General features: G+C 32.7%; 10 protein-coding genes, 1 long non-coding RNA gene and 1 other non-coding gene across 16 annotated transcripts; 8 read left to right on the forward strand and 4 right to left on the reverse strand.

The window, feature by feature from the left end:
• The first annotated feature begins 6,085 nt into the window (after window positions 1-6,085).
• Window positions 6,086-6,192, forward strand: LOC126666469 (small nucleolar RNA R71). Its single transcript, XR_007637966.1, has one exon. It is a non-coding gene; the product is annotated as a small nucleolar RNA R71 (small nucleolar RNA).
• Window positions 6,193-20,784: 14,592 nt separating this feature from the next.
• Window positions 20,785-25,235, forward strand: LOC126665439 (laccase-17). Its single transcript, XM_050358261.2, has 6 exons — window positions 20,785-21,015; window positions 21,127-21,278; window positions 22,222-22,466; window positions 22,598-22,726; window positions 23,143-24,099; window positions 24,808-25,235. Exons 1-6 carry the CDS (start codon window positions 20,896-20,898, stop codon window positions 24,936-24,938), a joined length of 1,734 nt encoding a protein of 577 aa, XP_050214218.1. The 5' UTR covers window positions 20,785-20,895; the 3' UTR covers window positions 24,939-25,235.
• A 1,022-nt stretch (window positions 25,236-26,257) lies between these two features.
• On the forward strand, window positions 26,258-27,465 carry LOC126681028 (chitinase 2-like). The gene has a single exon (XM_050376397.2). The coding sequence runs from the start codon at window positions 26,327-26,329 to the stop codon at window positions 27,221-27,223; it is 897 nt and encodes a 298-aa protein (XP_050232354.1). The 5' UTR covers window positions 26,258-26,326; the 3' UTR covers window positions 27,224-27,465.
• Window positions 27,466-27,563: 98 nt separating this feature from the next.
• LOC126681019 (pre-rRNA-processing protein ESF2) lies at window positions 27,564-32,130 on the reverse strand. Of its 2 annotated transcripts, none has more exons than XM_056103675.1 (8): window positions 31,999-32,130; window positions 30,776-31,322; window positions 30,625-30,697; window positions 30,337-30,404; window positions 29,821-29,910; window positions 29,608-29,738; window positions 28,060-28,206; window positions 27,564-27,984 (listed from the first exon to the last, which is right to left on the reverse strand). In XM_056103675.1, the coding sequence occupies exons 2-8, from the start codon at window positions 31,296-31,298 to the stop codon at window positions 27,967-27,969; spliced, it is 1,050 nt and encodes a 349-aa protein (XP_055959650.1). In that variant the 5' UTR covers window positions 31,299-31,322; window positions 31,999-32,130; the 3' UTR covers window positions 27,564-27,966. The 2 variants fall into 2 exon arrangements, with proteins under 2 accessions (XP_055959650.1, XP_050232341.1); XM_050376384.2 differs by having other exon boundaries at window positions 30,625-30,694; window positions 30,776-31,299; window positions 31,999-32,123.
• A 65-nt stretch (window positions 32,131-32,195) lies between these two features.
• On the forward strand, window positions 32,196-49,573 carry LOC126681003 (DNA-directed RNA polymerase III subunit 1). Of its 3 annotated transcripts, none has more exons than XM_050376364.2 (28): window positions 32,196-32,474; window positions 32,588-32,717; window positions 32,795-32,947; window positions 33,156-33,330; window positions 34,434-34,618; window positions 34,706-34,815; window positions 34,916-35,018; window positions 35,535-35,747; window positions 35,836-35,984; window positions 36,058-36,199; window positions 36,278-36,418; window positions 37,859-38,047; window positions 38,914-39,130; window positions 40,045-40,138; window positions 40,603-40,837; window positions 41,197-41,388; window positions 41,756-41,854; window positions 42,164-42,367; window positions 42,448-42,711; window positions 43,873-44,020; window positions 44,129-44,280; window positions 44,713-44,868; window positions 44,946-45,059; window positions 45,167-45,264; window positions 47,785-47,989; window positions 48,081-48,283; window positions 48,968-49,121; window positions 49,226-49,573. In XM_050376364.2, exons 1-27 carry the CDS (start codon window positions 32,404-32,406, stop codon window positions 49,017-49,019), a joined length of 4,194 nt encoding a protein of 1,397 aa, XP_050232321.1. In that variant the 5' UTR covers window positions 32,196-32,403; the 3' UTR covers window positions 49,020-49,121; window positions 49,226-49,573. The 3 variants fall into 3 exon arrangements, with proteins under 3 accessions (XP_050232321.1, XP_050232329.1, XP_050232312.1); XM_050376372.2 differs by having other exon boundaries at window positions 49,233-49,573; XM_050376355.2 differs by having other exon boundaries at window positions 49,276-49,573.
• Window positions 49,574-50,790: 1,217 nt separating this feature from the next.
• On the reverse strand, window positions 50,791-53,569 carry LOC126665275 (BTB/POZ domain-containing protein At5g60050). Its single transcript, XM_050358021.1, has 2 exons — window positions 52,628-53,569; window positions 50,791-51,979 (listed from the first exon to the last, which is right to left on the reverse strand). Exons 1-2 carry the CDS (start codon window positions 53,240-53,242, stop codon window positions 51,026-51,028), a joined length of 1,569 nt encoding a protein of 522 aa, XP_050213978.1. The 5' UTR covers window positions 53,243-53,569; the 3' UTR covers window positions 50,791-51,025.
• Window positions 53,570-56,888: 3,319 nt separating this feature from the next.
• Window positions 56,889-66,723, reverse strand: LOC126683592 (phototropin-1). 2 transcript variants are annotated; one of them, XM_050379423.2, is made up of 23 exons: window positions 66,243-66,723; window positions 64,058-64,796; window positions 63,685-63,867; window positions 62,703-62,794; window positions 61,856-62,132; window positions 61,279-61,522; window positions 61,115-61,185; window positions 60,632-60,738; window positions 60,494-60,543; window positions 60,246-60,350; window positions 60,098-60,157; window positions 59,903-59,992; window positions 59,728-59,804; window positions 59,342-59,426; window positions 59,072-59,256; window positions 58,874-58,923; window positions 58,683-58,789; window positions 58,458-58,583; window positions 58,133-58,184; window positions 57,926-58,038; window positions 57,574-57,717; window positions 57,234-57,333; window positions 56,889-57,152 (listed from the first exon to the last, which is right to left on the reverse strand). In XM_050379423.2, exons 2-22 carry the CDS (start codon window positions 64,780-64,782, stop codon window positions 57,241-57,243), a joined length of 3,036 nt encoding a protein of 1,011 aa, XP_050235380.1. In that variant the 5' UTR covers window positions 64,783-64,796; window positions 66,243-66,723; the 3' UTR covers window positions 56,889-57,152; window positions 57,234-57,240. The 2 variants fall into 2 exon arrangements, with proteins under 2 accessions (XP_050235380.1, XP_050235381.1); XM_050379424.2 differs by lacking the exon at window positions 66,243-66,723 and adding an exon at window positions 64,956-65,104.
• A 19,024-nt stretch (window positions 66,724-85,747) lies between these two features.
• Window positions 85,748-88,049, forward strand: LOC126680134 (uncharacterized). Its single transcript, XM_050375192.2, has 3 exons — window positions 85,748-86,738; window positions 87,100-87,642; window positions 87,722-88,049. Exons 1-3 carry the CDS (start codon window positions 85,884-85,886, stop codon window positions 87,821-87,823), a joined length of 1,500 nt encoding a protein of 499 aa, XP_050231149.1. The 5' UTR covers window positions 85,748-85,883; the 3' UTR covers window positions 87,824-88,049.
• On the reverse strand, window positions 87,959-89,550 carry LOC126680141 (uncharacterized). Its single transcript, XM_050375202.2, has 2 exons — window positions 89,108-89,550; window positions 87,959-88,361 (listed from the first exon to the last, which is right to left on the reverse strand). The coding sequence occupies exons 1-2, from the start codon at window positions 89,355-89,357 to the stop codon at window positions 88,171-88,173; spliced, it is 441 nt and encodes a 146-aa protein (XP_050231159.1). The 5' UTR covers window positions 89,358-89,550; the 3' UTR covers window positions 87,959-88,170.
• A 1,578-nt stretch (window positions 89,551-91,128) lies between these two features.
• On the forward strand, window positions 91,129-92,434 carry LOC126666199 (uncharacterized). Its single transcript, XM_050359200.2, has 3 exons — window positions 91,129-91,259; window positions 91,510-91,592; window positions 92,246-92,434. The coding sequence occupies exons 1-3, from the start codon at window positions 91,181-91,183 to the stop codon at window positions 92,273-92,275; spliced, it is 192 nt and encodes a 63-aa protein (XP_050215157.1). The 5' UTR covers window positions 91,129-91,180; the 3' UTR covers window positions 92,276-92,434.
• A 13,109-nt stretch (window positions 92,435-105,543) lies between these two features.
• On the forward strand, window positions 105,544-109,031 carry LOC126665851 (uncharacterized). The gene is made up of 3 exons (XR_007637710.2): window positions 105,544-105,802; window positions 107,580-107,679; window positions 108,814-109,031. It is a non-coding gene; the product is annotated as an uncharacterized LOC126665851 (long non-coding RNA).
• Window positions 109,032-112,182: 3,151 nt separating this feature from the next.
• Window positions 112,183-114,359, forward strand: LOC130014786 (uncharacterized). Its single transcript, XM_056103678.1, has 2 exons — window positions 112,183-112,472; window positions 114,251-114,359. The coding sequence occupies exons 1-2, from the start codon at window positions 112,198-112,200 to the stop codon at window positions 114,327-114,329; spliced, it is 354 nt and encodes a 117-aa protein (XP_055959653.1). The 5' UTR covers window positions 112,183-112,197; the 3' UTR covers window positions 114,330-114,359.
• Window positions 114,360-118,572: the final 4,213 nt, after the last annotated feature.

Below are 118,572 nucleotides of genomic sequence, written 5' to 3' on the forward strand. Positions count from 1 at the left end.
ATACTAAATGCTCATCCAATTCGTCATCCGGCAACTCTCGCACTCCTAGATCCCTCAATTGCAAGTCTTCAATCAAATTCGTCACCGAGTACTCCCGCTCTTTGCCATCCAACCGAAATGTAATCGCATATTCGTTGTTTGGCGATTTAGCGATAGTGGTGAAGAATTCATAAGTGAGCGCCTCGCAATGCTCGTGTGACACCCTTGTCAAAGTGTCAAGTGCCAATTGGTGAAGATTTTCTTCCAACATCTCAATGACACCCAACTCTTGCATAGCCTCCCAACAAATTGCATAAGGAACGGAAAGACCACGTTTTTTAAGCTTCTCATAGCACTCACCCTCACTAACCGAGCGGATTTCAAAGGGTGCCTTGTATTTCCGTGAGAGAGGCCCGAAGGTGGTTGTCTTCGTTGAAGAACGGATAGGTTGTGGTGGTAGCTCCTCTTGAAATTCTTGCTCACTAGGAGGTATGGATTTTTTCTTGGAGGCTCGGCTTGCTCTTGTATTTCGAGACATTGAAGAATAGGGAAAAGGGTATGTGAAAGTGTGTTTAGTTTTGAATTTGGCTCTAGTATGGTGGAGATAGAGCTTGGAGAATATTTGCTAAAGGAAAGAGTATGGAGGTCTTGGCTATGGAGTTTTTGATAAATGTGGAAAAGAATGTGGAGAAGAAGAAGTGTTGGAGTTCTATTAATGGCTAAATTTGAAATAGATAAGAGGAAGGGTGGAGATCTTGCCATGGCATTAATCCTTGTGGAGTGTGTTTTTAGTTGAAGGGCCAAGATTGAAGCCACCTCATCAATCCAAGAGCTTGAAACCACAAAAAAAAAATTTTCCCCCCCTTTCTTACATGGGTTCGATTCGAGACACCCTAGCCAAATAGGTGTCTCGAATCGAACCAGCAAATCTGGTTACCCAGATTTGCTGTCTCGAACCGAGACAGCTGTGTCTCGGTTCGAGACACCTCTTAAGGTGGGGGAGACAAATTTTTTTACTTTTTTTTTTTTTGGTTCCGGGGATCGAAAATTCGAACATCCTTCCGTAAGATCTATACAATCAAAAATCAAACACACCGGCGTTATCTCGAACAAAAAAAAACAACAAAACAAATGAAAAAAAATAAACAACCATTAACGCACTAAATAATCTACCAACTAAAAACAAACAATAACAATAAAAACATGAATTCGAACCTCTTGGGAATGCCTCCCAAGTGCGCTTGTTTAGAGTCGAAAGCTCGACCGTCTCACGATGGACTCATGTAGGAGTTGTGAAAGATATCTCATCTTCCACCCGATTCGTCAAGGGTCCAAGATATGGTTTGCACCGGTGGCCATTAACCTTGAAAGTTTCACCCTTGGAATTCTCCAATTCCACCGCACCGTGATTCGCCACATTCCGGATTTTGAATGGGCCACTCCAACGAGATTTCAATTTTCCCGGAAACAACCGCAAGCGTGAATTGTAAAGAAGTACAAACGAACCAACCTCTAAGACCTTTGGGGAGATGTGAGCATCATGCCATTGCTTCGTTTTCTCTTTATAGAGCTTGGCATTCTCATATGCCATGAATCGGAATTCATCTAACTCATTCAATTGAAGCAATCTCTTTTCCCCCGCCTTCTTGAAGTCAAAGTTCAACTTCTTAATAGCCCAATACGCTCTATGCTCAAGCTCTAGAGGAAGATGACACGCCTTCCCATAAACAATACGGAATGGTGACATACCAAGTGGAGTTTTGTAGGCCGTCCTATACGCCCACAATGCATCATCCAATTTCAAAGACCAATCTTTCCGGGATCCATTCACCGTCTTCTCGAGAATTCTTTTCAATTCACGGTTCGAAACCTCAACTTGGCCACTCGTTTGGGGGTGATAAGGTGTGGCGACCCGGTGATGCACATTATACTTCCTCATAAGAGCTTGAAATTGCCGATTGCAAAAATGCGAACCACCATCACTAATAACCACTCTAGGAGTCCCAAACCGATTCACTAGCCGCTTAAGAAAACTCAACACCACTTTAGCATCATTAGTGGGCAAAGCTTCCGCTTCTACCCATTTCGAAACATAATCCACACATACCAAAATGTATTGGTTTTTGAATGAAACCGGGAAAGGCCCCATGAAATCTATACCCCATACATCAAATATTTCCACTTCTTGAACCGAAGTCAAAGGCATCTCATCTCTTTTCGAGATGTTGCCTACACGTTGGCACCGATCACAATGGTCAACAAACTCTTTGGCATCACGAAACAAAGTTGGCCAAAAGAACCCGCTCTCAAGCACTCTAGCAGCGGTTCTAGCCGAACCATAATGTCCGGTCTCATGACATGAACTCAAAATGGGCATCATTTCTCCCAAGGACACACATCGTCTCAACATTCCATCACCACATATTTTAAACAAGAAAGGTTCGTCCCACAAGTACCTTTTAACATCGGATAAGAACTTCTTCCTTTTGTGGGATGTCAAGTCCGGAGGCATGACTCCCGATGAGAGGTAATTTGCAAAATCGGCATACATGGTGTCTCCACTTCCCGAATCATCATAAGCGTTTCGTCCGGAAACCGCTCATTAATCTCCTCACCAATAGGAATTGGTTCCGGATTCTCAAATCTCGAAAGGTGATCCGCCACCACATTCTCCGTACCCTTCTAATCTCGGATTTCTACATCGAACTCTTGCATGAGAAGAATCCACCGAATAAGCCTAGGCTTTGCATCTTGCTTAGTGAATAGATACCGTAAAGCGGCATGATCGGTGTATATGATGCATTTCGACCCAAGCAAGTATTGTCTAAACTTATCGAGAGCAAAGACAACCGCCAACATCTCCTTTTCGGTAGTGGTATAGTTGAGTTGTGCTCCCGCCATAGTTCTACTAGCGTAATAGATCACATGCACCCGCTTGTCCTTTCTTTGCCCCAACACGCAACCCAATGCTTGGTCACTAGCATCACACATTAGCTCAAAAGGCAAACTCCAATCCGGAGATGAAATAATGGGAGCGGTCACAAGTGCCGACTTTAGCTTCTCAAAAGCATCTTGACAATCCCTTGTGAAGTCAAACGACGCATCTTTTACTAGCAAACTTGTCAAAGGTCGAGCAATCGACGAAAAATCTTTAATGAAGCGCCGGTAAAAACCCGCGTGGCCCAAAAATGCCCGAACTCCTTTGACCGTAGTTGGAGCGACTAATTTTTCAATAACCGCCGTTTTTGCCCTATCCACTTCAATTCCCGCCTCCGATATCCTATGCCCGAGTACAATGCCTTCATCTACCATGAAGTGGCACTTTTCCCAATTCAGCACTAAATTTGTCTCCACACATCGTGCTAAAACCCGCCTTAGATTCGCTAAACAACCATCGAACGAATCGCCAAACACGGAGAAGTCATCCATGAACACCTCCATAATATCTTCAATCATATCGTTGAAGATTGAGGTCATACACCTTTGAAATGTGGCGGATGCGTTGCATAGTCCGAAGGGCATTCGCCGGTATGCAAAGGTACCGTAGGGGCATGTGAAGGTCGTCTTCTCTTGATCTTCCGGGAGGATTAAGATTTGATTGTAACCCGAGTACCCATCAAGGAAACAATAAAACTTGTGTCCCGCTACCCTTTCTAACATTTGATCGATAAATGGTAGCGGAAAGTGATCTTTTCGGGTTACCTCATTGAGCTTCCGATAATCGATGCATACACGCCAACCGGTTACCGTCCTCGTGGAGATTTGCTCTCCTTTTTCACTCTCCACCATCGTCATACCGCCCTTTTTAGGAACACATTGAATGGGACTAACCCACTCACTATCCGAAATCGGGTAGATTATTCCGGCGTCGAGGAGCTTGACGATCTCTTTGTGCACTACCTCCTTAATATTCGGATTCAATCTTCGTTGCCTTTGAGCCGACTTCTTTGACTCGTCTTCGAGATTAATCTTATGCATCACAATTTGAGGACTTATTCCTCGAATGTCTGAGATTTGCCAACCCATTGCTAACATGTGCTCTTTCACCACTTGCACATCCTTCCTTTCTTGATCCTTAGAGAGCTTGTTCGAGATGATTATCGGCAAGGTTTCATTCTCCCCAACAAAAGTATACCGAAGGTGTGGCGGAAGCGGCTTCATTTCAACTTTCGGGGGCAACTCCGAAGATGGTGGAGTCACACCATTGCTCTTATCTAAACTTTCCGGCTTCGGTTCATCCTCTCTAGTATACTCATCATCCCCCGACTCGGAATGAAACGAAACTTGAGAGATTTGTTGAGGACAAATTTCTACCCTCTTTGCTTCATTCAACAATTGCACATTCTCCCGGAGTTGCTCTTCCACAATCTCATCAATCACATCAATTCTCATGCAATCCTCCTCCTCGATGGCATTCCGCATCACTCTCTTCATATCAAATTCCACACTTTCCTCATCAATTCTCAAGGTGAGCTTGCCGGCATGAACATCAATGAGAGCACGCCCGGTGTTCATAAAAGGGCGACCAAGAATCATAGGACATTCTTTATCTACCGCATAGTCTAGGATCACAAAATCCACCGGAAAGATGAATTTATCCACTTTAACGAGCACGTCTTCCACTATCCCATATGGCTTTTTGAGAGAGTGATCGGCAAGTTGCAATACCATCGAGGTGCGCTTTACCGGTTGATCACCAAACAAAGACCTAAAAAGAAACAATGGCATCAAGTTAATACTTGCCCCAAGATCACACAAGCAATTTATAGCATTCATATTTCCTATAGTGCAAGGTATAGAAAAACTCCCTGGATCCTTAAGCTTTATTGGTAAGTTGCTTTGGATTATGGAACTACAATGCTCCGTGAGCGGTATTGTCCCATCTTGCTCCCAACTACGCTTGTTCATAATTATGTCTTTCAAGAACTTTGCATATTGGGGCATCTCCCGAAGTGCATCCGCCAAGCTTAGATTGATTTGCAATTTCTTGAAAATCTCAAGGAACTTGTGAAATTTTTCGTTCCCTTGAGCTTTCCTTAACCGGCTTGGGAATGGAACCGGTGGCACAAACGGTGGCGGCGGTGGTGGCCTCACATAGGGCTCTTCAACCTCGATAACCACTTCCTCACATTCCTTTGGTAGTTCTTGGCTTGAGCTTGCTACATCAACAACCACTTGAGGCTCATCCTCCTCAACAACATGCTTCTTCCCATTGGCTTTCTCAAGGTTTCTCCCGCTTCGGAGCTCTACCGCCTTAACTTGCTCTCTAGGGTTGTTTTCCGTAGTGGATGGCAACCCTCCTTGAGGTCTTCCTTGAAGCGAAATTGCCATTTGAGAAATTTGAGTTTCCAAATGATGGATAGTAGAAGCTTGATTCTTCTCCCTTTGCTCCATTTTTTCTAACTTCTCTAGCACTTTGGAAAGCACATTTCCCTCATCCGTATTCTTTTGTGGTTGGAATCCCGGAGGGTGTTGAGGTCTACCACCATAGTTGTTTCCTTGCCCTTGATGGTTATGATAAGGGCCTTGATAAGGACCTTGTTGTTGGGGCCTATTTCCTCCTTGGAAACTAGGACCCGCTTGTTGATTTGCTTGCACATTGCCTTGGCCCTCTTGATTCCTCCATCCGAAGTTAGGATGGTTTCTCCACCCCGTATTATAGGTATTCGAGTAAGGATCATTCCCTTGACGTTGACCTCCCACATAATTCACTTGTTCGCTCCAAGTTTGACCCATGGCATAGCACTCATTACTTCCATGATTGAAATCTCCACAATGCTCACAACCCACTTGGACATATGCAACCGGAGCATTCCGTGGACCCACTTGCTTCTTCAAGGCATCAACTTGACTTTGTAAAGAGGCATTCATGGCTTTCATCGCTTCAAACTCCTTGGATTGGTCAAGTGTCATTAATGCCTTTTGAGCCGGTGGTCTTCTCCTTTCCGAGGACCAAGTGCTACTCACCATAGCTAATTTTTCAATCAACTCATTAGCCTCATCAAGCGTCTTTTGCATCAAAGAACCTCCCGCGGCCGAATCAATGGTAGATCTTGTGATCTCACCCAAACCATTATAGAATATTTGAAGCACATGTTCCCTTACAAGCCGATGATGAGGTACGTGCCTTTGGAGATCCTTGAACCTCTCCCAAGTTTCATAGAGAGATTCCCCCTCATATTGGTAATAATCAATGATGTCCTTTGTCAACTTTGCGGTTCTCCCCATTGGAAAGTACTTGTGAAGGAAAGCTTGAGCAAGATCCCGCCAATTGTGGATTGATGCATTAGGTAGTGATCGAAGCCACAAGCTAGCCTTGTCTCTTAGTGAGAACGGAAACATCCGAAGCTTGATTTGATCGGAGGTGACATTATGGAGCTTGAATGTGTCCAACACTCCCAAGAACTTGGCTATGTGTTCATTTGGATCCTCACTTGGTAACCCGAAGAATTGGCACCGATTCTCTAGGAGTTGAATCGTGCTAGGCTTGATCTCAAAAGTAGCCGCGGTGACCGGTCTTGCAAAGCACCCATAGGTAGCATTATCCACATCCGGGAGGAAGAAATCCCCCAAAGTTTGTCTTTGTGCTTGATGGCCTTGAACTTGAGGGTGATTGTCCCCTTGTTGCTCTTGCCGATTCCTCTCATCGAGTGGAGGAGGCGGATGTTGCCTCACTCCATCGTTTTGAGGGTGATAATGCTCCTCCTCATAGTTATCATCCCCATGTTCCATGATAACGGGTATACGATTCTCCCTTCTCACACTTCTTTCAAATCTCCCGAGGTTGTCTTGAAACGGTTTTAGCGGAAGATTGGCCCTTCGTGTATTGTGCATACACTATAGTTGATCTCCTACACAAACAACAACAAGCAAACCACGCGTAAATCCGGAAAGAAGCAAAAACAACAAAAGTGATAAAAACAGAAAATAAAGCTAACTCGACCGAACAATAACTAATTTCAATCAATCAATAAACACCCGTCACTCCCCGGCAACGGCGCCAAAAACTTGTTGAGCAAAAAGCACAACTTGTAATAATCCGGAAGTCGGAATCGATCCCACGAGGAGTGAATCTAGAGCGATTGATGAGAATGAATTTTAGTTGCGATTCAATTCGTTTAGCGAAACTCGAATGGTGAAGTTCAAGTAAGATTAACACTGAATAGGCACTAAACAATTAAACTAACAATTCAAGTAACTAAAATAAGAACAAGTTTAATCAATAAGTAAAAGATGTCTAGGGGTTGAAATCATTCCTAGGTCATGCATACATGGTAATGGATAAATTGGTATATAGCAAGGGCCGAGTTGTGCCTAGCGCACCGTTCCCGCTCTCTCGAGCCTCTAAGAACGACAAAATCAATCATCAAGTAATCAATTAATGCCTAACTCACTCTCGTGATACTAAACAAAACCAATTACCCAACATCAATTAATCAACAAACTCAAGGTCACCTAAATCCTAATCCACTCTCGTGGTATTACAATCTAGGCTTATAATTCCAAAGTCTATTCACCTAACCATTTCTCAATGAGTCAAGCAAACACTAAATCATGCATTAGATAGCTAGGCTAACACAAGCATTAGGAACTAGAATTAGAACAAGCATTTAACCAATCATCATACCATTTAACATAACAAGAAGGAAATCATCTCAACCCCCAAACATGGGGGATTAGTTACACATTTCAAGAGCTAAATCAACAAAATGATAAATGGAAGACATGGGTAAAGAGTACTTACAATAAGATGAAAAACCCACAAATAATAATTGTAATAGAAAATAAAACTTGTTCATTCAATGAAGCTTCAAAGATCTCAACAATGGAGGAAATAAAAATCTGGAAATTCTATTGAAGAAGAAGACTAAAATTAGGAGAAGATTCAAAAGTACAATAATAGAATAAAGTCTAGCAAAATCTTCTATACCTAAAATAAAGATAAGGCCCCATATATATAGTACTTACAAAAGAAGGAAAAAGACAAACATTCAATTACACATGTGTTGGGCCCAAAATAGCAAATTAATAAAGCCTGAATGCATCTTGAATTAAGATTTCCCCATTCCAGCAAGCCCAAGTTCGAATAGAGCTCCTTGGGCTAAATGAGAAGCCCGATTCGAGCTGCCATTTTCTGCTCCAAATCTCGATCTTCAAACCTTCGTAACTCGGTGTAGAAATGTCCGATTAAGTCGATTCTTGAACCGTTGGAAAGCTCAGGACGTCTACTTTAACTTTCATGAAGATCACGAGTTCATTTGAGGCTTCGAGCTAGTCCAAATTGGTCAATTAGTGCCCCGGGGTCAGCTTTTCAGATTTGCAAATGAGCTTCCGCATCGCTTTTGTCGTCTTTTCCAACTTTTGCACCAAAATGCTTCCGCAATGCTCCTAAGTACCTGAAATATTAAAACACGTAATAAGGCATACGAAATACCATAAAACCGTGATAAAACGTTAATAAAGCATGCGGAAACGACGCTAAAGATAGGAGTAAAAATACTCCTATCAAAAACCCCTCACCTTTTACCCCCAATTCGTTTGCACCCTCACATTGCAAAACCACCAAATATACCCAAGTTACGACCTTTCACTTTCAATTGCACCCTTAAGCATTAAATTGATCTCTTTTCACTTGAAAAAATAGGTTTATTTTTGTTTTAAATAAAATATTAAGTCCTATTTTAAAATATATGCTAAAATTTAAAGTATTTATTTGAACATTTTTCAAGTGAAAAGAGATCAATTTAATGTTTGAGGGTACAATTGAAAGTGAAAGGTCGTAATTTGGGTATATTTAGTGGTTTTACAACGTGAGGGTGCAAACGAATTGGGGGTAAAAAGTGGGGGGATTTTAAGGGGATAAGCCTTTTGATAATATCACTGAGAATGTTTTGATAATTTCAATGGCTTTTTACTGCCGAAACTGTACTTATCATAGACATGCTAAATCATCATTAAATGAATTTTACAAATACAACATGCCTGCTGGCCAGTGACTCTATAAAGGAAATGCAAAAGATGTATTAATTAAAAGGCTAACAGGCTGAAAAAAGCCTAATTTTTATTTTAGTTTTCAATTCCATCCCGACGTAGCAATTTTTTCAATTTTACCCTATTTTGCATTTTTAGTTTTCAATTACACCCTGAATTAAAATGAATTTATTATTATAAGAACTAAAATATATATAAAAAATATATTTAAAGATTATTTCATACTTTTTTTCATTTGGCTAAATTCAAACAAATCCTTAAATTTAAATAAAATTTAAATAAATTTTAAACTTTAAAAATAAAAATAAATTAATTTTTTTATTTTTTATTAATTTTGTGGAGGAGAAGCAGCTACTCCTCATGCCAGGAGCATCTGCTCTTCCGGAGGAGCATCTTCTTCTCATCAAGGAGCAACAGATCCTCGTTAAAGAGCAGATGCTCCTCGCCTGAGGCGCAGTTCTGCTCCTCCATTGAGGAGCTGTCGGAGGAGGAGGAGCTGCTCCTCCTCCGGAAATTTTAAAAAATATTTTTTTATTTTTTTAATTTTTTTAATTTTTTGTTATTTACAGAGAAGATGGTTTATTGGTATAATTTAAAACATTAAAGGATTTTTAGATTTTTTTGTAAAAATGAAGGACCTATTTGAATATTAATCGAATGAAAAGAGTTTAATTTAATGCATCAGAGTGCAATTGAAAACTAAAAATGCGAAATAAGGTAAAATTGAAAAAATTGCTACGTCAGGGTGGAATTCAAAATTAAAACAAAGGTCGGGATTTTTTCAGCCCATTAGCCTAATTAAAACTCCTACACTTAGATAATACTCGCTTATTTCGAAAACTAATTGTGTGAATACAATAAAAAAAGCATTGAATATAATTAGCATTAAACAAGGGTATTATAGGCAGTTGGTACAATTTTAACTAAACTAACTAAAATTTTTAATATGTGTGAAACTCAAATCAGCCTATCAACTGCGGACGGAGGGAGTAATAATTAAAAAAAACAATATATCAGTTTTTTCGGGTTCTCAAGAACTTAAAACCGAACAGAACCGGAATGTATGAAAAGTCATAATTTTAAAACCGGATCGGCGGTTTTCGGTTCGGTTTTTATACACACCCTTACACATAACGATGGACGCCCAAGAGTTTGACAATGTTCTAACCTTACATATGTAAATTGTTGTATGAGCACGTGGATGTTGTTTAATGCTTTGAATGTATGTTCAGATCTTAATATTAGCAGGTTAATCAGATAATCATGTTAAATTAGTTCAAAACTAATCAAACACATAAAAGCTTTAGGATTTTCATAAATTTATAATTAGAGGTTGTATAGACATTTAACATGATAATTTCTACAATTAGCCTCATTTTATCCGGTTTAGAATTTGTGTTGTAAAATAAAATAAAAACAATTATCCACTAGAAATTCCATGGTTAGATGCTAAGTATTATTTGTTAGGAATTTTAAAGCTAGATGCTTATTATGAATTCTATTTGTCATGTCAATACAAATTGAGTCATATGTCAGTATTAAGTATGTTTATATTGTTTCCGGTTATTTTCAGCACCTTTGCTTTCCATATATTTATTTTCAATATTTTTTCCAGTTAGTTTTATTGAGATGAGATGTTTGCCTTATTATTCTCTGTATAACATGATTCAGTCTATTTGCGCTATACTTGTAAATAGTCGTGCAAGTTCAAAAGTTAGTTGTCTTTACGAATCTGGATCTTTTGATTTGATGCACGACGTCTTATGCAACCATAAATAAGCAGTAGTCGGTAGAAAAGGTATTCTTGTGCTGGTTAAGTGGCAACTGCATATCCAACAAAGCCACTAGATTGCCATAAATCTGAACGAACTATACACTTCCACAACTCTTTCCGCTTTCATTCTACTAAAAAAATTTAAATCTGTTTTTAAACTTAATCAACCAAAAATTATTTAGAAACTTGCAGTTGGAATAATATGAGATTCCCTCTTGCAAAATAAAAGGGCTCGATCGAGCCCTTCATTAAACCAATGGGGCTCGATCGAGCCCACTTTCCGAGGGCTCAAGATTGATCCCTAAATATAAGGGCTCGATCGAGCCCTTCATTAAACTCAGGGGCTCGATCGAGCCCTACCTATGAGGGGGGAAAAACTCGCCGAAAACACTTTACGACTTCATTTTTTGTCTGATTTGCTACTTCTTCCTTTTCTAGCCCAAAAGACCCTATTTTGCTCTGATTTTCCTATAACACAAATACACACAATAAGGTATACAAAGTAACCAAAAAGCGTGGTAAAACATGCAAAAGCAAATGGAAAACCTATAATAAATAGTAGTATTTTATTCCTATCACTTGCCGGTTATTAATATTATCAGTTCGTCAGTCATTACCCATCACCTGTTGTATGCATTGTTATAGACATATTTATCTTCTAATTTTATTTCCTGAAACAACCTAGATTTATCCCGGATGTTCAAAGTCACTCTCCCGAACCATATAAATAAAATTATTCCTATTATAAATTAATTTAAAATTCTTTCCTAATTAGTTTAGTTTTTTTTTCCTTCTAAACTGTCATTATTTAATCTTATAAAAAGATGAGTTTTTTTAATTAATTAAAATAAAAAGACATTCATATACATTGTAATAAAAGTATTCATCTTGTGATAATTAATCAAAATATTTAATATTATATTATTTAACTAACCTCTAATCAATTAACATCCAATAAATAATATTATATCCTCTAAAAAGAACCTTGAAAGTAAATTTTAATTAAAACAAAGGTTTTTTTCATATAGAATAAAAAAAGAAAAAAAACACAAAGTTAGATGGAAGTGATAAAAAAAATCTCTAACAATTGTGTTCTAGTAGCTGAACAAGTTTTTATTTTCTAAATGCAGTAGTTAGACAATACTTAAGTAATAAATATCATACGAATTAGACCTACCTAATAATTTCGAACAACATTATTCTAATTATTAAATAATGTATTAAGCCTAAAAATAGAATTTTTTAGATTATAATGCTACAGTAAACCCTCTAATAATTAATAATTCTAATAATTAATAGAAAAGTGAAAGAACCAATTTCGTTACACGTCGTATAATTAATAATTTTATTATTTAATAATTAATGAAATTTAAAATATATAGTATAATGAATATTAATTATTAGAGAGATTTTCTAAAAAATATATATATTTACATATAAATATAATAGATTAATTTAAATTATATATGGGATAAAAAAGTGTTATCTAACACTTAACTTAATTATTTATTACAATAAAAGACTTCACATATGTCTAGTATAAAAAGATATAAAAGATAATTTTATTTCATGAATACAACTTTTTGATAGTTATTTTTTAGTTTAATAAGTACAAAGTTATTTCTTTTGAATAGAGTGACTGCGAAGTGTCTTTAGTTGGTTTTTTTTATATTATAATATTAATATTAGGTCTACAAATGCAAATGCTTTAAAATATATTATGGTAGTGTTAAATAAATTCATAAATTATACATGTTTTCTCAATTTAATCACGAACTTTGAAACGTCTTAATTGTATGCATGAAATTGCATTTTTTTTTCAATTTGATACATATCCTGACGTGACATTCATTCAATAGTGTAATTTTACTGAGGTGGACATTTTTGTCAGCCACGTCAGCATATTACGATCTCGTGTATCGAATTGAGAAAAATAAAACTTATTTCATACAATTGAGACGTTTTAAAGTTCGTGATTAAATTGAGAAAACATGTATAGTTTATGAATTTTTTTAACATTACCCTGAATATATTTAGATTTTTTATATTTTTTAATAAAAATTTAATAAATTAATAATTCTAATAATTAATAAATTTTTCATCCACCATGTATATTAACTATTAGAGGGGTGACTGTACTTATATTCTAGTATTTTTATATCATTTTATTATACTTTTAAATATAATTAATAATATGTACGTGGTAGATTTTGTTTCATTCTTTATATAGTAATTTCTCAAATTATAATATATTTAACAAATATAATAATATAACATCAATTAAAATAAAATATTAGGTCAAAAATACTAAGATAAACTAAATACAGTTATCTTTGAACAATAAGGAAAATATTGGATTTTATAGGAAAGGGTTTCGGGTAGGAAGCTCTTTTCACAACCAGCTAGTTGAATGGATCAACCGTCTATTTTCTCATCTTTCATTTATTATGAAGTACCACACATAAATAAGTGTTAGACATAATAAAGATTATGCCAAATAATTTTATATATTTATAACTTAAATTTTTTTAATATATATCTTTATATATTTAATTGGCCTAATATCTTAAACAATTCTAATCTTTTAGCCTCTTTCAATCCTGACGTTAAAAACTGATCAATTTTATATTATTTTGTATTTTACAGTTTCAATTATACTCTGAAATATAAAATTAACCTTTTTTTCATTTGATTTTTTTTAAGGAACATCACATTAACATATATTTAAAATAGCAGTTATAAATTGCACACAAAATTTTTTTTTTTCCCACAAATTCAAATAATAATAATAATAAATTTTTAATTTAATATAATGTGATGTCAATAATTGTTTTATGAATATTTCCGACTCTACAACCGCGTAACTCACACCCACAAACGGTTTGTCTTCTCTAAATATTATTAATTATTTTAACTAAATCTAAATAAATTCAATATATACACAATTAGTTTTTTTAAATCAAACTTCCCGACATTTTAAAGCCTCCAACCATCCCGCAATCGCTGAAAATTGATTTAAAACCGACCCGAATGTAACCCGACCGGATCCATCTTCTCCATAGAAGACGAACCTAGATTTGGGTTCAGCTTCCATGGAAAAGACGGGCCGGGTTTTAGTTTGGATTTGAGTTGGAGTTGGACGGTTTTGGGATGGTTGGGATGAGTTTGATATTTTGTTATAAAAAAAAAATTATGAGTATATTAAATTAATTAATTTAAATTTAAATTAATTTTAATTTGATTATGGTTTTTTTGTTAGTTTTCAAAGATAGTTTTTTTTTTCAAATGAAAAAAATATAATTGTATCCTTAGATTTGATTAATTAAATTATTTCATCTTTCAAATTAAAAAGTTGTCAAAATTTGAAAAATCGGGATACAATTGAAATGATAAAATACGAAATAGGATGGGTAGGATTGAAAAGGGACTTAAAGGTCAGAGTTTTTTTTAAGGCATTAGGCCTATTTAATTAGGTAAAATAATTTGATTTATTTAGACTGTAGAAAACATTTGACGAGCTGGTTCGTTATAATTTTGTAAATTGAGACAATTATATTCAAAATTTATTTGGTTATGTAAATTTACTTGATTAATTTGGATATGAAAGAGAATTTCCATAATTCTAATTGAACCGGAGGTTCAATATAATCTTTAAATTTGCTAAACCGACGAACCTTAATATTTATTTATTTTTTCAAACGGTATGTTAAAATGACTAAAATTATAAATGAATATCATTGTATCTAATAACTATTGTTGGAGTATTATCTAAGACTTTGATCATTTGAGTGGATTAATTATTGACAATTTTCATTTGATTAATTAAATGTTTAAAGTAATATTTATTTATGCTTGTACACGTTTTAAGTTTAATGGATACTTACATGCCAAAGTATATTGAACATAATAATAATTATTTTTAAAATTTTAATTGTTTGAACTTTTAAGTGGAGTGATTTTTTTACAAAGAAAACACTATTTTATAGGAAGATGTAAGTTATGAACACTCTACAGTGACACATAAACAGTGAATGAAATTGACTGAAAATTCAATTTCTAGAGCCATAATTAGGATGAGATAAAGACTTGGGATTCAAAAATATAACTCATTAACTCAAAAGTTGTCAAATTATCTTGCATGAGTTGCCCAAGTTATTTACTACATTTTGAAGAGACTGAGATAGACCACTGTAGTTGGTGCAACTACAATTTAAGAATGACATATTGGGAATTTCTAGAATGTATATAATTGATATTATACAGATTATTAATATCATTTTGCAATTCAACTTCGCACAAAAAATTAGAATAATTCAAATTCATAATTTTAGAAAGTAAATTATTAATTTTAGTTCAGTTTACATTTTCGTAAGAACTTTTTTACTTTTTCTAATCCAAATTCACAAACTAATATTCTTCTAATTGTTTGTTCCAAGTTGAATGAGCAAAATGTTGTTTTATTGCCTTACACAGTAAAAAAGTTCTTACTAAAATAGTTGGAACTTACACCTAATTATGGACCCCGTTTAGATTAATTTTCGGTCTTAGTCCAATCGAGTCGTCATTTTTTATTCAGTTTGAGTTCGATTTGGATCTATATGTTATCATCAAATTCGGTCTACGAATCAAATTTTTACAATCCGGACCAAATTTTTTTCGAGCTATGTGAAAATTTAACTAAAAATTAAAGTTTAACTTTATATGTAGAAAGCTAAGATTATGCAAATTCACACTGAAATCATATCAATTTGATAATAAAATTAAATATTCAAATCCTATTTAAGATAGATAGTCCTGAATTGAGCGAGAGATATTCAGTCTATTAAATATATCTAGTCGATAATAAAATATAGAAATAAAAAAAAGTGATATTGACTTAGTTGGAAGTATATCTATTCCTTTAAAAATAAGTCTTTGATATTTATATGTGAATATAGTATACATGTTTGCTTGAGATAAAATTGCTTCAATTAGGGTTTCCCTTGTTTCCATCATGGAAATGAAAATAGCAATGTCATGCTCATGCATCTAACTATGACATGACTTCTTCATAGAAACACTTGTCATATGTCTATTTATTTATTAAATAAACATTTATTTAATAGCCATTTATACTTGATCATCAAGCTCTAATGTTAGTGAGAGTTTCATGTATTTAATATTTAATTGGTTAATTAATTATCGTTTTCATTCTTAATATTAGTTATAGACCAAAACCTACATGAACTATGTGGTGAAACCTCCCATTCATGAAGATCATCCAGATGTATATCAACTTAATGGACATCTAATTATTTATGTGCGCTATCAAAAGATTCATAGCTTAAAAGAAAAATAAAACATTTAGTATTCAGATTATAGATAACTGTTTTTAATTGCAAATAAAATAAAAACTTTATTGAATTTCAATTCTATCATATGTTCTTTTAAAGTTTTCAAATCTTTTTACCGACTATTGTATTAATCTTATCACTATGCCGTTGCTGCTGTTGAAGACGATGATATCTTCTGGAAACATGGAAGCAGAGGCTTCTCAGCTGCAGCTGCAGCTTCTTTATTGATAACAGGAATTCACTCCCAGCCTCTTGATCAACACAGGTCGGATTTATTTAAAATTTGCTGGAAATCAGAGGTTCCTCCTCGAATAAAGGTATTCCTCTGGACTGCTTTACACAAAAGCATCCCGTCTTTAGCTTTTCTAGCTTCGCGTGGAATTATTAGAGATGGTAATACAACTTGTGATCTCTGTGCTGAATTGGAGACTCAAGACCATATTTTTTTGCATTGTATCTTTGCAAGAAAAATTTGGTTTTCGTTTTTTCAAAAAATGGATCTAGCTTGGGTAATGCCCTCTTCTCTTGATGATTTTCTCATTCAATGGAATGCCATTATTTCGTATGGTGGTTGCTCCAAACTTTGGACTAATGTTTGGATTATTTTTATATGGGAAATTTGGAAGTGCCGTAATAGAAGAATTTTTCAGCATAAGGATTGTTCTACAGAAGATGTTATTTTTCGAAGTCTTATTAACGTGGGTTTCTTTTACAATAGCGCTCACCCTTCTTTTGTTTACTCGGGTTTAGATTTGTATAGAAACCCCGATAGCATTTTCTTTTCTTAGCTTTTGTAAGCCTATGGCTTATTTTTTGTTTTTCGGTTTTGCCTTTTTTTTGGGCTTTTAATATAATCTTATTCATCAAAAAAAAAAAAAAAATTCGGTAATTTCAGCTGATGTAAGGGCCTTTTTTTAATACCAAAGCTTTTAAGGTGTATTCAGTTATAGTCAAATTTTTTAAAATCAGCTAGTTTAGTCTTATGTGCGTAAAATAATGGAAACTTTTTATTACTAATTGCGAATACAATCAAAAAAATTATTGTGTCACTCGCTTCAACGTGACGAGTGACATGACAATTTTTACGGTTCAGTTCGAAGATGGCTATAAATTTTTTTGGATATCTCAAAATGGGTTAAAACAGCCGATTTTAAAAAATTTGACTATAATTGACGATATAAGTAAAGATTAGGTATAAAAAAGAATAGCCCTTTAAATAAATAATTGTTTATAACTATTTGTTATTCATTTAATATTTATTTAATATTCTTCATCAATCTATCCACTATAAAAATGGTTATTCTTTTAATAAAACTAAGAAAGACCGTAAAAAAATCAATATTCTAATGACTTCACAATAAAATGGATGTTTAATCATTAAGGGACTATTTTAATTGTTAAAATTTTAGAATCGGATATACTCTAATTTTAAAGTCAGAGCAAACAATTAAAATAGTTATATCTAAAAATTTAGAAATTTTTCTCTTTCATACTTATCTTTTCACAATTTTATCTAACTAGTTTAAAGTTTTTTTTAGTAAATTTTGATTTAACGATGGATTTGAGTCTTTTATCAACGAAAAACTTAATTTACCGACGGATTTCAGCCTTTAGCGATGGAAAAATCGGTTGCTAAAATGCAGTTTTCTAGTAGTGCATATATAAATAATTAATTATCAAAGTTTATGATAAATTAAATAAAATTAAATTTTTAATTTTAAATATAATGAATTATTTATATTAAGCTAAATTTCAATTTGAACCTGATTTAAAATATTTATATTTAATTTTCATTAAATTTCCTTTTTAATGTTTAAACCGTCAAAACTAACCGTTGAGCGGAACCAACCGGTTCCGAACCAATATAGTTACGCCAATATTTCTTAAACTGTGATCAGTTCGAAACCGCCGTTTTATAAACCGTGGCCACTTTTATATAAATACTAGCGTTCGGCCACGTGCTACACACGTGAGCGACATGACCCGTTATATGTATAAAATATTAACTAAAGTATTTTAATTTTTATTAGTTTTTATTAATTTGTTTATATAAATAAAAGTTATAGCGCATGAGTGACATTTTATGACCCGTAATATATATATATATATATATATATATATATATATATATATATATATATATATATATATATATATATATATATATATATATATATTGAATAAATTATTTTTAAATGACCTGTTATATTTATTAAATTATTAACTAAATTATAAAATATAATCTTTTAGTTTTTGATAAAAAATTATAAATTATTTTTTCAATTGAAATTTTAACACATTACGGCCTGTAATATATATTAAATAGAAGGTCTAATTACTTAAAAAAATTCCACCTTACAACATTTTTTCGTTTATTCTCCGACCTAGAACAAAATTCATTTGTATCCTTTTTTTGATTTTTCATTTTCAACTGTACCCCCAAAATTTATTTTTTGGCATTTAATTAATTAAAGGAGGCAAATATTAAAACCAATTCAATAGAAGGGCTATATTATATTTTTTTCTATTGATAAATATATAAATAAATTCATAAACTTTAAAACTATTCAGATTAATACTAAAAATTAATCGTTTTAAAATTTTTTATTTAAAAAACTTCCGACCCACCATTATACTTCTTCGAATCACGAATCCGCTATCAAAATCCGATAAATATTTTTTACAAAAAATAAATAATTTTTTTAATTTTTTTTTCGGAGGAGCTCCTCCTTCACGAGAGGAGGAGCAGCTATTGCTCCTCTTCTCGTGAAGGAGGAGCAACAACTGCTCCTTCTCCATGAAGGAGGAGTAGTCAGAAAAAAAATATGGAAGAATTAATTAATGAGAGCTTGCCGAAGCCTTGAAGAGAACTTCAAATGGTGTTAAAGGAGGCATAGACCGCTCGTATATAAAGAAGGTCTTATCTCGGGCTGTTCCTCCTTCATGGAGGAGGAGCAGCGGCCTGCTCCTCCTTCATGGAGGAGGAGCAGCGCCTGCTCCTCCTTCATGGAGGAGGAGCAGCGGCCTGCTCCTCCTTCATCAGATCTGCTCCTCCTTCATGGAAGAGGAGCAGCGGGCTCCGTCCGGAGGAGGAGCAGTGGGCTTCTCCTTCGGGCGGAGAGTCGGAATTTTTATTTTTATTTAAAATTATTTATTTTTACTGTTTATATTCAATAAATTATTAATAACTAATATAAATTAATAATAATTAAAATTTTAATTTTATAAAAAAGAAGGTAGTTTTATACCATTAATAACATTAAGGTCTAATTAGAATATAAGTTAAAAAATGAAGGACTATTTTAAATTTTATTCTAAATGAAAAAAGTTCAATTTAATGTTTTAGGGTACAGTTGAAAACAAAAAATCAAAAAATAAAGGGTACAAATGAATTTTTTATCTAGATCGGGGTATAAATAAAAAAATTACAAGGCGGAGTTTTTTTTAAGTAATTAGGCCTAAATAGAATAGTTTAAGTTTTGATAATTTATTGTAAATATTTAAATTTAAAATTATTTAATAAACATCTTCAATTGGCTATTACTTGATGTATAATCCCAATGGCCCATTCAACATCTTTCTTAGTTATCTTTGGATAAATTTGTTGAATTTGCACAGTATACTTGCATGTCGCTCATCTTAATACACATTAAATTATGCTTAATATCAAATTTTTTATTATGAATTTTGATCATTAATTATATATATATAGTAGATATAATTAGATATTAGTAAAAGTAACATTTATGGTTAATATTTAAAAAGATAACAACTTTTAGTAAAAAAAAGAAGTTTTGGAACGTGGACAGTAGCACGAGATCTATTAGATAGCCTCACTTATGGCGGTGTTTCAAAAAGAAAATAAAACAATTTGGAAACTGCAGTTTTATAAAAGAAAAAACTACAACAATTGTCTACAAAATACTGCATCTTTTTGACATATTTATAGTTAAAACTTCTACAATCATTAATATTTGTCGATTTTTCAATTTTCAGTTTCAATTGTAGCTATTTGTATAAATTGGAATAGAAAAAGGTTCAAATTGCTACAATTAAGGTTGAAAAATGAGAAATAAGCTTAATTGGCGATTTCGAAAGTTTGGATCATAAATAAAAAAAAGTAGAAAAACGTCGGATAGTTTTGAATGATTAAACATATTTTATCCTATCTAATTTTAATTTTTGCCTCTTTCAAAAGTAATTTGGTTGATGTCTTTTTCTTAACAGATTTTTGGTTGATGTAGCAAGCAATATATACTAATTTTCAAAAAGCAAAACATTGAAGTAATACTTTTCTATGTCTTTTAACTGGTCGTAATATTATAAGGTTGGTGTTGTAAAATACTTGGGTTGTTGCTAAACATGGAAGCATATGTTTTACCATAAACAGAAGCTCGTGAAAAGCATTATCCAAGTTATATATATATAACATTTTAATATTATATATTATATATTATAAATTATGTATTAGCACAATTAATTAATTATGTTTAAACAAGAAAAGATTTGACTTGAAAAGGAAAGAAGGTCAAATGAAATATTTGTCTTTGACTACACTCTTGAGTTGTTCCAACAACAGGTTTGATTAAAACACATAAAATCAATTTCATATTTTCTCTAAATCACTTAAATAATTACAACAAATTTCTTACAATCAAATCAATCAAACCAAACCCCTTTCCTCACTTCTATATATAGGCAGAATTGGAAAATTCCATCAACATACTCACTCAGCTTGCAAGAGCAAGAAGTTCAATTTTGGAGTTTTTTGTAAACTTTTTCTTTAAAGAGGGTCAAAAGGAGGCATCAAATAAAGAGATGGGTTCTTTTTCCTTTCTTCCAAAACCTTCATTTCTTGGAGTTTTTCTCTTTACTTTTATTACTTTTGCTCATCTCCTTGAGCCTGCATTTGGCATAACAAGGCATTACAAGTTTGATGTAAGTTTTCTTAGACATATAGTACTCCATATAATGTGCATTGGCTAATGGCTAATTATCTATTTTAATACTTCATTTTATATGCAATATCATAAATGATTGATTTTGTAGATTAAGTTGCAAAATGTGACTCGTTTGTGCCACACCAAGAGCATTGTGACCGTAAATGGAAAGTTTCCTGGACCTCGCATTATAGCTAGGGAAGGTGATAATCTTCTGATTAATGTGGTCAATCATGTCCAAAACAACATCTCTCTTCATTGGTGAGCATTCAAGTTTTTCTTTCTTTTAAATCCAAAGTTCAACATTAAATTTATAGCTCTTACCTTAAAATTTGACTTAAATATTTATTTGTCCCTAAACTTATAGTTCATTGTCCATTAGATCCAAAAGGAGCTTTGTTATAAATAAGTTCCTTAAATTTGTCACTTTTGTAAACAAATTTTGGGGCCAAATTGACGAATGTTTTTGGATAATTTGTCAAAATTGAGAGCTAATTTAGAACAACTATAAGTTCAAAAGTAAATTGATACTTACATTCTAAAATTTTATCAAGAGTTTAAAACTCATATTTGTTATTGTTTAAATAAATGAGGTCGAATTGAGTTTGAATTATAACATTAAGGCCTAAATTGGAAAGACTCAATGGCTCATGAGTAGAGAGATATGACTTCGGTTTGAGCCAAACTGAACCGAACTGGTCTCTTTTTTTATGAAATCAAACCGAACAAAAATATAAAGATGTAGAACTGGTCAAATCAAATTGAATCAAACCAATTAGTTTGATTAATTGTTTATTTTTGATTTCGATTTGTACTAAAACTTAACTAAATTAACATTTATGTCCAAAACTGAAGTGAACTGAACCAAACTATTTTTTTTTCAATTCGAATCAAAATTGTAAAAATGCAAAAGTGTTTAAATTAAACTGAATCGAACCAATCAGTTTGATTAATTTTTTAATTCGGTTTCAATTTTTCGTTTCGGTTTGCACTACTACAACTTAACTAAAAGATTTGATGTCCCCACCTGAAGCGAAAAACAAATAATATGGTAGTATTAAACCATATCAAACTGAATTTTTCAGTTCGATTTGGTTTTCAATTTGCTTCGGTTTTCACACACCCTTACTAATGAGCAATTGGATGGTTAATTTATGATGAGTAGCTAATTTAGAGGCTAAATGTTCATGGTTGCATTTTACAGGCATGGAATTAGGCAGCTAAGGAGTGGATGGGCAGACGGACCAGCATACATAACCCAATGTCCCATCCAAAGTGGTCAAAGCTATGTGTACAATTACACAATCGTTGGGCAAAGAGGAACCCTTTGGTGGCATGCACATATTTCATGGTTAAGATCAACTCTTCATGGTCCTATTATCATCCTCCCTAAACTTGGTGTTCCTTACCCTTTCCCTAAGCCTTACAAGCAAGTTCCCATCATCTTTGGTAATACTCTCAAATTTAAATACATTATTTTTATTGTTTAAGCTTTGCATATGAATATATTGACAACTCGCGATTTATTTAAGATTAACAGAAAAAAAGACTTAAAATCGAGTCATTATTTTGATTTGCAGGAGAGTGGTTTAATACTGATACTGAAGCAATCATTAACCAAGCATTACAAACTGGCGGCGGTCCAAATGTTTCTGATGCCTACACCATAAATGGCCTCCCCGGACCTCTATATAACTGCTCAGCCAAAGGTATACTTTAAACGGCGATCCCAACGGAACCAAATCGATTTTATAAAAAGTTCTAATATTTTAAAGCTGAATTAAATCAAATTTGTTGCTTTAGATGGTTTATTTAGTCGATTTAATTTGAGCAGTTTAGTTCGTGCTAAGAGTCAACTGATTTTCGTTACTACTAAAATCAAACCGAACCAAAGATAATTTTTTAATTAATCTAAATTAATTTATTTGATTCTGTTAGGTTTTAAAGTGATGTTTGTAATAAAATTAAACTGATTTTCTTACATAATATCGAACCAAACCAAAAATTAAAATATTTTTACAAAATCAAGCCAAAACCAAATTAATCAGTCAGATCTGATTGTGATTATTTAATTTATTCAATTTTTTCACACTAACACAATAAATGTGTTATTTTTTTTCTGCAGATACATTCAAATTGAAGGTGAAGCCCGGCAAAACTTACATGCTCCGACTAATCAACGCTGCACTCAACGACGAGCTTTTCTTCAGCATAGCAAACCACACACTAACCATCGTCGACGCAGACGCAGTTTACGTCAAACCGTTCCAAACCAAAATTCTATTAATCGCACCGGGTCAAACCTCAAATGTTCTTCTCAAAACCAAACCCAAAAACCCTAATGCCAAATTTTTCATGACCGCTAGACCCTACGCCACTGGCCAAGGCACTTTTGATAATTCGACCGTTGCAGCCATTCTAGAATACGAATCATCAAATTCAAATCTCAAAAATCTTCCAATCTTAAAGCCATCATTACCCGCTCTTAACGACACAGCGTTTGCTACAAATTTTACTAAAAAACTTTTTAGTTTAGCAAATTCACAGTTTCCTGCTAATGTTCCACAAAATATTGATCGACAATTTTTTTTCACAGTAGGGTTAGGGACAAATCCTTGCCCTAAAAACCAAACATGTCAAGGACCGACAAACAGTACGATGTTTGCTGCTTCAATTAATAATGTTTCTTTTACAATGCCAACAAAAGCTTTACTACAGTCACATTTCACCGGTCAGTCGAAGCGTGTTTATTCTTCGAATTTTCCGATTAGTCCGTTGATTCCGTTTAATTATACGGGTACTCCCCCAAATAATACGAACGTCGGAAATGGGACAAAGGTGGTGGTTCTGAATTATAATACTAGTGTGGAGGTGATAATGCAGGATACTAGTATTCTTGGTGCTGAGAGTCATCCTCTTCATTTGCATGGATATAATTTCTTTGTTGTTGGTCAAGGGTTTGGTAACTTTGATCGGAATAAAGATCCGGCTAAGTTTAATCTTGTTGATCCTGTTGAGAGGAACACTGTTGGTGTGCCCTCCGGTGGATGGGTTGCTATCAGGTTTCGTGCTGATAACCCAGGTTAGTATATAAATAATTTTATTTACATTTATTTGTTGAATTGAAAACAAAACTATGAAATTATACTTTTTAAGAAATGAAATAGTGATAATGGATTTAAATTATTTTAAATAGTTTAACCTATTTGAAAATTATCATAAAAATTAAAGTTAAATTTTGATATTTGATTTCAAGGTGTAACGAGTCGAGTCAACTCACGAGCTATTCAAAACTGATTCAAAAACAATTTAAAATCAATTTGATTTGATTGAGTCGAGCTCAAGTTGGAATTACTTAAGTCAATCTTTTGAGCAGAGTTCGAATATTAAAATAATGATCGCCTCAACAGACTTGCGAATTAAATCGAATTTTAATTAATTTTTTCAGATGTTTTTATATATATAATCAACAAATCTTTATTCTCAAATTAAATTAATATATATTGAGATCCTTATTTTTGTTCTAAATTAATTTATGTAAGTTTTTATACAAATAACCGAGTCAGTCGATCTTGATTATTAGTTACTTAACCAATTTCTAACACAAATTCACAAAGTAAAACTCAATGGAGTTTGAATCAAGTTTTAAGCTTTAAATTATAGAATAAAGTCTACATCAAAACTGACATAGTTTCAACTCAACTTGATTTGATTATAGTAATACAAATAAGAAACATAATGATTATGTTTTTATCCATAATTTTGATGGAGTTGTTGATGATTGTAACAGGGGTATGGTTCATGCATTGCCATCTTGAAGTGCACACAAGTTGGGGTTTGAAAATGGCTTGGCTTGTCTTAGATGGAAAGCTTCCCAATCAGAAGCTTCTTCCTCCACCAGCTGATCTTCCAAAGTGTTGACATTTCAGCAACTTCTGATCATACAATCTGACCATAAAAAACTTCTCATCAATTCCATTTTTTTCACCAATTTGTTTTTGTAACTTGTAACCAAGTTTTCATTTGTTGCCCTTTTTTTCATTTTTAATTATGTTTCTTTGTTGAGCAAGTTATTGTTTAATAACTTAGCTAACTACCCTCTGTGTAGTTGAGGAAAGAAATGTGTGTGAGCAATTTTTTGTAACCTAATATATTATTATACTGTGAGAAACCTTAATAAGAATATCATCAGATTGATTTTGATGTTTTTTTAAATAAGTTTGTGTAACAAATATATATTCGAATATGGAGAAATTCTTAGGTAGACTCGGTCCACCACATCATCCGTGTATCATATTATGACACGTTATTAAAATAATGGCACTATTTTGCTAATTCCATTACTGAAATTAATTTCAAGTTTATAATCAATAGCGGAACCAAAGATCATTAGATAAGGAAGAAGAGAAAAAAATAATATTCTCACTTCACTAAGGTTCAGCTCAACAAAACACACATACAAAGACAACTAATCCATTCACAATTATATTATGTATATAACTGATAAAGATTAACACCAAATATTTATAATAAATAATCACATCTAATAGCTACATTCTGAATTGGTTTAAGCATATTAAGATTCCATGCAGAAACTACTTAAATTCGGATAAAAAGACAACATTCATATAGGCCAAAACAAATAACAAATTTGCAGAAAAATGATTCTACTGTCAAATAAAACAAGACGAGCTTTGATCATTTTTTAGTGTACTTTAACCTATATACTTAAATGCATTGGACAATACACCTTTACCTTTAGGTACAAGAATTATTTACTATGCATAAAATATTGCCATGGACTGCAAACAAGAATCAAAATCTTGCAAACCAACAATGTTTTTAGTAAAGAAAACATATCATCCACGAAAACATAAACGTTGAAATAAAAAAACTAAAATAAAAACTAAAAACTAAAAAATATTTTACAATAATAAGTATATATTAAAGTTGGCAAAATGTCTCATAAATTACAGACCTTTGAACTTTTTTCAATAGAACCCGACGTTGTAAAATTGTAATTTTATTTTATTTCGTATTTTCGATTTTCAATTGTACCCTAAAACATTTAATTGACCTCTTTTTATTCGAAAGTGTTTTTATGTTATGCAAATGGTGAAAAAAAAAGAGAAAACAACAATTTTTACCCCAAAAGGTTATTAATTTAAAGTTCTGAAATTTTCAGAAGCATTTTAAAAAATACGGAAATGTAGGACTCGATAAATTTCGGTATTATATCGAAGAAAACAATGCAATTGTCTATAAGTACCGTCTTGTAGAAGATCATTTCTCCTCAATTTCTAACAACAATGAACACTTACTCTATCCTTGTCCTAGTTCTGCTCACCACCCTTTTATCAACCCAAGCAGCCCCAACAAACTCCAAGCTCTTCAGAGTGTACATCGGAGCTGAAGGCAAAGGTGTCAAGTTTTCGGACGTACCGGTCAATCCAAATCTCGAATTTCACTTCATTCTCTCCTTCGCCATTGACTACACTCCATCATCTTCCCCAACTAATGGTTACTTCAATGCATATTGGGACACAGAGAATCTCACCACTTCATCCGCCTCGTCGATCCGAGCCCGCCACTCGAACATCAAGATAGCCATGAGTCTCGGAGGGGACACCATAAATGGTCAGAACGTATATTTTCAACCAAAATCAATCACTTCTTGGGTGACCAATGCAATCTACTCAATAACAGAGATATCAAACAAGTATAATCTCGACGGAATCGATATCGATTACGAACATTTTCGCACTGATCCAAACACATTTGCAGAATGCATTGGAAAACTCATATCCTACCTGAAAGACCACAAGATTATCTCATTTGTATCAATAGCACCATACGATGATACCTCTGTGCAACCATATTACAAAACCCTATGGAAGAAATATGGTCATCTTATTGACTATGTAAACTTCCAATTCTATGCATATCCTAAGAATACTACAGTTCCTCAGTTCTTGGAATATTTTGAGGCACAGAGATTGAATTACAAAGGTGGCAAGATCTTGACCAGCTTTGGAACAGATGGAAGTGGAGGTTTATCTCCTAAGCATGGTTTTTTTAGTGCTTGTAATAGTCTTAGAGATCAGAATAAGCTTCATGGGATCTTTATATGGTCTGCTGATGATTCAAAGGAAGCAGGATTTCCTTTTGAATTGCAGTCTCAGACCTTTTTGGCCAACATAAAATGATCACACTAATATGGAAATCGAAACCAAACACATTTTTGGTTGTTTAATCAAGGGAATAGATGACGAAAGGATTTCTCAATATGTAAAACATTTGATCATATTGCAATAGAGAATTCAATAATTTGTTGAAATCACTAGGGCTGCGCATTCCACTTGACTTTGGATCAATTTATTTGATTCAATTTGGTTCAATGTATTTGTTTATTTTACAAAAACATTAATGTGCGCGTTGGACCAAATGTAGAACATTAAAATCTCCAACAATATTAGTACCACAAAATCATAAATTTCTGGGTGTCATGTACAGGCCATCAACCCAATGGAGTTGTCGCAAATGAAATTCAAAATCAAATCCCAGCAAGTTCTATAAACATTTATTGGGAAAAGAAGGGCATTACACTTCAATCCTCAACTTAAATACAATGGGGATGTATGATACAGTTGGTGAAAATATGAAACATAAAATTGTTGAATCCTCCAACAAATATTTGATGCTAGCCCGGGCTTAAGCCTGCCCTAGCCTTAGAGTAGATCAGCCTCTGCCAATAGGCATAGCTTAGTGGCAGGGACATTTTAACTCGACCTACGTATCTCAGGTTCGAATTCCCCTTTCCCCAATGAAAAAAAAAAAGCCAAAACTGTAAGCTGCTCAAGTAATGCAGCCAAAGTACCCACAACTAAAGCAACACTTACGATATGCAACCTCATCATCATCATGGTGAACAAATCCATTAACTTCATCACTAAGAAACACCAAATACCTGCAAGGAGCATGATACAGTAAGCTTAAGGAAACAAATATTATGAGGTCTATGTCTATAAGGAATCTCACTCACCCCTGCCAGAACATCCTTCGAGAGCTGAGATTTTCTTTCTTCTGGTTTCTCTGCAACTGGTTTTGTCTGTGGAAATTGACGGATGAATTTTGGTGCTTGCTCGCTTACAGACTGTTCACCTCCAGTCTCTTGTTGGACCTTTTGTTTCTGCAGAAACAAGACGAAACAGATGATACATTAACAAAAATCAAGGGGAAATTTCTGTTTTGCATTCTTCTCCGTGTCGAAGAGGTTGATCCAAGTTCAATCCAAAGAAGGTACAAAACTGCAACCATAAAATACATCTGCAACTGTTGCCTGTTGGTTCCATTACTTCAAAATAATAGATACTGCTCGGACAAAACAATTTCGTGACTCCAACTTGAAGGCTTCTTAAGATAAGAACAAAGAGAGCTCGTAATGGAACATGTCTACCTATGAAGCACCGACACTCCTCCGGAGTGCCGTATTTAGGGGGACACTTCGGGGACACGGGGACACGCCGGGGATACGTACCCGACACGCCACGTGGCGTGTCCCCGTACCTTTGACTGGTCAAAGAGGGGGACACGCCGAGGACACTTTGGGGACACTTCGGGGGGACACTTCTAGTGGTATTTAGTTGATTTTAAGTCTTTTTTTAGTATGAGTTTTTTTAATAAGAAATTTAACTAAATGGGCCCAAACCCAAATACAATTAGATAGTAAGTGAAACTAAACCCTGTTTTTAATTTAAAAAAAAAACACAGCGGTAACCTCCTTTTAATTATTCAACTAATTTACATATTAATTATGCATCTTATAACATAAGATTCATTGTTTTTGCATCTTGAAAGCTTATATATGACTAAATATATATTTTAAAAAAAATAAAAAAATTGCCGTGTCCCCGCCGTACCCGTATCCTATTTTTTCCTAAAATGCCGTTCCCCGTACCCGTACCAGTGTCCGTACCCGTACCCGTACCCGTATCGGTGCTTCATAGATGTCTACTAATCAGGATTTTATCCTAGTTCTTTTAATATACCAATGAGGATAGACATTAAAAAAATGAATTTAAATTATGGGCTCAACAGATAAGAGGGATTCAAATATAATGATCTGTAAACCCTGATATAGTCGGAAGTGCACCGAATATCAGGAGCATGTTCCCTTAAGTCTACACTAAGAGACATGAAGACCAACTCTACAAAAAGAAAAATTAAGTCATTCACTTCTGTGCCTTCATCATCCATTGTTAACCCCAATGTGTAAATGATGATTCGGGTTTCCTCTATTTAGTAAGAAAGAGGTCCCTTGAGTGACGAATTGTGCAATATTGACACGAGGAATGAGTCCTATGAAGAACTATTAAACAACTGCTATATGAATTGAAATATTGTCCAGTGCAGAATGTAAAAGACATGTCAAAACCTAAGAACCTAATTAATTTCCTATACAAAAAAAAAAGAACAAATGTGAAATAAAGCACCTCGGTTATATATATTTATTATTTTAGAACATAATTTAAAATAATTCAGTAAAATGGTAATCTGAACTGTGTGAATTTTATACAGATGCAATATTTACCTTCTTTAAGCGTTCTTCTATAGAACTCAAAGCACGGGATTTGTCAACTTTAGACAGATAAAAGTCCCGCTCCCTCTTAGCAGCAGAAAGCTCTAGAGCTAACTTCTGCTCTCTTATAGCACTCTTATAAGCTGCATTAGAAACACAGACAGTTAGACATGAAGTAAACTTTTTACGTAAATATGATATAGCATAAGAAAATATATTCTTTACCAATTTCTTCTGTGAGATCATCCCATTTGAATTTACTCAAGTACTTGATATTCCAAAGGTCATAATAGAATTTTGATCTCTTCTTCCCACCTAAACAAGAAAATGACATAAATAAACACACCAGGGATGATGCAAGGAGGAAAAAGATGCAAACAACAAATACAATATGTAAAGCTAAAAATGAAGAAGAAAATCTCCAGAAAAACCTGCTCCATTTGCAGCATTAATACATGAGACATTTTTTGTTCAAACCACAACCGAAAAACAACAAATAGGAAGCCACAATCTCATATAATGAATAAAACTACCGCCAAGCAACTAAGGAAGGAATTTTATGAGCATTATATTGCACATATTCTGTAGAGAAGTTTGCACTTTGACTCGGCTTCCGCATTCGACAACTTATTCTCATTCCACGCTCAAAAATATCAAAATACAAAATGAAGTACTGGGAGTCTATACATGATTTACATTCAGAATTTTTAGCTAAAAAAACAGAGATATAAGAATACCTACCCATCTGTTCACCATTTAATGCATTAGCAACTTTTTTGGCGACATTTTTATTGCCAAACTCAACCCACCTGCATGTTACAGACAAGGAGAATATGTATTATTGCTTGCAACAACACAGTGTACATCTTTTCAGGACAAACAAAAATAAAACTTAAACTCTCCATTTGTCAGTATTACAGCAGATAAGAAACAGGAGACAATCACATTCAATATTCAAAGTAATATTACTCTTAAAGATAAAAGTAGTATGCTTATCGTATATTGTGCTCTATTTTGTATTTGACATACCCTTCAGAAAATGCTTGATCTTGAGATCCATCAGCTTTTTTTCGTTGTACTTGACGTTTATGAACTGCAACTGCTACATAGCTTGAGATTGATTAGTAATAGTGTTGTCAGAAAGTAGAACAAAAGAAACAAGAAAAGTAAGAAACATTACTTTCAGGTGCAAGGTAGATCCTCTGTATTTCTCCATATTGGGATAGAATATGGCGAAGCTTTACATGATCCATATGAGGAGGAATTCGACTCAAGTAACAAATTCCGCGCCTGTCAGCCTTACCGGCATCAATTAAAAGCCGCTTTCTCTTCTTCTTTTTAGGCATATCAGCCATTTTATCATTCATCATCTCCTCTTCTGCACAGTTCAACCCGCTGACCTCTTGCTTTTCAGCAGCCACTGCATTTTCTTGCAGTAAATGTTCCTCTTCATTGCTTTTCAAACTTTTAGCAACTGGATTCATCACCTTTGGAGAACCTTCTATCCTCATATCACAATGTTCTGAATCCCGTCCAACTGAGGGGCCATCCCCAATGATGTCTTGTTCATCGTCTACCATCTTATTACCCAACAACTGTTTTCTCTTTTTATTTTTCTTACGTTTTTGTCTTTCCAAACTGGATTTTGTATCCCTTTCGGTCTGAGAGCTCAAAGCATTCAGTTTATACTCTTCTTTAGCCATTCTGCCCAATGAAACAAAGTGGAACTACACTCATAAGAGCAGGAAAAGGAATATGAGCAGAAAACTCAGCTAATCAAACACCCAAACTTCTAAAAACTGCTTTGAACACTTAAAGGCCATGTTTGGTTCATGGAATAGGTAAGGAATATAATAGGTATTCCACATAGAATCGCTATTCTTTGCTTTGGTTCACGTAACAATAATTCCATTGAATTATTATTCCATGATTTTTTGAAATAAATATTTCTGCTAGAAAGTAAATAATAGCTATTCCATTCTATTCTCTTCCATTTTATTTTGTTCCATGAACTAAATATAGCCTTAGTATACTGATAAAACATGAATAGTTCTGCACATAATGAACACAATACATGAGTTCAATACCAATGGCATGCGAATATTTTAGATAATTGTTTGTAGCCTAGCCGTTAAGTTCCCTGATTCAGAAACTTCTAGCACATAGCTGAATATTAAACTGAACTCAAGGGCATAATCAAAATGCATAAACATAAGCACCGTGTTTTTCTTTTGAAACCCAGATGATATTAAGAACCCAATTCCATGAAAACACAATCTTTAAATCAAGAAACAAAAAGCGAAAAAAAAAGACATGCTTTGTACTCATAAGTTTCAGAATACAATTGGCTGAAGAATTTAGTGAAAATAAAAACTGCATAGCAAGCAGCGAAAGATCACTTACAGCGGAAAAATGCGTTCTTTAATGTTGATTCGGATTCTGCGACAAAGTAGAGAACGGAGGCTTCTTGTTGAATGGCTACTTAGCAGAGCACTGTGTTGTGTTCTTTTAGGTTTTATTATTCTAGCGTCAGTTTTCCTATTTAAACCCGCAAAATATAGCAAAGTCTGCTATTGGTTTAATGGTTGAGTTTCGTTTTCGCCTTAGGTCGAGGGCTCGAACCCAAATAAGGCAACTTTCTAATTATTTTTTTCTTTTTCTCTCTGAAAGCCGCAAATACATTCGCCCGTCACTTTCACCAGTCACAATAAACCCTCCAGCCAGTACAGAAACTAAAACCTTAAATCCTTCATTTTTATTAACTCAGATCAATTAATAGCATCAGCTGATCAGAATCTTCAAGAAAAAATGCAGAAATCACAGCAAGAGATAGTCTATACTAAACAGCCGTACGTCGAAGATGTCGGCCCCCGTAGAATGTCAGTATTTACTCAAACTTCTTGTTTTAATTAGGGTTTTAGTTTTCATTTTCATTAGTTTTTTCAATTTGAATTGTATGATTTTGATTAAATTGTGATATGTAAATGTGCAGCAAAAGTATGCAATTTACAATGATGTCCGGAGAAGAGATAATGAAAGCAGCCGAATGTCAAGTTCATTTAGGTTCTTATTATGATGCTACTCGTAAAGCCATTCCCGGCGGTTTATTAGATCCCCGCTTGGTATGCTCTTTTTGCTGCTGCTGCTACTGAATAATTATGACTCTTTATTTTTTTAGTGATGGTCTGGTTGTTTTCAGGGTCCTGCTACTAAAAATAGTAGTGCTTGTCATACTTGTGGCGCCGAATTTCACGAGTGCCCTGGTCATTTTGGGTACTTGAATCTTGTCTTGCCGGTTTTTAATGTCGGTTATATGAGCACTATTTTGGATGTTTTGAAGTGCATTTGCAAGGTAATGATGTAATTTGAAATATTTGATTTGTAGTGAACTTTTTATTAAGAGCCATATAACACATGATAAGGGATTGAAAATCGAATTATAATTGGCATTGGAGAAGTAACAGAATTGTCAAAGCCAATACTTTGGTTTAGCTTGTGCTTGTCATTTGTTTAATGTTTGATTCTTGACATGGTTCTTACTGACTTTAGTATTTTTGCAGTCTTGTTCTCATATACTTTATGATGAGGCATTATGTAAAACTGACTTGAAAAGGATAAGAAATCCCAAGTTAGAACATCTGAGGAGGAGTGAGTTGGTGAGAAAGATTGTGAAGAAGTGTAGTACCATGACAAGTAACAAAGCTGTGAAGTGCAAAAGATGTGGAGAAATGAATGGTAAAGCTTCTGCTTTTCCATGCCTGCATAATTACTCTTATCAGGAACACAAAAGAAACTTACTGTATGCTGCACCTCATTGAAAATGTATGAAGAATGATGCTTTTGAACATTCTTATTTCTTATAATAATTATTCTATTATTTTCCCAAATTAATGCTTGTTAAGGACCAAGAACAAGATCAAATGCTATCATCAGAATCATGCTTTTTGAATAATTAGCCTTCCCAAATGGTAGTATTCTTTATTATCCTTTATTGAGTGCTGGAAGATTTAGATTCTTTATATTTTTATTAAATCCATTAGGTGTAGACGGTAGTGTAACGTGTGAAGATGGTGTCAACATTATCCTAGATGCAGATTGATGTTAAGCCTGCATGAACACATTATGTGTATGTCTGTATCTGCATGTAATGAATTTTGCTTACATGCAATGAATACTTGTAGACTAATCTTAATAATCACTGAAGTGCATTTTTGGATTGTCACCTGGACATTCCAAATGTAAACAAAGTGAACTTGAAACGTTAAGTCAGTCATGGATGCATTTTTCCCTCATTAATAAGATTTTACTGTATATGACGGCATATTCCAACTTTATTTTGAGTTTGAATGTTCCCTATTGTTGGTAGTACATTTTGATATTTCATCTTTGCCAACAAAAGCTTTAACCTCTTGCTGGTTGTGGACATGCCTAAACAATTTTCCCGTAATTGGTATATGATACTTAGGTGTGGCGAGTTTAGGCTTCAGATCTGTGTAGGTTTGGTAAAGTGGGTTGGTCTTTCCCAAAGAAATCAGCTTTGGAAGGTTTTCTTGACTTGTTTCTGGGATCTAAAAGGCATTATTGATTAGCTGTTGCCAGTCCTTATTGCTAGAATGTTGTGGCAGCAAATAAAGCAGATAATGAATTGCCTAAGAGGCAAGGAACATCTTTAAGTGTTTTTTGGATATGAAATTCTGGAAGAAACAATAAATAATTCACGACCATTAAAATGATATAGTTTGCAACCTTGTTTTCCACATGCAGAAAATCAAGGAATTTTCAGGGCAATTGTAGCTTTTAAAGTAAAATACTTATTTGTTTGATATCATGCATTTCAGGGATGGTAAAAAAGGCTGGCTCTGCTCTAACCCTTATTCATGATCGCGCTAAATTAGATAACTTTTTGGAAGAATGTAGATCTGCAATTTCACATACAAAAGAGTCTAAAGCACCAATTAGTCTGGCTACTTACATTCTTACCCCTGTTAAAGTTCTGTCTATTTTTAGAAAAATTTCAGAAGAGGTAATACTGTTCTTCCATTTTGAATCTGAATAACTTTTGAGGTTTTTCATATTTGCTAATCAATAACACTCTGCTTTTGTATAACAGAATTGTGAAGTGCTTGGTCTTTTTGATAGACCAGAGAAACTTATCATAACAAACATAGCTGTGCCGCCTATATCTATTCGACCCTCCGTTTTCACAGATGGATTACAGAGGTTTTTTCTTATTAGATCTTCATTATTTGCTTCAAGTTTCCCTTTATGGTAGTAGCATTACAATAATTGATGCATATACATTCTTCCTCTTCTACTGCAGCAACGAAAATGACATCACAGAGAGGTTAAAACAAATTATTCAGGCAAATGCTAGCCTTCGCATGGAATTACTAGAAGGAAGAATGAGTATGAATAAATATCTGGTAAGATAAGGAAGTTTGAACATGCACGTTAACTTTTTGGGAAGTTGCTTGGCATTTTATATTATAACTCAGTAGTATCACGTTGGTTCTTTTAATATGTTGTTTCTACTTCCTACCTTTTAGCTTCTCCTGGTAAAGCATAAATTATTAGTCCTCTTCACTATGTTTTTAAATTGTTTTACTTGCGATTATCTAAGAAACATGGATATTCATTCTTTTTAGCAAAAAAAGAAAAAAATCCAATCATATCATTTAACAACAGAGTGTTCTTACTTCTTATTAATTCCACTTCAGATAGCAATTTTTTTATACCAGTTTTTCTGCTTCTTAGACCTGTATTGTTTTCATGTAGAATGGTTCAGTTTCCCTGTTTATGATTAGGTAGTGGTTATATTACTAGAAGTCATTTTTCCACACTATTTTATCATGTCATATGATTTTTTTTAATAATTGTTGCAAACCTTTTTGGTCTCAAGGTACTATTACATGATATTTATGTTGAAGATTTTGGTTTAGGATTCTTGGGATGGTCTTCAAGCTGCAGTTGCACTCTATATAAATAGTGATGTCCGTGTTCCAAATAATGTTGAAGTTGGCAAGCCATTGAGTGGTTTTGTTCAGCGCTTAAAGGGAAAGCAGGGGCGTTTTCGTGGGAACTTGTCAGGGAAGCGTGTCGAATTTACTGGAAGGACTGTTATATCACCAGACCCTAATCTTAAAATTACTGAGGTCAGTTCTGTACCAGAAGTTGACAAACTTCTTGAGCTTTTTGTATAGGCCATTTTCTTATTTAAGCAGTAACCATCTACGAGTTTAGGTGGCTATTCCTATACATATGGCTCGGATTTTATCTTTTCCTGAACGTGTATCCCATCATAATATTGAGAAGTTGAGGCAGCTCGTCAGTAATGGTCCTCAGAAATACCCTGGTGCAAGTATGGTCAGATATCCTGACGGTTCCTCAAAGTTAGTACTCTTACCTTTGTTTGCTACCAGTAAAAACTTTTCCATATCTGGAATTCATTATTTTGTACTGCAGGCGTTTAATAGGTAGTTACAGAAAAACTATTGCTGAGGAATTGACATTTGGTTGTATAGTTGATCGCCATTTGGAAGATGGAGATGTTGTCCTTTTTAACAGACAACCAAGCTTGCATCGAATGTCTATCATGTGCCATAGGGTATAGTTGATGTCACTTAAGTATATTTTGTAACATGTTCTTTTTCTGTTGAATCAAATTTTCTTTTTGTCCTTGCAGGCAAGAATCATGCCCTGGAGAACGTTGAGATTTAATGAATCTGTTTGCAACCCATATAATGCTGATTTTGATGGTGATGAGATGAATATGCATGTCCCACAAACAGAAGAGGCTCGGACAGAGGCTCTTTTGTTGATGGGGGTAAGCTCCTTTTTTCTCACTCTTATTTATATATCTGTCCTTGGAAATGTAATCATTTTTACAATCCAGTTTTATATTACAAAATAATAAAAAAGAATGTGTTGCTTTAAACCTACATCTGTTAATTAAATGTCAGTTTGCAAGGATGTGATAGTATCATTTTTCCAATGTTTCACCCAGTCTTGATGATACTGATAGGTTTTCAACTTTGCAATGGTATAGAGACTCCATTTTCAAATGTAAGCATTAAAAAACTTGTGCTACTGATCTTATTTTGAGATATATGCATCATTTTACTACAGGTTCTCTTTATAAAATATGAAACTAGGTTTCTACTCTTCAGCAAATATGAATCAGGTTGATAGCTCCTCTGTTTACCCTCTTTGTATGATAACATTGGGTATCCCTCTGTCCAACACATATGTCTCTGACCATACTCTATGGTTTATCTTACACTGAAGTTGTGAAGTTCTGATCATACTTTATGATCTTTCTAACACTGAAATTGTGAAGATGAAAAATCTAAAACGATTTCAACAAAAGTACACCCTGACCAACTAACTTTGAAAAATATCAGCACTAGCTACATGCTGCAGCAATTTCAGTGAATGTTACATTATTTGTTGTCCTTCCAATTTTAATGGTTACAGCTTTGTGAACAATCACATACGTGGGCTATTTGATGTAATTTTGTATTGGTATATGTAGGTCTAATGTTGGCAAGATTATAGTCATAAAATGCAACGGGGTGTTAATTATTAAATGTTATTCGACTTTTCCTTAACTTCCAATTTCAGTAGTTATGTTACTGTTGGTATTGGCACAAAAATTCCAAGTGGAGTACCAGAACATTTTGTTATTGATTTTTGGATAATACATAACATGCTGAAGGATACACCGACACACTGTGACTCTCTTAAATAAGTAACTACAAAAGGACGAAATAATAAGGAATTCATTGAACATCAAAAAGAACTATACTAGGTGGGGATGTGCATAGCGATTGCTGCAACCTATTCCATAAAATGTTCCCTGATCCTATGATAACATTGTCTTTATCAAAAAAACTATTTTCTAGCATTTTGGTAATTTATTAACTTTGAGGCCAGTAATGAACAACCTGAATGATGTGCATGAATTTCTTGCACTCTTGGATCAGTAGCATTGATATACATGAGTATCCCATTGATGTGAAGATGGTTCATGCAGTTTTTGACGGTGACCACTTCCAGACAAAATTTACTCTGCTTTAAGGCAAATGCACACCAGCTTCCTTTTAATTAGCATGTTATAGTTGCAAGTATAGCTGGGTGGTGCTAGTTATTATTCACAACAAGAGCTTCCTTGGATCTTGCTGCTTTGTCTATATATGTTACTTTTTCCTTTTTATTTTATGACATGTTGAATATCATTGTCTGCCATTTGATGTGTTGTCATCAGGTCCAAAACAATTTATGCACACCAAAGAATGGAGAAATATTGGTAGCATCCACACAAGATTTTCTAACATCAGCTTTCCTGATCACAAGGAAGGACACTTTTTATGACCGAGCAGCTTTCTCACTTATGTGTTCTTATATAAATGATGGTGCGGATGTTGTTGATTTGCCAACACCTGTAATACTTAAGGTCAGCTAATGCATTTTTCATTTGTCCATATTTCTGCTTTACTTCAATGTTAATGCTTTTCTTTTTGAAAATGTGATGGCCATCCTGAAATTGAGGCTTGCTATTATCCCCATCCATTTTTCATTTATGTACCATTTGGGTTGATGGAATTTAGATGGTCAAAATACAAAATCATTCATTTGGTATGCTAAAAAGTGATGAGAATCTATGGATTTTAAACATCCATCATCCTCCAAAATTCTTCATATGATTCTCACTTCCCACCTAGGAGGTGAGAAAGTTGTAATCCTTTATTTTTTATACATGATGGATTCTTTGGAATATTCTATTATTCCAAAATTATCTCCATAAATCCAACGATTTTATATTTGATGCAAATGATGAAATTGTTAAATTCATGGATTTGAAAAACTCTCAATCCAAACAGCGCCTTGAGGTTTTTTTTGGTTGGGTGGGGCTGTGGTGTCAATGGCGGACATTGTCCTTATTGGCGCCAAGAATTGAATTTTTTTTCATAATGGTAATTGATTCTTCAGCATCTAAATTTAAAGAATTCATGCAGCCTCAATTAGATTGAGTAGCTTAGCGCAAAATCTCACCATTACCTTACGCTGCTAGAAGAACTTTTTACGTTCACAAAAAAAGACATACAGGTTCCACATTAAATCGAGTTAGACTATGTTGATGTTGATTTTCTTGCACTGCAGAAGTTTATATTTCCCTTGTTTTTAATGCTTTTGTAACTACATCACATATTGTGCTTTTGTGGTTGAAAGCATTGTTATGAGATGAGCTTTTTATGGAAAAAAAATCTACATTTGTGTTTTTTTTAAACCTCTGAATATTATAAAATTGTTCTTATGCAGCCGATAGAACTTTGGACCGGTAAACAATTATTTAGTGTCCTGCTGCGTCCAAGTGCAAATGTGAGAGTCTACCTCAATCTCACTGTTAAGGAGAAAATTTACTCCAAGCCTAAGAAAGGAGATAAGAGAGAGAGAGAAACAATGTGCCCTAATGATGGTTTTGTCTATATCCGGAATAGTGAGCTAATATCTGGACAACTTGGGAAGGCTACTCTAGGTGAGTTTTCTTGTTTGTTTGAAATTTATAGATGTATGTACTTTAAATTTAAAGCTTAATGTCACTTTATTTAAATTTTTTTGGGTATAAAATTATATTTTAAAGACATTATTCTTTTAAAGAGAAGGGAACTTTTCAAAGTGAACTACTTTCGGGTAGGACGCCAAACTCTGTTGCTTTCTTTCTTTTGTGTATTTCAAGATTTTCAACTATAACTCTTACTCTATAAGTTACCATTCGTAGTTATAGTGCACCATTACGTAGAAGGGATCATTACTTATTGCACTTAAAGTTCACATGTGGTCTGATTTATTTACTATACTAAAAGCTCATATGTTGATTTGATCAGCCTCTCATTTCCTCTTGTTCTCTGTTTTTTTTTCTTTTCTTTTATCTGAGTATCAAGTGCTTGTCCAAATTATTATTGAAACAGTCTCTTTGCTGAATCTTGTTTGATAAGTGAGAAGTGGTTCCTTGTGTGTTTAAAGAACAGTCTCTCGGCTTACCCTAAATTATGCTAGTTCTGTAACCTCTAGTCTATAAGTTATCAAAAGTATGGCTATCCCCTGTTTGTAGATTAGCATAGAGTCGTTATGGTTTTATGTCATTATTCATTTGGAAACTTTGGTCAAGTATAGTTGATCTATTTTTTTTTCCTTTACGAATGCAGTTGCTACATGTATCATATTAGAATCTAGAGAGTTCATCTCACACAACCATTGCACCATGTTATATTTACAACAAGCCAATGGGCATTTGCGATAGAAGATCTTTTAATTATTACTTATTTTTTATCATTAAATATTCCGCATTGCTAACGCATTATTGGTTTGTTGCACGAATGACATGGCGTAACGGTCATGTTGTATAATTTTCCTAGAATCTGTTCTGTTCTTATATTATTAATATTCCAGGAAATGGCAACAAGGATGGACTTTACTCTGTTCTTCTCAGAGACTACAATACCCATGCTGCTTCCACTTGCATGAATCGGTTAGCTAAGTTGAGGTGAGTCTCTTTGAAGTCCCCCAATCTGCAAATTCGTCCTATTTGTTTGTGTTTTAGATTATTTCTATTGATCATTATCTTTTACACAGTGCAACTTTTTTTATGCTAATAGTAATGCTATTTTTGACCTGTTATTATTAGTTGATCTCTACATGGTTCCATGAGGCCCATCTTCTTCTACTACATTTGGCAATTGTTTGATCTTTTTATATTGGCGGTGGCCAACATTGTTAAAAGTGTCGCTCTCTAACACACAATTGCTCAATAATATTTTCTTGATGTTCCACTCATGTTGTATTGTTATCCTATCTTTGATCATATGGTAACCCTGTTTTTCTTGCTTTAATTTTAGATTCATAGAATAAAAATAAAATAAAATTCAGTATTTCATATTTTCCAAGTTTCCATTGTGGTTTTCTGAAATTTACTTGTTCACAGCTTTTGTTGGTTCTGCTTGAATACAGCGCCCGATGGATTGGAAATCATGGCTTCTCAATTGGCATCGATGATGTCCAGCCAGGGAAAAAGTTGATCGAGGAAAAAGCGAAAACAATTTCTACTGGTTATCAAGAATGTGATAGACTAATAGAGGAATACAATAAAGGGAAGCTTATGCTTAAACCTGGTTGTGATGCCACTCAAACACTGGAGACTGAAATTACCGACAGACTGAACAAGCTTCGAGAAGAAGCTGGTGATGTGAGTACCCAGCTGTTTTAGATTTGACATTTTTTACTGCTCGTGCTTAATGATATATCTCATAAAGGTGCAGTATTTCTGTTCAGTTCGTTAACAAATGAACTCTTGTACATGAAATGAAAACTGGAAAAAATAATTGGAAATTTAGTTGAACTGATTGGTAAAGTTAACCTGTATTTCTTGTTTCATTTCTCCTATTGGGATAAATTTGCTTTCACTTTTTTAATGTATTATTCATGATTGATGTACATTGTCTTTCATTGAAGGAAATTTATTTTCTGATAACAAATCATTAAGTTGCCTTTTGTTGGCTTTGTAAGGTGGCTTGAAGATCCCATAATTAATCTTTTTCATTGTAGGTGTGCATGAAAGAATTGCACTGGAGAAACAGTCCATTGATCATGTCACAGTGTGGTTCCAAGGGTTCCGTTATCAATATTAGCCAGATGGTTGCATGTGTTGGTCAGCAGTCAGTTGGGGGTCGCCGTGCACCTGATGGATTCATAGATCGGAGCCTTCCTCATTTCACCAGAAAATCTAAAACCCCTGGAGTAAGTTTAACCTTACTTTTTTAGCTCCTTATCATTTACATTTTGATTGCATATTATGTGATTTCTTTGTTTATTTACATATGCAAATGAGCCAAAGAAAGTTAAGAGTTAAATACATTATCATTTTGTGTACCTTGGTATGGTATCAGTTAAGTCGCATCATTATGCTACATATAACAGAGCATCAACAATTGTTTTTTCCATTCACAATAATATCCAATAGAAATGCTCAATTTAGAACTTGTGTCAATGCTTTATAATGAAAGGAGTAACCAATCATTTATTTTACATTTGGTAAACTGTTTAGTGCATGTTAAAGACATGAAGTTTTGAATTGTTGAATAAGAAATTGTACCTTTATGTGCAGGCTAAGGGTTTTGTTGCAAATTCCTTCTATAGTGGTTTGAGGGCAACTGAGTTTTTCTTCCATACCATGGGTGGGAGAGAAGGTCTCGTTGATACTGCGGTATGCAAATTCTTTTTTTTTTTTAGTTTTGTATGTAGATTTGAGAACATGTTTGCTAGTTCATCGCTTTTTGGTATAACCTGGGTATAGTTTTCATCACTTACAAATATATTATACAATTTATAGTTTCATGTGATAGTCTCTATCTCTATCTCTATCTCTCTCACACACACATGCGCATCTCTGATAATGTACTCATGAGGATAAAACATTGCCATGTGGATATGGTATTCAGAGATAAAAAGTAGATCTTTTAACTATCTTAGTATCTTAAGATTATGAACTGACGTTAATTAAATGTTGTTGCAGGTTAAAACTGCTGACACTGGGTACATGTCTCGTAGACTGATAAAAGGGTTGGAAGACTTATCTATCCAATATGATAATACAGTACGGAATGCAAGTGGATGTATAGTTCAATTTCTTTATGGAGATGATGGCTTGGATCCTGCATTGATGGAAGGGAAGGGTGGAGTTCCATTGAATCTTGACCGTTTGTTTGCAAAAGCCAAGGTTTGCAGATTTGTTTTTGTTATAACTGGGAATTGAACGGTTGGAAAAGTTTAAAGTTATTGTCAAACATTCACTTGCAGGCTACTTGTCCTGCTGGAGAAGATAATTACCTATCTCCTTCAGATATCCCCGATGTGGTCGAAAATTTATTTGTGAAGATTGATTTGGCTCTTGGTGGAGTTTGTTCTGAAGCCTTCAAAAAAAGTTTGACTACCTTTCTTGGAGGTCATGTAAAGAGATTGGAAAGCATGATGAAATTGGTCGATGGTGATGAGGACCAATGTTCTGAAACTGTAGAAAAACTGGCTCATAAAGTATGTGGTGTTTCTAAAAGGCAGATAGAGGTAAGTATTTGATATTTCAAAGTGTTTTCTTTGGAATAGCATTTCAGTCTTCTTGAATATTTTCTTATTGATCACTTGGCTACTATGAACTTATGTTTTCAAATGGTAAACTAGTGCCTTTTTTTTATGGCATCATAGAGGTTAAGGTGAGCTGAAGGACTAAACAAATTTACAGAGAATGGCCATGGTTTCAGCTTTGTTACTCTTCTCAGTTGATGTTCAGAAGATTTTAGACTATTTTAATGATTTTTCACCCTTAAAGATGTGGTATAAATCATCATTAGAATCTGTAACTTGCGTGTAAACGTTTGAGTTGGCTTTTCTATGTAATGACTCATTTATTGGGTTATTTGTATATAAAATCCTCATCTTTAGCGTTTGTAGCGATTTAAGCAAATTATTCAAAACGTGGCATCTCACATCCCAACATTTCTAAACTCTGCATTCTATAGCCCATTGCTGTTTTCTGGCTGTTGGAAGCATACATGGCAAATAAGATTGGGCTGCGAGTTGCCAAATTTAAAACGATATGCTTAATCGGTACAAATGCGAAAGGTCAGGATTTAATATGCAAATAATCTCAAATAGTGATGACAAGGTGTCACTAAGTTGGCATTTGGCTGTTGCTCCGTTTTGCCACACAGGCCTTGAATAGCCGGAAAACGGCAACGGGCTACACAATGCCAAGTTCAGAAAGGTTGGGATGTGGGATACCACGTTTTAAATAATGCGCTTAAATACTACAAATGTTAAAGATTTGGGATTTTATATGCAAATAACCCTTTTTAATATAAACTGTGCTCAAGGATATGTACTGCTTTTTTCTTGTGCTTTGTGATGCCTTATTTTGAGCTAACATCAGTAATTGTCTAGCTGTTCTATTGTCATTTTTGGTCTATCTGAACATTGTCTATCTGTTTTTTCTGTTCTCGTAACAAAAAGTGGTTTGCAGATCCCTTAAATGTGGATCAGAGCCTTGTACCTTGTGTCCTTGTCAATTAAGGTTTGGTATTATTAGACTATTAGTTGTCTTATGCAATGTTGTTCTGCTTTTATGTATAGACCTGCTTGCCAGCTTGAACTTTTAGCATGCTCTTTTTTCTGTGTTGTCTGCCAAATGGCAATATGAATCTGTAAGAGTAATTGATTGTCATGTGACAGGTTTTCTTGAGAACCTGCATCAATCGTTTTCTTTGGAAAAAAGTTGAACCTGGAACTGCAATTGGTGCAATTGGAGCTCAAAGTATAGGGGAGCCGGGGACACAAATGACATTAAAGACCTTTCACTTTGCTGGAGTTGCCAGCATGAGTATCCTTGCTCATTATTTTAATATCAATTGATGCTTTTTTGAATTTTTTTTGTTCATACTTGGCTTTAAGTTTCTTTTTTCAGCTTGACTCCTTAGCGCTGTATCAGATATTACACAAGGAGTTCCTCGCATCAAAGAAATAATCAATGGGGCTAAAAAGATCAGTACACCTATCATTACTGCAGAGCTTGAGAAGAATACTAATGTCACTGCTGCTCGAATTGTAAGAAGTCGTATCCAAAAAACTGTTTTAGGCCAGGTATGCCATTAAGTAATTGGAAGAATTTAACATTTATATTTCCATTTAGTTCTACTCTTGCCAAAGTTTCAACTTTCAGTAGTCCCTATTCATATAGACGTTCTTGGCACTTACAATGAAGTTATTGCTTTAGATATTTGAAATACTTGTCTAATGCCTCATGTCATGGTCTGATTGTTGTTGGTGATTTTAGCATTTCGAGGTTTTATTTTGTCTTTACTACTTTTTTTTTAGATCTTCCATTTTCTGAATCTTCCATGAGTTCCAAGGTCTTTTTGCACTGTATCGTGTCAATGGTATTTGAAATCTTTTATTCTTGGTATAAGCGCTATGCAGCAAATCCTCCCACAAGCATTCCCCCCTCCCCAATTATCAAAAAAAAAAAAAAGCTGAATTGTTTTAATACTCTTGAGTTTCATGTTTATATTGTAGGTTGCTAAAAGTATTAAAATTGTAATGACTTCAAGATCAGCATCTGTAGTAATCACGCTAGATATGAGAACAATTGAAGAGGCACAATTATCTTTGGATGCAAATATTGTGAAGGAAGCAATTTTAAAAACTCCAAGAATAAAACTAAAGCCTCAGGTAAAACTCTCTTTTTTTCCGTTTTGTATAAGTTTTAGACTTGCATTTGAACACTTCATGGCAATGTTAACATGCAGCATATCAAGGTTATGGATAACAGGAAGTTGGAAGTCATTCCTCTGGGTGACAGAGAAAAAGTTCATTTTGAGCTCCATTCTCTTAAAAACATGTTGCCATCAATCATAGTTCAGGTGAGATTTTTTGAAGTTTCTGGAATTACTATGAGACCACTCCGCTTTCTGTCTTAGTTGGAATTATGTAGATTGATATGTAGTTACCTTTTTTTTGTGGTTGACAGGGCATAAAAACTGTTGAACGTGCTGTTATTGCTCAAAAGAAGCGCGAGGGGGAAGCAAGTAATCAGGAGCTTCCGACGTACAATATGTTGGTAGAAGGGTGAGTTTTTCTTTTATTGCACGTATATATCATCTATATATTCTGTTTTTGGTAATGTTATCTAAAACCCTGCTACCAATATATGTTCTTCTACTCTTTGCTTTAGTGAACTAAGATAATCATAGTTATCCATTACTTCATGTCAATCTTCTAGAACTTGAAAAGATAATCTCCGGGAAATATTAATAAATTCAGATAAAATTTTGGAAACAAGCACCCTCTTCAATTGCTCTCTTTTCTTTAATTCCCTTGTAAAAGCTTCCACAAGAATTATGGTGCGCAGATCATTCGGGTCCTTTCTCAAGCACATCTCTCTTACAGATAAAATTTTGATTTCGTTAAAGAATCCGACCTTTTGCAAGTCAATATTTCACATGTACATTAGCCTGGTCGATTATTTTTTAAATATACTCTATTTATATAATATACTCGATTTATATAATAAACTCCATTATATAATCTCTAGTTTCTTCTAATCTGTCATGATGAGTAGCTCAGATCCCTGGCTTTTCCTTGAAATAAATGCCTTTAAGTTATGCATACGCTCATGAGTAGAATACTTACTATTTCCAGTCGGGCAGCTAGTTGTCTTAGTAGAGCTGGGATCCAAAGAAAAGATTAAAAGCATGTTCGCAAGTGTGTTACTGACAAGACTCACTTTAGTCACTTGACTTTATAGACTCAGCTGTCTATGCTAAAGAGTAAAGGCTAATATCATCTGTATGGTTTAAAGACTTATCTACCCCTTCAACACATTTGTTAATTTTGTTTCCCCTTTATTCTCTCAGCCTTTCCCTAGCTATGATCAATCTTTCTTTTCTTTTTCCTCATTATTTATTTTTGATATTTTTTCTTAATATGCTGTTTTATAACATTTTAATTAGGCCTAATGTCTTAAAAAACCCTGACCTTTCATTCCCTTTTCAATTCTACCCTGACGTTGCAAATCAGTCAATTTTACCCTATTTTGTATTTTTTTATTTCAATTGTACCCTAAAGCATAAAATTGACCTTTTTTTTATTTGACAAAAATTCTTTAAATTTATCCTTTTTGCATTAGATTAACTTTTATATTAAATTGACCATTTTTGAAGAATTCTTTTGCATTTTTGTCAAATAAATAAAGGTCAATTTTATGCTTCAGGGTACAATTGAAATGAAAAAAATGCAAAATGGGGTAAAATTGACAAATTTGCAACGTCAGGGTAGGATTGAAAAAGGGATGAAAGGTCGGGATTTTTTAAGACATTAAGCCTTTTAATTATCCAATTCTAACTATTTGAGCTCCATGTTTTGAAATGATTAAGAGTTACAAAATGACTAATTATGAAATGGCTCTCGATCAAATCTATATTCGATTGGAGACTAATGGTAACATGGCTGTCAAAGCTGTGGACTGACTTCATGTCAATCTCATTGTGATATGAGTTCAACAATCAATGAATATGACCTATCTTTTGAGTTTATTAATTGTTTTTAAAAAGACTTTCTTACATGCAGTGGTGGTGTTCAGGTAACTTCTAAATATGTATCATTTCCTTGCATTTTTTTTTTTTGAGCATGTCCTTTTCAATCCATGGACCTAAAATCACTTCCTATAATATAAGCAATTCTTGCTCAGGGCCAGTTTTGACTTGATGTTTATGGAATTGGGAAGTTTGTCTGAATGTAAATATCAATCTTAATTCTGTGCAATGTTGGGTTATTGACTATTTCTTTACCAATCTCTAGCTATTCTTTTGCTGTCCCCTTCCGGATGAGGATTCAAAACTCTTAAATTTAATAATGAGGGAAGTATGACGGGTTGATGGGTAATAAATTTTCACTGATGAATGATGATAGGGTACATAACAAAAGTAAGTCATGGTTATTCGAACTACCTTTTTATTTAAAGTCTAGCATTGAAGTCGGCACATCAGAGTAGTTATCAGCAAATTTAAATTGTTTAAATGATGTTACTGGAACTAGGCTCTGGTCAGAAACTTGGCAGAATTCTGGATTACTCTAAGCCTGCTGATATTAACCCCACATGATGGTTTGTCCCGGGGAACAGATCAATAATCTTATGATTGATACCTACTTCAGTGAAGACTACTCTAGAATCTTGGATTCCTTTGAAGAAATGTTCAGAAACTTGCCAGAATTCTGGATTACTCTAAGCCTGCTGATATTACCCCAAGATTTATCCAACTTTCTGATTCTGTATTTAGGAGTTCCAAAATAACAATACTAGCAATAAACTTGGTGTGAACCTGCATGTCTTATCATTATTTGTGAAAATAACAGCACCTGATCCTTCAGTACTCGAGTCAAAAAGATAAAATAGAAAGTGCACTGACTTAAGGTATACCTGCCGAATGCTGAAGAAGATAAATGTTGCCTGGTAGCTAAAGAATGATCACATGTTTCTTGAATCTCTTTGTGATTGTAAATTAATATTGTCCAATTTTGCTATTGTGAAAAGTCTATTTTACAGCCTAAAGCCTCCTTTTTACAAACATGGTATATATATCTTTGTAGGATGGGCCTTGATCTTGTTATGGGAACTGAAGGAGTGGATGGTCGCAAAACTACAAGTAATCATGTGATGGAAATTCAGAAATATCTTGGGATTGAGGCTGCAAGAAAATGCATTATTTATGAGATAAATCAAACTATGGAACATCATGGAATGAGCATCGATATACGTCATATGATGCTTTTAGCAGATCTAATGACATTTAAGGTAATCTTTTGTGCAGCTCGTCTTTCTATCCAAATTGTAGCTGGCATAATAGGGTATTATTTAATTTTATTTCAACATAATAATCTTACAGGGCGAAGTTCTTGGAATCACAAGATTTGGCATTCAAAGGATGGACAAAAGTGTTCTGATGCTGGCTTCATTTGAGAAAACAACAGATCACCTTTATCATGCTGCTGTGCATGGCAGGGATGACAAAATTGAAGGAGTTAGTGAATGCATCATCATGGGCATTCCAATGCAGTTAGGCACTGGAATACTCAAAGTACAACAAAGGTAAGTACACAATTTCTTTCTCTTAAGTTTTGATGATTTTGCCCTGCAGACGACTTCAATCAATTTGCTGGCTGAAACAACATAATTACGCCAAGCATTATCCTGAAATCAGTTCTGGTGTTGCTAGTTTAGTGAAATTCATTAAAAACAATTGAGAAACCATGGTCCTTTATTTTTTGATTTCTCCTATATGGATATATTTTCTTTCCATCTTTGTTTATGTCATATGCGATATTTTCTTAGCTGTGTTGTGTTCAGCATATCTTTGTTTCCTTGGTAGTTGGTAGTCACTACACTGGTGACTAATTGTTTTTTTAACGTGCTATTAAATAAAAGGATAATTATCAAAATTATTGTTCTTCTCCTGCATTTGAAAAATCAATGTTGCCCCTTTTAACATTTTAATTTCATGTCTAATACCTTAATATCAGAGGGAAAATACAGGAGGAAAACAGTAACTTTGGCCTAACCTCAGGGGGCGATAGTAATAATTCCTTGAATAAAAGCTCATGCATGTTTTGTTGTTTGATTAGTTTACCAGATAATCTATTAGCATTGCTGCATATGTCGTATGGTGGAATAGTTTTTGAGTCTATGCATTTCTTTTCTGGAGATTTCTTTCAGTACTACACACTTCTGACGAGCCAAGTCGCAAATCATTTACCTAATGTGTTTTCTCCGCAGGATTGACCCACCACCAATGCTAAAATATGGATCAGATTCTATAATCTCTTAGTGTTTGCAAGTTAAAGAGTTTATTCAAGAGTATACTATCATACAGATTATTACAATGGACCTGGTGGATATACATTGTTCTCGAATTATTACAACTTACAAGGTTAGAAATGAAAAAATAATTAATTCGCGATTTTTTATTGTATTTATTTTCTTTTAAAATTGAAAATTGACACCCTTATCCCTTGTTTTTCTTTCTTACATAAGCAAGCAGAATTAATGAACTGTGCGTGCTTCTGTGATTACTTGCATTACAGATGACTGCGGCGGTGAGTTATAGGCACGGCTCTCCAGGTAACTGCGGAGCTCTGATATATCTGATTTTGCAGCTTTGCGAACCGAGAAAGAAAAAGAAAAGGTGTTTTTGCCGCACATACATACAACTAGGCATAAGCAGCAGTAGTGAATTCAGCAGTTCCCTTTAAAGGGTTACATTTAAAGTTGCATTTTTGTATGTAGTAGTCAACAGTTAAACATATCTTTTGATGTATGAAATAAGTTAAATGGAAGCATAACTAAGTATTAGTTTAACAATGTTGAATAACATTTGGTAAACTTTCTGAACACTGAGGATTTATTTAGTTTAGAATTAGGAATGAGAATAACTATTTTTCACTTGATTTGGTTCAATAAAATAGTAAGAATGGAAATGAAGACTAATTGAATATTTTTGCTTATCATTAATATATAATATATAATTAATTATTTTTAAGTAAAATATTTTTATATAATAAATTTCAAAATAGTTTTTTTAAATAATGATTTTATTTATTTGTTTATCAAAATATTTTTATATTATTTTTTTAATACAAATACAAATTAAATTAATTATTTATTAAAATATTTTATAATTATATTTATATAATATTTATTTATTACTTCATTATTTATTAAACATAGTTATTAAAGATTTAATTTCTATAAAAACGAAAAATTTGGAGAAGGAGAAGAATGATTCATCTCAAGTAATTTTTGGTAAAATAAACAGAGAGTAAAGGAATAGAGGTATGGCATTTGATTCAAACTGAACCAGTTTTATAAACAATTTTCTTTTTTGATAAAAGTATTATCAACTATTTAAATAGGTTCAAATTGCATTGATTCTGATCGTTCTCAGTTTGCATTTCCCTGTTCAGTTTGCACCAAAAGTAAACTGAACTGTTTCACTTCCCAAACTAAAATATTTTATAATTTAATGTTAAAATAAACCAAATTTGACACGATTATTCGATTTTAGTTGGATTTTTGTACATTCATACTCAACACCATTTGTGTGCTCCAGGTAAATGAAAATCATATAGTGTAATCGTCTACAATTTAAGTTTCATCAGATTCTAATGATGTATGAAACAACAATTATCGACAGTAAAAAGATGATCAACAATTCCTTTTGTATCAAACAAGCGATATCATATCAATTCATAAGAACAAACAACAAATTAATAAAAAAGACAGTCCGCAGTTGCTTCTTAGCAGAGTGTACATTCTGTTCGAAGCTTTAATTTATTTTTTTATAAGTTTTAAATATTTCAAATGAAAAATGAGCTGCAATATTTTTGACTTCCAAAACCAAACCAAACTAAAAATAATAAAAAAAAGTTATAATTTCAAACTAATCCGAGTAGAATTTGTTTGTCACGTTTTTTGTTTTTCCGTTTGGTTCGAATTTTGCACACCCCTACCCAACAAACAACACTCCTGTAAATGAAAATCATCTTGGCCGTCATTCTGACTAAAGCTAAACTTTCAATCATACACTCAACTCTGTATCGTTACCGACATAATTGGCAGCACATTACGCATACATATCATACAATTCTTCTCTTTCTCAATCTTCCTACAAATGGTTGTTTCTCAATCTCATTATATTTTAACACAGAATGTTCCAAAGAATACAGTTCATATCACAGGAGTTGAATCCCCCAAGTATCAGATAAAATGAATATTACTGGATATGTACATACAGTTTGGACTTTATATTTTGTATGACTTGATTGGATGTACCTTTCAGTTAGGGTAATCGCAAACGGCTAATTGCAACTCGGAATTGCTTTGCTCAGCCGCATACTGTCGGATAAAAGCTCTTCTCCACCAAATCTCAAATGCTCTCTGAATATTGGGGCAGTCATCCCCTTTATTTAAGAATCGGTCGAACCATTTTAGCAATATAGCTTGCTGTTGAATCAATGGAAGTGTAAGAATTGTTCGCCCTAGTCCGTCCTCGACTACTTTCTTATCGACAGATTTACAAACCCTCCTTATCCACCCAAAGTCATCATAAAGTGGTTCCAACCAAGTAGACAACAAATAAAACCGAGCTTCTTTCGGCACCAAGATTTGTCCTCTGCCAATGGCAACGCATAGTTGTGAAGTAACCTTGCTGATTTCATGTCGGTAGATAGTCGGGATCTTTGAATGGAGAACTGCAAGCTCCTTCTGATCTGCCCACAGTTTTACAAACTCATCTGCTTCTTTTTTATCGATTAAAATATCGACAATCCATTGTAGATTTTCAGCTTCTCGAGCTATTTCACTCATTAAAACTCCACGATCACGCTTATCATCATCTACGCATGTAGCTTCAGACAAGCATAGGATAAGAGAACTGAGACATCCATGACAAAGAGAATAAAGGGTATCTTTAGAAACATCGAGCCTACTATCATGATTAGATGAATCTTCCTTAAATAAACGAGAAATTACAGTTTTCATCTCTCGACGAGCTTTATCATCTTTGGCCTGTAGAACACCATTCAGCAGTTTCGTGAAGATGTCATCAGCTCGACAAGAAGTCGATAATTCACATGAAACTCTCTGAAGAACTTCAGTGGCCGATTCATGAAGTTGAAGTTGACTTAGATGGGATATGACCTTTTCTTCTTCGTCCTCCGTCCATGGCACGGCTTCTAAGTATTCTAAGCATGACATTATCCCAGCATCGAACATGATATCAGCACACACCTGCAACCAAGCGCCTAAATGATGAAAAATCAACTACAAGATAGACCAGACAAGACGAAAAGCCTAGCATTTCAAATATAAACTAAATGAGGATGGCATCAGCAATGAAATGTACACACTACACACAAATCAAAACAGCAAATATTAGCAAGTCCAATGTATTGCAGCACTTAGCAATTTGAATGACCGGGATTTCCTATATTCTTCAACTTTCAAAGAGAAACAATGATAAAATAAAATAAATGTTCATGTTGCTGTGTGCCAACTATGAAAAGTTCAATAATCAGCTATAATGCAAAGGCTAAAAAAGATTACCGATTAGCAACACAATAATAATGATAAAAACTTGGCTGTCGCTACGTTCTACCATTAATTCTCGAACTAAGGCGATCAAACCTACTGTCTATCCCTCAACTAAAACCCGAATAGAAAATTCTCTCTGTTTTCAGTTCTTCATATTAAAACGGCTGATCATATATCAATGCTTACTCTTCACAAACCATATTAACAAACAGAATCATACCGAAACTTACTCCTATCTTCCTCATTCTAGTGACAAGCAAACAACATAATAACAAATCAAGGCTAACACATTTAACACATACATATACATATATTAGTGTATAAACATAAATATGATCATAATACCTTGAGTAAAGCCAAAATCTTGGTGACACCCTCACCCATCAATCTTTTCTTGAAATCATCAGAATACATCAAAACCAAACTCTCAAGATACACCTCAACATCATCACACTCACTGATCTCAATTGAATGCACAATCCCTTTTTGTCTATCTTTCAACTTGTCACTAAAAAAGCCACTCTTTTCCATCAATACCCTTTTGTGCACATCACAGGAAACCTTAAACCCATCTCTCCCAATCACAGTGAGCCTCACATCACCGAATCCAAACACACCATTGTTGTTGAAGCCATCAAATTCTTTAACTAGTTTAGAGATTTTTGACTGGGTTTTTTGGCGGTTGAGTTCTAAAGATTGCTCTTCAGACATCATTTGGAAAAGGGTTGTGTGGTGGTGAGCAGAGCGAGTTGGTGGGGGCGGCGGTGGTGGGTGAGTTAACTCGGTGGAGGAGTTGTTGAAGTGAGGAGGTGAGAGTAGGGGTTTGTTAGAGTTAGTTGGAGAGTTTAGTAGTAGCCTAGTTGAAGAAGAATTAGGAGTTCTTGAAGGTGAAAAAGAAAGAGTTGAATCTGATATAAATCCTTGTTTTATCATTGTTGATACTTCTCTTGATGTTGCCATTTCCTATTCAATTCTACAATCAAGAATCAAGAATCAAATTAAGAAAATAACATACCAAGAATCAAGAATCAAATATCCACAGTATGGTATCAAGAATCAAGAATTGACACTATAGAATTCATTTCTGCTTCTTTGTTTTATGATTTTCCCGGGAAAGTGAGGAAATGGGTTTCCGGGAAAGTGAGTAGTGTAAGAGAATGAGAGGGAATCCAAGAAAGAAAATGGAGAAAGGTGGGGGCTTTGGATCCCTAACTCAATAATGGTAAAGATGCTGACAAGGTGTTCCAATTATGAATGCGGTATTTGATTATTTGATTTCTTTATGAAGTTTTGAAGAAACAATTGTTCAATTTTTTAATTTACAAAAGCTTATTGTAAAGGAGAAATGTTAATTATTTGTACTCACGTGCGTTAATCATTAATGATAATTTTCACCTACAATCTTGATATTTTATTTAATTTACAGAAAAAACCTTTAAGTTTATTTTATAACTAAAAGAGAGAGTAGTAAGTGAAAATGATACTTCTATATCTATAATTTTGTTAAATAGATTAGAAGAAATGCAAAAATAGAAAAGACTCATTCTGTCCTTGAAATTATTGGCATACGACAGGAATAAAACAAAATGACAGGACAGGACTGTCGTTTTAGAAATGGAATTAATTGGTTGGAAATGGCAAGTGATGTGAAATTTATAAGGATTTTGCATACCAAATATTTATTTATTTTTACTATCTTATAAATCTTTATATTTTATATTAATTTTTTACAATTTTTTTTAAATTTCACTTGCTATACTAATGCTCATTTTTTAATATTTCTTTTCACCATTATATTTCTGCACTTAATATTTATCATATATATAATTTTTAACTTTTTTTTATTATTTTGACTTTTTTTGACTGTTGACATTTTTTGTCAGTTTTAATATCAACATAATATCAACACAATATCAATAATAAACCGGATAATATTATTTTTTAAATCTTTTTATACTAACTTTTATTTTTCAACATTGTTTCAATTTAATTTTAAATTTTTTATTTTATTTTACATATAATATGATCTTCTTTACTAATGCTAAAATTAATCAAATATCAATATAATATTAATACAATATTTACACAAGATCAACATTGTAATATTATAATAATTCAATATCATTATTGGCTTAACACCAATACCAAAATCAACAAAATATCAACCACAAATCAACAAAATATCAACCGAAAATCAACAAAATAACATAATTTTAATAATGGTAAATTAAAAATTTATGTTTTTATTTAGACCGAACCAAAACAAAATAACCGTGAACTGAACTAGTGAAGTTTGAATTTGAACTTTATAGAGATTGTTTGGTTCGATTATGGTAATTTGCACACCGAACCGGACAGAACCCACCTCTATCACACAGTATAGTTTTTATCTATAACTATAAGTAGCTCTATGAAACATAATCTTAATTATTAATTAGCCAGTCAAACTGAAATTATGAAGCCAAACACACTATGCTCCATAAGCATTGAAGGTGGGTGTTAGGGCTAGCAGGAATAATAGATAAACATATATAAATAGGACAATTTTAGGACCACAAATTAAATTCTTGAAATTATTTGGTACTAACATTCTTGGATTAACTCAGCAGCAAATTGCCTTTATTTAAGTGGTTTCTTGATTTATTACAATACCTACCTTTACTGCTTTATTGTTTTTGCTAGGAGATGCAACAACAATTACATATGAAACTTAGGTATGGCATTCAATTTAACAAATTAATTGGCAGTAATTATTGTGATGGTCCCTCATAATATAACTTCTTGAAAAGACAGCAGGAAGTTCTTTGTGTATATTAGGAATATGTTCAAATCGAGTCAACTCACTAAATTATTTAAAGTTAATTTAATATTAATCAAGCCGATCTCAAGTTAGAGATATTCGATTCAACTGCCGAATCAAAAATGAAAATTATAAATACAGACTTGTAGAACTTGTCAAATTTTGGATTAATGTACTTTTTATTAGGGGTGGGCATGGACCGGTTAACCGGTCCATGAGGGCAATTTGTAAACCGGTCCATTGTAATACGGTTTTTAAAATTAAAAACCTAAACCTAAAATTTTAAACGGTTAACCGGTAAATCGGTTAACCATAAAAAACGGTTCGGTTTTTTGGTTTTACGGTTTTTAACCATATAACCATTAGAAAAATTAAAGACAAAAAAGATAAAATTTTAATTCTATTTGATTTTTTAGCAAACAAAAAAAACTATAGAAATTCAAATTATATTAAAAATATAAATCTAAACTATCTTATAAATAGTTAAGTCAATGCAAATATTTAAAACTATTATTATTTATAAATAATTTATGAGTAATATTAAAGCTATGTTTGTATTTTTTAAATTGTTTGTGGTGTTGTTCACGTCCACTTTCTACTATTTATATACTTAAATATTCCTATTTCTGTTAAGTAAATATTTTAATAAGGAAAACAAATTTCTTTTAAAATATTTTCATATATAAATTCTCCTAAAATATATAAATATTCCTAAATAAAATATATGTCAATATATTTTTATAATTAGATTTTATTGTGTATATTATAAAATCCATATTATTTTACAGATCATAAAATATATCTTATTAATTATTAAAAATATATGAATATATATATATAAACCGGTTAACCGATTAACCACGGTTTTTAGAAATCCAAAACCTAAACCTAAACCATTAACCATGAAAATTAAAAATCAAAACCTAAACCTAAACCGTTGGACCGGTTAACCACATTTTCCGGTTCGGGTGTCCGGTTTCGGTTCGGTTAATCGGTTTGACCGGTTTTTTTGCCCACCCCTACTTTTTATTGCTAATTTAGTTCTAACAATTTTATACATGTAAGCGACTCGAGATTGATTTTCTAGCCGGAACTCGAGCTCCTAAAATAAACAATCAAATTAGACTTTAATTTTGAGCTCAAAATTTAGAACTAAGTATCTTAATAAAGTTTTAAGAGTAAATTACTATGAAGCCACTCACATTTGACATAATTCAGACTTTAATTCCTCTTGTTTAAAAACTAAACTATATGGCCCCTCACTTTTACTTCCGTCAATATTTTAGTCCCTCCATCTATTTTTAGTATTAGAACTTATGGGTAAATTAATTATCAAAATTGAGGGACGAAATCGTTGATAAAAACAAAAGTGAGGGGTGAAATCGTTGAGAAAAATAAAAGTGGGGGACCATATAGTTTTGTTGACTTTGTTGACTAACATCCAAAATGGATGGAAGGACTAAATCGTTGACAAAAACAAAAATGAGGGACTATATAGTTCAATTATCAAATAAAAGAGATTAAACTGTGAATTATCTCAAATATGAGGGGTGTCATAGTAATTTGCTCAAGTTTTAACTCGATTACACTCCTACTATATAGTAAGGCTGATGCAAAAGATTATGATGACTAATATCTATCTTTTGATAATTATGAACGGAGGAGCGCTTATTAGAAAAACCGACCTAAAATTTAGCAGTTTGCTACTTACCGCTTCTACCGTGTGATATCTCATTGGTTGATAACTAATAGTACATAACTCCATTTATTAATTAGGCACTAAGGCACACATATATATGAGAAGGATTGAAAAAAACAGATATTTAATAAATTAAATGAAAGAAAAATCCAAGTACTAATAAACACAAATTACAAAAGCGCTACAACGATCAAATAAAGCATAAATTATTGAAGAGAAGGCCATCAGAAATCTAAATATCATTCAGCTATCAATGGCCTCCCTCCACTATAATGGCAATTGAGATACACAAGCAAAATCAATTGAAGCATTTACGAGAGATGATCATCATCTGAGCCCATCATCATTACGTAAAATTTGAAGAAAAAATCCTGCAAAAATAATATTCATTTAATTCAACAATATATAATTATAATCCAATTACATAGAGAAAATAAAATAATGAAAAGAACCTGTTGTTTAGAAAACATTGGTTTGAAGATCAAGGAGTCCAGGATCAACTTCTTTTTCTGCTTCATTCTTCAAAACTGAAGTTTCTAGCTTCGGAGGATTCTGAAACACGTAATTACTATTAGTATCGTAACGTTATATCAAAGGTCTCGTTTTCGAGCCTCACTTCCCCCAACCTAATTATCAATTTTTTTTATAAATGATGCATTTTCCTATTTGGCATCAAAGAAAATTCATTTTGGCTTTATTAGTAGTACTAAAAACACTCATTTGGAAAAGTTCAGACACCGTCAATATAATTTTTCCGTCTTAAATATATATAAGCATGATGGTGTATTTTACCATGCAGCGGACTAGTGCCCAGTTGACACCCTTGAAGAAGGGGTGGCGTTTGATCTCATTTGCCCCTTCACGAGAACCCAATCTGTTTTTAGGATCTCTATGCAGCAATCTGTACATCAACTGCTTTGCTTGCAGACTCACTTGCTGCATTAGCCAAAAACAAAAATATTATATACTAGTTTGATATTTATGCAAACAAGTTCAAAATTATTAATTTCTTTCCGAATTTTAAAAAATTACTATTTTCTCCTAAAAATCGGAAAAAACAGTAATTTCGACCTAAATTCAGGGCGATAGTAGTTAATCGTAATAAAAATGTAAAACTGAGAATTATTAGTTAATGGTTTTTTACCTGTCTGCTTCCTGGAAATTTGAGATCTTTGTGAAGCACATTGGAAAATGTCTTTTGCCTAGTTTTTCCTCTGAATGGTGTGTATCCATAAAGCATTTCATACAGAAGGATCCCTGAAGGATTATGAATATGGAAATTAATTAAGGCCAAATCTAAACATTACAGTAATTCCGGAGAATTTGGACAAAAAGATATTAGTGTAATTACCAAGAGCCCACCAGTCCACTGCACTAGTATGTCCTGCTCCACTTATAATTTCCTGACAGAGCAATAATAACTCATCAGAAACATATTTATTCATTTCCGCATTTTCCATTTTGACTTCCATTTTTCCGTTTCCGTGCTACATTAGCAAAAGCATTTCAGAAGCATGCATGAAAGGTTAGACTTCTGATGATCTTTAGCTATGTTGCACGAGAACTTGTCGAATTCTACCTTTCTGTTTCCTAGAAACTCGTAAAAAAAATCATTTTTTTCGTTTTTCATTTCCGTATTTCCATTTCCATGATACATAAATCTTTAGTAAACGTACCGGAGCTATGTATTCTTCGGTACCAACAAATGAATTTGAAGCTCTCATAGGTTCAGCCATAAAAATTGGATCTTGCTGATACTTTTTACGGTTCCTTTTCTTTTCGTTTACAGTTGGAATCAGAAGCTGCAAAATAAAAACAATCACGCCTATGTCGATACAGAAAACGAACAAGAAACTAACATCCGTACAGGAAAAGAAAAAGGAAAAAGATTGATGAAGAACCTGAGGTTTGCATGATGTTAAACATGAAAGATCAAAATCTGTCAAGGCTACGTGTCCATTGCTCTGAATCAAAACATTCTCAGGTTTTAAATCCCTGTAAATTATACCTGAAAAAGAAAGATTAATGTAATTAAATTATTGATTTTGATTGAAAAGGAAATTGACAATTTAATTTAACAGAAAATTTGTACCTTGGCAGTGAAGGTACTCCAATGCAACTACTACTTCTGCTGCATAAAATCTGTTACCATTAAATCTAAATGTCAGGCTTTTGAGTCAAAAAAATTCTAGACTACCTAATCGTCATTTAACGATTATGTCTTATCCGAGTTCTACATTACATTACAAGTCAACATAGCTTTAAATATTTTGGTAATGTATTTCTTTACCTTACAGCCTCTTCGTTCAGAACTTTCGTCGGTTGTCGATCCAAAAGCATGAAAAGCTCTCCACCAGGACAGTAATCAGTTATCAGACAAATATGTGTTTTGGTCTGAAATGAAGCATATAATGCAGGAAGGAAAGGGTGGTCTAACATATCCAGAATTTCTCTCTCTGTACAAGCTCTGTGCACCTGCAATGGACAAATCAGTCATTTAGGACAATCACCTTGCAATGAACTTATCGAGTCCTGCGTATGACTAACTCCATTATAATACCTTATTACGGTTGAGCATAACATTTTTATCCATAGCTTTCATGGCGAAATATTGTCCTGTTCCGCACAATTCCACCAAATGCACACTGCAAAAGTATTTTTCTCGTTACGCATACGAAAAATTGGAGAATTTTCCTGATTCTGTTTTACTTTGATTCAGAAATGCAAATGTAACTATCTACTGATCTCAACAATTATGTTGCATGGAAACGTTGAAAATGAAAAGGGCGAAATAATTATTTTTCTTAAGAATAGGTTATAAATATAAAATTTCAGTCTCGTAGAAACATTTTCGAAAATGCTGAAAAGCAGAACTCGCCAAGTTTCTGTACAACATAGCTCAGTGAGATAAAGAGTGCATTTTTGTAAGCCTAGTGAAAGACAAACCTGCCAGTGTCACCAGATCCCAAGGGCTTAGTAGGTCTAAAATGTTTCAGGCCTATTTCTTCTCCATTCTCTTGAATCTGCAGGTTAGATTCGTCCATTATAATATTCGAATGATCATAAAAATGGAAAAGTGAAAAGAATCCCAGCCAGTGAAGCACTTGTAAATTTGTAATACCTTTTGAATTGCCTTCCAAGGTGTGGTATCCCTCCGATGAGGTTTCGGACGAACCACCTTTGAATGATTAGCCCACAAATCTTCCGGTTTCTGCGTACAACAGACTACATGTCAGGAAAAAAATATTCTGAAAGACGCAAAATTCAGAAGTTAACACATTTTATAATGCTCAGAATATTTTTCAGGGCCTTTTACCTGGTTGGCATCAGGAAGTTCTCTCACTGCTTCATCAACATTTTCTGCAGTTTGTTTTATCTGGCAACACAAACCAATCTGTCATTTTTAGGAAAAGAGTGGTTGAATTCAGATTTAAAAGGTAACTAAAAAATGTCAAAAATTATACCAATTTTTCACCCTCTTTCGCAGTTTCCTGTGCAATAGCGTTGGTTCGCGGCTCAACATGTTCGCTTCCATCGAGTTGTACTCCAATGAAATACTGAACTTCTCCCTGTTTTCAGAAACCCAACGTTTATCAGAAATCGCATAAATTTTTCCAATTTCAGAATTCTTTGAATCAGCGAATTTCTGTATACGTAAGTTCTTAGATAATTTTAAATCAATAGACTTTTATGTTTTCGCTGCATCAGTTACCTTCTGATCACGCATAGGCTGCAGATGGAACAAGTTCCAGAACTTCTTGCCTGCGATCATGTGCAAAAAAAACAACAATTAATTTTAAAGCTATCAGAAGTATCCATTACAAAATTTAGACTAAGACAACGAGCATACCGCTCTTGGTGTAGTTGATGAGCTGCACAGTAACATCTGTCTGGTTATCAATTGCATCTCTAATTTTCCTCACAGTAGCAGGATTAGTTTCAGGCCCTTGTAAGAATCTGCAAAATCCAGGCATCAATTTATTACAGATTTAAGATTTTCAATCTCATTACCATAATATCAAATAACCAATGCACCCAAAAGCTCAATCGATTAGGTTTTATTATCTCTAACACATTCCCGCATGCACATGCTCATCAAATGAAAGTTATTAAGAATCAAACTTTCAATAGAGGTTTTGATACCATATCAAATAGTCAAATTGCACTAAACATTTATTCCATATACTACTATTTAGCTAATTTTTAAAAGTTGGGGGGCCAAGGCTCCCTTGCTCCGTCATTAAATTTACCAAAAAGTTCAAACTCCCATCATAATTATATTATCTTTAACATGTCTGTTGCAAAGAACTTATGAATTGCAGGAGTTAAATACCTGCAATTTCTACCCAAGATTTCTTCGCGACTATACTCTGTCAGCTCCAAGAAGCTATCAGAAGCAAAAATCTGAAAATTTGACAAAAACAAAATCAGAAACATTATACATTTTCTTGCAATGCAAGTTATTGAATTAGAATATTTAATTAGTAGGACTCTTACAATGGGATTATCAGGCAATCTTGGATCAGTGATGACAAAGTTTTTCTCAATACGTTCAAGTGTTGTTGCGAGATCAATACCCTTTCTCATTTCCTTCTTCCTTACTTTGTCGTCTACGCTATCCGGTCTTCCATCATAATCGCTCTCGATATCATCTTCATCCTCATCGTCATCATCAGCATCATTAAAAATAATCGGATCCTCAATTCTGTCGTGATCCGATTGCTTACTTTTCTTTACAAGCCTGAACATTAAAAACAACCTTGTCAGAAATATGTTGGAACATGAACTTATCAAATCCTGTATTTCGGCTATGTCGTTTTTATTTCCAAAAACATATATAAACACTCTGAAACTCTAAATTTATAATTTTCCAATAAAAAACATTAACTTGAATACCAAAATATACACTATTTCGGCATTCATATAAATATTTTTATAGGATAATTGCTTGGTGTTATGAAATGCAAAAAAAATGATAGTTCGTGTTTATATAGTCAAAATTAAAATTAGTATTGTAATTAGAAAACATGTTAAAGTGCAAGATTTGTTTTGCAAGAAAATAAAGAAACAATACCCCATTATTGAAAGGCGGATAGATTTTCGTTGTTTCTTTTCCGGCAACTCATTGATACTCTGCATTGAGTTTTGACCACCGCCACCAAATGAAGTTCGTCTGTTAGAAGGAACATTTTCCGAATTCCGCCTTCCTGTAGCTCCCTTTCTTTTCTCTTCACCACCGCCTTCCGATTTTCGCATTAAAGGACGATTGTTGGATTCGCTTAGCGAACGGGGCCTTTTTACTGCTTCAACTAGTTCTGTCACTGAACTTGTAGCCATTTCTTTTTGTCTTGCTGCAGAATGAAAGATAGTTTTATTATCTTTATGTATTCAAGTTTGCACATAAGATTCAAGAACTATTTCCAATTTAAAAAAAAATAAAAGAAACTCATTACAATTATCATTCTGTTCCTCAACATTCATACCAAGAATTTCTAGAACTGTGCAAAAGTCTCATAATCACTGTTTTCTGATGAAATTTTAATATAATTCTTGATTTTTAGAATATAACATTTTTACAACTCATATTTGGCAGAATTTCCGTCTAACTACTTCAATAAATTTAGACAGAAAATCAAATGCTTTCCAAAACTTTTAATTTTGTCAATTATGTCCCAATTTTAGGAATTTTATTTTTATGGTTGTAAAGCTCATTCAATTAAATCAATTAAATATAATTTTACTCACGTATTAGCCAATGAATAGTTATTTTTTGTAATTATCTCTTAATTCAATTGAAAGATTTGACACCAATAACAATCATTCAGTATTTATTTTTTGTAATTTATAAAATCAAACTCAATCTAAGACAGATTTAATTATAATAGAAGTAAAATTAATAATGGGAAAGCATATAATAATACCATCATATTTGATTAAAGATTCAGGCAATCCATTAGGACGCAATGCCTTATCCTTGTTTCCCTCAGTAAACTGGCTCACCTCCACTTGCATTCTGCCAAATCAGCACAAATAAAGTTAACCATAACAAGATAATATTGATTACTTATTATCACACAATTATTCCAATATAAAATTAGCTTCTTTGATTATAATATGTTCATGCTAAATCTTAATAGGGTCCACATTTCATTTTTTTTTGTTTGGTTTAATTTTAAAATTAAAAGTATTTCAGCTTAATTTTAATAAGGCTTAATTGCATCAAAATTCACCAACTTTCGCGTGTTTTTGGTATTTAACATAATTTTTTTTTTTGGCATATTTAACATTATCTATCACTTTTTGGCATATTTAACATCGGTTGCGTTTCCTTTGGAAAACGGCGCCGGTTTACATCCAAAACGGTCCCGTGGTCTTATAAGCCAAAAAGTGATAGATAATGTAAAAAATGTGCCAAGAAAAAAATTTATATTAAATACCAAAAACACGCGAAAGTTGATGATTTTTAGTGCAATTAGGCCTTTTAATAAAATTAAACCGGAAAATTAAAGCAAATCAAACTGATTGGTTCGATTCAAATTTTGAAATATTTAAATTTCTATAGATTAAATTTAGTTCGGTTTAGTTCGATTGGAAACGAATCAACAACTCTAGAGTGAAGCATTGAATCTTAGCAAGTGACCCAGTTGACAGAAATGAAAGGAAAAAAAGATGGAATAAATTAGGTCCAATTTTCATGTGGTGTGCTCTATGACACATATGCATGTAGTCACCACACATTATAGTGGATTGGGTCTGGTAATCATGAGTATAAAATTAGTTCATCATATGAGATTATAAATTCACTGTTTTTTATTTTCAATTTTAAATATCTAAATAAAATATTTTTTTTTGTTCATAGTTGCAATGAAATTTTAGTAAAATAATGAAAGTGAGAAAACTAACCCAATATATTTGAGGACTTTGCCAGATTCATCTTTAATAGGAGCAATAGTAAGAAGGTTCCAAAAAGGGGTGCCATCTTTCTTGTAATTAAGTAACCTTCCACAGTAACTATTCCCTGCCTGTAATGCCTCTCTTATTTTTGTCATATCTTCTGGGTTCGTATCCGCACCTTGTAAGAACCGACTGCACATCACAACAGCAATGAAAATGACACTTTTACCCTCACATGACAGTTATTACCGTTAAATATAGTAGTTTATTTATGTTCCATTTTAACACATGTAGTACAATAATATAATGAGATCAAAACCGATTAAATTAACTTAATTATGAAAAATTATGACAAAATAAATAGTACTAGTAATGAATTTACCAATTTCTCCCTATAACTTCTTTAGAGGTATATCCAGTCATCTTAAAGAATCCAGCACTTGCATACATTATTGGGTAGTCAGGTTTAGTAGCATCTGACACCACAAATGTTTGTTGAAATGATGACAATGCATTTTTCACATCTTCTGATACTCTAGGAATTCCCTTTTCTTTCGATCCTTCGTCTTCCGAATATTCTCCGGAGCTCCGAATTGAATTACCCGAATCTCTTCTAGACGTACCCGGTTTTACATTGTTCGGTTCATCCCCACCCGAGTTTCGAACACCAACTTGCGGTTTGCCCGTTTCCGTATCCGTTTTCAACACTAGACCCCACTCGGCCGCCCTTTTCGCGGCCACCCCGACTTCTCCTGTTAATTTTTTAGCTGATTTTGTGGCTGGGTCAGTGCTGACAGGTTGGGATTGTGGCGGTGATAGTAATGGCAGTGGCTGTGGTGGTGTGGGGTCCTTGATAGCCATCCATGAGGTGGCTTCTTGGGCCCCACCCGACTTGGAACCCGGATCGGATTTCGGACTCTCATGTGATTCTTCAACCCAGCTTTGCCAATTGGTATTCGGGCGAAAAGAAGGATTAGCGGGTCGGGTCGAATAGGCGGATGAAGGGTTGAACACTTCTAGTGATTCCCTACTAGCATCTCTAGTCACCGGAGGAATTACAGGTGTTGACTGCTTATTGGAGGAGGATGACTTGCCAGGTTGTTCCATATCTCTACAAATATCTGCATATAAGAATAATACAAAATATATCAATAAAAATTGTATATATCAGAAAACTTTATATGTTTACAAAGTTTAGATTTTTTTTTCTTATCATAATTAGAGAAAATACACAATAATAAAAGACAATTATAAGCACAGTAATGAAAAATAAAACGCACAATACGGTTTGATACGCAGATTTTTTAGCCAATCAATTAAAACGCTAGAGGCTGATTCCGTGATCGAACCGACCGCTAATCATAGACATAACAAAACTCATAAGTTTTACTTTCGGTGAACAGGTGGGGCAGTGATATGAACTGGAGTTTGTAACATACTGACATTATTAAAAAGATTGGTCTTTTGGCAAAATAAATATGTGGTAGGAAATGTAACGATGTCAATTATTACATTATTAAGAAGATGAGAGAATTTTATTTAAAGTTTGTAGATTTAAATAATAAATATGTATTTATCTCTAGATTATGCGTGCAGAAATAATTTGGTCCGTACAATTAACTTAACTTTGAAAAAACAATATAAAATTAGTTGAAGGAAACTTTTAACCTAAGAAATTAGAGAAGAAAATGAATGTAATAAAATTAGAAATTGATAGGTAGTTAGCTAATTAATTAAAGCTGTTCATACACACAGAGGCCATGAGAGTGAGTGATGACGTTACACAACATAACAAAAACAAAAAGTTTACTTAAATTATAGAACTCACAACCACACAAATTTATACTCAAGAAAATAAAGCAAACAAATCAAAAACAAGCAAGTGTTAATTAATACTTATATAAATATATTTATAGAGACTAAATATCATAAATGAAATAATATAATTTTGATTACATGTATATATAGAGACTTACATATCATAAACGACATAATATAAATAAGTTTTCTTTTTTACAGCAAAAAATAATACCTCTAAATGATCAAATTTAATAACTCAATCCTCTTTTTTCATAAAATGACAATAACAATTAAATATATATTGCAGTATATGAAAAATCAATAATACAAGTGTTAAACCCTTTTATGAGAATTATACATTTTTTATAAATCAGTAATATATTGTCTATCATATTTTTATAATTGAACTTTCATCTTTTTGATAATGAAAAAATATCCAATCAATTCTGGTCAATAATATCTATGCGGTCGACAACTTGCTAACATGATAACCTTGGATACCAAACAATTCATCAGCCACATAAACAATTATTGTTCGAAATTGATCGAGTAACCTTTGGTTGCTAGAAAAATAAATATTCAGTTATCAAAATGTAACAAATAAAACACCGATAACCGTTTAGGAAGAAGTGTTTAGTTCAGCAACCGTAATAATATTTAACCCAACGAGTAAAACTAGCAGAAGAAACGTAATTAAATAGCAGAAAGCAAAAGAAATTAAAACTCTTGCATCTAAGTTGATCAAGATAAACAAGAAATTAAAGTACCTGAAAAGGAAGCTGAAATATATGTGAATTCAATTTGACAGGTGAAAAGTGAAGCAGCTGAAGGATGATATTTATAGTATTTGCAGAGTAAAGATATAAGAAACAAAAAGAATAGGTTTAGAATCCAAGAAATACTAAAAAAAAGGGAATAATTGTCGAAAAATAAAAGATTAATAAAATCCCATAACTCTACAACTAATAATTCACATGGTATAGTTTAAATTTGGGAATCCCTATGGCATGAATGATGAAAAAACTACAAGAAGTGGAAATGGGTGGGTTGGCAATCAAGAAAACCAACAAAAGAAGATGAAGATGATGATGATGAAGAAGAAGAGTAGAGTGAAGGAGGTGTGTATTTATGTGTTAATATTATTATCAAATTTGGAGTTTGTGGCTCTACCGACCATCCTCTTTTGCACACAATGCTTCTTATGTTTTTGTGTTCCTCACTCACTATCCCAAAAGTTTTTGGAAGATAAAATACATATATAGTATAATTTAGGTAAAATAAAGATATATTTTTCATTTGTATTGTATTTATGTCTTTTTTCCTATACTTATTTAGAAATAGGAAAAGAGTCATTTATGCCCCTAAGATTTGACTTCATGATCAAGTAAGCTCTCAACGTTCAGAATGGTTCAGTTATTTAAAAAGTGAACAATCAGGCCTCCCGATTTTGACAACTAGGCTCCTAGCGTTACATTTATGCGTCAAAATTGGAAACTAGTTGTTTACTTTTTAAGACGTTAGGGGTAATAATTGAATCTTTCCGAACATTGAGAGTTAATTTGATTCTGAAGGCAAATTTTAGGGGCATAAATAATCTTTTTTTTTTTAAAAATAAAATGGTTAGAACTAAAGAGACGAATTAATTAGCTCTACCTAATTACAAGGACACTTCTAGACATGATTATGAGCCGAATTAAAAGAATTTGTGTTGAGTTCAACCAAATCTTATATTTAATGATAAATTTTAAAACTATCTTAAAAAAATGAATGCATAGAAATACATTTTATACTCATTTAATTATTACATCAATACTCTAAAATAAAATAAAATGCACTTACATGCTCCAATAAAAAGAGCGACACATCAGCATACACTAGTAATATAGTGTGTCAGCGTGTTAGTCCTATGTCAACGCTTCATTTCTATACGTGTCATCTTTAAATTAGAACGTCAACTCTATGTTACCACGTTAGCCATGTGCTGCATCATTGTGTCTACCTTGCATTGGATTAGGGCGTCCGCCCTTATAATGCGTCAGAGATATCTTAGACAAAAAAATTATTTATCATTTATAAATTTGTCATATATCTTGAAAGTTTCTTTAACAAATTTGAGCTTCATTTTCAGATGTATCTATCAAATATATATGAAATATATGTGTATCATTTATGTATATAAAAAGTATTTATAACTTATTTTAATTACAACTCCTAAACATAGGTGCATTTTGCACTTATCAGTAGCAAAATGGTATAATAAACAATCTTGTAACAAAAATGACAACCATTTGAACCTTTTTGTTTATGGCAACAATCGATAATTAGCATCTCCGCCAATTGAACATTAGTAATGCATTCCTTCATATTGATTTATTTGAGGAAGTCTATATGAAATTATCATCGGAATTAATGTTCATAGTCCATTATCAAAATACTGCAAATTTCAGAATTCCATATATGGACTCAAACATGTCAGTGGGCAATCAAATGCAAAAATGACTAGTGCATTGATTAAGAAATGATCCAAAGCGTTATTTGCAAACTCTTATCTCTTTGTCAAGCATATTTTTGATTGCTTCATAGCCTTATCGATCTATGTTAATAATATTAGCGTTGACCGTAACTTCTTATATGCCATCTCAAACATCAACATTTTCCTCAGTAATGCTTTTAGTATTAAAGATCTTGGGTGTGTCAAATACTTTTTTGGTCTTGAGGTTGCCGGATTTAATTCCGATATTAACTTATCTCAATGCAATTATGCTCTTAATCTTTTTTAAAGAAAGTGATATTGTTGATAGAAAACCAGGACCAACTTCTATGATCACATCAAATAAATTAAGCAAAGACAACACTGACTTGCTTTTGAGAATAATGAATATTAAAAGTTTATTGACAAGTTAATCTATCTTTGTACAACAAGGCAAGACTTGTAATTTGTGATCCAACAGTTTCCATAGTTCTTAGATTATCCTACATCATTTTATTTACAAGCAATGCATCCAGTTTTAAAGTATATAAAAGGTGCTCTAGTCAAGATCTTCCTCAAATTTGGAACTCAAAATGGAAAAGGGTTAAATATGCCTTCAAGGTTCACTATTTAGATCAGTTATGCCCTCAACATCAGTAATTGGTCAGATAAGCCCCCGACGATTCAAAATTTTGACAACGAGGCCCTCAAACCTAACACCGTTCCTAACTCTGTTAAACGGTTCCAGTGTGGCCCATTTGTTACCGTTGCCAATTAATTACATGGCAGTAAACTAATGACATGTCAGTTCATTAATGACACATGTACCAACTCTTTTAATTTTAAATCACAAAATTAGAAACCCTAACTTCTTCCCCAAATCCCTAACTCTCTAAATCAGTAAATCCCCAACCCAAACCCAAAATCACTAACTTCTTCCCCAAATATGCAACTCTCTAAATCACTAACTTCCTAAACTCGAAATTGACATGGCATCATTCAGTTTCTTCAAGAAGGAGTAGGCAAAGAAGCAATAATATTGAAATAGTACGAGGGTCGGATTAGATGGTGTAAATGCAATTGTATTGCACCAAGATATGTACCTTGGACTGAAAAAAATCCTAGTCGTAGGTTCTATAGATGCCGCAATTACAAGGTATCGTTATTGTTTGATTCAATTGTTGTGACTTTTAGGTTATCCAGTTAATTTGTTGTGTGGTTGATTAACTTTCATTTATGCTTTGTTTATTAGGAAAAAGGTTGTGATCACTTTGAATGGCATGATGATGCAATGAGCGACAGAGCTAAGCATGTAATAAACAATCTAGTAGCTGAAAATGATGAAGAACTGCTCTTGGATAGAAGCAGTAACAGCAACTGCAATTGTGGGGAAGATGTATTCCACTTATGGTAGAAACTGAAGAACTTGAAGAAATTAGAGGAGCACAGATATCATGAAGTTCATAGTGCTAGAAAGAAAAATGCAAATGCATTTGTTATAGCTGTAATATCATGTACTGTTTTGATAGTGTATGCTTTAGGTTAAATGTTGTAGTTGTTTGCAAGATGTAATGCTACAAATGCTCTATTATGAATTTCTTAGAATGTAATGCTTTGATATGCAATGTAAGTTGTATTATGCAGCCTCAATTAGTAATGAAAATATGCCATGTTTTGTTAAATTTGTCTTTATTATGCAGTGCCTTTAGATGTATTGTAATGCAATGTCATGTTTCATTATCTAATAATAATACATTCACATTAAAAAATATAATTTTCCATGAACAAACATTAGTTTAACCAAAGCATGTTTATATAACATAGAGCTAGTTTAATGTGACAAATTCTGCCTGTCACATATTCTGTTTGAAAAATATCAAACCAAAATAAACTTAAATGGCAGTGTTTGGAGCCATCAAGACTTATAAAATAACATAAATGGAAAAGTATAAAGCCATCCACAAAACCAAACTACCAACAAGTTCATAAGGAACTTCCCAAAAATGTATCTAAATGGCAGAGTTTAAAGCCATAAACAAGTTCCTAATGAACCTATCAAAATCAAACCGAAATACATCCAGCTTGTACTTGCACCATCATGGCCCTTCTTTCTTTTTTTTCTTCGCAAGATCTTTCTTTTCCAATTGTGATCCGGTGATTGTTGGAGCTCCTTTCCACTTTAGACCTCCCCTTGGCTTAAAAGGTAGATTTTCAGCATATCTAATATGAGATCCAATATCTATAAAATTGATGATTCTTGGAGTTGCACCAGTTGCTCGTTTGACAAATGTTTTCTCCTTTCTAATGATATTTTCATTTGGTATTGCAAATCTGACACTTGGATCTTCATTGGTGTTGCCACTGCCTGATGCCTTTGCTATTTCAGAGGCAATTGGTTGTTCGTTTGCCATACCAGGTTGTACAAACAAACACTAATTCAAACTACCAAATTACTAAACATAACTAATAAAATATTTGTGATATCCCGTATTTTTCCGTTTGGTTTCGGCGTTGTTCCGTCACCGTGTTGATCGTTTTTGGTGTTTGTTGGGCTCCGTGTGTTCCATGTTATACTTTGGGTTTGGTCCGTCGTTGTCGTTGGGCCTTATGCAAGTTTTTGCATTTTTATAGCTTTGTGCAGGGAGGCACGATGGGTCCATCGCGCCTGCCATCGTGCCCTAGGCTTTTTTCATGTTGCTAAGGAAGGCACGATGAGAGGCACGATGGTTCCATCGCGCCTCGCATCGTGCCCTAGGCATTTTTTCCATTTTGCTGAGGAAGGCACGATGGATCGATCGCGCCTCTCATCGTGCCCCTCTGTCAAATTTGATATTTTGACTTATAAATAGACCCTTAGCTCGGCCTAACCTAATTTTTCACTTTTCTAAGACCCTAGAGCCGCCCTAGCATCTGAGATACTCTATTTTCCTTCATTCCCTTTGGTTTAATCATTCGGTAAGCGATTCTAATACTCCTTTCTTCGATTAATCAATTTCTTATCGCGTATATCGGCTCTTAACTTATTCGAACCTTTTTCCAGCGTATTGTGGATATTGATTTACTGTTTCCTTTCGATTCTTACGCCGATCTCGATTCATTACGGTATGTGTTGCAATCCTTTAAGTTTTTGCGTAGAGATTCGCGTGCTAATTCGATAGATTGTGTTCTATTGTGTTGTACCTATATTGTGGCTGATTTGATCTCTAAAACGCTTAGCCTAATCTGTAATAGGGTGTTTATGATTGAATTATCATGCTATAATATTTAGATTTAAATGTTGATTATTGGGTTAAGGTGCTAGGTTGTTCGTATGATTATGGCTTGGTTAATTTGTTGTTTTAGCAATGTAAAAGAGGGGTGAAAATTATTATTAAAGGCTGATCTTATTTGTTTGAATCAATGTTACATCTTTTGGCATGCTTAGTAAATCATAGGATGATTGGTTGGCTTGTAAGTGCATGATTTCACCTTGTTTATGTGCTGAGTACATTTCAACGATATAGTTGCTGTCCATAATCGTATTGGGGCTGTTTTGTATCGTTCTTGACATGATGGCATTGCGTTGTTTGCGCTAGACTCATTCGTGTTGATTATGCCTTAGTTGACAAGTTTATGCCATGATTTGATTATCGTTTCAAATATGAGTTTAACGTTTAAATGGATGATTTAATCCTTTTTGGTTCATTTAAAAGAAGTTTAACATACTTGTGTTAGTATGGAGTGATTTACCAATTGTTGGCTAGACGATGGATTGTGTACTTGCTTTTAAAAGACTATACTTTTCATTCAAGTAATTCAGGATTTTAACTTGGTTTAACTTTTGGGTTGGGTTAAACTTTAGTCGCCAACAAGTGGGAAGAAATTTGGTAGTTTGTGATAACTCGGCTGACTCACCGATATGGATTTTAACTTGGTTTATTTTTAAGCTGTTTTCTGATTTATTCGGATTGTGTTTGATATGAAAACTTATATGGTTTGTATTCTATAACTTGGTTTATTATTTAATAAATATTTAAATAATATTTTCTGAAATGGATTTTATAGCGGAAACTCAATAGGCTTGTCTTGTGTTGACTTTTTTTAATTGTTTGAGTATTACGTTTACTCTGATTGGCTTCACCTTGACTTGTCGTTTTGTGCTAGTCCTATGTGGTATCTAGTACTCTATAGACTTAGGATCCGTTTTTAATAATTATTTGTATTTGTTTAGACTCGTCGTCTGTTCGTGCTTTTGAGGCGAACCGAGTTTAGGCTGCTTGGCAGGAGTTTTCACGTGGATTAGCAAGCAGTGAGTTTATATCGCTATTTACCGCTTTATTAAGTAAATTGTATTTTTGCATATATATATATATATATATATATATATATATATATATATATATATATATATATTCTATATACAACTTTCGAACTGTTTTCAACATTATGGATTTGAATTAGAACGGGCTACTCGACGGGCATCATCGAGACTGCGTGCGCACCGGTATATGATCATATGGTATTTTAGGTAGGTTAGAGATACGTCTCGCCTTAGTGAGGGCACCGGTGGAAGATACGTCTCCTGGAACTCACGTGTTTATTTGAGTGACTGTCAGGGATCGGTTATGGAGATACGTCTCACCGACACAACAACTGGATTTAGTTTATTTATGGTTTAGGGTTTTAATGCTTATCCATAATGATAAATTGCTTTACAAATGTTTTACGGTTTTTATAGGTTTTCACTTAATAAATGTAAATAATTGTATGAACTCATCTCAGTATATCTGACCCCGTTGCTTTCCCAATTTTTTCAGGGTTATGATTTGAGCGAGTCAGCTAGTCTCCGATTCTTTATTTCCTCGGAGGTCTTACTTTATTTTATTAAAGTTATTGAACTGATTTTACTCTTAGACCGCAGTAGTAATTAGAAGTCTTACATGTTATAGTACTTGTTGTCAGATTAGTTCGATTGGATTATTTGTTGATTGGCATTATTATATTAACTTATGTTATTTTAATATTTATTCCATGTTAGAGACTCGGAGTTGACTGAGCATTTATTATTTATGTTTTACATATAGACTGCTAGACTAGGTTGGAGTCTCGGTTGCCCCCGAGCATGTGGTTTTATGCAGGTACAATGTTGTTAATGATAAATGTTTGCTGTCCGCAAGGCTAGCTACGGATTTCGGTACAACCATACCCATACCCTAGCGTCAGTCGCGATTCATAGAAATGGGTCATGACAATATTACTACAATCAACAACTTTTACAAAAAGTATAAGAATAAGTTTAGAGGCTTACATGCAAAGTAGTATGTCTTGTTATTGGGTTGTAAAAGCAGCTAACTCCTACTGTTGGTCTCGAAAACTGATTAATTATGGTAAAAGATGGAGTGGGTTGAGAAGTTTCAAAGTCTTGAGAAGCTTCAAAGTCCTGAGAAGCTTGAAAGACTTGAGAAGCTTCAAAGTCCTGACTAGCTTCAAACCCTTGAGAAGCTTTAAAGTCCTGACTAGCTTGAAAGACTTGAGAAGCTTCAGTAGTCTGTGAAGGCATGCTACTATCTTGAAATCTAGCATTTGATGTATGCCCTCTTTGCCCCTAAAACCACATACATAATTCACAATCACCACATAAATACAGTACATTTAACTTAAAATTTAAAATTGAAATTACCTTTTTCTTGCATGAACTATTGTTGTGGCCTTCTTCATGGCAGTGCATATCTTCTTTATTTCTGGCCCTTTCTTCCCAATTTTCCACTACCAGATGTTGGGTTTGGCTAATTAGCACTCCTGATGCGTTTTTTCCTTGGTCTGCCAGGCAATTTTGTCCCTTCAGGGGGTTCCATAGGTAAATACTGATCCATTCTCATAAATTTCATGCCAGGCACTAGTTGCATAGTGAAGTTGTAACAGGCTTCATATTTAGACTTGTTGTAATAATGTGAAATTTCTTTCATATGGTCTTTATCCAGATGCTGCATTGCACATAGTGTATGTGAGCAAGGGATTACACTAAGATCTCATACTCTGCAGGTGCATGCTTTCTAATCTAAGAATACTGTATGCATACCATCTCCAATTTCTTGTATTTTCAGTATCTATGACAGCCCATACTATAGGGTACATGTGGTCATCAGCGTCTTTCCTAATTGCAGTTAGTAGTTTACCCTTGCAAGCACTCTTCAAAAAACATCCATCCAAGCCAATAAGAGGCCTGCATCCAGCTTTTCAGCCCTGCTTGCATGCTTCAAAGCATATGAACATACTCTTAAAGTAGAATTATATTCCTACTAATTTATAACTCTTACAAATTGGTATGTAATTGAGCTCCGTTTTAAGCTTATATCAAATTTTGAGATATGATACTATCTAATTCAAATTTGATCCTTCGTAAAACAATCATTTGCACACTCAATTATGTGTGACTAACTAGGTTCACATATAGATAGCACCGAGAGACATAAGAAATGGATTTCTTATTTTGAATAATTAAAACCCCGTTTAATTATTAACTCTCGTAAATTGTGAGAGACGTCTATAAACATATCGGGACTCCCTAATATAAAAGAATGTTTCGATGCATTATAATGAATCAATGTTCATGATTAACGTAAACTGAAATTATCTTCATTATAAGATTCTGATCTCTTCCAGTGTCACGGGTAGTCAAAACTAATTGTCTTAATCATATGAACGCGCCTCTCAATTTCAATTCCTGATTAATATGAATTATACTAGAAATGACTTTTTTGTATTAGAATTCTTTCTATTCAAGTCATATTCTCTTGGCCAGAATTTCATCCATCAAGAACAATTCGAGATAACATAGAATTTTATCCCCGTTTACCCGGAGTAATGAATCCTATATACGCTGATCACATATCCCCATGAACGATCTAGGGATTAGGAGTATCAAACTCTAATCACCTATATATAAGATAATTGTGTCAGTTAAGGCTAAGGACTTATATGTATAATCATGAATTATATGACATTATATTGACTTATATAAAATACCACGTATAAGTTATCCGAAATCACTTGTTCAACCTACTCAACCTTTGAGGGTTCACATGTTTATTTTGATATCCCATCAAGTAGTATGAGACTCACTACCTCCGCTCATTAGTATCTTTTTACTAATCGGAAAAATAGACAGGGGTGACGATATGGGACAATATGACGCCCTTATTCATATGACCCAATTGAACTCGAACTGTTATTTAGATCACTTGTGCTAAAGAATCTGTTACTCATATTCTTAACACTTAAAATTAGATTATTTCATAACGTGACAATATGTCTAAATGAACACTTAGTTCAAATGAAACATGTATATCATTGCCGTTAGAATTAATTCTACAAATATACATGATCAAATAACCATAAGAGGCATATACAATTAACTTGAAGAATGTCAATTAAATGAAACAACTTCTTTAAATTTAGCTAAACCATACTTGAATCATTTTAGTAAACTGATATCTGATTAGTTTACTAATTCTTAAAAACTTTTCCGTGGAAAAGGATTTTGAGAGTTGTCAAACCCAAATGAAGGCTAATTTTTGAGGTTTTTCAATTGCATTGATTGGCTGGGTCAGGTTTGACTGGGCCGAGCAGAAACCAAACAAGACCAATAAATTGTACCAAAATTCGTTGTTTGATTTGGTTATTCGGTGAAAACCGTCTGGTTTTATGGTCAATTTGGAGAATTTTAGAGTCCGGTTAATGGTTTAGTTTAAGATTTCTAAAACCGAAATAACCAAAAAACCAAATAAATCGAACTTCACAAAATTAAAAAAGCTTTATATCTAATTTTGTAGTTTTTCTTTGAGTTGTCTACATTTTAAAGTTTTTTTAATTATTTTGGATAAAAAGTTATGAGTTTCGAATAAAAAAAACTGAAACCAAATCAACCAAAAAGTTCGGTACAAAAATCAGTATTTGACAAAAAAATCAACGGTTCGGTCGATCTCGGGCGCTGTCGCTTTTGGTCGATTCGAAACCGAACCGACCGATGCTCCGCCATAAGTTTGACACCCATACTTGAAATTGCTAATTAGTTTTTAATATTTGTTTTCAAATTAAAAATAAAATGTTTATTTCTGGAAATTTCTTTTTTTTTGATTAAGGTTTATTTCTGCAAATTAGTTTTCAGCAATCATCTTCATTAATCTGGACATTATAAATTAGCTAAACTTTGTCAGAAGATGGGTCGATCTGTTAAAAGATTAGACCCTCCATCGTGAATATTTAACTGTTATTTCACAGAAAATCCATGATTTATGGTATTTGTGGAACTGAAATTAGAAGTTAGTATTAACAGTGTGAGTTGGTGATTAAGATAGAAATAGAAAGGGATTTGAGCCCACACAAGAGGTAGGTACCAGAGCCACGTGAATTAACTTTTTTAGACAAATAATCTTATCTCAGATCCCTCACATCTGTTGCCCAAACTCCCTTCTGTTTGCATGGGTTAATAATTTATAATAATAATAATAATAATACCCCATCAACAATATGCATATAACATTTTTCTATATTATTATTATACATCACAAAATCTTGAATAAAGAGTGAATCTGGTTTCCGAAAAATAAAAAATGTTATCATTGATCGATTGAAAGTGAATTGTTTGATCTTAAATCACAAAATTAAAAACTGTATCTTTTTATTATTTAATTATTCGGCTCAAGTTCATATCTTTAACTTCATTTGAAAAGAAAAACTAAAGATCCATTTTTTTTAATTGATTGTCTAAATCTTTTTATCATATACTTTACTATATATGATAAGGTAGATCACTTTAAAATATCAAACATTCATGCATTTTATCAATTATAATTTTTTAATTTTTTAAAATTTGAAAAATACTTTTGTAATTATATTGAAAAATTTAATTTTTTAAATTCTAAATTTTATATTTTTATTAATTACGGCCAAATTTTTAAAATATCGTCTAACTTCTAAAAAGCGTTACTATAAGATTTTGGTCACAACTGATAAAAAGATAAAAAAGTTTGGATTTGAAAAATGAAATTTAAAGTTTTAGACATAATTACACAAAAGCCTTTTAAATTGGATTTAATTTTAAAAATAAAAAATTTGGATATAATTGATAAAAGATGCAATGCTTGAGCTTTTTAAAATAGTTTATTTAATATAATGGGTAATGAATCAAAATTGAACTGATGTTTTTCCATTTGTGCTCGACTCTTAAGTATTCAAACAAATCAATTTTGGTATATGCACGATCAGTTCTGTTTCGAACGAATCGATGTACACAACTATTCATATACATGTATATATATATAGTCGAGTAACTAAACTTGCACTTTCATATTATCTCTCCATTATAATAAATAATGTCTCATAATAAAAACACATTATAATTTGATTTGAAAAAGTTAAATTTTCTCCTCATTGAAATAAGTAAAAAATTATGTACACCAAGTCACTTTAAATTTCTTTAGTTAATAGATTAAATGATATATGTGTCGGACATCAATCCATTAAAAATTATAGGATCAAATTTTTCTACGAACACTAAAATTACCCTCTTCAAATAATAAAAAAATAAAAAATCTAAGAAATTTATAATGTTTAAAAATGAATATTTTATATATCTTTTTAACTTGAAATTTTAATATATTTTAATGAAGTCCAATGGCCAAAATGAAGTGTTACTAAATAAAGGTATAAAAATCATATTTGCCCCTAAAGTTTGAGCAAATTATCATATTTGCTAACATATTTAAATGGACTCCTTTAAACCCTCACACTAAACACCGTTAGAGGCATATACCACCTTTTTTTAGAAAACACTAGTGATCTAAGAGCCATTTAAAAAAACATTAATTGTACCTTTCCAAAACATGAGTATAGGTGATCCTTAACCAAGACGTTAGGAGTTAATATAACCTTTTCCCCCCTAAATAAAATTCAGAATTTGTATGCTTCACCTCTAATAATATGAACATTTCATGCAAATGAAATTAACATATTGCACGCCAGTATATTCTCTTCAATAATGAGACACTACTCACTAAATCATACATATAAATTAGTTTTTGGTTTGGAGGATTTATGATTCAGTTTACAATATTCGGAAACCAAATGTTTATAACTCTAATTGTATTAGGGCAAGTTGAACGTAGAATTCAAATTTGGAAAACACGTACGGGGGCACTAATGTCACAGTGCAAGCTGTGATGAGGTGAGAACGTCAAGTAGGGGCGGAACTAGGGAGGGTCGAAGAGGGTCGGCCGACCCTCCTCGCCGGAAAATAATTTAAAAAAATAGATTTTTTAGAAATTTTTCTCATAGGGGCGGTTGTAACCGCCCTTACATGTTGTCGGGGCGGTTTTATCCTTGTAGGGGAGGTGAACTAAAAAATAACATATTTGCACGTATTTATTGTCGTTTTATTTTTTAATTAGCCGAACGTAAAAAATTTGACCCTCCTAATTGAGAGTCCTAGTTCCGCCACTGACGTCAAGCATGAGATGTTAAGATATTTCCATATTATTAAAGTAAAATATAAAGAGTTTACAAGCATGAAAGTTCAACCACCTATTAATTAATTATTTGATCATTCATATGCTTGTTTAATATTATTCTAACTCATTTATAATCAAATACTCCACCATATTAATTAATAATATTTCTAATACGAAAAGCATAAGTTTTTGGAGGCCACCATAATCACTACTACGGTTGTGGTGATGTGCGAACGTATTCTCTTTTAATGGACGTTTTAGGTGTATAAATATATATGCTATGTATTTTTAGGGTTTCGAAGAGCATGTACGACATAATAGATATACCTTGCATTATTTTTAAGTTTTTTTTTTCTTGTTTAGTGATTAAATTTTCTGCAGTGATTAAGTTTTAGGTGTTAGAGTACTGATCTCTAACTACTTTTCTTTTTATAATCTATTGAATTAATATTAGTAAACTACTCATTCCTCCATCTCATAATATATATATATATATATATATATATATATATATATATATATGTTTCAAGGTTTCGCCCTGACTAATCCGGATCCGACCCGCGTCGCGCATCTGACATGGTGGGTGAGTCTTCTAGTGGGAATTTTTTGCATTCACAAGAACTCGAACCCGAAACCTTGCTTAAGCGATACCAAGCCGCTTACCACTTGGACGAACCCCCATTGGTTCATACTATATATATATTTTGTATTGGTTTGATTATATTTTATTTTGCTATTAATTTAATTATTTTTTATAAATTTTTATTCTTTTACTCTTTAATTTTGTCGTTTTTTTGTTGATATATATGAATTACTCTCACAATACAAATCAATTGGTTCACCAATGTACAATTGATTTTGATGTTGATCTCAATTATGTAGAAATTACTCACTGTTAATGCAATTAATACGCTCAGATTCATAATTTTTTTTTATAAACAATCAAGGATTTCTTAACGAAAGATTATCTTTAAAATAATGTTGATGGTTCATATTGTTTCTACATATTTTGTTCCTTTAGGAATGTTCACCATGTTTGCTTTTCTCAACTAGAGCGGAAAGGAGAGCGGATGAACATTTGTTTTTCTAACTGTCAGTCACGGTTATTTTTATCGTCATTTGATTGCTTTCTCGATCGTCTCATTTCATCCTTTCTACGGTCATCCAACATTTTTCTTTTACTCTTTTCTAGTATTCTAAATCGGCCACGGCGGTCAACTATTCATGAACAATCACACTTTTTCGGAACAATTTTATAAATACATTTAAATTCAGCTTGCCTTTCATGGCTAAAAATTGAGATCAATTGAGACAAATAAATATTATGTTGTTGTCGATAATGTTTGAAAATTGATGGAGACATAACATATTGTAATTGAAGCATCATCTTCTTCAATCCACAAATTAAGAAAAACCAAAGTGGATTTGGTTGAACTTGTGTTTGATTACTTTTGTAGTGTCAAATTTGATTTGGACTACACATAGGTTATGCAAAAATCTTAATGTTTGGACAATATGCCCTTTTCTACATTACATTCAACCTAGTGAATAAGCCCCTACACAATTTTATAATATTTTTCTAGTACCTTATAATTCCTCATTTTCCATCAGAAGACTATAGCATTGGGGAAATTTTGGCATTGTGAGTAGACATTAGTGAATATTATCTTATTTTACACTTCTAAATATCTTAAAAGCATCCATTATCTTAAATCATTAATTATTGATATGTTTTATAAATAGACAAAGGATCATGTTGCTCCTTGAGCTTAACAAAAAATATTTAAATACCAAGTTGACATTTTTGAAAAAAAAAATCTAAAACTTGCCAATCCTTGGCTGAATTCATTCCTTTTTTAATATTTTGAATTAGGGTTGGACAAGAACTAATTAATCGATTCATAAGTGTTATTTAACCGATTCATGATAGTATAATTTTTAAAACAAATATCTAAAATCGGTTGATCATTTAAAATTGATTATTTTTGGTTTTACAATTTTTAACCATATAACTATTAGAAATTCAAATTAAAAAAATATATGGAATGAAATTTTATGCATAATCTATGAAAATTGTAGTTTCATTCATTTCATTCCATCTATTTTTAACCAAATAAAACTCTATTTATATATTTTTTATTTAGATTTCTTTACGAGTATGTGTGCATATATATATTATAATTTATCAAAAAATTACATTATTTGCAACCAGTTAATCGGTTATTAAAAACAGTTTTTAAAAGTTTAAATGCTAAACTTAAATCATTAATTATAAAGTTTAAATATTTTAACATAAACCTAAACAGGTTAATCGAGTAACCATTCATTTTGGTTCAATGTTTCAATTTCGATTTAGTAAAACGGTTCGATAGCTTGGCTGTTTTGCCCATTCCTATTTTATTCGATTGAGTTCGTGTGAGTCCCTCACTTTCCATCTAATTAATCTTTTGAATTTCTTAAAAATAAAATCTAAAATAACATTTCACAAAAGGAAAAAAAGACATTGATTTTAATATGAAATTCTGAGCAGGACCAAGATAAAGAAATTAGTTAAAATAACGATAAATAAATTTAATTTAATTATACTTTTTTGGAAAAATTATATGGATAATTTTGAAGAGAGTTGTGTGGAATGTAATGGTATTTTAATTAGAGATATAACTGAATCCATTCAAGTTGAAACATTGTTAAGTTCGAGCTCTACCCGATTCTTAAATCTAAAACTCGAAATTCAACTCAACTCGATTGAGTTTTGTTTTAAAAGATCGATTTCTAGTTAGAATATCTGAGACATAAACTCGACTCAACTCGATTATATGTATAAATTTTAAAAAAAATTCATACAAATACAAATATAATATATATAAGGTAAATAAATAATTAATTAGAGCTCAATTAGGTTTATGAGCTTATCGAACAAAGTATTTTTGAAGTTTGAACTCGACGCGATATTATTCGATTCAATTTCGAATATTTTTTGAGTCAATTCTGAATAAGGTGCAAGTTGATTGACTCTTTTACAATACTCATTATGATTTTTTTTTAAAGAGAAACTAACAACGAAATAAAATTAGTGACAAAAGAAAGGAAAAGTGTAATTAATAATAATAATAATATACTGATTCACTTACTTTTCAAATGCAGGACACACATACGGTTTGATTCGGTTTTTGCCATTTTAGAAATTTAATATTCGATTTTTAATTCAGTTTAGGTTCTTACAAACTGAACCGATCGAAAAAACTGAATAATAATACGCTTAATTTATATATTGCCTTTTCTTAATATAATGTGTGAGTTATTTATTATGTTGAGGATATTATGCTTGAATAGGTTTTATTTTGTAGGTGATTTATGCAAGAAAGTCATGAACCGAGAATCAAAGGAATTTGCAAAGAAACGAAGAAAATATGTCAAATTGATCCTTATTTATGAACGGATAGTTTTGTTCATATTCAATACTTCAAATGAGAAAGTGTTCTTCATATGAATTGTTGTAGACATCATAAACTTTCCAAAACATCAAAAATTACAGCATTCAGAGTTGTCTAACTCAGCCTATGGAGTTTTAAAGATTGACAAATTGCACGCCGCATTAGATTGCTTGCAGATTTGATCTTTCTCCATTGATTTGATATTTCCGATTCCTTAGAGACATCTCAAACTTTCTAATGAATCAAGAACCAAGTCATTTGGAGTTGTGTGCATAGAGTTATGACTTTCCGAAGTTGGTGGCTGCCCCTGAAATTAGTCCGGCCGGCCATGAGCAATCCCGACGACCGACAGGATTGGGAGGCCGGCAGGAATCACATCTGGACAGCTGCCCTGCCGGCCATTGAGTAATCTTGACGATCGACAGGATTTGGAGGCCGGCGGGATCAAAGTGAAAAGTGACAAAAAAATTATCTGGAATGCGCTAAATTCATCGGGAATCGATCCTAATTCGACTCGGACTTGTTTTACAACATAAAATGTGAAATTTTCTACTTCTAGAAAATTGAGAGCATCAAAGATCGAAGTCCAATTTGAATTAGAAGTGTTTCTTTACACTTTATTTTAATACTAAAAGAAGATTGACTTATGACAAAACTCAAGTTTCAAGACCTCTATAAATAGAGCTCAGCTCAGGGCTATTGAATCATTCAATTCATTATGTAAATAAATCATTCCATTCTTTATTTATTAGTTTAGTTTAGTTTAATTTAATTTAATTTTATTTTTTAGATTAGTTCTTTAATTTAACTTGTAAAATCATTCAAGCACAATTTGGATTTCAAGATTTCATTGAAGATGATTATTTTTAAGGCAAATCAAGTTTGATTTCTTTTCTCTTTAATTATGCAATTCATTATTGTTTGTTTGCTTGCTGTTATTATGCCTAGCTAAATTTATTGACTTAGAATATTGTGAATAATACGAATCTATGATTTGAAATTTGAAAACTAAAATTATATATTTTTTGTTAATACAACCTTTTGTTATTGAGATTAATGCTTGTGATTAGTTGGCAATAATTGCATGATTTAAGATTGAATAGTGAGGAGGGGATTTAAGCAATTTGATCGGAAGAGGTAATAAAGACATAATTATAAAATATGAGTCCGACCATCATGTTTGCGTTATGTTGTTTATGTGGATAATTTGATCTTAATACTTTGGTTATAATTATGGGTTATTTTCTATTGTCATGTAAGCCGTGACAGTAAGCACGATTCGGGGTACTCGAGTTATAATCAATCGGCTAGTTCGAGCCCGAAAGCGGGATTAGTGATTTTCGATCTATCCTCATTGCATGTAATAACTACAATTAATTGATATGATTTAAATTTATAAGGCATCGATAATTCATACGAAAGCAATATTCTAAGTTGTTTGTTATCATTGTTAATTTCTTTTATTTAATATTTTCTGTTTTCGTTATTTTAATTCAAAACATAAATATATCAATTATTCGATTGCTCAAATAATAGTTTAGCTAACTATTTTGGTACTAAATTCAATTTCTCGTGGTTTCGACTTTTATTTATCATTATATTACTTGATTTATCGTATACTTGCGATTTTGAGCATCAAATAACAATTTTTTTTGAAAAAATAAAATTAATATATTTATTTATACTTTTTAGGATTTTTTCTTCAATTATATTTAATATCTAAGATAATAAATAAATATACTAATAACATATGTAAAGTTATTATTAATCAATGATATTTTAATTTTTTATTAGAAAACTGAAAAAAAAATTAAAAAAATTGGTTTTTATATCAAACCAAACCGAGATTTTTTCGGTTTTTTTAATTTTAGTTTGAACCAACTTCGATTTCGGTTCGGTTTTGAATTTTCATCCAATTTTAGTTTTTAACTTTTCCGGTTCGGTCACCAAAATCGCTGATTACACAGCCCTACTTTTAAGTGTATATAAATATTTATAACATATTATTTGTGTATTTTACTATATTTTTTATATACTAGTGATATAATATTTTTCTATAATTTAGAGTAATATTAGAACAATTTTACTATACTTTTATTTCAGATAATATAGTATGGAAAAAATGAAAATTGAAATAAATATGCATAACCGAAACGTAATTTTTTTTAAAGGGGACAGAACATCTATAATTCAAATTTGACGCCATGTAATTTATATTTTTTTTTTTTGAGATAAAAAGTTCTATTAATCAAAAGCTGATTGATCAGCCAATACATAGAATTTGATAATCGGAGGGACATGCCCCAACCAATTAGATAAACTAAAATAGTCATATGCTACCACATGAGATTTTCTATTAAAACAACATTTATGCATCTCAATTAAGCTAAAGTAGTCATTTGCTATCAAACTGATAATATTACAAAGCAAAGAGTTGTTGTTGAAGGCATCCATTACAACCTTTAAAATAAAGGGAATTAGATTAGCTTCGCTTGCCATGATAATACTAACTTTAATCGCACGACTGCTACAGCTAGCAGCTATAACTTCATCGTTAAAGTACCTAATCACATCTTCTGTGACATATCTCTTCTCTTGAACATTAAAGACATCATCGATATTGACGCAAAACATACCGATATTTGGTGAAATCCGTCGTAAGATGGTGGCTCTAATTGTTTTAGAGATCCAAGTCGCTTGCATCGCAAAAAACAATTTCATCTCTAACGATGAAAAAAAAACTACTCTTAATTTCGATTAGATCAGATCTAATGAAATTAAGATACTAGAATAGAAAATAATTTCTAGATCTAGACCATAAATGGCTAAGAAAGAAATTTTATTCAAAATTAAAGACAATAACTATAAAAAAAGCTAAAAAGACTGAATATGAGAGATTAGGGAGGTGATTTTAGGCCAAGAATGGCCAAAAACCACCTCCCAAATGACAAAAAGAAGAAAACTTACTAGGGTTTGAGAGGTTTCTCAAAGAGAGAGACGGCTAGGGTTTTTTTTCCCATGTAATTTATATTTTATTTTGTATATAAGTATGGATTTTATAACTTGATTCAACTTCATGGTTCATCCTTTCTTTTTTATTGTTAAAATGTACTTTCTTTCACTTTTATTTCAACTATTTGAATTTTCTTCTTCTTCTTTTTTCAATTGTTTTCCACAATTAATAACAATCCAATTTAAACCGGTCGAATTAGTCGAACCAGTGAGATCGGTCCAATCGGATTATAAAAGGCTTAATCATTAAAATATACCTCACCTTTTCAAATTTTTTATTTATATCTCAAACTTTTAAAATCTTTTATTTTACTTCATTTTTTGATATTTAGTTTTCATTGTATTCATTTATTCCGTATTGGAGTTTTTTCGGTTGGAAAAATTTCAAATATGTCTTTTATATTTTGACACAGTCTCAAATTTTAGTATTTTTTTAAACATTAAGGGTTTATTAAGACTACGTCTCAAATATCAAGGACATAATTAAAACTTATTAAGAGTAAAAAAATAATTTTAAAAAAATATATAATTGAAACTAAAAATTGGAAAAAAAAATTAGAATACAACTAAGAAAGTGGAAAAGGATAAGATATTTTTGGACCATAAGGCCATTTTAAAAACATTGATATTGTCTAAATAAGACTCTATACTCCATTCAAGTATAACTTAGTAATAAAGTTGTTAAGTAGCTTGATGGGATCCTAACACCACTAGACTAAATGTGTCATTAAGTTAATAACTAAAAAAATTATTTTTCATATGGTTCATAAATTACTTCTATTGAGAAATACTCGCAGTTGAGTTGTTAATCTCAAACCACAAAACCAAAACCAAAAATAATTAATTAAAATGAAATATAATTCATCTTTTTTACATTTTTGTTGCTTTAGATCCGAAGAACTCTCATTCTTAATCTCATTTCCATCTCCATTGAAGCAAAAATAAGAAAAACTATACCCAAAAATCAACCACATTACTTGAAATTTAGTGCCAAGAATCAAGAAAATGTTAAGGGTGCTACAATTAGGATTTAGAAAGACTATGATATGGTTGTTTTTCATTTTTGCAATGCTATACATTATCTACTCTTATCATCTTCTCATAATCAAGGATCGTCAATGCATTACGCACGAAGAAAATCTCGAATTCCTAAGCAATATGACGAACCTTAACGACCAAGAAAAAGATCAAGATCAAGAACAAGAACCAAAACATGTTTCCTTACAAGAACCTATTCAAATACCTCAAAGATCACAGTCTTACAAGACAGGATTAAAGCACATTGTTTTCGGGATTGCAGCGTCCGCGAATTTGTGGGAGAAGCGGAAGGAGTATGTCAAGATATGGTGGAAGCCGGGGCAGACACGAGGGATAGTTTGGATGGATAGAAGAGTAAGGACTAGAGGAAACGAAAATTTGCCGGAAATTCGAGTTTCTTCGGATACCTCGAAATTTAAGTACTCGAATAGGCAAGGACACCGATCAGCAATCAGGATTTCTCGGGTGATTTCTGAAACGTTGAAGCTCGGATTGAAGGATGTGAGGTGGTTCGTTATGGGAGATGACGATACTGTTTTCGTTGTCGACAATGTGGTGAGAATTCTGTCAAAATATGATCATAGGCAATTGTATTACGTTGGTAGCTCATCGGAAAGTCATCTTCAGAATATATATTTCTCTTATGCTATGGCGTATGGGGGTGGTGGATTTGCGATAAGTTACCCGTTGGCGCAACAGTTGGCTAAGATGCAAGATAGATGCATTCAGAGATATCCTGGATTGTATGGCAGTGATGACAGGATTCAGGCTTGTATGGCTGAGCTTGGTGTACCACTAACCAAAGAAGCTGGATTTCATCAGGTATGTCTCTTTGAACAATTCAGAATTTCGAGTCCCGAGCCAAAACTTCTCGAATCTTACATTTAAACGTTTCTTTATATTTCTGAAAACGCTTATGTAACACTAAAACTGTATACTTTCTTTTTGTATAAAAAATGACGTTTTCCTTTTTAATATTTCTATTTCCATGCTACATATGCACCTAGTGGACGACACACTATCAAATCCTCTATTTCACTGTTTCGTTATTGTTTCCAGAAATGCTTCTGAAACTCTAAATCTGAACTCATAAACTTTCTTTAAAAAAATTGTTTGTTTACGGAAATGCTTTTGAAACTCTTGATAGATCAGAAATGATTGATTGTTGATTATGCTTATGCAGTACGATGTCTACGGAGACCTACTAGGCCTTCTAGGAGCTCATCCTGTGACTCCACTGGCAACACTTCATCACCTAGATGTAGTACAGCCAGTATTTCCACACATGACTAGAGCTAAAGCCATACAACATCTATTCCAATCAGTCGCCCTTGATTCAGGCAGCATAATGCAGCAATCAATCTGCTACGACAAGAAAAGGTACTGGTCGATCTCAGTTTCCTGGGGATTCGTCGTTCAAATCTGGAGAGGAGTTATCTCTCCCAGAGAGCTCGAAATGCCCACAAGAACATTCCTCAATTGGTATCGAAAAGCCGATTACACTGCATATGCATTCAACACAAGGCCTGTGACAAAACATCCATGTCTCAAGCCTTTCATTTTCTATATGAGTAATACTAAGTATGATAGAGCAAGGAGGCAGATAATTAGTGTTTACACTCGCCATAAATCCAACACTCCTTATTGCCGATGGAGGATGGCTTCTCCCGAGAAAATTAACTCAGTCGTAGTACTAAAGAAGCCGGATAGTCTTCGATGGCAAAGGGTTAGTTAGTTGATTGAATCAAAAGTGTCAATGCTCTACTTGTGTTGTTATTGCTAACGAATCACAAATTCTTTTGCAGTCGCCAAGAAGAGATTGTTGCAGAATTCTGCCATCAAACAGAACCACAACACTGTACTTATGGGTGGGGGATTGTCGAGAGGGCGAAGTTAGTGAATTATAGATGCAACGAGGAACCTAGATTTTGCAGTGCAGACTAGAACAAAAAGCAAAAACAAAGAGTGCCATTTAGAAATATAGTTCAGAAGATCAAATTTTCAACTTCTGCCACACAAAAAACTCAGAATTGAGATTCTCAAGAAAAAAATTTCATTTCTGAATTCATTTCGCCTATGTAAAGTGGACACATGCTCAATAGCATTTATAGATTTCTTTACAATTGCATCTAAGTATTTCCTGATAGAGAACTACCATATCTACTGTTATATTTACATTGAACAAACAAATCCTGCTCTATACTAAAATCAAATTATTGATTTTTCGTTTCCATCTTATCTGGCACATGATTGATCAATCAATTTTACTTACCGAAGGTGCATTATCAGTTTCGTTGTTCTTCATTGTGATATTCTGAGAAACTGCTGCCTCTGGTGGTGTAGCAGAAGCCAATATAGCAAATTCAACAAGATCATTATCAAGAGACTGCAGCATCTCAACTCGTTGTATTCCGACAATCTCGCCATCCTTGATCTCCAGGTTTACTGTTTCCAACAAAATACAGAAATTAAGTCAAAGCTGAAATCAGAAAATAACATTTTTTACAAGAATAAGTTTTAAATGTAGAGTCTGGGAGTTTCGAAAGCGTTTAAACGAAATGCCAAAACACGGGACTGATTAAGTTTTTGAGCAACATAGTTGACAGCATTAGTAGATTCCCGTTCTAATAAATTCTCATAGACAAATAAACAAACATATAGAGTTCAATTTGACAATGTGACGAATAAAGATAAAGAACAGAAACTGTAAATTGCTTATGGATTGTTATCTACACAATCTAATCAACATTACCGATCAGAACCAAGAATCAATATATGGTGATAAAACTTAGTTAACCAAGATAATCATCATGACCCGACAAAGAAGATAATGCAAAGATTGAAACTAAAAGGATAATTAATTCCTTCAAATACTAATATAGTCCAAAACAAAAAAAAGGGCAATCTTGAAAGAAATCAACTATTACCACATTAAATCAGAACTCAGAAATTAATATATTAAAGAGATACATATCAAAAATCCAAGTAAATAAAACAAACCAAAGACTGAACCAAAAACAAGAAAAGATACAATCTTTAACAATATCCAAAAAAGGGTAATCTTGAACAAATTTAATTAATACCAAATTAAATCAGAAACCAGAAACCAATATATCAAAATAAACCAATTACGGAGATAAAAAAAATCAAAAATTGAAATCAAAACAAGAAAAAGGGTAATCTTTTAGTACCTGGATAAGAGAACCACCAAAGGGTAAAGAGACAGATCAAGACAACAAGGGGAACAGCATGAACCAGCTTCTCATAAGAAGATTTCTTGAAAAGAGTTGAAGAGCGAGAGTAGAGCGGAAGCTGCCAAGAATCATCCTCTGTGATTGAGTGTCTCGGAGAATATTTGAATTGTTGTTGCTGAATTGGCTGCGTTACGGGGATCTCTGCTTCTTGCGCTCGAGATGAGCTTATAATCGGTCTCTGCTGCATTTTGCACAAACTAACAGAGAGCAAGAATTAGGGTTTTGGGTGAAGAAGATGACAGGGGTAACTGTTTGTTTGTAGAGTTTATAATTAAGTTTATTGGTTTGTTAGGTTTTTATAACGACTTTGGATTTCTAGGCGGGAATGGGATATGCACGTGCAAGGCACGTGACCACGACAATTGACTGAATGAGGGATAAATTCCTTCCTCTATCTACAATTCCGCTTAATGTAATTATATTACTTAATAAAATAAATCATTACTACTTTAATATGATTATATTTTTTGATAAATCAAATTACTATTTCTTCATTATGATTATTGATGTGCAAAATTCAATATCGCAAATAAAGGGATATAAAGAAATTAGAATATCGATCACACGGAGAATGAATTTAGTACTAAATAAATCAATTAGTCTATTATTTAAGCTAAAAAATAATCTTTTTTATTATTTTTATTTGATTAAACTACTAAAAACATACAATAAAATATTAAAATAAAGAATAAAGAATAATGATTAATAAACCTAAAATATTACATTCATATAAATTCTTAAATTTAATTGGTTTCTAACACCGATCAATCATTACTTATTGATTATTACATACGATGAAAGATAAATCGATATTTTTCAACTCTCTATTTTTACACGTCGTTGATTTATTGATTATAATCCGACATCCTGAATTATTCTTACGGTCACATTTTACAGAATAATAAAAGTAATCAACAATTTATCAACGTATTAACAATAGTTTTTTATATAGATCATATACTACAAACATAATGGATTGGTTCATTTTTTTGTGTAACTATGTCCTTATTACCACTTTCAATCGGTTTGCTTTACGGGAGTCTAGTCACAAATCAATTTAGCATTAAATAATTACTAGCATAAGTTCAATAAAAAAATTATATAAATAAACAAAGATAGTTTATTAAAGTTCAATTTAGTTATTCACCCAATTCTTCCAATATTCTAAATTAAAAAATTTAACTAGCCATATATGAAGTTAGATCAATGATGAATAAGAACTGCATAATTAAAAGAAGTAAAAAAGAATTACTTGAAATTAAACCAGAAAAAATCTTGAATAAGAGTTTGTAAATAATTCACGCCTAATTTTTGAACAAAAACTTATCTAAATTAAAGAAAACTAAATTCGAAAGATAAATAAAAACTACAATTAATGAATAATAAAATAGATAATACAATAACCGTGGTTGGAGTCCTATATATATAGAGAGATCTTGAAGCTTGATAGTTACTGATCCTTTTTCTTTTTGGATTTGATTGAGTGTTTTATATGTAGAAAAATATTTTTGATTTAATTTAGACTCTAATCTACATCTAATTTTTAGCGCTATGTATCTTCAAAATATACAACATTTTTTTTGTTAGTGTAAAACAAATTCCTGGCAAATTGGATCCCCGATGAGTCGTGCATTTTTCGGATAAAATGTCCGCCTTCTAGTCACCAAAGCTGATTATCAAAGTTTAGCATAGTCGTAGGGTTAATATAATAATTTATTTAAGTAGTTGTGTTACAAGATATAACAAATAAGAAAAAAGTTTGAGAAATTAAATGAGAACTATGTGCATTATTAATATCATAAATTAATTAAATACTTTTTAAAAAAGTTTACTATTTAAATTTACTAATTAAAAATGATTTATATTTTTTTTTTCAGAAACCTTTTAAAGAGCCAATAAATGGGCTTAATAAGCCCAGTAGAGGCCCGCCTTTAGGAATCAAAACTGAGCAAAGAGTGGATCTTCTTCTTGGTTGAAAAATTAGAGAAAAATTAAAAATTAGAAAAAAAAATGACAGTAATGGGGAAGCTCAAAATTTTTGTAGTACAGGAGCCAGTTGTAGCCGCTTCTTGCCTCATCGCCGGTGTTGGTTTGTATTATTTTTTATCACCTGATCTTAATTTGAATTTTTTTTCTAGGCAGATTTGTAATACCGGTTTTTATTTGTGTTGTATGAATTTTAATTGTTGAATTGCCTCAATTTAGGGGCATCATAGTTGTTTTGATGATCCTCTAGAAATTATTATTTGTTAGGGTTTTCATTCAGCATAGACTTAATTTTATGTATTCATAGTGAATGCATATTTATATAAGCTTTTATTATATTGTGGAAATGCTAGGTCTTTTTCTTCCAGCTGTGGTTAGGCCGATTTTGGATTCGTTTGAAACGAGCAAGCAAGTCCCTCAGCCGGCCTTGACTGATGTGCGTATCCTTTAATTTTTGTATAAGTTGATGTGTATCGGAGTCAACGGTTGTTCCTTGTGAACTTGAATTTTAGGGTTAAACTCTAGTTGATAGTGATACTAGCGGCATTTAGTGGCAATTGTTCACTTTTTTAATACCTTTTCATTGGATTATGGCGGTGAGTGCTTAAAATATTGTAATAAGTTGATTTCAGTAAGAGTATAGGAAACAATTGTTGTAACTGATAAATCAAAGATCATTTGCATATTTAACGGAATCTGGCCTGGTTGGCTGGTTATGACTTATGAAGTTATCGTCATATGATTTTGTTTGTTGACATCATCTTTTAGGAAGGTACCATCTTGAAGTAAGAAACTGACAATTTCTTGCTAGTTTTTTAAACATTGTTTATCAGATAGAATGTCTTCGATTGATTTGGAATGTAGGATTTATCGACTTCACTGTGAGCCTAATGGCATGGCTAATCATGGATTCTGTGTGGGCTATAATTACTGTTATCTATTCTGGCCCTTAATGATAGAGATTAGCCATGCCATGTTCATGATGATGGCACTGCTGATGAGTGATGCCAGTTCGTTGCCAAGAAATGTCTTTACTTCTATCTAGAATTCTCCAAATTTCTGAAATCTGTTCCACTTATTATTTTGCAGGTTGTTGCAGGTGTGCGTAAAAAGCAATGATGAATGAAGTAGCCTGACATCAAACATTCTCCCCTGCTAAGTAGCACGAAATAAGCTTCTTTTTCTGTTATGTTGAGCCGTGTTCTGTACCATTTTATGGATATTCTTTTGCCTTGTTGAATCAAAACATTGAATTAATTGATGGTTAATTTAGAATCATCGCTTTTTGCATTAGTTATGAGAACTATTTGCTATATTGATTTGGACATCTAGTTTTGCTGCTTCTTCTCAACTAAAAACTTATTGTTTGGTGATCTATCTTGATTAGGGGCCTGCATTCAATTCAAATTCTTTTCTCTTTTCTCTTTATTCAAAATCAAACTGAACTGCACCGATTCAGTTAGTCCGGATAGTTTTTTTTTTCAGTTCTATTAGTGTTTAAATTTCATTTATTTTTTTGATTATACAGAATTGAATTTGCCCGTACGGTTCAGTTTCTCCTAATTATGATGTGTGAAAAGCTTTGAACTCACTCTTGCTTGATAAGGAACAGCTGAAAACTAAAACTTTGGATAACACTTGAGAAGCTTCAACATGATTGCATATTGTTCAACAAATCATCAGAATTGTCATCCTAACTTTCTATTGAACGATATCAATTTAGTTTTTATGAATGATAGTAACTTGATGGAAACACATAGCTAGTGTTTACACTCGCCATAAATCCCACGCACCTTATAGCCGATGGAGGATGGCTTTCACTGAGAAAATGAACTCAATCGTAGTACTGAAGCAGCCGGATAGTCTTCGGTGGCAGAAGGTGGGTTAGTTTCTTGAGTCATAAATAAGTGTATAAATTGATGCTCTTCATGTTGTTAAACTGCTAATTGAATTACAGTTTCTTTTATAGTCACCATGAAGAGATTGTTGCAGAGTTCTGCCATCAAACAGAACCACGACGTATGGGTGGGAATTGTCGAGAGGGTGGAATTAGTGAGTTATAGATTGAATGAGAAACCAAGATCGTTTATTCCGTGATTTCATCTTGTATCTCAAAGAAAGCTTGTGCAGTGCAGATAAGATCAAAAAGCAAAAGCAAAGTATCATTTGGAGTATAGCTTAGAAGATCAGCCACCCAGAAAAGCTCAGAACTGAGATTCTCAAGAAAAAAATTTACTTCTGAATTTGTTTCTCCTATTTAAAATAGACACATGGTAAAGCAATTATAGTTTTCTTTACAAATTGCATCTATGTGTTTCCTATCCGAGAATAACCATATCTACTGTTGCATTTACATTGAACAAACAAATCCTACTCTCTACTAAAATCAAACTGTTGAAATTGTTTTTGTTTTTCGGTGGTTCTTGTTATTGATCAATCAATTTCACTTACGGATGGAGCATTGTCAGTTTCATTGCCCTTATGTAGCAGATGCCAAAATGGCAAATTCAACAAAATCATTATTAAGAGACTGGAGTATCTCAACTGGTTGTATTCCAACAGTCACACCACCATCTTTGATCTCCAGACTTACTGTTTTCAAAAACATATAGAAATTACGGCAACGCGGAAATGGAAAAATGACATCTTTTTATAAGAATACAGTTTGGCAGTATTAAAAGCTTTAATGGAAATGCGGAAACACGGGAATAGATAAGTTTTCGTGCAACATAGTTGACAGAATTAGCAGTCTCCAATTCTCATCTAGTCCTAGAGACGAATAGACAAACATATTGAGTTCAGTTCGATAATGTAAAGTATAAAGATGAAGAACGAATATATCCATAGTTAAATCACTATTACCAATGACATTAATTTAGACATAAGCCACAACAGAACACATAGTTAATGCATATTCTTCCACTGCTGCTGCTGCTGCTGCTGCTTATCGTTATACCTATTTTTTTTTTTTTTTTGCTCCAACCGATACCCGTTCTGCCAACTTCACAATTGCAACATAAAATTAAGTGTTGTGGTCATAATTATAAATAGACCCAAATTATGAGTCCTCTACTAATACAACTACATCACTCCTCCTCTCATAAAATACCTCCTACTGACTCCTCTCCACAATCTATCATCGGCACCGTTAGATGATAAAACTCTGATGTTAGTCATCAATTTTTCTGACCTGTTACTTCATATACAGATTAAACTTTATGGTAATCCAAACTTTTGAAACATTTATACTAGAGGTGGCCATGGGCCGGTTCAGCCCGTGAAACAGCCCGATCAAACCCGGCTAGAAACTGGTCAATTTCTGAACCGTACCAAGATAGGGCTGGAACTGTGCGAAGGCTAGTTGCAGGCCGGTTCCAACTTTCTTGAAACCCATATCGGTGATTCTGGTTCAAACAGGCAGTTTTGGCTCCAATCCTTTATAATTATAAAAATATTAAAACAACTAATATAATATAAATATCTATCTATCTATAATTAAGGGTGTACGTTCGGTGGTAAAATTATTAAAACCGATCAGTTTTTTAAAGGTTTGAAAATTGTCGGAACTTTGACCAAAAATATTGGTTCGGTTTTACTGAAATAGAAAAATAATGCATTTTTTTAGAATTTTACTCATCAAAAAGCAAAAAAACTAAAAATAAAAATAAAAATAATTAATTTAAAAATCAAATCTAAGTCAAATTGTAATGTTTTATACATTATACGAATTAAATATGAAAGAAAATAGTATTATTTTTTAAAAAATAATAGTAATTCAAAAAAAATCAATAAATTTAAATATATCGGTTTTTTCGGTCTTCTAAAACTCAAAACCGAGTTGAACTACAATGTATGAAAAAATTATAATTTTAGAACCTAATTGTCTATTTTGGTTGGTTTTAATTCGGTTTTTGGTTCGGTTTGATTTTTGAACACCCTATCTCTATCTATCTATCTATATATCTATCTATCTTTATTTTATTTTCAGAATAAAAAAGTCGAACTGTTTTAAACTCTTAGACCGCAGTAATAGTATCAGATTATTTATGTCTTAGCCTTTTACTTATATTTTAGATTATTGTTTGTTGGATAGGTCCAACTATTATTTTATCAGCTTTGGCATGATTACAGTGTTTATGGTATTTTATATATTGCCATGCTGTTGGAGATTATTTTGAGATAAGCGTACTTTAAATTTATGTTGTTTATATGGCCAAAGGTACAAAAATACCCCTCAACTTATTCAGAAAGTACAAGACATCCCTTAAACTTTTTTTGGGTCCAAAACGACCCTTTAATTATTATTTCTCGAACAAAAAACCCCTTATATCAAAAATCTCTGTTAAATAATGACGTGGCACATAAGGATAAAGTTTAAAAACATCCTTAATTTTTAAAAGACTTACCAATTTTATACTTAAATTTTTTTTAATCATTTTCACCCTCTTCTTCATTTAAAAACTTATAATTAATTAAAATTATAAACTAAAACTCAATTAAACCTATAAAAAACTAAATAAACACTTCAAAATCCAATTAAATTAATCAAAATCTAATTAGCCACTAATTTCCGGCCGCCGCCACTCACCGACCGCCGAAATTTTCTTTCCGGCATTCAATGTTTTTTGCCGACGGTGGTGTTCATCCTTTTTAAGGGATGAACATCCATTGTTCATCCCTTTTAAGAGATGAACTGAGATGCTTATCCCTTTTAAGGGATGAAAGTTCATCCCTTTTATGGGATGAACTGACATGTTCATCCCTAAAAGGGATAAACGCCAAAAGTGGCGTTCATCCTTTTTAGGGATTAGGGATGAACAGCTCATGTTCATCCCTAAAAAGGATGAACAGGGGCTGTTCATCCCTTTTAGAGATGAAAACACAGCTGTTGTCATCATTTTTAGGGATGAACAGTAACGGTTCATCCCTAACAGGATGGAGCGAGGCGGCGTGGGAGTGTGGGCGAGGCGGAGGTGGCGGGTGGAGCGGTGACGGATGAGGCGGCGGTCCGGAAATCAGTGGGTGAATGGGTGGTTAGAATAGGTCATTATTGATTGTGTTTCGTTAAATTTGATTTGGTTTTAATTATTGATGTTTAAAAGAAGAAGATGGTGAAAATGATTAAAAAAATTTAAAAACATAAAATTGGTAAGTATTTTAAACATCAAGGATGGTTTTGAATTTTTTTCCCTATGCGTCACATCACCATTTAACAGAGATTTTGGACGGAAGGGTTTTTTTGTTCAGAAAAAAAAATAAAGGGTTGTTTTTGACCCAAAAAAAGTTTAAGGGCTGTCTTGTATTTTCTGAATAAGTTGAGGGTTTTTTTTGTACCTTCGGCCTTGTTTATATTGTACTGCAAGATTAGGCTGAAGTCTCGGTTATCCCCGAGCATGTGGTTTTATGCAGGTACATTATTTTAAATGTTATAAGTTGGTTATCCGCAAGGCTACGGATTTTGGTACAAACATACCCATACCCTAGCGCCGGTCACGATTCATGAAAATGGGTCGTGACACATTCCACGTGTACGTCAATGAAAGTGTAAACATTTAGTTGCCACTGAAATTTACTCCTGGGTTTTCATAGAAGAGAAACTTCCTACTCCTGGTTTTCAAAGATTAAGAACTGTCACACATTGTTTTGTAAAAGCAAAGAAAGAAATCACATTCACTAAGAGATGGAGAATTGCTGCAGTTGTAGGTCGAGCCAACAATCTTTCTCGAGGAGACGAGTCGAACCTTATACTCTAGGTACGTAATCATTCATATTAACAAAGATTTTAGATTTGTTGTTTGTGCATTCGAATTCGTCAACACCTAACATCTTAAGATAGTAACTTAGAAAAGATTTATTTTTCCTTCTTTCTTGTACCAAGAACAATATGAACTTATAAAAGATTCCCTTTTCCTATGGTTTTTTGGTTCCTTCTTGCTAGCAATGTCTTTTCTTTGATATTAATTTTTGCAATGTGGGTCTTTCGTTAGTGTTATGTTGAATCCTCGCTGCCCTCTGCAGATATGCCTCAACAACTACTAGCTCCTGACGATTTCAAGTTGGAACCGATTCCCATGCCCTAGAATTTATTCCTGCAGCAAATGCCACACGACACTAAAATTTCTAGTAGATTCACAGACATCGATTCTATTTTCAAGTAATTTTCTTACACAATCTGCATTTCTGTATCTCCTGCTTTTCATTTACCTAGAAAACTTCTCATCATTATACCTATTCTTGCCTTTGTTTGGTTTTTCAGTAAGTTGCTTACAGGGGCGGTCCTAGGAAAAGCGTATGGGGGACAATCGCCCACCTTATAATTTTGAGTCCCTTTAAAAAAACGTTGATATGGAATTGAAATATATGATTTTGTCACCTTAAATTATATAGTTTGCCCATCTTAAAATTTATTTATTTTCAATTTTACTCATCTTATAAAATTTCAATATAATTTCGACCACCTTATAAAATATTTCTGAGTCTGCCACTAGTTGCTTATGTAACCTGTTTTAAATCGAATTGAAATTTACCATGTAGCTCGCAGGAAGCTATCGATTCCTCCCGAAGGGCCAGGAGAATCAGATGACATTGGATACAATAGAATCTGGCATTAACTCACCACTGGAGCTTATACCAGAATATGACCACAAGGTTTTTATAAAACTATCTTCACACATAATAATGTTTAACTATTTTTTTATACGTGACTTGTTCTTAATTCTCAAAAAAATTAGATTTTGTAGAGTGAATTGTTCTTGATTTTTTTTATAACTAGTTTTGCATTACGTGCTACGCACGTGGCTCGTAACATGACTCGTCAATAATCGATGTTAAATTGTTTTTTTTTTAATTTGAAATAAAATAATGCTTACTTATTTTTATAATTAAGTGATATCAATAGTATTTTTTTATAATTTTTTATAATTTATTATAACTCTACCAATATATTTAATATTAAATCAATATTAAATTAGTTAATTTTTTATTAGATTAGAAAGTAGTTGTATAAATTGAATTAAGAATATTAATTATATTAACTAATTATAACAAGAATTAAAGTAGTAGTAAATGTAGTATTACATTAATTAAATTTGTTATAATTATATTAATATTATTTTAAAAAATTTAGTCAATGTAAAATTAAGTCTATCTAAAACTATTATTTAGAGGTTTTATTGAATTAGAAATTATCTAAATTAGGGGTGAGTAACGGTCGGTTTGGTCACCAAACCATGTTAAAGTCTCTAACTGTTCGGTTTTTAAAATTTTGGTCACCAAACCGAATTAATTAAATTTTTACTAAATCGAAATTTTTTGGTTTGGTTCGGTTATGTTCGGTCAAAAACCGAAGTTTACATGTACTTGTATGTTACACAAAAATCAAGTACTAATCACATATTTTCTATACATGTACAACATAAACCAGAATTTTAAACATTTTCTTCAAAGATCAATTTCAAAAAAAATGTACATGTATATTACACAAAAATCAAATGTTAATAACAATCTCCTATAACTGTGCAACATAAACTACAGAGTTAAATTAATTAGTGCTGAAAACTAAAGTTACTAATGGCTATTAATTTAGGGAGTGAAATTAGTTAAGGTTGGGAAAGAAGAGGAGAACAAAAATGAGAGGAATGGTTATAGATTAGAGACAGAGTGAAATTAGGGCCGAAAAAGAAGAGAAAAAGAATAGTGGAATAAGTGGAGAAAATTGTTCAGGCTGTTTGATAGAGAATTTGGTTTTAGGGTTAGAATAAGGTAAAGTGTATATTCACAAAACTATGCGGTTTTAAATTTCGATCAGTTCGGTTATTACGCTACCTTTTAGGTGTGACCGTAAACTGAATCGAATAACTATAATTTAAAAATTCTGACTGTTAGCCGAATTAAATTTTCAAATTATATTTCGGTTTGACAAATTTAGTTTGGTTCGATTATTCAGTTTTTAACATTTAATGCTCACTTCTAATCTTAATCAATTGGGTTAAGAGTATTAACAAAATTAATTAATTTTTATGATAATTAAATTAGTAGTACGTAGTATATTAATTTTTAATTTACCTATATTTTAGTGGAGTAATTTTAAGAGTATCGATTACTCTTAGTATGTTTTAATACTAAACATGCTTTTCCACTTCTACCAATTAGAAAATTACGCACAATACAATAAAATTCGATTCTAATTAAGTCTATTCATAATATAGAGTTGGTAATTAATTAAACGATTAATTCCTAAACGTTGTTATTTCACTTCTACAAATTAGGAAGAATATAGTTAATAAATTATATGTAATACAATTATATTTTAATTAAAACTCTAATTATAATATTTTTGGGATTATTTTTCAAATACCTGTTTTTGGCAAAGTATTTAGGGACGATGACAAAAGTATCTAAAATTTTAAAATATTTACAAAAGTACCTGAAAACTTTTTTTATTTACAATAATTCGACTGATTTAAATTAATTACAAAACTACCATAAAATGAAAATTATTTACACAAGTACGATGTGTATAATGTCAGTATAATTATGGTATAATTTTGGAATATTAAAACAATAAATCAAATAATTTAAAAATAGTATTTGGTTTATTATTGGTATAATTTCAATATAGTTTTGGTATATCGATTATAATTTTTTTTTTATATTTTCTAGTTGATAACATGTATAATTTTTTTGTATGTGTTTTTTACTATAGTTGGTAATGAACTAGAGAATTATTGTTGGCATAATTTTAGTATATTGTTAGTTTAATTTTTAGTATACGATGTGGTGTAATGTTGGTGTAATAATAAATTTTCAGTATATTTTGATGTGTATACTCTTAGTATAATGTTGGTATTATTTTGGTATATTATTAATTTAATTTTTAGTATACGATTTGATGTAATTTTGGTAAATTTTAATTTAATATTAATGAAATCTCAGTATGCATAATGTTGGTATAATTTTGATTTAATGTTGGTATAATGTTGATATAATATTAGTTTATTAGTATACTGACATTATACCCACAGTATACACCGTATGTTTGTAATTATTTTTTATTTTTTGGTACTTTTGTAAATGTTTTTAGGATTTTTGTCAATAAAAGAAGTCAACATGCAATTTTGTAATTATTTTCATTTTTTTTAGTTAATGGTGTAATTTTCTCAAGTATTTACACCATTTTGTCCTATCTTTCCCTTATTTCCTACGCTACCTATTTACGAAAAATACACACTATTTAAAGAAGTTTTATCTCATTTTAAGTTAAAATTTTACATAGTTACTCTTTTTTTTCTCTCTTCTCTTTCAAAGTTCTCTCTTCTTTTCTTCTTCTTTTTCATTTGATTTTCAGTTTGTCTCCTCCAATTACTTTTCCGTTCGTCTTCTCCGTTCGTCTTTCCGGTCGCGCTTCCGTTCGTCTACTTTCGATGGATTTCTCGTCGTTTCCGGTCGTTTTTTCGTTCGTCTTTTCCGTTTGCGCTAGTCCGTTCGTCTCTTCCGTTCTCGCTATGGACTTCTCTACTCGTTTTTAGATTTGTGTAATTTTTTAGGTTTTTATAATGATTTAAACATTTTGTAAATAAATTATTGTAGATCTATAATTTTTAGTTTATAAAATTGTTCTATTATTCATATAATTATTAATTCTGGTATCTCTTGTTCATAGATTTATTTATTGCTACTGATTTTGTAAATAATAAATTGATTTATGGAGCATTTGTATTACTTTTATAATATATTTACGCTTTAGTATGTTTTTGGTGTATTTATAGTGAATTTCTGCCGTTTTTAGTATATATATGGTGCATTTACAGTGTTTATGGTGTATTTGCAGTGTTTATGGTGTAGACCATAAAAACACTACAAAATACCATAAATACACTATAATTACACTATATACAGACTATGTATACACCAATCTTACACTATAAAAACACTATAAAAATACTATATATACACTATTGGTACACTATAAAAAAATTTCAGGAAAACAATCTACAAAAAAAAAATTATTAAAAACTGAAAAATAAGGTTGTGCAATCGGTCGGTTCAGTCGACTGAACCGAAAAAACCAAAAACCAAAATTAAAAACCGAAAAAGGTATTTGTGAAATTAAAAGAAAAAAAAAGTATTTTTCGTAAATAAAAAAAATTCGAAAAAAGTCAAAACTTGGTAGGTAAAGTTGTAAATAAGTTACCAAAACATGTATTTCAGGAAATTACCACTATATCTTTGGTATTTATTTAAATAAATAAATAATTAGAAGACCATAAAACCTTTATTCAGTTTAAAGGGATAATTTGGTAAATTTGTCTTTCCCCCGCCCCCCGCCCCCCAATCCATGCATTTATATATAGTATAGATGAGCATTGTCTGGAGTATTAGGGTAAACCTAGAAACTCTGAACCTATATATAAATACACTTTGAAGTGATGTGAACTGTGGCTAAGGTTATGTAGTGTTGTTTTTTTGGTTTTTATGTTCTTGGAAGACTTTGTGTTGCAATGTTAAGTCTTGATTTTGATCACTTGTAGATAAAAAAATTTCTTAGGTCAAAGTAGAAGCCCAGAGGGTACGTTGCTTTTAATTTGAGTTTCATGTCTAGCATACTTTTAAGGGAAACTGCTAACAAATTTTTAGACTTCATACAATTTGATTGATAAAACATTTTTCTGTATTTAGGAGATGTTAAAAGCTATGTTAATAATACTCCACAAGGAAAAATAATCATCGTACACATGGTTCGACTTATTCATTTTTGCAGATCTGGATCAATGTAGAGAAATGCTGGACCGGAATGCCAGAATCGACATAGCTGCAGGAACTGCACGGGGAATACAGTATTTACACAATGATATGAATCATTGTGATTTTAGGGTTATAGGAGAATTTGAGCTGAAGAGTGCAAAGAATATGTGGTTAATTATAATATTAATGCCCTTGGAAAATTTATATTAGAGCTTGTAAGGGGCATGAAAACCACTGAAGCAGAATGCAAGTCTTTTGAGAATAATGAATGGGTAAATAATTTTTGACTTATGTTAGTCTATAGTTTTTAATTTACGAACTGATATTTTGCTTACCCTTGTTAGAATTCTTTGCAGGCTAGAACGGTTGACCCTCGTATGAAAGGTGATTGCCCTTTTACGGAATTAGACCGAGTTCTCAACCTCGTTCAAGAATGTCTTCAAGACCCTAGCAAGAAACCTAGTATATCATATCTTGTTGGGGAACTTGAAAGCATTTCTTTGATAAAATCAATACGTTTTTTTGAGCAAATCTGTTTCGTCGAGTCACAAATCATCCATTGGTCGCGTTCTTGGCACGTTAAGGTTAGTCTTTCTCATAATTAATGTTATAGTGGTGTTTCATGGTTGTCTTGTGTTTGACAACATTATGGAGATATACAAAACCATTGATTTGAATAGAAGAATAACATACAAAGGAATAGAGGCTAACAATAGAAGAGAAAAGCCTAAATCCTAAAATAATATAGGAGGCCCTTATATAAACAAAGCTAAGCAATAATAAAGGAAAAATCTTATACTTGGACACTACTTTAAGTCTTATACTTTGCCACAACTCCAGGTCTTATACTTGGCCATTACTCCAATAGATATTAATAATGCTAACATCCCCCCTAAAACTCATGATGCGATAGCAATAAGCATCGAGCGTTTGTCAGTCAAAACACGAAAGCGGGAAGATGACAATTATTTAGTAAACAAATCTGCAAGCTGTAAGGAGGAAGAAACAAATGACAATGTCAATGTGCCATTCTGAAGATGATAGCGAGTAATATGACAGTCAATCTTAATATGCTTGGTCCTTTCGTGAAAAACCGAGTTATGAGCAATCTGGATAGCACTCTTATTATCACAGTGCAAAGGAGTTGGTCGCCGCAAAGAAACGCCCATATCAGCAAGCAACCATCGCAACCAGACAATTTCACAAGTAGTAGAAGCCATAGCACGATATTCGGTCTCTGTTGAAGACCGAGATATAACATCCTGCTTTTTAGTTTTTCAAGAGATAAGAGAATCACCCAGAAAAATACAAAATCCAGTAGTAGATTTGCGGTTAGTAGGATCACCAGCCCAATCAGCATAAGAGTAAGCACATAACTCCAAAGATGGAGTAGAGGAAAGCAAAAGAGTCTGAAACTGAGTGCCACAGAGATATCTCAAGATGCGAATAACAACAGCCCAATGAACTGTAGTAGGAGAAGTAACAAACTGACTGACTATGTGAACAACATAGGCAATATCAGGGCGAGTGATAGTGAGATAAACCAAACTTCCAACAACCGTTCTATAAAGACTCAGATCTGGCAGTGGAGACCCATCTGAAATAGAGTATCGAGCATTGAGCTCAATTGGAGTATCAACAGTCTTGTTATCCGAGAGGCGAGCATGCTCAAAAATATCAGAAATATACTTAGATTGAGAAAGAAGATACCCTTTTGGAGAAGAAGCAACTTCAATACCCAAGAAGTAACAAAGGGGACCCAAGTCTTTCATAGCAAAACTTCGAGTCAACTTAGACTTTAACAAGATAATACCAACAACATCATCACCTGTAATAATCATATCATCAACATAAAGAGAAAGCGAAATTCGACCAGCCGAGGTACACTTGACAAACAAAGCGGAATCATGGTTACTTGGGCAAAAACCAAGAGAAGTAATCACAGTAGAGAATTTCTCAAATCAGGCACGGGGAGCCTGTTTGAGACCATAAAGAGCCTTCCTAAGTTTGCAAACTTCACCACGTTGGTGATCAATACCAGAAGGAGGAACCATATAGAATTCTTCATGAAGGTCGCCATTCAGAAATGAATTTTTAACATCCATTTGAGTGATATCCCAACGACGAACAGAAGCAACTGCAATAAGAGTTCGAACTGTAGTCATTTTTGCAACAGGAGCAAAAGTCTCCTCATAATCCATACCATATTCCTGAGATTAACCCTTAGCAACCAAGCGAGCTTTATATCTTTCAATACATCCATCAGCCTTAGTTTTAATTTTATAGACCCAACGAGAACCAATAGCCCGTTTTCCTACAGGAAGAGACACTAAATCCCAAGTATGGTTTTGGTGAAGAACAGTTAGCTCCTCAGCCATAGCACGCTGCCAAAGAGGATCAAAAACTGCCTCTTTGAAAGAATAAGGCTAAAAAAGACAATGAATAGAAGCAAGGAATGAAGAAAATGAACTGGAAAGGCAAGAATAAGCAAAATCAGGTTGTTTAGTAGACTTACGATTTCGTACAGGATAACGGTGTTCAGTAGTATCCTCGCAGTCTCTAAAGATGATTGGGTAGTGACTGTAGTTGAGGGGCCAGTAGGAGTTTCAGGATGGCTAGCACGACGTATCTCATCATTATCAGCAGTAAAAGGATCAATGTGAATAAGATCATGCATAGATATACTGTGAGAACGATCAGGAATTGTAAAATAAGGAATATGTTCAAGAAAGACAACATGACGAGAAACATATTGCTTATGACTGACTGGATCAAAACAACGATACCCCTTTTATCCTGCACCACAACCAAGGAAAACACATATAGCAGACCGTGAAGTTAACATACTCTGCTGAACATGAGGAAGAAGAACAAAACAGGTAGAACTAAAAACACGAAAAGAAGAATAATCTGGAAGACAACCATACAATCTCTCATAAGGAGATAAGCCAAAATTATGAGAAGTATGAATTCTATTAATCAAATAAACAGAAGTAAGAGTTGCTGTAATAACCCGGAATTTTGAATTATTAAATTAAGATATATGTCGTAATTTGGACGATCGGGATTATAAGAAGGGATATTTAAATTCAAAATGGAGAATTTAAATACGTAGGGAAGCCCATAAAAATATTGGAATCATAAGAAATTATTTTAAATTTTTTTTGGATAAGTATAATAATATGACAATTTTGGAATGACGAATTTCCAAAATTCATATCTTCCTATTCCGACATCAGAATTCGATGATCTATATGTCAAATCGAAGCTATCGACGTCCTCTTCAATTTTATGAATTTTATTTCATAAAATTTGAATGAAAAACAGTGCAGAAATTTAAAGAACAATGCAGCTCAAATCGAACCGCTGGGTTCGTCAGGATTTAAGTAATCAGGACTAAGGAAACGTATTATTTAAGTTTAAATTGAGAATTTAAATAATCGAGGAAGCTTATTAATATATTTGGAGTCCAAGGAATAAATTTGAGAATTTTTGGACGAAAAAGTATATTTTAGCCGGACTGCAATTGGACTGCAGAATTAATAAAGAAAATTTATTATAAAATAAAATAGACATCCCGAGATGATAATTTGGAGGTTAATATTCATGAAATACTATTCGGAAATTAATGAGAAAGTTTAATTTCGAATATTGCAAAAGTTACTTTTATTTACGAAATTGCCACAAGGGCAAACTTGTAATTTTGCCTAGACTAATAAATATCCTAAGTCTTCTTCCCCACTTCATTTCCAGCAAATTTCTTTTACCTCCATTGTTGAATGCTCTCAACTCACCATTTACCCTTAGCTATATTATTCATTTGTTATTTCTCAATAATTCCTTAACGAAAAACGTTGGAAATCACCCGCTAATTACTAATCTACAATTGCATGTAGGATCAAGGTATAATCGCTAGCTCAAAACTTTGTGTTTATTTTCTGATGTTTAATAAGCTTATATTATGTGTTTTAGTTGTTGAAATTTGTGGTTTAATTGTGTTTAATTCGGTTTTTGTGTATAGTTTTGATATATTCGGTTTGAATTAATTTTTATATATGGGAAATTAAATTAATTTTAATTTATGGGCTGATGTTAAATACTATTTTTATATATGTTTAAAAATGTGATATTCATGGATTAAAAGTGTTAAAAATAGTGGGTAATTAGTTTAAAGAGATGGGTTTCGGTTTTGAATTAATTTTTCCGTGAAATTAAATTATTATTTTTAATTTCTGGGCTGATCTACTTCATGAGGTTAAAATATGCTTTAAAGTGTGATTTTTGTGGATTAAAAATGTTAAACATTTCGGGTATTAATTTAATGGTTTGGAGTTCGATTTTTAATAGTTTTAAAGGCTTAAAAATCGCTTAAAAATGATAAATAAATGAATTTTAAATTTCTGGAAATAAATTGGTTTATGTTTGAGTTAGATGTTGGGTTGATGGTGAATAAATGTTTAATGGTGAATTTTTAATGGTTTGTTAATCGGGTTTAATTTTTATAATAGTTTAATCGGTAAAAAAATGTTTAAAAAGGGTATTTTTGTCATTTTAATTTCCGGACAGAAATTATTCATGAAAAATGTATGAAATGTATATGTTGATTATTTATGGAATTTAATTGATTTAGTTGAGGTGTTTTGACGGATTAATAATCGGTTTTGATTATTAATTGTTTATACGGTTTTAAATTGTTAAAATTGTTAAAATTATGAAAAATAATTTATTTTAATTTTGGGGCTGCTGTTTTAGTATGATAATTAAAATAAATATGTTTTGGTTAATTTGATTGGATTATCCATAATTGATGAATACTTAAGAAATTAAAAGTTTCGATTTTAATCTAAATTGTGTTGCATGTCTATGAATTAAATGTGAGATCATAAAATTGAGTTGATGAGTAAGCTTAGACTATTTAAAGGATTGATTGATGTGATTTTCAATTGATTTGGACTTGATTGTCAAAATTTAAAGTTTTAGGTTTAAAATGTATTATTTTTTAAAAATAAAGGAGCAATCAGTATTTTAACCATATTTCCAGATTATTGATGTGTATAATCTGATGTGAAATGATTTTGAGAATTTTAAAGAATCTTGATGATTTTTGAAAGAATTGGATATGTTTGCCGAAAACTAGAGTTTTTGAGTTAAATCGTATTTTTCCAAAGTTGAAAGGCTACATGGTATGTTAGCCAAAGTTTCCAGATTACATTTGTTAATAATCTGAGGTAAAATGATTTTGGATATTTTAAGTAATTTTGTCGATATTAAAATCAATTGAATTACGAAAGGACCTAAATGGTCAATTTTGAAAAGTTTGAGGGTATTTTGGTATTTTAACCAAAAGTGGAATTTAAGATAATACGGGGATGTTTTAATAAATTTAAATAATTAACCTTGAAGTGGAAAGTATTATTGATATAAGGAAATATATTTTATATAATAAAGTATATTTATGAAAAATGAAATATTTAAATGAATATTTCTGAATAATGGTTTTATGTGTAAAAAGAGATAAGTAAAGAAAAAATTACATGAATAAAATAAGTTATGAACTTATTAAATAAGAAATTATTTGGGGATTAGAATTAATTAATTAAATTGAATTAATATTGTATAGAGTTAATTCTAGAGTTAGGATTTTATTAATTAAGAGAATTAATATTTTGATCCTAACTAGATTCGACAAGTTGTCGAGCTATCGAGTCGGAGGACCAAGGGAATTAACGGAGTTGTTTAAAGGAGCATTGACGGAGTAATACCGTAGTTAAACGGTTTCTGTGAGTACATGTTTTTACATTTCGGTATTCGTAAAGTCTCATATTTTAACATACTGTGTGATATATGTGTTGCGGTGTTATATGTTTACATGCCTTGTATCGATGTATGTTTTATGTATATACTATATGTATATATTATTTTGATATAGAAAGGTACACACATAGTTTTGAAAATTATTATGCAATTGTTTATGCTTGAATGTGTGTTACATCGGTTGGCTTCGCTATCGATGTCAGGATTGTGTGCGTGTGTGTTACATCGGTTGGCTGTGCTATCGATGTCAGGATTGTGTGTGTGTGTTACATCGGTTGGCTGTGCTATCGATGTCAGGATTGTGTGTGTGTGTGTTACATCGGTTGGCTGTGCTATCGATGTCAGGATTTTGTGTGTGTGTTACATCGGTTGGCTGTGCTATCGATGTCAGGATTGTGTGTGTGTGTTACATCGGTTGGCTGTGCTATCGATGTCAGGATTGTGTGTGTGTGTTACATCGGTTGGCTGTGCTATCGATGTCAGGATTGTGTGTGTGTGTTTTACATCGGTTGGCTGTGCTATCGATGTCAGGATTGTGTGTTACATCGGTTGGCTGTGCTATCGATGTCAGGATTGTGTGTTACATCGGTTGGTTGTGCTATCGATGTCATGATTGTGTGTGTGTGTTACATCGGTTGGCTGTGCTATCGATGTCAGGATTGTGTGTGTATGTTAGATCGGTTGGCTGTGCTATCGGTCTCAGGTGAATAAGGTTGATCGGTTGGCTGTGCTATCGGTCCCTTAATATTTATGTATGTTGTGGATATGGTTGATCGGTTGGCTGTGCTATCGGTCCCATAAGATTATGCATGTATGATGTGTTGATAAGTTTCGCCATCAATGTAGATGGACGAATTTAAGAAATGTGGTTTAATTTAAAGGTCAACGTATATGGTTGACATTCTTTGATATTGAAGTCTTGATTGAAATATGTTATGTGTGAGCTCAGACTTCAATTGTTTTAAAGATGTTTTCAAAGGATTTCGAAAATACATAAAGTTATTTTAAATATAAAACGGTTTTTAACTTTATGAAATATTTATTTGTAACGGCATGAACTCACCAGTATATCTGACCCACGTTGTGGAATTATTTTTCAGGAAAGCTGGTCCGATTTTGATGAAGGCTTCCGAACGTTTATTTCTCGGAAGTCTACTTTGATAAAAGACTGTAAAGAAGGTTTTAAGTTCTAGTTGTCCGCAGTAGACTAGTATAGTCTTATTGTATTTAAATGTTTTAAAGCACATTTAAAACTCTGATGTTTTATCTCATCAGTTATTTAATAAATGTGTCATACGTCTCTTTTAAAAGCGAAAAATTTATAGTGTTTTTCAGGCTTGCTACGGGTTTCGGAGCAACCACTCCCATTCCCTAGCGCCGGTCTCGACTCGAGATTTCGGGTCGTGACAAAGGTGGTATCAGAGCAGTTGGTCCAGTTACCTCTGCTAATATGGGAATTGAGTGCAGTTGGTCAGAGATACCACTGCTAGTCTGTGTAGATGTTGTGTTACCTAGGAGCAATATACAATGTCACTAGGCTAAGTTAGGAATTACTGCGGATTATAGGATTTCCAGTCATGTCTTTTAAACGTTTTCATCGGTTTTTCAAATGTTTTTCAAAACGTCCTGTCCTATGTGTGGTGTCAGGATATGTGTTAGATATGTGTGTTAGCACAATATATGTTTGTGGTTACTCGAGTAAGCATTACGCTTTCGAGTATATAGTCTGCGAGGAGTTGTATACTCTCGAGACTCATATTATCTATGAAATGTGTGTTTATTATGAGTATGATTGATTAATTGATGTGGTATGTTTATAGCGTAATCACTGAAAGGAGTGATATGCTTTCGAATGTGATAAAGTCTGCGTAGAGAGATATACTCACGAGACTTGCGTTATGTGCTTTAGCCGAGAATTTCTAAATGAGTTGATTATCATTAGGATATGGCTTATATGTATGATGACATGTGTGTTGAGAATTGTTTACTTGAATGATTATATGTTTTGAGTATTGTTTAGTCTACGTAGAGTAGTATACTCTCGAGACTTATGGAATGTGTTATGATTGAGTAAATCATGAATGAATTGGGTTTTTTTTTAACCTAATTTTTATGTATTGGTGATGGCTATGATTTGATTATGTGCATGTTATGTGATTGATTGTTATGTGCATGCAATGGAATAGTGTGTATGCAACGTATAGAACACGTGAAATATAGCCATATATGACATAGACGAATGAAAATTTTATTAGAGCTTAATTCGTAAAGTAAGAATGAGACGCGACTACGTATACGATAAAGACTTTGCGAACATGATACGTATATCATGTTATTAAGAACGCGTTTAGATTTCTTTGTGCTTTAGAATGGCTGAGCAAAGAAATATGCGAGTGCGTGCAAGCGCACGGCGATTAAACGAGACTTTAGGAAAAGCCTTAGATAATGAACGTGTACCAGTTCAACCGGCGGATAGAGGCCGTGGACAAGGTAGAGGTCGAGAAGGACCTGTAACATATCAAGCTGGGAATGTGCAGGCACCAGGAATACCGCAACAACCCAATGTTGATATACATCAGTTAGTAACAGAAGTTACGGATTGGTGGAGTTGTGTGTTAATAATAGGACAGTAGATGCAACACCAGCATGAGAAGAGAGAAATTTTGATAGAGATCTGGTGTTAGCATACGTAAAACTGAACCCAAAGGATTTTGATGGATCAAGTGATGCGTTAGACTTTTTGGAAGAAGTCGAGCAAAATGCTCATAGACTTCAAGCTAACGAAAGACAGACAATGTTGTTAATGGAGATGTCGATGAAAGGTCCAGCCAAGGATTGGTTTCGACAAGTAATTGGACCAATAATGGGTCATATAACATGGGCAGAGTTTGTGACCAGATATAAGGATTTCTTCTTACCGTTTGCGGTAATCGAAGGTAACCGGGACAAACTGTTATCGTTAACTCGAGGTAACAGATCTGTTCAGGAATATGTTACCGAGTTTAATCGATTGAGCAGATTTGCTCCAGACTTGATGACAGATCGAGTCGGAGTAAACCCCATGTTTGTGAAGGGATTATGACCTCAGTTTATAGGACTGTTGAGTCAGAGAGACAGGAGTTTTGTGCAAGTTGTCGACGGTGTAAGACAACTGGAAAGCGCATTAATCCAATTTGGTAAAATTCCTAACCCCTCACAACTGAACGAAGTTAGAGATGAATGTTTTGGCTATGGAAACCAAACTTCAAGGCAAATAAGAGAAGAGAAGATAAAAATCTTTTGGAATAAGTGATTTCGCAGAGCCCTATGTCTATAGAAACTTACGATGGCGCCATTTTTATAAAAACAAATGTGTTTAATGAAAAAGGAATGTTTTATAAACACATGATTGTGCCCGGAGACGATTTATGCCGGCATTGCATTGGCACGAATAGAATTGCATCACTACATTCATATTATGTTCACTATTAGGACATGCATCATGTACATTATGTATGTTGAAAAAAAAAAGAGTAATGTCATTGCAACTCTTGGTGATGAGAGAAGTCATCACACCGGTGCACAATTATGGCATGATTTTATAAGTGGAAAAACAAAGTGATTTTAAATAGATAAGTTTCTAACGTAAGTACGCTGAGACATTGGCTCTGTAATGTAAAGAAAGGAATAGGACAAGGAAAATATACCTTGTAAGGCCTAAATAAGGAGATATATTTATAGAGTAATGAACAATATGGTATGAAATATTCTGAGACTTAAATGGAAAAGTCTCCAAAGAAGTATTGATGATGTAGGAAAGAAAATGTTGGAGTGTAAGTGATATTATAATTCGAGGACGAATTATTTTAAGGAGGGGAGAATGTAATAACCCGGAATTTTGAATTATTAAATTAAGATATATGTCGTAATTTGGACGATCGGGATTATAAGAAGGGATATTTAAATTCAAAATGGAGAATTTAAATACGTAGGGAAGCCCATAAAAATATTGGAATCATAAGAAATTATTTTGAAATTTTTTTGGATAAGTATAATAATATGACAATTTTGGAATGACGAATTTCCAAAATTCATATCTTCCTATTCCGACATCAGAATTCGATGATCTATATGTCAAATCGAAGCTATCGACGTCCTCTTCAATTTTATGAATTTTATTTCATAAAATTTGAATGAAAAACAGTGCAGAAATTTAAAGAACAATGCAGCTCAAATCGAACCGCTGGGTTCGTCAGGATTTAAGTAATCAGGACTAAGGAAACGTATTATTTAAGTTTAAATTGAGAATTTAAATAATCGAGGAAGCTTATTAATATATTTGGAGTCCAAGGAATAAATTTGAGAATTTTTGGACGAAAAAGTATATTTTAGCCGGACTGCAATTGGACTGCAGAATTAATAAAGAAAATTTATTATAAAATAAAATAGACATCCCGAGATGATAATTTGGAGGTTAATATTCATGAAATACTATTCGGAAATTAATGAGAAAGTTTAATTTCGAATATTGCAAAAGTTACTTTTATTTACGAAATTGCCACAAGGGCAAACTTGTAATTTTGCCTAGACTAATAAATATCCTAAGTCTTCTTCCCCACTTCATTTCCAGCAAATTTCTTTTACCTCCATTGTTGAATGCTCTCAACTCACCATTTACCCTTAGCTATATTATTCATTTGTTATTTCTCAATAATTCCTTAACGAAAAACGTTGGAAATCACCCGCTAATTACTAATCTACAATTGCATGTAGGATCAAGGTATAATCGCTAGCTCAAAACTTTGTGTTTATTTTCTGATGTTTAATAAGCTTATATTATGTGTTTTAGTTGTTGAAATTTGTGGTTTAATTGTGTTTAATTCGGTTTTTGTGTATAGTTTTGATATATTCGGTTTGAATTAATTTTTATATATGGGAAATTAAATTAATTTTAATTTATGGGCTGATGTTAAATACTATTTTTATATATGTTTAAAAATGTGATATTCATGGATTAAAAGTGTTAAAAATAGTGGGTAATTAGTTTAAAGAGATGGGTTTCGGTTTTGAATTAATTTTTCCGTGAAATTAAATTATTATTTTTAATTTCTGGGCTGATCTACTTCATGAGGTTAAAATATGCTTTAAAGTGTGATTTTTGTGGATTAAAAATGTTAAACATTTCGGGTATTAATTTAATGGTTTGGAGTTCGATTTTTAATAGTTTTAAAGGCTTAAAAATCGCTTAAAAATGATAAATAAATGAATTTTAAATTTCTGGAAATAAATTGGTTTATGTTTGAGTTAGATGTTGGGTTGATGGTGAATAAATGTTTAATGGTGAATTTTTAATGGTTTGTTAATCGGGTTTAATTTTTATAATAGTTTAATCGGTAAAAAAATGTTTAAAAAGGGTATTTTTGTCATTTTAATTTCCGGACAGAAATTATTCATGAAAAATGTATGAAATATATATGTTGATTATTTATGGAATTTAATTGATTTAGTTGAGGTGTTTTGACGGATTAATAATCGGTTTTGATTATTAATTGTTTATACGGTTTTAAATTGTTAAAATTGTTAAAATTATGAAAAATAATTTATTTTAATTTTGGGGCTGCTGTTTTAGTATGATAATTAAAATAAATATGTTTTGGTTAATTTGATTGGATTATCCATAATTGATGAATACTTAAGAAATTAAAAGTTTCGATTTTAATCTAAATTGTGTTGCATGTCTATGAATTAAATGTGAGATCATAAAATTGAGTTGATGAGTAAGCTTAGACTATTTAAAGGATTGATTGATGTGATTTTCAATTGATTTGGACTTGATTGTCAAAATTTAAAGTTTTAGGTTTAAAATGTATTTTTTTTAAGAAAATAAAGGACCAATCAGTATTTTAACCATATTTCCAGATTATTGATGTGTATAATCTGATGTGAAATGATTTTGAGAATTTTAAAGAATCTTGATGATTTTTGAAAGAATTGGATATGTTTGCCGAAAACTAGAGTTTTTGAGTTAAATCGTATTTTTCCAAAGTTGAAAGGTTACATGGTATGTTAGCCAAAGTTTCCAGATTATATTTGTTAATAATCTGAGGTAAAATGATTTTGGATATTTTAAGTAATTTTGTCGATATTAAAATCAATTGAATTACGAAAGGACCTAAATGGTCAATTTTGAAAAGTTTGAGGGTATTTTGGTATTTTAACCAAAAGTGGAATTTAAGATAATACGGGGATGTTTTAATAAATTTAAATAATAAACCTTGAAGTGGAAAGTATTATTGATATAAGGAAATATATTTTATATAATAAAGTATATTTATGAAAAATGAAATATTTAAATGAATATTTCTGAATAATGGTTTTATGTGTAAAAAGAGATAAGTAAAGAAAAAATTACATGAATAAAATAAGTTATGAACTTATTAAATAAGAAATTATTTGGGGATTAGAATTAATTAATTAAATTGAATTAATATTGTATAGAGTTAATTCTAGAGTTAGGATTTTATTAATTAAGAGAATTAATATTTTGATCCTAACTAGATTCGACAAGTTGTCGAGCTATCGAGTCGGAGGACCAAGGGAATTAACGGAGTTGTTTAAAGGAGCATTGACGGAGTAATACCGTAGTTAAACGATTTCTGTGAGTACATGTTTTTACATTTCGGTATTCGTAAAGTCTCATATTTTAACATACTGTGTGATATATGTGTTGCGGTGTTATATGTTTACATGCCTTGTATCGATGTATGTTTTATGTATATACTATATGTATATATTATTTTGATATAGAAAGGTACACACATAGTTTTGAAAATTATTATGCAATTGTTTATGCTTGAATGTGTGTTACATCGGTTGGCTTCGCTATCGATGTCAGGATTGTGTGCGTGTGTGTTACATCGGTTGGCTGTGCTATCGATGTCAGGATTGTGTGTGTGTGTTACATCGGTTGGCTGTGCTATCGATGTCAGGATTGTGTGTGTGTGTGTTACATCGGTTGGCTGTGCTATCGATGTCAGGATTTTGTGTGTGTGTTACATCGGTTGGCTGTGCTATCGATGTCAGGATTGTGTGTGTGTGTTACATCGGTTGGCTGTGCTATCGATGTCAGGATTGTGTGTGTGTGTTACATCGGTTGGCTGTGCTATCGATGTCAGGATTGTGTGTGTGTGTTTTACATCGGTTGGCTGTGCTATCGATGTCAGGATTGTGTGTTACATCGGTTGGCTGTGCTATCGATGTCAGGATTGTGTGTTACATCGGTTGGTTGTGCTATCGATGTCATGATTGTGTGTGTGTGTTACATCGGTTGGCTGTGCTATCGATGTCAGGATTGTGTGTGTATGTTAGATCGGTTGGCTGTGCTATCGGTCTCAGGTGAATAAGGTTGATCGGTTGGCTGTGCTATCGGTCCCTTAATATTTATGTATGTTGTGGATATGGTTGATCGGTTGGCTGTGCTATCGGTCCCATAAGATTATGCATGTATGATGTGTTGATAAGTTTCGCCATCAATGTAGATGGACGAATTTAAGAAATGTGGTTTAATTTAAAGGTCAACGTATATGGTTGACATTCTTTGATATTGAAGTCTTGATTGAAATATGTTATGTGTGAGCTCAGGCTTCAATTGTTTTAAAGATGTTTTCAAAGGATTTCGAAAATACATAAAGTTATTTTAAATATAAAACGGTTTTTAACTTTATGAAATATTTATTTGTAACGGCATGAACTCACCAGTATATCTGACCCACGTTGTGGAATTATTTTTCAGGAAAGCTGGTCCGATTTTGATGAAGGCTTCCGAACGTTTATTTCTCGGAAGTCTACTTTGATAAAAGACTGTAAAGAAGGTTTTAAGTTCTAGTTGTCCGCAGTAGACTAGTATAGTCTTATTGTATTTAAATGTTTTAAAGCACATTTAAAACTCTGATGTTTTATCTCATCAGTTATTTAATAAATGTGTCATACGTCTCTTTTAAAAGCGAAAAATTTATAGTGTTTTTCAGGCTTGCTACGGGTTTCGGAGCAACCACTCCCATTCCCTAGCGCCGGTCTCGACTCGAGATTTCGGGTCGTGACAAAGGTGGTATCAGAGCAGTTGGTCCAGTTACCTCTGCTAATATGGGAATTGAGTGCAGTTGGTCAGAGATACCACTGCTAGTCTGTGTAGATGTTGTGTTACCTAGGAGCAATATACAATGTCACTAGGCTAAGTTAGGAATTACTGCGGATTATAGGATTTCCAGTCATGTCTTTTAAACGTTTTCATCGGTTTTTCAAATATTTTTCAAAACGTCCTGTCCTATGTGTGGTGTCAGGATATGTGTTAGATATGTGTGTTAGCACAATATATGTTTGTGGTTACTCGAGTAAGCATTACGCTTTCGAGTATATAGTCTGCGAGGAGTTGTATACTCTCGAGACTCATATTATCTATGAAATGTGTGTTTATTATGAGTATGATTGATTAATTGATGTGGTATGTTTATAGCGTAATCACTGAAAGGAGTGATATGCTTTCGAATGTGATAAAGTCTGCGTAGAGAGATATACTCACGAGACTTGCGTTATGTGCTTTAGCCGAGAATTTCTAAATGAGTTGATTATCATTAGGATATGGCTTATATGTATGATGACATGTGTGTTGAGAATTGTTTACTTGAATGATTATATGTTTTGAGTATTGTTTAGTCTACGTAGAGTAGTATACTCTCGAGACTTATGGAATGTGTTATGATTGAGTAAATCATGAATGAATTGGGTTTTTTTTGAACCTAATTTTTATGTATTGGTGATGGCTATGATTTGATTATGTGCATGTTATGTGATTGATTGTTATGTGCATGCAATGGAATAGTGTGTATGAAACGTATAGAACACGTGAAATATAGCCATATATGACATAGACGAATGAAAATTCTATTAGAGCTTAATTCGTAAAGTAAGAATGAGACGCGACTACGTATACGATAAAGACTTTGCGAACATGATACGTATATCATGTTATTAAGAACGCGTTTAGATTTCTTTGTGCTTTAGAATGGCTGAGCAAAGAAATATGCGAGTGCGTGCAAGCGCACGGCGATTAAACGAGACTTTAGGAAAAGCCTTAGATAATGAACGTGTACCAGTTCAACCGGCGGATAGAGGCCGTGGACAAGGTAGAGGTCGAGAAGGACCTGTAACATATCAAGCTGGGAATGTGCAGGCACCAGGAATACCGCAACAACCCAATGTTGATATACATCAGTTAGTAACAGAAGTTACGGATTGGTGGAGTTGTGTGTTAATAATAGGACAGTAGATGCAACACCAGCATGAGAAGAGAGAAATTTTGATAGAGATCTGGTGTTAGCATACGTAAAACTGAACCCAAAGGATTTTGATGGATCAAGTGATGCGTTAGACTTTTTGGAAGAAGTCGAGCAAAATGCTCATAGACTTCAAGCTAACGAAAGACAGACAATGTTGTTAATGGAGATGTCGATGAAAGGTCCAGCCAAGGATTGGTTTCGACAAGTAATTGGACCAATAATGGGTCATATAACATGGGCAGAGTTTGTGACCAGATATAAGGATTTCTTCTTACCGTTTGCGGTAATCGAAGGTAACCGGGACAAACTGTTATCGTTAACTCGAGGTAACAGATCTGTTCAGGAATATGTTACCGAGTTTAATCGATTGAGCAGATTTGCTCCAGACTTGATGACAGATCGAGTCGGAGTAAACCCCATGTTTGTGAAGGGATTATGACCTCAGTTTATAGGACTGTTGAGTCAGAGAGACAGGAGTTTTGTGCAAGTTGTCGACGGTGTAAGACAACTGGAAAGCGCATTAATCCAATTTGGTAAAATTCCTAACCCCTCACAACTGAACGAAGTCAGAGATGAATGTTTTGGCTATGGAAACCAAACTTCAAGGCAAATAAGAGAAGAGAAGATAAAAATCTTTTGGAATAAGTGATTTCGCAGAGCCCTATGTCTATAGAAACTTACGATGGCGCCATTTTTATAAAAACAAATGTGTTTAATGAAAAAGGAATGTTTTATAAACACATGATTGTGCCCGGAGGCGATTTATGCCGGCATTGCATTGGCACGAATAGAATTGCATCACTACATTCATATTATGTTCACTATTAGGACATGCATCATGTACATTATGTATGTTGAAAAAAAAAAGAGTAATGTCATTGCAACTCTTGGTGATGAGAGAAGTCATCACACCGGTGCACAATTATGGCATGATTTTATAAGTGGAAAAACAAAGTGATTTTAAATAGATAAGTTTCTAACGTAAGTACGCTGAGACATTGGCTCTGTAATGTAAAGAAAGGAATAGGACAAGGAAAATATACCTTGTAAGGCCTAAATAAGGAGATATATTTATAGAGTAATGAACAATATGGTATGAAATATTCTGAGACTTAAATGGAAAAGTCTCCAAAGAAGTATTGATGATGTAGGAAAGAAAATGTTGGAGTGTAAGTGATATTATAATTCGAGGACGAATTATTTTAAGGAGGGGAGAATGTAATAACCCGGAATTTTGAATTATTAAATTAAGATATATGTCGTAATTTGGACGATCGGGATTATAAGAAGGGATATTTAAATTCAAAATGGAGAATTTAAATACGTAGGGAAGCCCATAAAAATATTGGAATCATAAGAAATTATTTTGAAATTTTTTTGGATAAGTATAATAATATGACAATTTTGGAATGACGAATTTCCAAAATTCATATCTTCCTATTCCGACATCAGAATTCGATGATCTATATGTCAAATCGAAGCTATCGACGTCCTCTTCAATTTTATGAATTTTATTTCATAAAATTTGAATGAAAAACAGTGCAG

The sequence above is a fragment of the Mercurialis annua genome, linkage group LG1-X, assembly GCF_937616625.2.
Source record: "Mercurialis annua linkage group LG1-X, ddMerAnnu1.2, whole genome shotgun sequence".
Classification (NCBI taxonomy): Eukaryota; Viridiplantae; Streptophyta; class Magnoliopsida; order Malpighiales; family Euphorbiaceae; genus Mercurialis; species Mercurialis annua.

Excerpts from the sequence above, each read along its gene's own strand:
- LOC126665439 (XM_050358261.2), top strand. The coding sequence starts at position 20,896 with ATGGGTTCTTTTTCCTTTCTTCCAAAACCTTCATTTCTTGGAGTTTTT. Across the intron at positions 22,467-22,597 it reads GCAAGTTCCCATCATCTTTG|GAGAGTGGTTTAATACTGAT; the intron begins GTAATACTCTCA and ends TTTGATTTGCAG. Across the intron at positions 24,100-24,807 it reads GTTTCGTGCTGATAACCCAG|GGGTATGGTTCATGCATTGC; the intron begins GTTAGTATATAA and ends TGATTGTAACAG.
- LOC126681028 (XM_050376397.2), top strand. The coding sequence starts at position 26,327 with ATGAACACTTACTCTATCCTTGTCCTAGTTCTGCTCACCACCCTTTTA.
- LOC126681019 (XM_056103675.1), bottom strand. The coding sequence starts at position 31,298 with ATGGCTAAAGAAGAGTATAAACTGAATGCTTTGAGCTCTCAGACCGAA. Across the intron at positions 30,405-30,624 it reads GATCAAGCATTTTCTGAAGG|GTGGGTTGAGTTTGGCAATA; the intron begins GTATGTCAAATA and ends TGTAACATGCAG. Across the intron at positions 29,911-30,336 it reads ATTAAATGGTGAACAGATGG|GTGGGAAGAAGAGATCAAAA; the intron begins GTAGGTATTCTT and ends TTTCTTGTTTAG.
- LOC126681003 (XM_050376364.2), top strand. The coding sequence starts at position 32,404 with ATGCAGAAATCACAGCAAGAGATAGTCTATACTAAACAGCCGTACGTC. Across the intron at positions 41,389-41,755 it reads GAAAATCTAAAACCCCTGGA|GCTAAGGGTTTTGTTGCAAA; the intron begins GTAAGTTTAACC and ends CTTTATGTGCAG. Across the intron at positions 47,990-48,080 it reads CAGATCTAATGACATTTAAG|GGCGAAGTTCTTGGAATCAC; the intron begins GTAATCTTTTGT and ends ATAATCTTACAG.
- LOC126665275 (XM_050358021.1), bottom strand. The coding sequence starts at position 53,242 with ATGGCAACATCAAGAGAAGTATCAACAATGATAAAACAAGGATTTATA. Across the intron at positions 51,980-52,627 it reads AGATTTTGGCTTTACTCAAG|GTGTGTGCTGATATCATGTT; the intron begins GTATTATGATCA and ends GCTTGGTTGCAG.
- LOC126683592 (XM_050379423.2), bottom strand. The coding sequence starts at position 64,782 with ATGGAACAACCTGGCAAGTCATCCTCCTCCAATAAGCAGTCAACACCT. Across the intron at positions 63,868-64,057 it reads GAAGTTATAGGGAGAAATTG|TCGGTTCTTACAAGGTGCGG; the intron begins GTAAATTCATTA and ends TGTGATGTGCAG. Across the intron at positions 62,133-62,702 it reads ATCTTTAATCAAATATGATG|CAAGACAAAAAGAAATGGCT; the intron begins GTATTATTATAT and ends TTCATTCTGCAG.
- LOC126680134 (XM_050375192.2), top strand. The coding sequence starts at position 85,884 with ATGTTAAGGGTGCTACAATTAGGATTTAGAAAGACTATGATATGGTTG. Across the intron at positions 86,739-87,099 it reads AAGAAGCTGGATTTCATCAG|TACGATGTCTACGGAGACCT; the intron begins GTATGTCTCTTT and ends ATGCTTATGCAG. Across the intron at positions 87,643-87,721 it reads ATAGTCTTCGATGGCAAAGG|TCGCCAAGAAGAGATTGTTG; the intron begins GTTAGTTAGTTG and ends ATTCTTTTGCAG.
- LOC126680141 (XM_050375202.2), bottom strand. The coding sequence starts at position 89,357 with ATGCAGCAGAGACCGATTATAAGCTCATCTCGAGCGCAAGAAGCAGAG. Across the intron at positions 88,362-89,107 it reads TTGGTGGTTCTCTTATCCAG|TAAACCTGGAGATCAAGGAT; the intron begins GTACTAAAAGAT and ends TGTTGGAAACAG.
- LOC126666199 (XM_050359200.2), top strand. The coding sequence starts at position 91,181 with ATGACAGTAATGGGGAAGCTCAAAATTTTTGTAGTACAGGAGCCAGTT. Across the intron at positions 91,260-91,509 it reads TTGCCTCATCGCCGGTGTTG|GTCTTTTTCTTCCAGCTGTG; the intron begins GTTTGTATTATT and ends TGGAAATGCTAG. Across the intron at positions 91,593-92,245 it reads CTCAGCCGGCCTTGACTGAT|GTTGTTGCAGGTGTGCGTAA; the intron begins GTGCGTATCCTT and ends ATTATTTTGCAG.
- LOC130014786 (XM_056103678.1), top strand. The coding sequence starts at position 112,198 with ATGAGAAAGTTTAATTTCGAATATTGCAAAAGTTACTTTTATTTACGA. Across the intron at positions 112,473-114,250 it reads CAATTGCATGTAGGATCAAG|ATTCGACAAGTTGTCGAGCT; the intron begins GTATAATCGCTA and ends GATCCTAACTAG.